The sequence below is a fragment of the Physcomitrium patens genome, chromosome 15, assembly GCF_059467195.1.
Source record: "Physcomitrium patens ecotype Gransden chromosome 15, ASM5946719v1, whole genome shotgun sequence".
Taxonomy (NCBI): domain Eukaryota; kingdom Viridiplantae; phylum Streptophyta; class Bryopsida; order Funariales; family Funariaceae; genus Physcomitrium; species Physcomitrium patens.
In genome coordinates this window covers 16,355,860-16,500,038 of record NC_143424.1, presented here as the reverse complement: position 1 = coordinate 16,500,038, position 144,179 = coordinate 16,355,860, and the positions used below count along the sequence as shown (strand labels likewise).

The 144,179-nt window shown below is 34.5% G+C and overlaps 4 protein-coding genes and 1 long non-coding RNA gene across 20 annotated transcripts; 3 read left to right on the top strand and 2 right to left on the bottom strand.

Annotated features, from left to right (window-relative positions):
• The first annotated feature begins 1,848 nt into the window (after positions 1-1,848).
• LOC112292798 (endoribonuclease YBEY, chloroplastic) lies at positions 1,849-4,213 on the top strand. The gene has a single exon (XM_024541624.2). It carries the CDS (start codon positions 1,995-1,997, stop codon positions 3,735-3,737), a length of 1,743 nt encoding a protein of 580 aa, XP_024397392.1. The 5' UTR covers positions 1,849-1,994; the 3' UTR covers positions 3,738-4,213.
• A 37,210-nt stretch (positions 4,214-41,423) lies between these two features.
• On the bottom strand, positions 41,424-48,434 carry LOC112292371 (uncharacterized). Of its 3 annotated transcripts, none has more exons than XM_024540763.3 (7): positions 46,728-48,434; positions 44,198-45,107; positions 43,871-43,953; positions 43,592-43,689; positions 43,397-43,470; positions 43,045-43,172; positions 41,424-42,903 (listed from the first exon to the last, which is right to left on the bottom strand). In XM_024540763.3, exons 1-7 carry the CDS (start codon positions 47,029-47,031, stop codon positions 41,849-41,851), a joined length of 2,652 nt encoding a protein of 883 aa, XP_024396531.1. In that variant the 5' UTR covers positions 47,032-48,434; the 3' UTR covers positions 41,424-41,848. The 3 variants fall into 3 exon arrangements, with proteins under 3 accessions (XP_024396531.1, XP_024396532.1, XP_090112749.1); XM_024540764.3 differs by having other exon boundaries at positions 44,198-45,104; XM_090256623.1 differs by lacking the exon at positions 46,728-48,434 and having other exon boundaries at positions 44,198-46,589.
• A 23,192-nt stretch (positions 48,435-71,626) lies between these two features.
• Positions 71,627-73,852, top strand: LOC149987780 (uncharacterized). Its single transcript, XR_016506815.1, has 2 exons — positions 71,627-71,957; positions 72,110-73,852. It is a non-coding gene; the product is annotated as an uncharacterized LOC149987780 (long non-coding RNA).
• A 33,769-nt stretch (positions 73,853-107,621) lies between these two features.
• Positions 107,622-115,269, top strand: LOC112292401 (uncharacterized). 3 transcript variants are annotated; one of them, XM_024540835.3, is made up of 7 exons: positions 107,622-109,955; positions 111,586-112,495; positions 112,740-112,822; positions 113,004-113,101; positions 113,223-113,296; positions 113,521-113,648; positions 113,790-115,269. In XM_024540835.3, the coding sequence occupies exons 1-7, from the start codon at positions 109,649-109,651 to the stop codon at positions 114,842-114,844; spliced, it is 2,655 nt and encodes an 884-aa protein (XP_024396603.1). In that variant the 5' UTR covers positions 107,622-109,648; the 3' UTR covers positions 114,845-115,269. The 3 variants fall into 3 exon arrangements, with proteins under 3 accessions (XP_024396603.1, XP_024396604.1, XP_090112748.1); XM_024540836.3 differs by having other exon boundaries at positions 108,370-109,955; positions 111,589-112,495; XM_090256622.1 differs by lacking the exon at positions 107,622-109,955 and having other exon boundaries at positions 111,269-112,495.
• A 7,345-nt stretch (positions 115,270-122,614) lies between these two features.
• LOC112292837 (uncharacterized) lies at positions 122,615-130,897 on the bottom strand. 12 transcript variants are annotated; one of them, XR_016506810.1, is made up of 17 exons: positions 130,560-130,889; positions 129,903-130,058; positions 129,288-129,349; positions 129,022-129,119; positions 128,734-128,772; positions 128,511-128,603; positions 127,985-128,101; positions 127,655-127,750; positions 127,042-127,155; positions 126,256-126,309; positions 125,928-125,975; positions 125,451-125,601; positions 124,916-125,081; positions 124,525-124,594; positions 123,936-124,139; positions 123,317-123,623; positions 122,615-122,957 (listed from the first exon to the last, which is right to left on the bottom strand). XR_016506810.1 is itself a non-coding variant. In XM_024541707.3 (17 exons), exons 4-17 carry the CDS (start codon positions 129,091-129,093, stop codon positions 122,953-122,955), a joined length of 1,287 nt encoding a protein of 428 aa, XP_024397475.1. In that variant the 5' UTR covers positions 129,094-129,119; positions 129,288-129,349; positions 129,903-130,058; positions 130,560-130,889; the 3' UTR covers positions 122,615-122,952. The 12 variants fall into 12 exon arrangements, 7 of the variants coding, with proteins under 7 accessions (XP_024397475.1, XP_024397474.1, XP_024397476.1 ...); XR_016506811.1 differs by having other exon boundaries at positions 129,903-130,077; positions 130,560-130,867; XM_024541707.3 differs by having other exon boundaries at positions 123,317-123,374.
• Between the last annotated feature and the right edge of the window lie 13,282 nt (positions 130,898-144,179).

The following is a 144,179-nucleotide window of genomic DNA, read 5'->3' as shown; positions in this document are numbered from 1 at the left end:
AAATAGTATGTTAGCACTCTTGTCAAATTATTAAGAACATGAATCTCACAAAAAGAGAATCCTTGATACAGTCTTGTATAACTGAAGAGAACTAAAAAATCATTCAAATGGTAATATAATGTTAACAAGAATGGCTATTGCGAAAAACGAGAAGACTAGAAAGTCTTGAAATAAGACTAAGAACTAAAAAGGCGTTGACAAGAGTGAAGAAGGCTTCACTCTTGCCTCCATATATACTCTTAATTAGGAGCTACGTGGGGATGTTCCATAGGACCTCCAAAACATGTTGACTTTGTTAGCCACATGTTTTAACTTGCAAAGCAAGTTACCTATATATGCGCTACAAAATTAGTTTGTTTCACAAGCTAATGCATGGAATTAACTTGTTCCACAAGCTACCAACACATGGTTAACTTGTTGGCCAAGTTTCTAACCTATAGACACGTCTAAAGTCAAAATCGTATCTATGAAGCTTCTAAGAAGCCTCTCTAGGAGACTTTATAAAATTAATCTATATTTAACTAATTCTACCTAATTATATAAATAACTATTGGAATAAATGTATATATTTGTGATACTTTATAGCATATCATACAAAATTTATACATCTAATCTATATTCAAAAAGATATTTTTAATATTTATTAAAAAATATTATATCTACTTATACATATATATTTTTTAATTTCATTATATTCACTTAATAATCATAATTTTTTGTTAAGTCATCCTTCCTTTTTTTTATATATAATTTTTAAAAAGAGAAGTTAAGATATTTAATAAATTGATAAAACATAAGATTTAAAAAATATTATTTGCTATAATATTGATTGATATGTTTCTTAAACCATCATTATTATTCTATACTTATCTAAGGAGATTGCTTAATTATTTGATTATTGTTCAAGGCCTAATATCAACTTTTAAATATAAAAGAATTGAAATGCTCTTAATCAAAATATGCACCTTTTATATTATTATCAAACACTTAAATTTCTTTTTAAGCTTGTAATAACATGTCAATAGAATCTTGCCATCAATTCAAAAATAAGATATATCTTTTGTAAGTATTTGGATTTTGATTTCATATAAATTGTAACAATCTAAATTGTATACATATTATTTTTGTTGATAACAATTTTTGAGATGAATCAGCTAGATATTCCTTCTCTATCTTATCAAAAGAAAATCTACTAAAAAAATATAATAAAGAATATATATATACATATATATATATATATATATTCTTTGTATCATGATATTATTGAAAATAATCACTCTTTAATTTGAATGGATTTTGTTGATTTTACAAAAAATAAATAAAACTCTACTACTTATTTCAAAGATTCTTGGATAGCTAAGATGTAAACTTAATGTTTTATGTATACATGTATATATATATATATATATATATATATTTCAAATTTTCGTATTCTACTTACATTTAAATTCCACATAAATGAAGAAAATTGCAATGAACAAAAGAATGTGATGTTTTTTTGAAAAATAAAACAAAATGAAATTGTTTTTGTTTGTTTGTTTGTTTTTATTTTAAAGAATACACAAATGATACCGATAGTACGAAATTCTGAGTTCACATTGCAACAAAGAAAGACATTGGAATGAAAGTTAGTGAGCGAGTTTGAAAAGGGGCAGAAACAGGAACAGGACATGGAGGAATCGATGAGCGAGTTCGCTGGATTGCCGTGTCGTGCCGTGAGTTGCCGCTACATGCCGCCAGCACGCCGTGACGTACCGTGCCGCATAGTACCGGAGTCTGCACGGCGGAGGGGGCAAAGCCTCAGGGTGACTGGGTGAAGTGAAGTGGGGAGCATAGTGACCGTGGGTTCCGCGTCAAGCTCCGCCACCCTCTGCTGTCTGAGGTCTCCCTCGTTGCTCCCTCTTATACAATCTCTGAGCTTCCTCCTCCATTCTGGCTTTTCTCATCGTGACCTAATTGCACATGCCATCGCTCGCCCTCAATTTGCCTCAGCCATGGCGCTCGCCACTGCTGTGCGCTGCCTCCCACCATTCCAACCGTCGTCGTTGTCCCTCTCTCGCTCCTTCCTTCTTCGCCCCTTGCCCCAATTCGCCGTCTTCAAATCCGCCCAGAATCGCATCCGATGTGTCAATTCTGGGCATGTGTTAGAGGAGTCAGCGTTTGGGTTCCGGCATGGGCCGATGCGGGTTACATTTCGGCTGCTTGAGGATGAGAGTAAGCGATCGTTGTCGACGTGGGGAATTCGTGACGCAGGAGGTAATTTGAAGAACGGGGTTCAGTGCAGGGCTGTTCCCTCGTCGCCTCCGCCGCCGAAGGAGGCTGCTGTGGAAGTGCCTGTGATTGTTGACGATGATTTGGATGAAGCTGATTCCTCTCTGCTGGCAGTGGTGGAGCAGTTGAAATTGGATGCACCTCTGGCCGTGAAGCTTGCCATTGAAGGGTTCGAGGATTTTGACCAATCTGATACGGTGGAGCTCTCTGTGCTGCTGTGCAGCGACTCCCGCATTCGGGAGCTCAACAAGGAGTGGCGAAGGAAGGATAGTCCCACGGATGTTCTGTCTTTCTCTCAAGACCAGCCTGCAGGTAGTCCTCTGACGCTCTTGGGAGATTTAGTTATATCTGTAGAGACTGCTGCAAGGCAAGCAGAGGAGAGAGGTCACACGCTCATCGACGAGCTGCGGATTCTTTTTGTACATGGCTTGTTGCACGTGCTTGATTATGATCATGAATTGGGACCAGAAGCCTCTAAGGAAATGGAGGAGGAAGAGAATCGCATTCTCAGCGCTCTTGGATGGAAGGTGAAAGGCCTCATTTATTCAAGCTCTGTTGCTTGTGACACTAATGGAAAAACTACGAAGGGCTTGGGTTTAGCAGAGCTTGATTCTGATCGTGACAGTGCGGTGATTTCGAAAACAAAATTCAAGGTTTTGTTCTGCGACATGGATGGGACACTTCTCAACACTAAGAGCAAAATTACTCAAAAGACTGCAGATGCACTTCGAGCAGCCATGGATGCAGGGGTGACGGCAATTATTGCTACAGGGAAAACAAGACCGGCAGCAATGGCAGCGCTAAGACCAGTTGGGCTGGCGGGGGCAGGTGGCTTGCTTTCTGAATCCACACCTGGAGTGTTTCTACAAGGTTTACAAGTGTTCGGAAGGAAAGGGGAAATTATACAGAATATTACACTCGATCTTGGAGTCGTTGCGGAGACGTTCAAGTTCTCGGTTGAGCATCAAGTTCCTCTGGTTGGTTTTACTGGGGATCGTTGTGTGACCTTATTTTCTCATCCCTTGATTGACGAGCTTCATGACATTTATTATGAGCCGAAGGCCGAAGTGCTGGAGAGTGTAGATGAGTTGAAGAAAGTGGGTATTCAGAAGGTTATTTTTCTCGACACTGCAGAGAAGGTGGCTAGTTTTTTGAGACCACATTGGTCTTTGGCATTGAAAGGACGAGCCACTGTGGTGCAAGCTCTTCCTGAGATGATGGAAATACTTCCCTCTGGAGTCTCGAAAGGTTTGGGTGTACAGATTCTTTTGGATCATCTTGATGTGCCAGTTGAAGAGGTAATGGCAATCGGTGATGGTGAAAATGACATTGAGATGCTGGAGTTGGCTGGATGGGGTGTCTCGATGGCAAATGGCGCTGCTCGCACCTTGGCCATTGCGAACGCAGTCACTAGCAGCAACGACGAAGACGGCGTTGCAAGAGCAATTGAAGATTACATTCTTTGAGGAACATTGTTTGAAGAGCTTGAAATCAGGAACTGACAAGCTGATCCTGGTGCCTTCCGGTCATGTTTCCTCTTGTTTCAGATTGTTCTGTGTAGTATAGGAAACCAAATTATGAATACGACTCTTGAATGGGTATGAATTAGTATCCCCACTGTCGTGCAGTATTTGGCGGCACCTACCACAATTGCAGCTCAGTGTTGTAAAACATTTTCAAGACTTCGAGCTGAAGATATACATTGGACTTATAGAAACTAGCAATCCATTCCACATCATTCTTAAGAGTCGGGTCATGATAAAGGAGAAGAGGAAGAATTCATAGGAGGGAGAGATTTTTAGAGTGACAGTAGAGGTCATTGAAGGTGCTACATGGGTTGGTTCTGGAGACTTCATTTTTACACTAAATTGGACATGTGTACACTCATTGGTAATTCTCTTTGGTAAGCTGGAAGTATAAAGGAATCATTCATGGTTATCAATATCCCTGAGCATCTTATGCAGCGGAAGAGTGATGTTCAATCCGCTCAGGATATGGTTGATATGTTTCGGGGACAATGGAAGATGGAAGTTGATAATCAATATGTGCGACTGAGCGTCTTGCGGGTAGATGATGCTAACACTGGCATGTTTAGCTTCTCACTGTTGAATTTGTTCGAGTCCACAAGATTTTTCTGTTATAGCTGGATTAGCTTGTTGTAAACATGATAACCCTCGTAGGAAGGTAAATCCTCTGACAATTTTTTTGTCATGATCTCGTTTCAAGCAGGAGTGAAGCCCTTTTTGTCATGATCTCGTTTCACAGTAGTCGTTTCTCGTCAATCGTCTTCTTTTGGAGATTTTTCCGAGAATTGTCTGAGCCGATTTCTGGCATCAAGAGTTGTGTGGTTAGCAAATGTGATTCCCTTGTAGCACGTCCTTGTCAGTCTCCATATTTTATTTGTGAAAGTTCGGTATTTTAATGCAGCCGAATGGTTTACCTCAGCATTGTGGTTTTCTCCTCTTGTTCTTGGTAAGTTCTGATGAGATGTGTGTCGATTCTTTGTCTCTAAGTGAAGGTGTGTGCTTGAGGGTCTTATTGATTTTAGAGTATCAGCTCAGTGAAAGACAGAGAGGGTACGAGCATTGCTCTTCGCGTGGACTTCGATTTTCAGCACGTCTCTAAATAACCAAGAAGTACAACGCTCCTCTCTACCCCCATGAAGCCTACTTTTCTTTTGTGCATCACGGCGGCGAGGTGCAAAATCCCAATCGCAGTTTTAGAACCAAGGTAGTCCTGGCATTTCAACGGTACATAGTACATAGTAGTGTTTTGGTACACCTGGATGTTTCTGCAGAAACGAAGCACTAAAATAATTTGTCCCGGATTCTGTACAGTTTTAAAAATCAGCCAGCAATGCATCTCTCTTCACAAGTTCTGAACACCTTCGAGTAGGGGTCAATTATCAATCGTAGGAATAAGCAATCTGGAAATTCCAGTTCTTTGATACTTGGAATATCAGCGATATGGCAGGACTCCTTGGAGTTCGCACTATGCGATGGTGGATACGAAGAATCTGTCTCCTTTTTTGGGTGCCTGTGTTTCTTTCAACACACCCTTAGCTTAGTTTGGTGCATTGGAAACCGAACGAAGGATCAAACTTTTTCTCTGAATAAGCTGCATGGACCTCGTCAAAGCCTTCACTCTTTTCATGGGAGTGTGTTTCATTTGAGGGTGTTGGAAGATGTCGTTTCAAGTGCACGAAGACTCGGGTCTAAAGTTGGGTTTTAAGGGAATTTATGCATCTTAAATATTTTTGATTCTGCAACTTATCTGTTCAAGGCATCAGAAATGGACGATGCTTTGTGATTGCCAATGGTCAGAGTTGGCTTGGAAAAGGAGATCAGAACCCCTCTGGATTGCTCAATCAGGAGACTGCTGCAATCAGCTCACTGTGGTAGGATCCAAAGCTAGATAAAGGCCTCCCTCAGATGTAGCTTTGGAAGCTGTCATTCCAGTTGGCCGAGTGTGGACATTATTTACAAGGACCAATTGGATGCCTTAGCTTCAGTGCTGGCACGCAAAGAAGTGAACGATAGTAGGATCTTAACGCTTGGTCCTTTGAGCAGAGAGTACAAAGCACCATGCTTAAATATACGGAATGTTGTAGAATTGGAGGAAGGAAAAACACATATGATGATGATGATGTTTGTTTGTTTTTTTTTTGTTTTTCTTTTCTCTTCTTCTTCTTTAAAAGATGTTTTAATTTAACTACCCTGGTAAAAATCACTGCAGAAAATGATAAACGTGTTTTCAAAGGTACATTAGTTCCAAGGAATTTGCTTAAAAAGAAGAGAATCAAAAACAATTCACTAGTGTAATGTATTTCCAATTTGACAAATAGATAAATTGTTACAATGTTGACATAATATATAAAAACATTGAAGGAATAATAATTAAAAAAACTTCACTATGTCTGCCAAAATATGTATGATGATTTGTATACGACTTTGAAAGCATAAAAACTTATTCTTTTATATATGTATACAATTATCTCTCTGCTATTACATATCATCTTTTGCAAAAAAAAAGTATTAATTATCAAAAGTTATTAATTATCAAAACGACAAATAATACTGGATATCTAGACTCTAGCTGGAATTGGTTTTCAAAATTTTGATTAATTATTGGGAATTAATTATTTAGAGACAAATATATATATTCCAAAGAAACATTTATGAAAATTGTATAAGCTGTTATTTTTTTAATAAAGAATGGTTTCAATGACTATATATTACGTACAAAATAAATCCTATATTTTTATTGATAAGCACGTAAATCTCAAAAACTTTGATGAATATTCAAAAATTTATAAAACATATAAGAATAAAATAAAATGTTTCATCAAAATTATATTTTGAAAGATAATATATTTGATTTGATTAACTCATAAAAAACTATTAATAGATAAGTGAGTTATAAAATAAAAAATTAGACAAAATAAATTAAATACTTATGTTATATAATAAGAACTAAAACTTCAAAAATTAAAATAAATAATAAAAATTCAACGGAAAAAATAAAAAATAAAAATATAGAAGAATAAAATATTTAAAAAAAATTAAAAAAATTAGAATGATATATATAAATATATCTATTCTAACGAATCATATATAAGGTTTTTAAAGAACTTATTTTCTGATAATATAGATAGAAAATAAAATTATTTTGAAAGTTGACATATTACAAATTAAAAAATTAAAATAACACATACTAATATTTATAGTAATTTTAATATAAATACTACTACTAATAATAATAGTTAGAAAAAAGTCACAAAAATTAATACACATAACATATATAACTCTAAAATATATTTAATTTAATAATTATTTTTAATATTTTTTTTAGCAAATACTAAAAGAATATACTTAGATTAAATTAAAATTTTAATTTAAAGCATAGAATTGAATATATATAAAATTTATTTGTAACTTTGTATCTTATAAAATATTTCAAAAAACTAAAATATCTTAATTTTTATTAATAATATAAAAACATTGTACTTACTTAATATAAAATAAAATAAAACTATTTTTATTTTATATAACTACCATCTTTACAATAAAAAATTGTATGTGTTGTAGTCTTTATACATAATATAAGACATATTCTATATATAATTCATCTTTTACAGTTGATTATGCATGAAGAAGTAGAAAAAAGAAAGAAAAAAAGAAAAAAATAGATTTATATTGACTATTTATTATAATAATTATTTTTACCAATCATAAGTATAAAAAAATCTAAATTAAATATTTAATATTTAAATAAAAGAAAAAAATTAACTTAAAAGATTCTAATTCTTAACTCTTTTGCCATTGGCATAGTTTGCATACAATAATTTGATATATTCTTCTATTCAACAAATACCTTTGCTAATTATGGTTATCATCCACAACTTGATATTCTTGACTTTTTAAAAGTTGATAATCTTGTGGTAAAAGATTTAATAAATCTGTTGTCAAAGCTACATACAATAAATAAAAGCTCAAGAATAGCAAAAGACCAACGTAGATGTCTATTGCAAGGAACAACCATAATTCAACATAGATGACAAGGTATGGTTACTTTATCAAAATATCAAGACTACTCGCCCTTGTGACAAGTTAGACGATTATAAGCAACAGGATTGATTTGTTCACAAATAGAAAAAGCTTTTTAGAAGCTTCATAGATATAGTTTTGACTTTAGATATGTTTGTAGGTTAGAAACTTGGCTAATAAGCTAACCACGTATTGGTAGCTTTTAGAACAAGTTAACTTCGTATAATAGCTTGTGAAATAAACCAACTATGTGGCACATACATAGATAACTTGCCTTGCAAGTTTAAGATATGTGGTTAACAAAGTCAACATATTTTGGAGGTCCTATAAGACATTACAATATAGCTTCTAGTTATAAGTATATAAAGAGGGAAGAGTGAAGAAGGCTTTACTCTTGTCAATGCTATTCTAGTCCTTAGTCTTGTTTCAAGACTTTCTAGTCTTTTTATTTTTGGCAATAGCCATTCTAATTAATATTACATTATCTTTAAAGTGACTTTTTAGTTCTCTTTAGTGACACAAGAATATATCAAGGATTCTCTTTTTTTGAGATTTATGTCCCTAATAGTTGCATAGAAGCCTTTTCAATCTTTTTTTTAAAATTTGATGGTAGTAGCAATGTTATTGGTTTAACTTTCTTTGCAATGATCTTCTATTTTGTATTCACCTTCATTTCATACTTATCCACATATTCTTTTATCCCATTATAAAATTACTTATAATATAAATTTATTATTATATCATTATTTTAAAATCTAAATTTAATAATATTTTAAAATTATCTATAGTATTATCAAAGTAAGATTCTTCAAACATCCCTAATATATATTCATCTTCATCAATCACTCCACAATCCTTGATAAAAGATGTTCTCTCAAATTATCTTGATTTTTTTCATGATTTGTATAAAATATTAAAAATTTCACCATCTTCTTTCCATCTTGACTTCTTATTCTTGTATAGGCTTAACCGTTGTTGTGTAGTGGTTCGGCTACTATATAAAAATAATGTAATTATGTACTTAATATATAATTTATTAAGTAACATGGTAATAGCCATGTTAGTAGATTTTAGTTGGTTGTAGAATATAATTTGATTATTACCTTGAGAAGAGGTTGTTTAAAAAGATTACTATAGAATTTGTATAACTTTAATTTCTTTTTGATAATGGCTTTTAAGATTGGTTTTTGTTGATAGTAACTTCTAAATATTTAGAATCATCTTTGTTAGACATTGGTGACCTTTGAAAACTTCTTTTGGTTCTTTTATTTGTTGTTTAGAGCATAAATTATGTAAATCTTATAAGAAAAAGGATTGAAGAAGGATTTTGGTAGCAAAGGGAGTAATTAAGGCACCAATATAGATGAATGGAGATGAATAATGAAAATCTCCATTCCTATTGGTCAAAAATCATGACCAATGGGCTTTGAGGAGGCTGCCCCAGGCCATATTAGGGATTAGGGTTAGTTTCTCGAGGCCATTCGAGTTTTGAATGCTAGGATCAAAAGGTTCAGGTTTTTGGATATGGTTTTGGTGAAAGTTTTGTATCATTGGGGATTCTTATGAAGAAGTTATAGGCGCTCAAAGTTAAGGTATTAGTTTTGGACCTACTGTCACTCTTTTGGGCATAACGCATGCGTGCGGACAGCAATTGAGGATCGTCGACTATGATTGAAGAGAGCACTTTTGCGGCTAAACTTTTCACATATTGCTTACTGGATTCCAAGTTGGCATGAAGGAGTTATTGGATTTTGAAGTCAGCGCATGCAATCTAAGAGTAGTAAGTAAACCGATTTACTAGTGGTTGTCTCTTGAGCTATATCTTAAGCAATTTGACAAGATTTTGGCTCAAAATTTCAGGGAATGTTAAATTTCATGTTATTAAACTTTGTGCATAAGTTTTATGACATTTGGAGTTTGGGTTTTTGAGATATAAAGAAAATAGTTTTTCGGATGATTGTAAATTAGGGTTTAGAGTGCTGCTAGGGTTTCTTAGATGCCAAAAGATTGGCAGTGAATTTGCAATTAGTTATTTTTTGTAGTAAAAGTTAAGGATAAATTCTACCTATCTTGTAAATTTGAAATAAATTGAAAAATTAGATCAATAGTTATGATTTTCTAAAGTTCAGGGCAAGAAAATCCTTCGCGGGAAAAATATGTTTTGAAGGGAATTTGTTATATTTGGAGTTTTATACAAAAATACAGGAATTTTGGAAGCTAAGACAAGAGTCATATAAAGGTTTAAGCTATACTCTCTATAGCTAGATACCCAGTGTATTTTCAAATAGCAAATCATGTCATACGACACCATCATCCATTATCTTTGTTTCTATTTATATAAAAATAATATATATTTGTTCTAATATAATAGGATTTGTAGATATATCTTATATATATATATATATATATATATATTTTATAAATAATATCTCTTATTATTACCTTGATATTTGAATAAGTTCCATACAAATATCTTTTTGAATTATTTGTTGTTCTTATCAACCATTCATATTCAATATCAATAGGCCATTTTTTTCTTTCATATAATTTTTTTGATATCAAATTAATTTTAGAACCATAATTAATCAATGTTATATTTGATTCTTCTAAATTTTCCAATTTTATCAAAAAAATTATAGTAGCTCTTATCCAATGATTTGAAGAATAATGACTGGAAGCTTTAATCATATCTTTTTTTTTTTGTAAATCTTACTCACAAGACATTTCTTAAAAATTACATTTCATATTCTTTATCTTTATTACTTTCCATTACTCTTGTTTCTTGTATATTTCATGTCATGGTATCTCCTATAGATTGTCATTTTTTCTTTATTATATTAATAATAACTTCATGAAATTCATGCTTTGCAATTCTTAGGATTTTACTAATTGTGAATTCAATCTTTCTACTTAAAATTTGATCTTCTAAATTTCTTTTTCCAATCTGTAGCAGCTTCAATATCTAATTGTAATTTATAAATAAGAGCTTTTGTTTTTTTTAATTTTTTTTGTAGAAATACTTTATATTCTTTCTTCATATATAGAATTCTTTAGTAGTCATGTTTTTTCTTCTCTTATAGTTTCTTTTTGATGATCTTTCATTATTTTCATCTCTCTTTTGTTTTTCTTCTATTAATGCTTTATATTGACTCCTTGCAATATGAACATGCTCTGATAATCCATCTATTAGATCATTCCACCTAATAATTTGCTGAATGTTATTGCCAACACATTTTAAATCATCTTTAATAAAAAAATCTTTTCACCATAATTCATTGAATTTGACCACAAAAAACTAGATTCTCTTAGAAATTCAAAATTTATGCTTAAATATTTGTTCCAATTTGCTTCCATCATATATATTGATGCTTCATTGCTTGAGTTTGTATTTATTTTAAAACCATCTCCTACAAATACTTTTATTATTTTTTTCTCAAAATTTGTGTTTAATTTGTTTTTATTTTCTTTTAAATATATCATACCATTTTTTTTAAAAATAATCTCTTTACATAGTATGAGTCATAAAATCGACTCATTAATTGTTTTAGGATAGAAAGATGCATTTAGAGTGCTTAGAATCATAATATATGGTGAATAGTATAGAAATCTTTAGACAAATAAAAAATTAGAGAATTAATTGTAGAATTGGAGTCTTAGTAAGTCTTGGAGGCAATTATCTAAGTTGATTTAGTATTTATTTATTTATTATTGAATATTGAGGAATATTTACTAGGACCTTCTATCTAAACATATTACTTATAATAAAAACTATAAATATTAGATAGTAGTTAGAAGAAGCATGAAAAAGAACCTCATGTCTTTTTAATTATTTATATAGAAAGTAAGATTTATAGTAGATTTAAATTAATTTTATTACTATAAAAATCATAAATATAAGAAATTATAGCTTCAAATTGATTTTAATATTAAAGAAATATTATAAGAATTTTTAGAATTTATTTAGAATTTATTTAGAATTTTTTAGGAATTTTTAGTGTAATTTTTAAGACTTTGGTAAAAATAAATTTTATTACTTTGGAAGCCATTGTAAAGAAATGGAATAAGATTTGAAGGCTACCTTATATTCTTAAGTTAATTATGTGTTTTTAATCACCAAAGGGAAGTCAAAAATGCAAAATTATTGGTTTTACTAATAGAAAGTAAAAGGACCATCAGCTAGTATAATCCTTGTAAGAAAGAAGGTATACAAGTCCTATATGGATTGTAGCACCTTGAAGGTAGTTAGGAAGATAAGACTAAGGCCGCGTGGTCTCTCTTAAAAATCCATATATACTACTTGTGAGTCTTAGTGAGGCTCAAACTCTTGATCTCTTAAATAAGTTATTCTTAAGGTAAAATTATTTACTTAATTTTTTATTTATTTACTTATTATTTTTCAAACCTTCATAACTTACTCATAGTAACTTGGATTTATATGTTTCTTACATCATTAGAAAGATAAAAAAAAATAAAAAATAAAAAATAAAAAATATACATATATATATATATATATATATTTTTACTGAGTAAAAACTTAGTGAAAAAATTGTGACTAGTTTTCTAGTGTATAATTATTTGATTGCACTTTTTCCACTTTTTTTGTATTTTGCTTCTTTTATTCTTTTTCTTAGTACTTTCACTTTACACCACCTATTACAAACAACTCTTAATTAACGCCATCTTATAATTGGATTAAGGAGTAAATTTTATACTCACATGTAGCATCTTTATAAAATCTTCATATTTCTTTTTTGAATGATCTATATTATCACACCACATCCACCTATATATGATAATTTCTATTATTCTTAAATTTTGTTTTATTGATACTCTTGATGATTGACTCTTTTCTTTAAGTTTTGCAAATTTTATTTATAAATCTCTCATCTCTTGTATAATTTTATCAATGCCTATTTCTTCTTTTTTTGATGAAGGCATTAAATATTGAATCATAGATGTAAAATAGATAATACACATTTTTTCCTTAAATGCTTGCAATGGTCTTTGAATATGTAGCCTATCATTTTTTCTTTCTCTTTTTTCAAGCAATTCTATAGCCTCTTATACTTCTTTTCAATTTGTTGTTAATTCTTTAATTTCTTTTTTATCTTCAAGTAAGATTTCTAACTTTTCTTGCAACTTTCTATCAGCCAATTGAAGAAAAAATCCCACCGTACTTGAATCCAATAATTGCCTCTCTTTCTTTGTTAAAACAGAATATTATTTTTAAAACTTCCTTAATAATTTTATTGCTAAAAGATCTTTTTTAGGCTTTTCAATCCATTCAAAAAATGACTTCTTTATAAATCAATCACTATCTTATAAGAAAAACTCATCCTCCAATGCTTGTAAAAATTTCTCCCATAAACCTCAAAAATATCCTATAATGGATTTCACTTGATTTCTTATTTCTAGTACAATAGCCAATTTAAATAATTGAACTATTTTTTTCTCTGAAATATGCTTTAGTTCCATTTTCTTTATATAATACCTTAAATATTTTGTAATATTCTTCTCTTCAAATTAATCAATCTTGTCCACAATTACTTATAATACTTTGTTTGCCATATCTTCTTTGTAATCTTTAACATATTTATGTTGCATAAATAAAGCAAAAGCCTCAAACATGCTTGTGGAGTTGAGATCAAAATATATACAATGTTCTTTACTTGTAGGTCCACTTCCAACTCCACTTAAAGTACCAATTAAAGTACCACCAAATGATCTTCCTTCCATTCTCTTACCTTTCTTGTCCATAATTCAAATAAACCAAAAAAGAATTCAAATACCTTCCACCTCGAGCTTTTTACATTGGATTCACCAAATATGTTGAATTACATGAAGTTTGTTTTAGAATGCACCAAACACTTGGCTATAGAAGATAAAAGAAATTTATAACAATAAGTCCTAATGAATCTAATAAAATCATATATATATATATATATATATATATATATATATATATTGCAATTAAAGCTTAACAAACATAATCAAATATTAAACAAGTCCAATTAAATTTTTAAATAAATTTAAAAAAATACAAAAAAATCTTAAAGAATTTTTTAAAAAATAATAAAAAAATCATAAAGAAATAATAAAGAAATAATTAAAGGACCTAAAAAATCTAAAATAAATTAAAATAAAAATCTTTAAAGAATTCAAAAAAAATCTGAAAGAAATCTAGAAAAACTTTAAAGAAATTCCAAAGAAATCCAAAAGAAATCCTAAATCCTAAACCAATCCTAATTAGATCTTAAACCTTAAATCAATCCTAATTAAATCTTCAATTCTAAACCAAATTCTTAAATCCTTCCTATATATGCCTATATTCTTTATTTTACCTTATTTATGGCCTTAAAAAATAAATAAAAATCTACTTTGTAAAAAAGAAACATTTGTACTTTTAGATTACTATCTTTTGACTATAATCTATATTTCTAAGATAATTTTTTATAATAAGATCTTCTAAAATATTATATTTTTTTCACTATTTTATCTATTAGTTGTATTACATCACAACATTATTATAAGATTATTAATTTTAAAAAAATCAAAAGCATCAGGTTGTGGATGATAACTATAATTGGTCAAAAAAGTATTTCTTAAATAAAAGTAATTACTATGTTATTATAAGTAAATTCTACCAATAGTAAAAGAATTATCTTGTTATCTTCTTGGTAGTTATTGGTATACCTCAAATACTACTCTAGAACTTGATGCACTTAATTCGTTTGGCTATGAGTTTGAAGATAGAAAGCCAAAGATAATTTATATCCACCTTCAGCATCTTGAAAAGAGTTTTCTAAAATCTTGATTCAAATTACATTCTCCATCTGATATAATATTCTTTGATAATCTAGATAGCGATAGATATTATAAAAAAAAAAAAAAAAAAAAAAAAAACTTGTTTATTTCTTCATCTATAATAGATTTTGTACATGGTACAAAATATGCTATCTACGTGAATTAATCTACTATCATGAATATAAAGTCAAAAAAACTTGAATCTGAAAGATCCATGATAAAATTCATAGAAATAAAAGACCATAATTTTTCTATAATAGATAATGGCTGAAGAAGTCTATAAGATCAATAATGAAGAGTTTTTTATCTTAAAAAAATATCACATGATTGTACAAAGTCTTTAATTTCTTTCTGTATTTAATACTACTAAAAATCTCTAGATATTAGCTCCAAAGTTTTATTATATCTAAAATATCTCGCTGTTGAAAAGTTGTGATAAGCTTGAAGAATATGTAATCATGCTTTGTCTTCTAGAATGTATATTTTTTTAAAAAAATAGAATAGATTTTTTTGAATTCAAACTAAAAAGTATTCTAAGAAGAATTATTTTTAATATCATAAATAAGTGGATCAAAAGACATACTTAATTGAACTTATTTAAAAAATTTGAATCAACAGTTAATATTAGTTTCATTGCTTAAAAAAGAAAATACTTCGATTTTTAAAAAATCGATTTTTATTAATAAAATTATGCATTATTTTATTTTGGTGCAAGATAAGAACATCTAGAAAAGACATCTTACAAACCTTGTTATTTTTTAGATTAATAAATGAACTTGAAATCAAATTTAGATAAAGATATGCTCTAACAAGCTTGGCTATGATTTAAAACATATATTGACATGAAATATTTGAGATTCTTATCATCTATATATATGTAATTATTGGAATAAAAGTGCTTTCTAGATGATAATGCTATTTATGAAATGAATCCACAACTATAAGACATCCTTTGTTATAGATCTTATAATTGATCTTACTTACTAAAAACTTTTTGGAATCAAAAGTTACCAAGTGGAGCTTATCATCTATTCCTATTTGTAAAAATATTATACCCAAAGCATAGTTTGATGCATTTATTTTCATAAAAAATGCCTTGAAAAAATTAACATGATACAAGATTGGTGCAAAAATAAATGATGTTTTTAAGGATTTGAAATATACTTCAGTTTTTTTGCTTCACTTAACTATAACTTTATATATTAGACGTGTAAAAAGAGCCACAACTTGAAAAAAAAAATTAATGAACATTTGATAATAATTGACAAATCTCAAAGAACATTGCATATTTTTTTTTGTTTTTGGAATCTTTCAATCTATGATAATTTAGACCTTTTTAGGATCTATCATAAGGTCATCATTTGAAATGATGCATTCTAAAAAGTCAACTTGAATAGTATAAAATATATACTTTTTTATCTTGGCATATAATCTTATAACTTTAAGTTTTTATAACACACAATGAATATAAAGTTCATGCTTTTTATGTTCTTAGAATAGATTAAGATGTCATCTAAGTAATATATGATAAAGTCACTAAGAAACTCACAAAACACATCATTTATTACATGTTAAAAAGTAGCTAATACATTTATGAGTTTAAAAGATATGATATCATATTCAAAATATCCATACTTGGTTCAAAACAAAGTTTTTTATTCAACTTATTTTTTAATGTATACTAAATTTTATGCTCCTAATAAATTTATTTTGCTTGATTGAATTATTCAAGTCTTAAAATTAAGAATAGAAGGTGTCTATTCTTAATGGTGATCTTATTGAATTCTTGATAATCTAAACACATCTATAGAGATCTATCTTTTTCCTTCAAAAATAAGATAAGAGACTTTATTAGAGATTTATAGTGTTATATGAAGTTTTTAACCAAATTTTCATCAATATATTCTTCAAGTGCAATCAATTCATTTGGTGATAGGTTATATGAATAATGCACTAAAAAAATATTCACATTTTTTTTTTCAAAAATTCCTTAACAATTATAATATTAGCTTAGAATGTCACTTGAAGTCCTTTTTTTTTATAAAAAATAGTTGTAGTATAAATAGAAAAAATAGACCTTTTTTACAACATGTATAAATACTTTTGCATCTATCAATAATGATTTAGATACATAAGACTTATGGATTTTTATTTGAATAGCAAAATCTTAAGCTAATATTATAATATTATAATAATCTTAAAATAATTAGGTCAAAAAGAGATTTAATCATATTAAATATTATTAAGTTATTATGACCATTAGTTACTACATCTAAATAAATAATTTTATGGATGATATCTCTAAAAGACAACAAAAAAACCATCTATTATTTTTATGTGCCAAGATTTGGTTTTTTTAATTAAGGTTATTTCTTATTTTTTAATAAAGTCTTTCTCTATAAAACAAATTAAGACTCTTGAATCTAATAAGACTAAGTCTTTGTGAAGTCTTTGTGATTTTTTGGTCCTAAACAAAGTTCTATTATTAAAAAAGGTGAAGGATCTAAAGAGAGGATATGACCTTTACTAGGTATCATTTAAAATTTGAATTGCATAGTCTCAATTGTAACTAAAAAAATTGGTTTTTTGACACATTGCCTTTTTTGATAACCATGCTTTTTATTTTGTGGTTGCCTTCCTTTTTGAATAATATTAATTAGTGCACTTAAGTTCTCAACAATATAGGTACAACTCTCTTTGATAATGTTAAGTTTTTTTTGTTCAGTAAGAAATTTGAAATGTACCATGTCAATTTTCATACATTCTAATCTTAATGAACAAGCTTCTGAAAACTTAGAAGTTATTGCTATGATTTTGAAAGATGCCAATTTTTGCATGCAATGGCTTGAGCAATAAATTATTCTAATGACTTTGCTTTAATATTGTCGATAGCAAATCTTTGATATTATCTTTTAATCCATACTAAAATTAATTCATAAGGACCTTTATTATTCCAATCCATGTTATAAGAAAGATTCTAGAATTTATTAATGTATATGGTGGTTGAACATGAGTCTTTTGAAAAAGATACAAGTTTAATTTCTATTATTGTTTTGTCATCACTTTCTCCAAATGAGGTTGTGAAGACTTGAAAGAATGGATTTAAATTATAAAATAGTCATGAATTCTTTTCCATCAAAAATATAAACTAAATTAAAAAAATTTGCAAAAAAAAGTGCATCCATAAATCTAATTTGAATATATCTATTAAGATATTCAAAATAATGTAATCTTAGATAGTACTTTATTTATTGTAGAAATCTATAAAACTTTCATCATATTCCATTGAAATTCTTTGGCATACTTATTCTTCCCTCTTTCATATTTTTAATAGCAAAACTACTTAGATTTAGCTATAAACTTAATCTTCTTGCTTCTTTTAATTATACAATTTTTTAGCAAATTTTGAACTTCATTGTTGATATCTTCCATAGATGTTGAAATTCTACTTCTATAGTTGATATTAGAGATATATGAGATTTCCACCCTAAGAATATTGATAAGATCATGAATTTTTGTAATAGTTAAAAATTCATTCTAACTTTTATCAAGAATAGCATCTATAATTTTTCCTTCTATAGACAATCCAAACAAATCTATAACTCAAATTAGTGGAAAAAAAATCTGTAATCTATAATATCAAATGAAATTTTTTACAAAAAAAAAAAAAAAAAAAAAAAAAAAAAAAAATACCACTTTTTTTAAGGAAAAAATGTTAGATTAAAGGTAGGTAGTCAATAATCTTTAAAATACAATAATAGCAGTGATATAGTTTACTCACTTTTAAGAAAAAATAAGAATAATGAGTTAACTTCTTTCTTAAATTGTCAAGGATATGAATCTCAAAGAACCAAAAATTCAATATATTCTTATGTAACTCAAAAAGAATAGATATTCAATTAAAATTAATATAGTATTGAAACTGGAATAACTTTTGCCAAAGACAAGACTAAAAAGTATTAAAATAAGATTAAAGACTGGAAAGACATTGACAAGAGTGAAGAAGACTAGAAAGACATTAATAAGAGTGAAGAAGACTTCACTCTTACCTCCATATATATTATTTAACTAGAAGCTATATGGCAACTTTCTATAAGACTTCTAATATGTGTCCAATCTACAAGACACATGTCTTAATTGGCATAGCAAGTTTCTTATATGTGTGCTATATTATTAACTTATAACACAAGCTATCAATATGTGCAATATGTAGCTAACTTGTTGGCTAAGTTTTTAACCTATCAATCACCTATAATTCAGGTCTATAATTCATGTCTATAAAGCTTTTTAAAAGTTTTTTAAATATATATTATCAAATTAATCTAATTTTACCTATTCATAATACTTAAGTAAATATTAGAATAAATATGTACGTTTGTAACACCATATTTAGTTCAAAATATATTCTTTCTTTTATCTATTTTTAAGTTATATATTAGATTTTATGCTCTTTGTAGATTTATTTTACTAAATTTTTTTGCTTAATTTAATTGATTAAAAAGAAAAAAGACTTAAAATCAAAAATAGATGGAATATTTTTTAAATGATAATCTTTTAGAGCCTTCAATAATATATACACATTTGCAATGATATATCTTTTTTCTTCATAAATAAAATAAGACCTCTTGTTTAAGATGTCAAACGGCATATGAAGTTTTTAGCCAAATTTTTTTCAATGCATTCCTTAAGAGCAACCAATTTGTTTTAAAATATGCTATAGATTGATCTAAATAAAGATTGAGCTCTTTCTTCAAGATCAATTGAATAACTATGAAAATAATATTTTAAAAGAACATTTATATTTTTTTCTCAAAAATATCTTATTAATCTTGATGCTAGATAAGAATGGCACTTGAGGTCTTTCTACCAAAAAAATAGGTAAAGCATAAATTACAAAAGATGACCTTTATTTTGTAACATATATAAAAAATCTTGCATCTATTAATAAAGGTTTGGTTATATTAGACTTGTGACATTTTACTTTATTAATAAAGGTCTAAATTATGCTATAGAAAAAATTAAGGTTACAAGAAATTAAGTCTATTCAAGGATTATATTTCTCTAGCCACAATAAATCTAAAATAATAAATTTAAAAAGAAATTTAATGACACTAAATAATATTAAAATACTCTATCTAATATTTTCTATATATAAAGGAATAATGTCTAAGATAACACCTCTAAAAAATAATTAACAACTATGTATGACTTTTACATGCACAAGCTTAATTTTCTTGATTAAGAATATTTTTTAATTTTTTTACAAAGTATTTTTCTATAAAATAAGATAAAATTCTTAAATTTATTTAAATAAAGACTTCATAATTTTTTGATACTAAATAAAAATCTATTGTATAATAAGGTAAAGAATTTCATAAAAGAATTAGATTTTATTAAATATCATATAAGATTCTAATTATATAGTGTTGGGATATAATACAGCTAATGAATGAAAGAAAGAAGAAAATATTATATTATAGAATATATTATTTTATAATATTTTAGAAAATTATCTTAAAAATATAAATAATAGTCAAAAAGATAGTAAAACTAAAAAGTGCTAATGTTGCCTTTTTACAAAATAGACTTCTATTTACTTTATAGGATCATAAATAAGGAAAAATGAATTAGATTAGAAAACTAAATGATATAAATATTTATAGGAATAATTTAAGAATATATTTTAGCAAAATTTACTTCAAGAAGCTAAGAATTGATACTCAAAGAAAACCGATTGTCAACCTGGATTGAATTCAGACCCTAAGGTACAAAACCACGTACCTACAATGATTTTGAGATTCTTTGGAAGTTTAAATAGTGGAATTTATGAGCAGACTTGAGGAGAGATTTTTATGCATTATTTTCATGTCATTTGAATCAATATTGAGTTTTTGAGGGATTTTCAAAGTTAGTAATGTTCTTGGTTGGTTTAGATTTTGAGAAATAAAAATATGTTTACAAATTTGAGAGTTTCTTGAATTCTATGGTGTGTATACAAGTGAAATTTAAGCATTGTGTTGGTGTACTAGTTATAAATGTGTAGAAAAATTTTGAAGTCAATTGAATAATTAGATTAAAGTGTATGAAGTTTTTTGTGGGTTGAGGTCTCAAAAATTAGAGTTTGAAGGTTAATAAGTATTTTTAAGATCTTTAGCAATCAGTCAATTGAAATAAAGCAATTTTTTTTGTATGGATATTAGATTCAATTTTCAAAATTTAAATGAAGTTTGAAAGCAATTCAATGGTTCAAAAATGAAATATTGGCATTGGAAGTTTAGCATTCAAGTTGGAGTAGGAGGTCGTCTAATATTCAATTGGATTATCTTGCATTTCTTTCAATTTGTAAGTGCAATCAATTTCAGCTTTCTAATGCTTATTCTTAACTAAGATATTAAGAAGTATAAAAATTTTAGATTGATATCAATAGTTTGATCATTAATTGTTGAAGTTCTATTTTACTATTGGATTTGTTAAGAGTTTATTTAAGATCCAGGATTTGATTAGGATTTGATTTAGGATTTGTCTACAATTTGATTAGGACTTAGGATTTGTTCTTGGATTTGATTAGAAATAAGATTTGATTTAGAACTTAAGTAGAATTTGATTAAGATTTATCTAGGATTTTTCTATGATTTAATTAGGACTTAGGATTTATTCTTGGATTTTATTAGAAATAGGATTTGATTTGAAACTTAAGTAGAATTTGATTAAGATTTGTCTAGGATTTTTCTAAGATTAGTCTAAGATTTAGAGTTTCATAAGGATTTTATTAGGGTTTGACCTATGATTTTATTAAGGTCCAATTAGGATTTTAATTAAGATTTGATTTAGAATTTTATTAAGATTTTATTAAGATTTTAATTAAGATTATATTAGAATTTCTATTTTTAGTATTTCTTTAGGATTCTTTATTTTTTTCTTTAAATTTTTTATTTCTAATATTTCATTAAGATTTCTTATTATTATTTTTTGAAATTAAATCATGACTTCTTCGTGATTTTTTTTGTGATTTTTTTTAAATATATTTTGATAAGTTAAAATTTTATTGGATTGATTAGGAATTACATGAAGTTTATTTAAGGCTCTATTAGACTTGGTAGAATTATTATTGCATTTTTACTTACCTTTCATAGCTAGATACCTAGTGCACTTTTAAGCAAGTACACACGTAATACTACAACGGTTCCTATTATAGCTGAATAATTTATTCTTTTAATACATTATCTTTTTTGGCAAACATACTTTTCATCTTTTAATTACATTATTTTTTTTAGATAATATTGAGTATTGTGATTAGGTTCTCTACAATATAAGCACAATCTTTTTTAATTTAGTGAGACATTTGAAATGTAATGTTTCAATTTGTGTAGATTTTAGCCTTGATGAATAAGATTTTAAAAACTTAGAAATTATTGTCATGACTTGATTTATTTTTTCCAATCAAATCTTTCTTCTTAGCAACTTTCAAAAGATCAATTGTTGCATATAATGGCTTGTAAAATAAATTATTCCTATTAGTTTGCTTTTGGCATTCTCAATAATAAATCTTTGATATTGTCTTTTAATTCATATTGAAATTAATAGATAAGAGCTTAGTCATTTCAATCCATGTTATAAGCAAGATTTTTAGAATTTTATAGTATATATGGTGGTTGAACATAATTCTTATTATAAAGTTAGGAATTTGATCTCTACTATTATTTCTTAATTTCTTTCTCTAAATATTATTGTAAAAACTTTTAAAGATGAGTTTAAATTATAATAGAATTATGAATCTTTTTCTATGAAAGTTACAAACTAAAAGAGAATATTTTTAAATAAGAGTGCACTTATAAATCTAGCTTGAATAAATCCTTTAAGATATTAGAAAAGATGCAACTTTAGATCAAGCTTGATTTATTATTGAAATCCTTGAAATTTTAATCTTGTTCCATCAAAATTTTCTTATATACTAATCCTTGCGTCTGACATACTTTTAGTAATAAAAATTTTTGAAGTTAATTCATAAATTAGAATTACTTGCTTCTTTTGATTACACAACTTCTTTGTATAAATATTATATTTTATTATTGGCTTTTATGATAGATAAAGAAATAATACCTCTATAGTTGATATTAATATTATATGATATTTTTATTCTAAGAATATTAACAAGCTTGTAAAGATTAGTAATAGTTATAAATTAATTTTTACTTTTGTTAAGTGTGACATTGATTATTTTTATTTTGTCATTACAACAAAAAACTTTAAAAAATTTAAATATCAAGTTAGAAGAAGATATTCCATAAATTCTAATATCAAATAGAAATTTCTATAGAGAAGGATATTCTACTCTCTTTAAAGAAAAAATCAAGGTTAGAAAACAAAAAAAAAGATAGTTTAAAGATGGATAGTCTACAACCTTCAAAATACAATAATAGAAGTGGAGTAAATGACTAATTTCTAAACAAAACAAGAATAATATATTAGCACTCTTGTCAAACTATCAAAGACATGAGATACAAAGAACCAAAGAATTAATACACTCTTATGTTATTTCAAGAAAATAGATAAACATTTAAAGATAATATACTATTAAATCAAAATCACTATTCAAAAGTAAAAAAACAAGAGGTACTTGAAATAAGATTAAAAACAAGAATGACATTGATAAGATGAAGAAGGCTTCACTCTTAATTCCATATATACTATCTTATTAGGACATCTAATATGAAAAAGTTCTATAAGACCTCTAACACATGTCCAATTTGTAGGACACATATCTAACTTGGAAGAAAAGTTTTTTATATGTATGACATATGGCCAACTTGTACCACAAGTCATCAATATGTACAGCAGATGGCTAACTTATTGTAATATTATTAAAAGAATTTTAATTCTATAATATATTATTAAAATATAATAAAAATAAATAATTTATTATCTTTAAATGAATTATTATATGTAAATTTTAAGATAATGCACAACTCCACATCTTTCAACAAAACTAAGAGGCTTTTAGAAACTATAGAGTAATACAAGTAATAATAATGTAAAGTTATAAAAATTTAAAAACATAGTTTATATAAAAAATTAAGGATAAAGTAAAATAATAAAAATAGTAAGTCTTCATATAATACCTTTTGAAGGATTTTCATGAAATTTTTTCTTTCATACATAGATTTTAAAAGCTGATCTTGTGACAAGCATGGCTAAAATTGTAGAAAAAACTAAAATAAATATATTACATAAATAATTAGAATTATTAACAATTACACAAAAGAAAAAACTTAATTCTAATGACAACTATATTTGGAAAGATGTATCACATAAAACTCTGGCTAAATATGAAGTAATACTTATTTGACTATATTGGCAATAAGAAATGATTAAAAAAGTATAAAATATTTAAAATAAAGAACATGGGTTGAGATTGAAGATATGCAAGAAATTATACACTAATTTTAAATAAGTTTACTACCATACTTTTTTCAAATATGACTACAACTAAACTAGAAAAAAAATTGAGAAGTCTAGATTGTTGGATTATGTAAACCATTATTCTACAAAATATTAAACCATCTTGGCAAACTATCTTTAAAATCAAAACAAACCAAAAATAATTAAAGTCCATTAAAAAGTATCTTTATAAACTATCTAAATATACACTAATATGAATCAAAAAAATATTAAGCAATAGTGCCATAAATATACCTTAATCAATTCATACAAAAAAGATAACATACAAAGATTCTAAAAAGAAGATTGCAAGAAAATTAAAAATTGAAGAATACTTTAGTAGAAAATAGAGAAGAACAAATTCTACTAACAACGAACTACTTCTTAAGGCTTATTGAAGAAATAGAACTTTGAAGTCACAACACATAGCATCAACAAGGTTGCACATAAAGAGAGTATGGACTAAGATATCTCTCACTTCCAACATCCAATACTTATAGGTTGTGGTTGCTGCCCTACAAGACAATTTTCACTCTTTGATGTTCATCCACATGATCCTAGATCCTAAGATCTTTTGGTATCTAATGCAACTCGAGAGTATCCTATGGTCCTTGGATCCTTGGGCATCTTATTAACTACAAAGGTATCCTATACTAAAAACTAATTATTCTTATCTAATCTTTGAATATTCTCTAGTTCATACTTTATCAGCTTGACTTTGAATCTTGGTCCTTTACCTCGTCCTATATCCAAAGGATGCCCTTTTTGTATACCAAGAGTCAATCCTTTGACCATTAGCAACTTACCTAAAGTAATATCCTCTACAAGGTCACTTATTCTGCTTTCACTTTTATTTTAATACTCCCACTTTGCTATTGGTCAAAAGACTTTCAATCCTAATGCCTTTGTCAAAATGTGGTGTCTATCCTTTACTAATGTCTTTGTCAACAAATTAGCAAGCATGTCTTCTATTGCACAATACTTCATATCAATCACTCCCATTTCAATCTTCTCTCTTATGAAGTCATGTTGAATGTTAATGTGTTTGGTCCTTGAATGATGCTTGGAACTCTTTACAAATGCAAGACATATTTGATTGTCACACTTCATTGGAATTACTTCTATTTGTATATCTCCAATATCCTCTAAAAGTTGTCTTAGCCATATTGCCTCCATTGTACCATGGCTTACTGCCATGTATTCTGCTTCCATTGTTGATCTTACAATTGTTGGTTGTCTTTTGCAATTCCATGAAATTGCTCCCATTTCAACAAAAAATACATATCTTGTTGTTGAACTTCTATCATTTTCATCTCTAGCCCAATCCACATGACAATAATCATACATAATAATGTTATCACCTCCAAGACATAATTTAAAGTTCAAAGTACCTTTTAAATACCTCATGATTCTTTTGATGGTTGCTCAATGGATTGGTCCAACCTTTGACATGTGTTGACTTACAACTCTCACTGTATATACAAGATCCACTCTTATGCCAACCATTGCATATATTAATAAGCCCACTACTGTCTTATATGGAACACCTTGTATTTATCCTTCAACTTTACCAAACTCTTCTTTCGTGAGCTTCATCAACTTCAAATTGGCCTCCAAAGGTGTTCCAATAGGCTTACAATCCTTTATGTTAAATCATTTCAATATCTCTTCAATGTACTTACTTAGGCTCATTGTAATGGTCTTCTTAGCATGATCTCTTAAAAACTCCACTTCTAAAGAATAGTGAAGCTCTCTCAAATCACTCATCTCATACTCTTTTTTTAACTCTTCCTTCAACCAATCCATCATCTTCATATCATTGGTTGAGATGATTAAATCATCAACATAGCCAATGACAATCAATAAGAACTTATTTGATTGCATTACATACAATGAATGATCAGCTTCACTCCTTACAAACCTTTCATTCAGGAAGAATGTATCAAGACATTGGTACCATGCCCTTGGAGATTGCTTGAGTCCATACAAAGATTTCTTCAACTTACAAACAAGGTCTTGTTTGGCATCTTCAACAAATCCTTGAGGTTGATCCATGTAGATGTCTTCTTCTAACTTTTCATTTAAGAAAGCCGTCTTTACATCCATTTGATGCATCTCAAAGTCCATTGCTGCCCCAATTGCCACAATGATTCTAGTGGTGGTGAATTTGGCCATGGATATCACCGACCTATATATTTACTTCAATAGTTACTTATATGATTAAGTAAAAGTAGGTAAATATAGAATAATTTCATAAAGTTTTCTAGAAAAGCTTCTTACAAGCTTTAAAGATGTGGTTTTGAATTTAGATATGTTTATAGATTAGAAACTTGGCCAAAAAGCTAACCATGTATTGGTAGCTTGTGGAACAAGTTATCTCCGTGTAGTAGCGTGTGGAACAAACCAACTACGTGGCGCATACATAGATAACTTGCCTTGCAAGATAAATCATGTGGCTAGCAAAGTCAACACATGATGGAGGTCCTATAGAACATTGCGACATAGCTCTTAGTTAGATAGTATATATGGATGCAAGAATGAAGTCTTCTTCACTCTTGTCAATGCCTTTCTAATCTGAGTCTTGTTTCAAGGCTTTCTAGTCTTCTTGTTTTTGGCAATAGCCATTCTAGTTAATATTACATCACCTTTTGAGAGACTTTCTAGTTCTCTTCACTGATAGAAGAGTGTATTCAGGATTCTCTTTCTTCGAGATTTATGTCCTTGATAATTTGACAACATATTATTTCTATCTTATTTTAGATGTGAGTGGATTATCCCACTTCTATTCTTGTATTTTGAAGGTTGCGGACTATCCACCTTTAAACAAAAAATCTTATTTTCTAACATTGATCTTTTTTTTAAAGAGAGTGGATTACCTATCTTTGTGGGATTTATTTTTAGACGTTGCAGACTATTCTCCTCTAATTTAATTTTTGAATTTGTTTGAGTTGTCTATGGAAGGAAAGATTATGGATGCTACTCTCAACGGAAGTGAGAATAGATTTACAACTATGGTAGATCTTCATGAGCTTGTCAATATTCTAAGAATAGAAATCTCATATATTTCTAATGTAAATCATGGAAGTACGCCTATGCCTATGGAAGTATGCCTACGCCTATAGAAGAAGTTCAAAGTCTGTGGCAAGAAGTTGTACAGTTGAAAGAGGCAAGTAGATCAATATCACAACCAAATCTAGGGAATTTTGCTTCTACAAGTATGACAGGGACAAGGATTAGTAGGCTTGAGAAGTTTGATGGAACAAGATCAAAATTTCGAGGATTTTTACAACAAGTTAAGCTCTATCTAAGATCATGATCAGCCACTATATATGTTGCCGAATTCCAAAATCTTACTTGTGATGTGGACTAGAATGACAAAGTACTTATCAACCAATTTCAATATGGATTGAAAGATAGTATCAAAGATTTGTTATTAATAATACCAAAAATAGAATCTTTAGAAGAATTTATTACTCAAGCCATTGCATGTGATAATCGTTTATTTGAAAGGCATTAAGAACAAAGATTTATCTGGAGAGGAATAAGTCAAGTAATGGCAGTAGCTCCGAAGTTTTCTGAAACGTATTTGTCAAAGCCAAGACCAATGCAAATTGATAGGATATATTTTAAACCTCTCACAAAGAAGAAAAAGACTCAACATCCCCAAGAGGAGTTGTATTTATATTGTAGAGAAGCTAAGCACACTGCTCAATATTCTCCAAAGAAGCAACACAATTATAAAATGAGGAGCACAATTACCAAAGAAGATAATGTGTTGAAAAATGAGTTGCTCTAACTACAATGGGGACCATGCGGCTGGAATCATGTACAACACCTGATAAAGGTCTTATCCTCTCTTCAGATCCCTTACCTTGTTTTATAATAGAAGTGTATTTAGGACCTAATAATCACAAAGCCTTTGCCTTGTTAGATTCAGGAGCCTCGGCATGTTTTATAGATGAAGATTTTACCAAAAATCAAAAAATACCTTTAGTAAAGAAAGTTAAATCCATACATGTAGAAGTCATTGATGGTCATTTTTTGTCTTCTGGAAATATTACCTATAAAATCATTCCTTTAGATATAGCAATTAAAGATTATAATAGCATAGTAGTATTTAATGTATTAAAATCTCCCTCTAATCTGGTTATTTTATGGTTATCATGGCTAAAAAAATATAACCCTCAAATAGATTGGATTTCTCATAACTCTAACTTTCTTGATAGTATAATCCAAGATCACATTAGTAAAGTAGAAATACGTAAGTCTAATATATCTAAACCTTTAGTAGAAGGTGCAAAAGCTTTCATGCAAGCTAGAAAAGAAGGATCATCTTTTGCTATATATGATGCACCCATTTCTAATGGTGAAACAACGTCGAATGGTATTCCTAAGGAATATCAAGAATTTCAAGACGTTTTTGAAAAGAAGAATGTAAATATTCTTCTCGAGCATCGACCTTATGATTATTAAATTGATCTACAAGAAGGATCTCAACCACCATTCGGACCAATCTATAGCTTATGATAGAATGAGTTGGCTACATTAAAGGAGTACATTAATGAAAATTTGGCAAAGAACTTCATACGCCATTCTAAATCTCCAGCCAGGGCTCTTATCTTATTTGTAAAGAAGAAAGATGGATCTCTGCAAATGTGTGTGGATTATGAAGGATTCAATAAGATCACCATCAAAAATAGCTATCCTTTGCCTTTGATTTCGGAACTTCTTGACCAACTCAATCAAGCAAAGATCTATACCAAAATAGATCTACAAAGAGCATACAACTTAGTTCGTATCATAAAAAGAGATGAATGGAAGACTGCTTTTCAAACAAGGTATGGACATTTTGAATATAATGTCATGCATTTTGGACTCAAGAATGCACTGACCGCTTTTCAACATCTTATGAATAATTTTTTTTGTGATTTTTTAGATGACATTCTAATCTACTCTAAGAACATAGAAGAACATGAGCTTCATGTTTGTTGCATGTTACAGAAATCTAGAGATGCACGATTATATGCCAAGTTAGAAAAGTAAGTATTCTACACTACTCAAGTTGACTTTTTAGGGTACATTATTTTCAACGAAGGCCTTATGATGGATCCCAAGAAGGTTCAAACTATCATAGATTAGAAGATTCTAAGAACAGTATAAGATGTGCAAAGCTTTTTGGGCTTTGTTAATTACTATTGAATCTTCATCAAGAATTTTTCTCAATTTATAGTTCCACTTACATGTTTGACTTGTAAAGACAAACTTAAGTAAAATAAAGAAAAAAAAAAAACATCATTTGATTCTTTAAAGAAGGAATTTATTTCTGTACCAATCTTATATTGCGTTGACTTTTTCAAGGCATTTTTTATGGAAACAGACGTGTCAGATGTTGCTATAGGTGTTGTGGTGTCACAAATGGGAACAAATGACAAACTCCACTCAATAGCTTTCCATTCAAGGAAATTTTCAGCAACCGAGATTAATTATGAGATCCGTGACAAAGAACTCTTTGCAATCTTGGATTCATTTCAAGAATGGCATCATCATCTAGAAGGTACTTCAAGTCCAGTTACCATATATTCAGATCATAAGAATCTCAAGTATTTCATATCAGCACCTATCTTGAATCATCGGCAAGTCCGTTGAAGCATGTCTTTATCTAGATTCAATTTCAAGATCACTTATCGACTCAAAAAATAACAAAGTCTATCGGACGCTCTTTCTAGACATTCTTATCTTACACCAAAACAAGGAGATGCATCTTTTGATCAACAAAGATCAATTTTCTTAAAGTCCAAGCATTTTCATCTTTAAGCTATAAAATCAACATTGACTGTTGATTTAATATTTGTGAAGCAAATTCAATGAAGAATGTCCTTTGATCCTCTTGTTCATGATATCAAAGATACTTCCTCTAAGTCTCATGATACTTCTAACTTTGAATTCAAGAATAATCTATTATATTTTGAAAGACGTCTATATGTTACAGAAGATGAAGCTCAATTATGTCTTCTTCAAACTCGTCATGACTTTCTAGCAGCAGGACATTTTGGGTACAATAAAACTTTGGAACTAATATCTAGGGATTTTTGGTGGCCGCAAATGTGGAAGTCAGTCAAAGATTTTGTACAATCTTGTGATATTTTTTCAAGATCAAAAACTCCTCGTCATCAATCTTACGAACTTCTTCAGCCATTACTCATTCTAAAACAACGATGGTCTTTTGTTTCTATGGATTTCATCACAAATCTTCCAATCTCAGGTTCTTATGATTCTATATTCATGGTAGTAGATCATTTTACTAAGATGATACATTTTGTACCATGTACAAAATCTATCACGGGTGAAGAAATAACTAAGCTTTTCATTGACAATATCTATCGCTATCATGGATTGCCAAAGGATATTATATCAGATATGAGGACTTAATTTGTATCAAGATTTTAGAGAATCCTATTCAAGATTTTAAAGGTGGATATAAAGCTTTCTTCAGCTTTTCATCCTCAAACTGATGGACAAACAGAATGGATAAATCAAGTTCTGGAGCAGTATTTGAGATGTACCATCAACTATTATTAAGATGATTGGACAACTCTTTTACCATTGGTACAGTTTGCATATAATAATTTGGTACATTCTTCCACTCAACAAACATCTTTCTTTTCCAATTATGGTTATCATCCATGTCTTGATATTTTTGACTTTTCAAAAGTTGATAATCCAGCAGCAGAAGATTTAGCAAATTGCTTCTCAAAGCTACATATAACAATGAAGATACATTTAAAAGAAGCTCAAGAATGAAAAAAGACTAACATAGATGCCTATCGCAAGGAGCAACCATAATATAGTATAGGTGACAAGGTATGGTTACTTTATCATAATATTAAGACTATTTGTCCTTGTGATAAATTAGATTATCGTAGGCTGGGACCTTTTTCTATTTGTGAGTAAATCAATCTTGTTGCCTATCGATTACATCTATCGGAGTCTATGAATATCCACCCTATATTTTACATGTCTCTTCTAGAACTATATAAGATAGTGAATATCTTGGGAAGAAGATAAATGCGACCTCGTCTTATAGAAGTAGATAATAACTAGGAGTTTGAAGTGGAAGAAGTCTTAGATTTAAGGTGGTGCCAAAATAGGTTGTAATATCTTATTCGTTGGCGTGGATATGATATTAGTGAATGCACATGGGAGCCATCAAAGAATCTTGCAAATGCAGCAAAAAAAGTTGAAGTCTTTCATCAACGACATCCATCAAAACCAAGATGAAGAATAGTAAACTTTTGCTATAAAAGAAACAAGATCAAAAGAAATTGACATTCTACCTTCTATCTTTTATTGTAGCTTTTGTGTATTTGTAATGAGATGGAGCACCAACAACCAACAGATTCAACTCAAGAGCTTTCATTTGCGGACTTACTAGACGAGATATTGCAATTGTTGTACTGTAAATGCTTACAGTATGTAAAAATTAGCTAAAATATATTATATGTTGATAAATCTAGATGTGTGTTAGAGTAGCTAGTAGATTAAATTAAAAGGATTTGGTATAAGAAACTTTACTTTGTTTCCTTACTTCTTTTGATTTTGATATTAAAATATATATATATATATATATATATATATATAGGACCTAAATATTTAGTATGAAGCCTTGGGAGAAGGTGGAAACCTAAGGATGAAAATCTAAACTAATAGGAGGCTAATTGAAAGGGATGAAAGCAAGGCATGGTCGGATGAAGGCAAGGAATGGAGAACTTCATCCCTATTAGTCGAATACCATGCCCAATAGGCTTTAAGGAGGCTGCCCGAGGCCTTATCAGGGATTAGGGTTCCTCTTTCGGAAAATTCGGATATTAGAAGCTAGGTTTGTAAATTTTAGGATTTGGAGAACAATTTGTGTACAAAAATTAGAGGATTTGGAGTTAGGGTGAAAAAGTTATAACCATTTGAAGTTAAGGTGTTTATTTAAGACATACTGTTACTCTTTTGAGAGTAAGAGGAGTTTTACAGCAGCTTTTGAAGATCGGAAGGTGCGAATGGAACGGCGATTTCAAGGCCTACATCTTTCACGAAAGAATTATTGCCTTTGGAGTTCATATAAAGGAGTTGTAAGGAGTTGAAAGCGACGCTTCCAAATCAAAAGTAGTAAGTAAGTGGGTTTGTTTGTAGTAATGGTTGAAGCCATAACTTGAGTTTTCGGAAAAATTTTTGGCTCAAACTTTTTGGAGAATGTAAAATTTTGTGTTAAAAAGCTATACATACAAATTTCGTGGCATTTGAGCTTAAATTTTGTGAGATATGAAGAAAATTGCATGTAGATGTATAAAGACAAGGGTTTGAAGCGACTGTTAGGAATTTCAAGATATCTCAAGATCTGTAATTAATTTGCGGTTGAAAATTATTGTAGAAGTTAATAAGAATACATTAGTACCTCATGTAAAATTTGAGTTTTTTTGGACGGTCGGATTAAGAGATATAAGGTGTTAAAATTCGGAAAAATCTCCATATAAGAATAAACAAGGATTTAGAAGATTTTATCATATTTTGGAAGTTGTGGGTTACTTGAGGATTGTGTATTTGATGTAATTACTCAAAAAGAGAAAAAATATATATAAACTTAGGGCTTCCCTTATTTTCAAGCTTGATTGAATAATTAGTGACAGCCAGAAGCCCAGCGTTTTCTTGAGGCAAACTCTCTCTACCCCGACAAATTGGTGCTTCTTGGAGAACTCGTCCCTAAAAGGGAGGGGTAATGTCACAGACCTATGTATTTACCTCAATAGTTACTTATATGATTAAGTAGAAGTAGATAAATATATAATAATTTCATAAAGTCTTCTAGAGAAGCTTTCTAAAAGCTTCATAGACGCGATTTTGACTTTAGATATATTTATAGATTAAAAAATTGGCCAAAAAACTAACCATGTATTGATAGCTTGTAGAACAAGTTATTTCCATGTATTAGCTTGTAGAACAAACCAATTACATGGTACATACATAGATAACTTGTCTTACAAGATAAATCATATGGCTAGCAAAGTCAACACATGTTGGAAGTCCTATAGGACATCGTCACATAGTTCTTAGTTAGATAGTATATATGGATGCAAGAATGAAGCCTTCTTCACTCTTTCCAATGCCTTTCTAGTCTTAGTCTTGTTTCAAGGCTTTCTAATCTTCTTATTTTTGGCAATAGCCATTCTAGTTAATATTACATCACTTTTTGAGAGTCTTTCTAGTTCTCTTCACTGATAGAAGAGTGTATTGAGGATTCTCTTTCTTCGAGATTCATGTCCTTGACAACAAAAGCAAATATCTCCTTGAAATCAACCCCTGCAACTTGTGAATATCTTTTAGCAACCAACCTGGCCTTGTATCTCATAACATTGTCTATTGCATCCCTTTTAGTTCTAAACACCCTCTTACAACCAATTGAAGATCGATTTGATAGAAGTTGAGTCAATTCCCATATTCTATTATCCATGAGTGATTTGTACTCTTCTTCCATGGCATTCTCCCACTTCATAGTATCTATGGACTTAACTGCATCACACAAACTCAATGGATTAGCAAGGAGTGTAACATTGCCATATTCTTCACTTACTTGAGGAAAGATGTGGTTCTTTGTAGAATAGATATTAATTCGTTTTTGAAAGATATTGATAAAATATATTAATAGTTCATATAATAGGAAATTCAGGAGGACAGATGAGTGATTTAGTTATTAAAAGCAGATAATTATAAAATTACATTTAGAATCTAGAGAATCAAGGAAAAGTATATAGGATTTGTAGAAGTTAATTAAGGTGCCATCGCTGTGATAGTTGTGAGCCGGGGTAAGCTTGGTGCTACCTCTTTTCTTTTCTTTGTTATTTTTTTTGAATAAGAGGATTGAGAGTTTCTAAATATTGTGAAGTGAATTATGGAATGGAAATATGATTGGTATTATTTGAGAAGAAGAAAGATTGAATGCTGAAATTTGATTGTAGTTGAGTAGAGAGAATGAGTCTGTGTTTGTGTAAAACACCGTAATATGAATGGCAGTTCTGTGTGAAGAATTCTAGTGATTGGAATGAGAATAATTGTATGCTGAAAGTTGTAAGGGCACAGTATTATAGTTGGAGATTATGAAGATGAATATATTGGTGGAAATAGCAGTTATTGGTATGACTGAATTGTTGTAAGGAAGAGACCAATAAGGTAAAGGAGGAGATTATAGTTTCCTTGTGTGTTCAGATATTGAAAATAAAGACGTTACATTCAGGAAGTAATTGATTGTGTGACCCTAATGTGAACGCTTAAGCAACTAATCATTCTCTATATTCGAATCCTCTTATACGGGTTTATTTCTATTAGATTAATTTGGAATAAATAAAACGATCAATCACATTTTGGCACCACTGCCGAGGAGTGATAATAGCTTTGAGTGTTAGGAATTAATTACCAAACGTGTGAGAAAATTAGCAATGGAAGAAGATTTCAGTAGTGTTTGAAGTAAGATTATGGTTAATAAGAATGAGAGTATTGCATCGAGGAAAATAAATCAGTTGAGAGAAAGACAAGGAAGAGCACAAGGAAGGAACTTGCTTAGAGAGTAGCAAGAACGTAATCTTTAAAGGAAGCATCGACAAAATTGGATTAAACTATGGTTGCAAGCTTGTCAATGCATCCGAACATATCAAGAATCGGACAGACTGTTAATTTTGCAGTCATATGTACCGTTAGAAAAATTGCCAAGAACACTCGCAGAAAATTTTGTTAACATTCCAGTGAAAATCTTGAAGCCGTTAATTAAAAGAGGAGGCGTATAAGAATTTGGTACTCCATTGGGTATTTTTTCAATAGAAGGTACCGCTGAAATGAGTAATAATGGCTCTTTAGATTGGCACAAATTGGTCGCCAATAAAGATAACTATATTGTATTTCAAAATCCGACGTTTTCATCTGTAATTCAATCAATAAAACTATTTGCAAAAAATAACAGTAAATCGAGGAGCATTGAAAGCTCGGAAATTAGAATAAAGAAAAGCAGAGATTATTTTAAAACGGAATTTAGCAGAACAAAAAATTCAATGGCGTCAAGAGGACCAGCTATTCCGATTGCAGTACAAATGGGTGCAGTAGGCGATCGTACAACTAGTGTCACACCACTACCTACTTTTCGGGAATTTCCAAGTACGGATCCCGATCAATATTTGTCTTAGTTTCTTACAGCATGTGTAACTAATAATGGCAGAACTGAAGATATTTGGTTACGATGGCTGCCAGCGACCTTAAAAGACACGACGTTTGAATGGTATAACCGCCAACCAGTGGATCAATTTTTGAATTGGGAAGCATTGAAGAATACATTTTTATCTCATTTTCAGCCAATTGGTTTTGAGGACCGCCTTCGAGAGAGGTTAATGAACAGCAAAATGATCCTAGGGGAGGCGATGGAATCGCACTATGGCCGAGTGGCTCATATACTCAATAAGTGGCCGAATCACCAAATGTCGGAGGTATTTATCTTATCCATATTAATCAATGGTTTGCACCCACCACAACTAAAAATGTTCGTAAAGGAAGCTCAATCTGTTACGGTGGCTGTGTCCCTTAATAGAGCCAAGGTTTGGGAGGAATGCCATTATGATCAATTTTTAACTATGAGAGCCATGATGATTCCAGTTCAAGGTAGATATCAAAATCCGACTTGGAACGAATCAGTGGGTAATTATCTACAGATGTTAGAAATAGGAGCCAATTTCAATACCAATATTCAGGGGCCAGTTAATGTCATCCCATTGCAAGCTATACCACCGAACGTGTCAACAACGTATATTCCATATTTTTTGTATCAACAAGAAGCGTTAATTATGGCAAAGATACTAATAATGCCAGCCCTAAAAGATTCCAATGAAACCTTGTTATTGAATTTGACGAAGAAAATGGAAGAAATGGCCGTCAATATGGCCAAAGGTAAAGAGAAGAGGCAAAAGCCTACCAATACTATGACCAATGTATGGTGCAGTAATTGTAAGGGCTACGGTCATTCTGTAATAGAATGGCCCTCCATATGGCCAAAGCTAAAAAGAAGAGGCAAAATTATTATTGTTGTTCCCACCAACCCAGTGGGACGTCAATCAAGTGCAAATGGAAAATACGTTTGCATGGAATAGAAATCGATTTAATCAATTAAATCGAGCATTCAATAACTTTCAAAGTTCTAATTTTAATCAGGGGTCTGTATCGAACCCCTAGAACTATGGTAAGAAGCAGCAAAGGTATCAGCAATATGCTCCACCAACGTCATCAAATCAAGTTCCGTAAGTACCAACGGGACAACTAAGATTATTTTCTAATCCTACATGGAAGAAGCCTAGTAGGTATATATCAGTGGAAGCACCCAATATGCTTGATGGGGGTACAAGAAGACTACTTCGTTGTTTTTGTTGCAGACAAATTGGTCATTATGCCAATGAATGTCCCAATCCCAGAGCCAATGACAATTATGCATCAGTTTGTGGAAATTACAAGCAGTCAGGGCATACGTATCAGTAATGTAATGCTCCGTTCAATTTTAATAATCGAAATCCGCAGATCCAAAGCCAAGAAAAAATTGAGGAGATAAATCGAGGTCCTTAAGATTCTCCAATAAATTGGGTGGAATGTGTCCAAGCCGTTCTTACCGGGAGTCAGTAAAAGGGAAAAGGACCAATTCAACATTTGGATAATCTCGATGCAAAAGACCAATTTGATCCAATTAGGGGACCATCCAATCCAAGTCCTGTTATGGGCTTCATATCCAATATGAGACCTAATTCGGTGGCACAATCCAATGAGGTCTCAATTATGGAGGCTTTGGTTTCGTTCCAAGCAGTTTCGATTTCTATGCAGTTTTGAGAAACATCCTATCCATTGAAAGATCCTCTCGGGGGCGGGAATTCCAAGGAAGCCCCGACTGCTATTCCAATTCCGAGTCCAAGGCGAAAGAATATCTTACCTCATGGAGTTAAATTCAAACCAATGAAAAGAAAGAGGGCATTGGAAATTACCCTAAATATGGAATCCTATGATATTTTGAAGGATCTGGATGCTATTCACCCTTCTATTTCTATGAAGCAACTTCTAGCGGTTGCACCAAAGTACCGTTCTACATTGAATTCATCGTTAATATGGCAGAGGCACCGTAATAAAGAAGTTTGTGAAGTCAATTTGAACCCTGGCCTAGGTGCACCAACCATCAATGTTTCGATTGACGGTATTATGATCTTAGGTATTCAGATGGATGGTGGTTCCAGCGTCAATTTAATGAACGCTGATACAATGGATGCTTTAGATTTGGAATAAGTAAAACGAGCAATCACATTCTTCATCATCTTCTTCAACATCTTGATTGTCTTTATTGTTGGTTTTAGCATTTATAGATACCTCATGATCTACCTTCTTTAATTCTTCATCTTGATTTGAAATTCCACCATCTTCACTATCATTATCATCTTCTTCTTCTTTCATTGCAGGATTTAAAGATGTGTCCATAAATACACCATTACTCCAACTTAAATACATCTCCAAGTGCTCACAAGTACTCTTATACTCCAAAGACTCTACATCATAACTTTTAATGATTTTCTTGATTTCTAAACACATTAGCCTATATGCCTTTATATCTTCATAATATCCAACAAATACACATTTTGTTCCTTTTGCGTCAAGTTTAGACCTCATGCAATCTAATTTCTCTGCACAAGCAATGCATTCAAAGATCTTCATGTATAAAACATAAGGTTTCTTTCGACTCCAAGCTTCTTGAGGGGTCATTGGTGTAAGTGTACTTATTGAACATCTATTCTTTATATACACTACATTGACCATAGCTTCTGCCTAATATTCATGCCTAAGATTTTGTGTATCAAGCATATTCCTTGTCATTTGTACAATGGTGAGATTTGTTCTTTCAACAATCTCATTTTGTTGTGGAGTGTAAGGAGTAGAGGTTTGTCTTACAATGCCTTGATTTTTCAAAAATTCATGTGCAACACTTTCATCTAGCACTCACATTGCTTCTCCACAAGTGCCTTGAATTCTTTAAACCTTGAGAAATACTCACTCTTGGCTTTAATGATGAATATCTACACCTTTCTTGAAAAATCATCAATAAATGTAACAAAGTACCTTGCTCTTTCAATTAATTGTGTCTTCATTGGTCCACAAACATAAGAATGAACCATCTCCAAAACTTTTCTTGCATACGTTGCAATTCCACTTGAAAATGAAGCTCTTTATTGTTTGTTTTGGATACAACCTTCACAAACAAGTATCATAGCATTGTAGCTGAATTCACCAAGATCCAAGCCACTTACCATAGATTGGAACTCTTTCATGCTTTAGGCATTTGAATGACCAATTTATTGATGCCAAATGCCAAACTTGTCTTGATTTTGTGGAAAATCAACATATGCTGCCACTTCAACTCTATTGACCTTCTTACAATTGATGAAATAGAAGTTGCCATCTCTAAGGCTTTTAGCAACATGTTGTCAACTCAATGTCTTCACAAAACATCTATCTATGTGAAATTGAACTTCACAATCATATGATACAAGTTTGTTCACCGAAATAAGGTTCTTCTTTATCTTTGGCACATATAAGACTTCTTTCAATCTGATCCTCTTGATTTGGTCCTTCACCACAATCTCTACTACAATGGAGCCAATTCCAATGGCTTGCACTATACCATTATCTTCCAACCATACTTTTATTGTTGAATTTGCTTCATAAGTATGAAATAAATACTTGAATGGTGTCATCTACTTAGTGGCACCCAAATCTATAATTCACTTAGATATGGCAGCCATGGAGGCTCCTTTACTTGCCATGAAAGTATAATCATCTCCACTAAAACTATCACTAGCATTATTTGTATTTTTCTTATCTCTTTTTTTGGCCATGTAGCAATTTCTAGTAAAATGACCTAGTTTTTTATAAATATAGCAACTCCTTATGTTGTTTTTTGAATTATCACGTTGGTATAGAAAGCTACCATTGCCTTGTCTTGAGAATAGAGCAGAATCATTACTTTGAAGCTCCTTTTTTTTCCTCTTGGTTACTTCATATACAAGTCTTGATATTACATAATTCATGGTAAGCTCCTTCATATTGATAGACTCCAATGCCACAATGAGGTAGTTATAAGACTCGGGAAGGCTTATGAATAATGTCAACATAATTTTTCTATTATCAACTGGCATATCAACAACTATTAGTTGGTTTGTAAGTACTTTTATCTTATTGACATGAGGCATGATGTCATCTCCTTCTTCCATCTTTACCATTAAGAACTTCCTCCTTGTTCATAGAATATTAGCAAGGTTTCTACTCTCATAGATATTGCAAAGAGTCTTTCATGCTTCCATTGGTCCATTGCAAACAATTACATGTGAAAAATTGGCATCATCAAGATTTATTGCAATCATACCAAAAGTCTTTTTTTCACGTCCTTTATACTCCTTCTTCACCTTGACATCAGCATCATCACTAGGAGGCTCTTCACTTTCATCAAAAATGTCCCAAAGGTCTAATGAAGCCAGTAAAAGCTCCATTTTCTTCTTCCAGTGATAGAAGTTGTCACCTCTAAACTTCTCAATCATTCTCAAACCTTCACCCTCATTTGAAGCAATCTCTAAAAAAGGAATATTTCAAAAAAAATCAAGAAAAGAGAAGATAGAACTCTAAAAATCAACAAAAAGGTGTTGCTGCCTTAGAATTCCAAAATATCCTCTTTCTAAGTAAACTAGTGATTTCACCCTTTAATCGCTCTAAACTTCACTTATAAGACTTCTCACAAGTCTTACATACTATCAAAACCTCTCTTATAACTTTTTCCACTCTTTTATCACCTCTAATGTCTCATAACACCTCTTTTGTCTATAAGAAGATCTATTAGGAACTTAAGGACATGAAAGTTCAATGTTAGTATATCAATGAAGTGGGTTAGCAAAGAAATACACCACTACTGTTCTAAAAAAATATTTTAAAATGTATAACAATCTCCAAGTCCATAAATGCACTTAACAACAAGTACGAACATAACTACATCAACAACAAGGTATAAAAAGAGATTTAGAAGATACCAAACTCTAACATTAACAACAATCATAAAATCTACTACTCATAACAACAAAAAAACTTCAAAGAATTTCAAAACTCACAACTAAAGGTGAGTGGGCCCATAATCTATTAAAGAAATAGAATTCTGAATTCACAACACATAACATCAGCAAGGTTGCATACTAAGAGAATATGGACAAAGATATCTCCTACTTCTAACATCCAATAGTTATAGGTTGTGGTTGCTACCAAACAAGACAAGTTCCATTCATTAACTTTTACACAAATAATCCTAGGCCCTAGGATCCTTTGATATCTAATGTACCTCAAGGATATTCAATGCTCCTTAAATCCTTTGGCATCTTATTAACCACAAAAATGTTCCATGCAAAATATTAATTACTCTTAATCTTTGAATATCCTCTAGTACTTACTCTATCCTCTTGATTTTCATTCTTGGTCTTTATCCTCGTCTTATATCCATAAAATGCTCTTTCTATACACCAAGAGTCAATCCTTTGACCATTAGAAACTTACTTAAGATAACATCTTCTACAAGGTTACTTATTATACTTTCACTTTTACTTCAACATGGCTAACAAAAGCAAAAACAACAATTACATGACCATATTGTTAACAAATAGATGTTATTGATAGAGCATATAGAGGGAAAAAGAAAGAGAACAACTTTCAAACGAATTATAAATTTCTCCCAAAGACAAAATCAAATTGATTAAGGTTTAATATGCACCTTGATGACTACTAAGATCTATGCAACAGATAACCACTTTCGTGTGAATAACAAAACAAAGAAATAAACAAACAACACAATTGAAATTTGTCTGAAGCAAGCCGCATTGAATATAGACAACCAATGTCAATTACTCAAATCCTCGGAACACAGCGAGAATGACGCCCCAGACATAAAGCAAAAAAAGCCAGCTTGCACTCTTAAAACAATACCGCCAAAGCCCAACGGTCTCACTAACAAAAACCATCATGAAAGCCAAACAGAGCACAATCATCAAAAGTCCAAAACCAGCATGCTCGTCTACACTATCAGAGATCAATAAGCCGTCTGAGGCTTCAACCTTCTGCAACCAATCAACTCATTTGCAAAGCCCTAGGACTGCTCGGAAACACCACTTCTATACAACTCCCACGGCACCACACCGACGACCCCCGAACCACCCATCCCAGCCGACACACACCATGAGACACGGCCCACCCTCCCCACCACAACTCCACAAATGCACACACAAGTCTCACCAAAACCGTTGCCATCATTATTGTACTATGAACATCAATTCCCCTCCACCTAACTGCGCCCATGAAATGAATTGTTCCCGCGCACAACGGGCGGAAAATCATCATCGCCATCGATCAATTTTACATGCCGCCAATGTCAATGTCTGGGGGCCTCGTACCGTATATCTCTGTATCAACACTTACCATCTGTAGAACTGTGCTAAATATCGGACCCACTTCCCTCCCCTTTTCTTTCACTCAGGGTAGAGAGCCAAAAACCTTGTTCACACGCTGAACCGCACTCCAAACGACGCACGTCGATCATCTCCCCCGCAACTATTCGACGGCCCGAGTGCTCAACCTGATTGCCTTTACACCATTACCGATCTGATCTGTCTTCCTACCCTAACTACCGCCCATTCCTACTCTCTACCTCATTCTCATTCGTTCCACGAGTGCGCAAAAATGGGACCCGACCCCATGTGCCCACCCATGCTCAAGTTCGACCGACCCGCCAGTCCCTGCACTGTCGCCGCATTGCTGCTGATCCACGGCGACATCGGGTTGCTCTCCACATAGCTTCCCATCTTCCCTTGCGACCCCGACCCTGGCGACATGTACAAAATTCCGCTCCGGGATAGCTCCCCCTGCAACACCGGATCGTACGCCGAGCTTTTCGAGCTCGCCTCCTCGCTCTCGCCCACCGAATTCTTCGGACTGTCCACCACAGCCCCCCTGTCCACGCTCCCTTGCCCCCCCTGCCCCCCCTGCTGCCCCTGCTGCTGGTACGCCGAGTTGCTCATCGGTGGCGAGTTCAACGCCCTCCCGTCGCCGCTCTGGTATGCGCTCGATCCCCCGCCCTCGAACCCTGACGTGCTCATCATGCTCCCGGAGCTCGGCATTCCCTGCCCCAGTAGTCCCCCGTTCCCGGAGCACGAACTCTCGCCGCCCCTTCTGTTCTGATCCTGTGGCAGTGCCTCCAATCCCATCAGGTTCCGCAGCAGCATCCCGTTCGTCGGCGGCGGGAACTTCGATTGCGTGCTCGGGGCCCGCATCGAATCCACTCCGAATCCCAACCGTGCCCGCTGGCTCTCCTCCCGCGAGCTCGATTCCCAGCTGTTTCGAGCCTGCTGCTGATACAGCATCTGCCACTCCATCAGGTTTTTCGACAGCCCCCCTTGACCCGACAACACCTCCGACGTCAGCTGGCTCCCCGGCCCGCCCGTCGAATGGGTAGACGTCTGCTGCTCTTCGTTCACCTGACTCTGGCTGTGGCTGTGCATTTGACTTGCCGTCGCACCAACTCGGGACTGCATCGCCGCCACCTCCGCTTCCTTCGCCGCCTTCATGGCCTCCGCTCCATGATGCCCACTCGCACCTGCCTGCTGGATCCGACCGGCGTCGTACCGAGAGATGTCGAAGTTTGTCACGGCGTTGATTCCACGGAATTTTATCGCCGCCAGGTCGTATGCCTCTGCTGCTTCCTCCTGCGTGCCTGACTCACACACACCCACGCCACGCCGACCGTTGGATCAGATCCCCACGTCTGCTGCAACTGCACATCTCCCTCCACATCCCAACAACACATACAAACCCCCTCCTCCTCTGCAAACCCCCAAGTCAAACTGCCACTCACTGTAAGTGCCCAGGTACAGGTCCTTGTTCCCGGCCACGCGCCCAATCCGTGCCTGCCACCTCCCGTGCTGATGGTGCCTCGTCACCCCTCGGTACATCGATGCCCCTCGAGAAAACCCGCTGCTTTTCCTGCCCACACCACGTTCCAACAACACTTCCACCACTTCAGAACCGCGCTCATCGTCGCCCCATTCTCCCACTCCGCTCCGCCACCTTCCTCTGCAGCGCCCTCGCCGCACACCCGCACCCGCTTCCCGCGTCCCACAATCTCTCCTCATCTATTTCTGGACCCTACACCCGCACCAACGCACATTCACACTCACACTCACCATCACAACCTCCCCACTCTTTACCTTCTCAACGACGCCACATACTCCTGCCGAGACATGTTCTTCATCTCCTCCAGCTCCGCCTCATACGTACTCAACTGTTGCACACCCATCCACCATTCCACGGTCATCAGCACCGCACCCAACCCATCCCTGCCACTCCGCCCCTCAACTGTCAACCGCCTCAAACCCCATCTCACCACACCACTCATCACGTACCGGGAAGTTGATGGTCGTGTTGGGACCCCAGTATTTCAGTGCCGCCAAGTCGTACGCCCTCGCCGCTTTCTCCTCTTTGTCGTAGCCTCCCAAGTACACTGTTCCACATCTCGCAGTTCACCCGCACCGTTAGACTCGCCACAAACCGCGCACCGCAAAACAATCACTCCGCATCCGCGCATCCTCACATTCTCCAACACCTCACGCGTTCCACTCAACAACCTCCAACGCCTCACACCAAAACCACCCTCTCTGCGCTTCACAATTTGCACGTCGTACCTTGCCGTCCCTTCCGAGTCTGCCCCTCCTTTCTACAACTGTTGTCCCACAGATGAGCCTCGTACCGTCCAGTCCACCGATGCCTACCATCCAATAACACAATGCACTCCAACGTCCTCAGACCACAAATCAGATTCCCCACACCCTCCGCACCCACCACCTTCCTATCCGCCCCACCCACATCCACTGTCAACCAACCAATTCTGCCCCGCCTGCACCCATTCCGCCCCCTCCCATCACATGTTTCCCTCCCAACTCCCACTGCAACACATCTGCGACCGACCCTCACTCGCTCACAACATACAGCTCGCACCCATCCACACCCACCTAGTCACGCCCCTGTACACGGATGTTCTCTGCCCAAACGTGTCGATGGACTTGCGCGGGGATGGCTCCTTGCTCCCAGCTCGCCCGGCGCCGCGCTTTCGCGGCTCAGGCCCCGTCGGACTCTCCGCGATCGGTAGCTGTCCGCCGCCGTGCACCGCAGCGGACCCGTTGCTCTGATGGGACCCGGCGCTCATGGACAGCGTCAGAGGTTGCAGCCCACTCAAGCCGTTCAGCACCCTCTTCTCCGCGGCCGCCTGATGCCGCAGCCACGTCTTCAATCCATAGTCCTCGCTCCCCGGATTCGGTGAACCTCCCGACGGCAGCTGCAGCGCGCAATCCGACAACAGCTCCGCAGTCGCGGATTGGTCCAGTGCCGCTTGCAGGAGGTTCTGCGGGTGCAACCGGCTGCCTGCCAGCAAATTGCTCTCCTGCAGCTCGTGCTGCACTCGGGACTGCTGGTGCTCGTACCCTTGCGGGTTCGTCAGGCTGGATTGATCCTGAACCCTACCGTACGCCACGTGATACGACGAGGGCACGTCGTGCAGAGACCCTCCGCCCGTCTGAGATGAGTATGGCAAGTTCACGTTGATGCGCGACTGCCCGTCGCGCCCGTAACTTGCACCCGGGTTTCCGGCGTTGTAGTACAGCGAGTCCAACTGCTGTTGCTGCGCCTCCCGGTCCGAGTATTGTCCACCCAACGACGCGCCGCCCAGAAAGTCCTCCAGCTTCGGCCCGTCGCGCGTCTCCGTACCGCTGCTCTGCAGCTCGTAGTGGCTGTGGGAACCCGTCAACTGCTGATCACCGGCGCCTCCGTTGCGCGTCAGCCTCGACAGCTGATCGGCCGTCAAAAGGGTATGCTGCTGGATTCCGCCATCCGACTGCATGCCGCGCTGCTGCGGCCAATGCTCTGCTGTCCACCCACAAGGACCAACACAACTCTCAACCATCAGTCTCCCAGGAGCACACGCAGACGTTAGCATTTGTGCCATCTTCGACTTACGGCACCTCACACGTTCAACTTGCACCTGGTAAGCGTAGACGTTTCATGATGTGCATAGGTGAGACCCAAGCACTTTCAAGTAAAATCGTGATACTTGGAGGATGACAACATCCTTGACCTGGACTCCTGAACAAGTGAGACTGTTACGAAGCCTGAGGCATGCCTACAAGGCTGAGAAGTCCAGGAACTTGACTTTACACAAGTTGTGGAAGCCAGTCGAAACATCAACCAGTCTTCTCGACTAGTGCGCAATGATGTGGGGGAGACTACTAGTATCGGCTTGAGAAGGACTTTTCGGCAATACGTTCTCCTAAAGCAGTAGCTGTAACAAATCCATCTCAGAGATAGAAGCAAACGGCTCATGAAGAGCATCTACACAATTTTCATAGCTTCACAGGATCACGAAGGACAAATCCGTCCGGGGTGCAGATACTATCAACCGCGTGGATGGAGGAGCAGATAGCATCGCTATTGTTACTAAGCCTACATGATGCTCGAACTCAAGAGGTAGTTCTGCGAGGTGGAATGAAGCTAAGGAGGTCACAATAGCAAAGAAGGAATCGTCAAGTGATGCGTATGTGTTGTCATTTTCGCCATCGCTCTGTTTTCGAGCATTGAAAAGGTCTTCATAAAGGAACAGTTACTAGATTCTGTAAGTGCAGTGGGTTGAAGGGTAACTATTCATCGTCCGTATAGATTCTAAGAAGATCCCTTTGTTGACTATGTCAACGCCTTAAGGAGCGGTCGGAATAGGTCCGTCCTGTCTCAAATAGACACACTAGTGTGTAGCGAATGAACATTTACGCAGTATCTCAGAGCGTGTGTCAAATGCAAATGACTTGGGCCAATTTACCTGACCTTGTGTCATCCGTACACTCAAGTAAGCTAGATGGTATTTCTGTTTGTCTAGTAGCATTACCTTGTCCGTACAATGAGGGTTTAGAATTCGAAGTATTTGCTCTTGTATCCACAACAACAGGTTAAGCTGCTGAGTGTAAGTGAAATATCCTTAGCGATGGGTCCAACTGTCTACAATCGCGATTGATAGGATGATGTGATGCTCACTTTCTTACATGGGTCTCACCTCAAGTGCACAACCCAGTCACTCAGAAAGATCAACGTGAGAAGCTCAGGCTCATGCCATCACTGCGACCTTCCCGCAGTCACAACGTGTTGAGCGAGCTGTGACTTGGTGAGGTTTAGACACGAAAATGTCAGTATTTACTAGGATGGCAGGCTCCCTCGAACCATGTCAATATGGATCAGGTTAAATTGAAGGATCAGACCCTAATAGTGTAGTAATCGCCAGTATTCTTCAGTATAGTCATTTTCAGATCAACAAGAAACTGGAAAGGCATCGTCACTGCCAATACAGATGACCGACAGGTGTGAATATACAGGCGACGCATTTTCGAAGCTTCAGAAGCAACTGTCTGGATCACATTGTCCGGAGGTAGTGTTATTCTAGTCGTAAAATTGTAACCTGCATGACTTTGAAGTTAAAGGTAGGGAGAATAATGGCATTCTAACCTGCACTGTGCGACCTGCTGAGGGCCTCCATGATACAAAGGGATCCATCTGACCGCATCATCTCCAGGCCTTGGCCGGAAGTTGAGTTGCCACCATCGCTGCTGCTACGAAGAGAATTGTAACAATCGTTTGCTGAGTCTTGATAGCCCCCCAAGCTGTTGTGGTTGTGCGACATACTTGACAGTATGAGGCTATTTGTACTACGAACCTGGTGGTTGACGGGGTCAGCTAACTGCTTCACCGCGTCAAGGGCCAAATGAGGGGATTTTAGAGAAAACGTGAGCCAGTTGTTCATGGACTTCATGCATATCCCTGATCACTCAGTGTTTGCGAGGAAAAAGGCACACCGCCCTACCCAAACTGCACCAAGTGCACATGAGGCTCGCCGCTCTTGCATCAGGCGTTAGTTGTGATATGCCCTAATCGTTATGTTCGAAGCTGAAATGCCTTCAACCCGATACTGGCAGAAGCTTGTCACACACTCATTACTCTGAGCTTGTCCAGTGAGAGTAAGTGGAAGAACAAATCAAGTTAATGTTGGGGCGATACGAACTCGCTTGGGCTTGAAGTTCCACCTGAAATTGCGCGGTCTAAGTTGGCCTAACTAGTTTCCGGAGTCTTCGAGTGCTTCATATGAAGATCTTGTTAACTTGTTCTCTGTAAGCACGAGCGAGTGTTGTAAGAACTCTTCGCACGTGGTCTTTCAAGGAAGGCGAGAAGAGTGAGGTTCCTTTAGATATTCTTTGTAGCTGTCTTCCACTTGCTCCATGCTCGGATCGATGATAATGCACGAAACCTTCACGGTTGCAAGTGGGAAAGTGACCCGATGACCGAGAAGGACCTTCTGTATGCGCACTTAAGCTTCTATATTGATGCTACTCCGTGTCTTATTTGCACTAGGTACTTTCCTCAGGATGTTCAATCAGGTACTCCAAGTTTCTATGACCACTTAATAGCCGCAACTCGTGGCTTCAGATTCCAGTTTCATTACTTGGATCATGAAGGTACCGTCTGAAGTGTGATGATGACTACTGACAACGGGCATCATTGAGTCATCATCATGAGTCCTTGCCTTCTCTTCTTTTACAGCATCTCCACCCCGAAATGAATCTGCTTCGATCTCGGCCGATGTTGGGAGCTCCTAACTAATTACAAAGAATAGCCTTCGACTCTTGAGAGCGTGGACAGTCATTTGCACAACTCAACTCGATGCTCGAGTGCGCTTGCGTTAAAGACCATGCTCTCAAAATGACGCCGCTCAAAGAAATAGTTCTGTGTAGGTGGTACCACAACAAATTGAGATCGTCTGCAACTCAACATGCCCGGAGGACCTAGTTCGACCAAAGCCACTGAACCCATGTGGGTACCTCAAGGCTTTGTTCCGACGACTTCCCAAGGCCTGAGCATCTGCACAGCGAACCCCACACTAGCTGAAATCCCAGCTTTCCGTGTCTGTCAACAGAAGGTCCTGCAGGTTTTGCTCTCAGTCCCTTGTGCGCACTGACAAGAAGGCGCTCAAAGGGTTAGCTACCTGAATTACAGCATCGAGAACGAGGTAAATAACCTCATTGCACCGGAACAAGGATGAGACCCTGTGAACCCGGCGAACTTCTTCCACCACCTGCATGAGTTGTCAACGTCTCTAATTGATAAGCAACTGTCCAACTAATGACAACGCTCACTGCAAGTGTCTACCGAAGTTCTTGAGAAACACACGTCGCACATATCAAAAGGCCTGTGTCATTCAGCAACCTAGCTGTCCTGCTAAACAAGTTGCAAATATGATCCAGATGGTCATACTTGCTTTACTGTCGCTGTCCTGAAGAAACCAGAGGTCGTCGGGATGAGCCCAAAATCCCCAGTAGAGAATCCTGAGGACGACGACCCTCCCAAGCTATTACAGCGTGTGTTACTAGTTAACAGGAACGCAATCAAGCAGAGAGAGACGGCAGCCCTCTCCAGGAATGCGGTGCAGTCCCGACCGACCGGACAGAATGCACCTCGAAGTTGCGGAGGAGACGGAAAGGAACACCCGCGGTGCGGGTTGTGGATCGGGGTAGCAAAATTTGGGAGAATTCAGAAGCGTAGAAGAAGAGGATTGCGAGGCGTTGCATCAGTCTTGTAGTTGCGAAACTAACGCTGCAACGACGATGACGATGATGATGACGACGACGACCCGCTAAGAAAAGGGAACGTAACCAAAGAACCAGTCCAGACTGGCCTGCTTGCGTCTCTCTCTCCCTCCCCCCCCCTCTCTCTCTCTCTCTCTCTCTCACTGTGAGAACGTGTCGGTCTGCTGTGTCTCCCTTGTGTGCTTTGCTCTACCCTCGTCCTCCTGCGCACTCTGCTGGGCCCAGCTTTGCAAATGACGCAGGATTCCTTGCAAACTTTTACTTGCAGGAAAATTTATAAAGACACTCTCTCCGCCTCCCCATTGCGTCGTCAGTCGGATCCAGCCCTCGTCATATCTTTCTCGATCGATTCCTTTACAATTTATTGCGACAAACCCAACAGTGGCCGAGGCTTTTGAAATGCTCAGTTCCTGTGCAAATTGCCTCACATCAGACAAGGCTCTGTGTTACTCTCCTCCACTTTCCCTAGAGCCTGTCTGTCATAAATTGTTACTTCCAATGCTGATAATGATGGTGATGATGAAAGTACATTGTCAAGAAGAGGCATCTCACAAAGAAGTCAATTTTATGTAGCCTTGCTACATATTTTTCACATGAGAGGGGTAATACATGACATGACTGGAAAGTTCTTCAAATCCTAGTGGAATGTTTGGTGTGGTTAGTTCGACATGAACTGCTGTGTTCCACACCTAAAATGCAATGACTTGTCATTTTAATTCCTGAATAGAATAAAATGTTGGAATGTGAAGTGAATACACCAAGTGTCAGTGGTAATGATTATTTCAACCATTTGCATGTTCCACTTCACAGTATTCTCCAAGCTTCTTGCATGCACACACATAGACATTTTTTAATGTTAAACATTTAATTAAATATGTAACACTTGAATTTTTCCATGTGAATGATTTTTTTAAAAAAAACATAAAAACATAAAAAACTAATTGAGCTTGCACATGACATATATATTCATCTACATTATAGTTGCTTTATTAAATATTAAAATAAGAGAACATGTGATTCTCTTTTATTTTTTAAATTCAAGGATATTCTAACATTTTACCTACAAAATGTCCAATAATAACTCTTGGATGTTAGTTATGTAACAATAGAAATTTAAACAACCAACATTATATATATATATATATATATATATATACATACATTCGAAAATTTAGTAATTTTTTAATCATGGTTGTACCATGTTATCATTCTTGAAATTTGACATGCCAAATTACTTTTCTTCCTCTATCAATTACCATGTAGTTTTTATAAAAACATTTGTAAGATTTTCTTCTATCCATAATTAACACTGTGTATATTCTTACCATTATAAATCCATGTGTAATTTAGATTGCAGTATAATTCTTATTTGTGCTGTACTTTGATTAATAAAAAATAAAATGTATGCATTGCACAGCTACAGTCTTGCAAAACTTGCTCTTTTTTCAAAAAAAAAAAAAAAAAATGTAATGTTCATTGCCTTTGCTTTATCATAAAACATATTAGACATTAAACACCATCTGCAAGAAGATATACATCAAATTTCAAATGAAAAATTGAAGGTTTTTAAATTTTATCAGCAACTTTTGGAGGGACTAAAAAAGAGAATAAAAAAATGAGTGAACTAATGAATAATCACGAGATCCATGAAAGTATGAACGAATCATTATAAGTCACAAGAATGTAAATATCCATAAACAAGAAAAAAAATGCCAACTACGGTAAATTTTCAAATGCATGTAGTTCAGATAAAGTTAAATGTGATTTGAAATTATTACAACATTAGTGATTGAGATTGTTATTGTGATGCAAAATTCAACTTGAATCATTTTTTGTTTATAGATCTAAAGGTCACTCAAAAGCTATTTTCATTTGAAAAATAAGTTAATAAAACCTGCATACATTTCACATTAGTTGTAATATTTATTTTTTCACAATATTATAGAAATTAAAAAATTGAGCCTAGGATTTCTACCTAATTGCAATATTCTCTTAAATGTCATATGATTTTTCTTTTCACAAAAACAGCAAGATCTACTCCAGTTTTTCAACATTACAATAGAATAAACTGAAACAAAACATATTATTGGATGAGTGGAATTTTTTTCATTTGAAATTAAATATTTATGCAGCTTTTGAAATATTTTTGCTGTGATGTATTCAAAATTAATCACTGGATTCAACCTTTTTTCAAACTGCACTTTTATAAGCTACAATTCAATTCAAACTTTTGTGATCCTGTATAAATTATCGATCCATTGCATTATATATATATATATATATATATATACATTCCTTGTTCTAAAATAAAAATAAACCATTGAAAATACATACTCCATTTGAAACTAAAATAAAATCTGAAAAACCTACTAAATTAGCATGTTTGAATGTTTTGCACTCAGCATCAAAAAATGCCATTTTGTATAATTATTCATTGAACTAAATTCTATGTATATTCTATCATTCTTAGTGCCAAATTAATTGTGTCATAGAGAATACAATGTGGTGCCTATATCACCATTCAGTGCAATATGCTTCAAAATATACAATATTAACATTGGTAAACATAAAAAGATTGCAGACATAATTCCAACTTTTTGGCTTTTGATTTTGCAATTGCTACTCACCAGTTATTAGTTTTAATAATACTAGTTGACTAAATATTTCTATTTCACAATATTTTCGTATGATGTGATCTCTCGATATAATAAAAACCTTAAAAAATCAAATACAATATGGTATACAGCATTAACATCAATGAGGATCAGCCAATCACTGTTATACCCAAAAAGAATCCCATTCTGCATGTAATGTTCTGAGTTAGAATTTTAAGTGCACAAATGGCAAAGTAACCTACAGACCAATCAATGGGTTACAATATTTGTTAACAAATCACAAGAGCCATGAGTTAATGAACTTGACCAAACTTTAATTAATTTGTGTTGACTCCTTTTAGCAAACAAGAATAGTTTGCTCTTTGAGGGGAGAAGGGAGAGATGGAGAGCTTTCTTTCCCTGATGGGGCCATCATCTGTTTTTGTTCCATCCATTGTCCAAAGTTTCTCTATCCCTTGGACAAGTTTTGGAATAATGGAGGGGGCCCCTCGTTCCCCTTTTGTTGTCGTCTGCCTTCAACAGCATGTCCTTGACCTTAATTGGGGGTTACCAAGTGAAGAGGCCATCAAATCCACAACCCTAAAAAGGATTCATGGACTAGTCAACAAGGAAAATAAAATAAAAAATACACCAAGCCTGGTCCACTTTTTGAATTCTGGAGCCCCCAACTTGCATTTCTGCAATGCACTGATGACAAGCTTCTTGTAAAAACCTTTTTTGCATATCCCAGGAAATTCAATCCTTTTATTAATTAATTATATGAAGAGAAAGGAAACGAATGAAGCTGATTTTAAGGAGGGGAGAGGGGGGTATTCATATACCATTCATCAATAGAAAGAGCTGGGACATGGAGATATTATTTTCCTTGCCTTCGCCGATCATAATGTTCCAAATATATAAATAATCGAGGGACAAAGAATTAGTATGGTCATTCATTCCTTGATATCTTCCTCTCACACCCCCACCCCCATTTAAAAAAATAATCGATGCAGTAGAGGGAACTGGGAATTGAAGAGTGGAATTTAGCAGAAGTTTCATCGGATGGATGGATGAAGTGTGGGTGGGTCACGCTCAATCTGGGCCGAAGGAAGGCGGTGACGTGGCAGAAGAGGTCGGGAAAGAGGGGCCAGGAAAGGGAGGGACGGGGACGGGGACGAGGGGCGACTGGATCTTCCCTCCCACGAGGCCAAGTTTCTCCCGTCGGGTAGCTCTCTATTTAGGGTTTCAGTAGCTCTTTGTCCACCTACATTACTTAAAAGCAATGGTGGCAAATTTGTATAATAATAATATTCTTTATCCCGGGGTCAGTTGAAAAATTCCATTCAGCCCCCAAAAGGCTGGGCATTAATCACGAGACCGGGCCATTGAACTGTTCAAAATCATCCCTCAATAGTAGTTGCAGTTGCACAACAACAACATCCCACAAGTCGACGAACCTCCTTCCCTCCCTGCACGACCTATTCCCGTCCTCATGGGTTCGTTCGTTCCCCGAGTGCTGTTCCCCACATACGTTCCCATAACGCCTCATTAAAACGACAGGGAATCCATTTGGATTCTTCGCTTGCTGTGCGTCGATCTTTATCTGATCGACGGCCGGGGTGGATGCGACCAAGTCTGAGATGGGGCAACATTCATCCACTGAGAGCCCCCCAGTCCAGCACCTCATCATCGATGACATTCGTCAACAAGAGTGGGACTGGGTGTTCCCGGTGTTCCCGGTGGGCCCTTTGGGGTTGCCGCCCATGCCTCAATTTGGACAAATTGCCCGAGGGACCATTTCTTCAATTTTGTTCCATAAAAGCCAAATTTTAGAAGCCTGTGAGATGCCCTGGGATACTGACCGACTTTGTTGCTTCATCTATTCATGTTCATCAATTTTCATGTGCCCATTTAATAATTGCATTTCAAGGAGCAGTTCAAATTTCATGTGTTTCATTCAAATCAAAAAATCTAATTGTTTTATTTGAACAGCCCAATAATACAATAAAGCCTCTACCAGTTAACTTCCTGTAAAGCGGTGGAATGAATCAACTAAGAGCAAGATGTGCTCCTCCTGTTGCAACTAATGGAGAACCTGTACACAGTGATATGCAAAACTTATCAAAAATTAGTTTCAAAGCTGAAATCTTGGCGCAATACTAAATGGTTGGAATTCTCAAACTCTACACCATTTTTTAAAACCCTCTTAAGAAAGAGTTTGAATTCAAGTTGTATCATCACTACCAATGCTTCTCTTGCCCACTCAGCCCTCCCTCCCTCTTTTTCTATTCATAATAGTAAAGGAAACCCACTGTTTCAGGATATGTGTCATTTACAGTATTCTCAAGTTTCAAAATTTTAAAGAACAATCTCAAAACACATAAAATCTGTCAAATAATTTGGCAATAGACTGATAGGTACAATTTAGAGCAAATTTTGCAAACAGCTTTTGCCAGGACCACAGGAGGAGCACCCTGTAGGGATGGCAATGTGCATGCTGTGCCACCTCAGTGTGGTGTTGTTACCCTGCCACTGGAGAAATCACCTCAACACTTTATAACATATATTTTTAGGTGGGTGACTAATCCAGCATTATCTGTATCATTTTCGATTTTATTGCATAATTAAAATATACGGTTCAATTGTGAGGATCAGCATCACAAATTTGTTTCAATGTTTGGCTCCAATTATTCCACACAGTTGATGAACTTACTAGAGCATTTCATTGCTTGTCAACATAATTGATACACTAATTTCATGCAATTGGTATAAAAAATGATGAGAGCATGTATTGATATTATTTTCTAAAATGGGAATTGGATGTTTCTTATCGACATACTTCTAATAAACAAAGATAAGCATCAAATGGATAGATGCATGCATACAAGTGAGATCAGATCAGCAAGATATTCTATGTGTAAATGCATGACTTCTTACAAAGAAAATTCAAAAATAAGACTGGTGCTTTTGTTCTTCAAAAACATGCCAGCATGTATTTCATTTGATTGTAGTTTGGGTTTGAACTTCCTTCATACATGTCTTTAATTGGTAGAAATTGTTCAGATCCATTCAATCCATCTACTAAAAGAGTTTAAGAATAAAATTATTCTAGTGAACTTTACAATCATGATGAATTATTTACAAAGAAAATCTAGTACTTGGATGTCATTTGGTGGGGAAAAAACATCTTAAATCAAAAATAAAATTTAAAACACCATTTTTTGTTAAATATCCAATTGGTATCTAAAAAAATTGCAATTCCTTTCAATTGTAGACTTTGTCATTAGATTGGAAGAAAAGTAAAACAAAAGCTGAAAGGTACATTCAGAACAAAGTACATTGATTGCATGCATCAATCTTCAAAAGATAAATTCCATGCTTCAATGGATATTTTTTTCTATATTCGTCTCTACTTCTTATTTTATATTCTAATTTTTTCATTGCCTTGCAGGAGGGAGGTTTAATTTTCTTTTTACAGAAGGGGTTGATTACCTTAGGAAAGGCCATGAAGCTTTGCTGCACAATGGAATTTGATTAATAGACCACATTTGAGACAATATATTGTTTGAAGGGTGCCAAAGAACTCAACAGCTTTGAAACCTTCTTGGGTGCACAATGTGCAATACATTTTAATCAATAAAGGTAGCTGACCCATTTCCAATAACTTAAGTATTTTAGCATGTTTGCAGTATATGTATGAAAAATAAAAATAAAAATCTTTGTGTAGGGAAATAGAAATAAAGAGGATTATTGGTGTTTCACATTATTTTCCCCAAAAATATGATTATAACTAATTTTTTAGCTCAAGATCTTGTTTGACACAAATATGACATATAGGCTAACCTAATTCCAACCAATGGTTGGTTACAAAATTGAGAATGGTTAATTTTCCAACAATTTTTTTGAGTTGAAATTCTTAATTTCTTACCCAATGGCACCATGGAGTTTAGACAATGTGAATTAAGTAATGCAAAACCATGAGGTGTCAGAATTGATCATTATTATCATATCAAATTGATTAGAAATACCCCACTCTATAAGTTGGAAATGGGGGGGGGGGTAGAGAATCAGAATGGCTTGTCTACTAAATTTACTAAGTTTTGTTTCACATTTGCATTCCCAATTATGAATTGCATATTTTATTGTTTGAACACATGAAAAAAATTTCAAGATAAAATAAAATACTTTGTGTGTACTCTTCTCTATCATTCTCTCTATATGAACATGTATAAAAAGGAATAAACTTTGTTTTTGATATATTATATCTAAATTTAAAGCCGGCATAAAAATGTTTTTGCAAGAAAACACACTAATTTTTTTCATTGTGTGTGTAAATTTATATAAGTAATGGTGGTCAATCAAATTTCCATATTTTCCAAATCCTAATAGCAAAAGTTAGAGTGGTGACCATGGATTGTCCCTATGAGTACCTTTTGGATAGAGGACAACCTCAAAAAGCTGGAAAGTATTTGGTTTTTTGGGGGTTTTTTTTTTAATAGGTAACATATTTTTGGACATGCACATACATGTTTAAATCTTCAATCACGCAAAAAAATAAAAATAAAATGTCTTCACTTCTCCAATGAAGAAAAATGTTTAGACAAGTTCTTACACTGCTCACTCGATGACAGACGTGGCAAGAGTATTCGCCACTGCCCACGTAGCGTATTTATCTACGATTCCATACACCATACACGTACCCTCCAGTTGGCTCAGAACAATGAAGATTCTTGCCACGGAATTGCCACGTCATGGACACATGTGGAGGCTGAGAGGAACGTGGGAACGTGGGAACTCGATCGTCTGGACTCTGGATGGAAGATGCCAAAGCGGCTCATTACTGTAGCCGAATTTGGCCAACACATCCTCAGATCTCGTACATTTCTATTCATGACTGCCAATCTCTGCCAGTATATATTTTATTTCTCGGTGACCGAATAACTGCCCGTAAAGGATTTCATCTTGCCCGCTCACTGCCCTTTCCATGTCCAAGTTAATCGGCTCACTATCTGGATGTACTCATCTTCTGCGTTGACGTAGTTTTATTTCGGTCTCAGATGAGTGAAAAAGGGGAAAGAAGAGTGATTATCAATTAAACATTGTGATTAAGATAGAAGGGTAGAGATGTTCTAATTGAAATTCATTGTAGATTCAAGTTGTTAGTAGTATAGAAAAAGATTTTGTGAAGGATTTTCAATAAATTGGGTGTTTTGGACACAGTCACAAAAAAGTATAGAAAACGTTTCATTTTTGCTAGTATATTGCCATAACACCTAAACCAACAAAAGATAGATTGTGATACACATTTACTTCTTATTGCATTTTTATTTTCTTTTCTTTTTCCCATTGGTTAATCAACATGTTTATGCATGAATTTATGATTGCAAAAGAAAAATTGTAAACTCATATTTTGAAACAAATGTCGTAGATCCTGTTATCAACTTCTATATATCTTATTTATTTATTTATTTATTTTTGTTGATGCTTTGCAATATAGTATTATTTCAAGAAAGATATACACTAAAATAGTAATACTTTGAAGAAATGAAGACAATGCTCTTCATCGTGGAGATTTTCTTATAAACAGTGCCTGTAGGCATCTAGTTTAATGATTTAAAGTTTGACTTCAAAAAAAAATCATTTCATAGTTGTGTGAATTAAAGTATGTATGCCACAATAGATATCTAGTACAGATATATGTGTTTAACAACACTCACCTCCATAAACCACACTTGAATCACAACATCTCTGGTATGTGTTCTAATAATGCTAGTTATTTCTACTTCAATCATTGATATACATAGAAAAAAATAAAAACAAAAAGAAAAACAACACACAAACAAACATGAAAAAAAAATGTGAATCTGATTTGAAAGTATGGCTGAGTCCATTTCTTGTAAATAGGTAAATCAAAAAATTCTGCAAGCTATTTAAAATGGTATAATGAGATTAATGTAATTATTGTGTAAGAAAAGCCCATTACATCTTACATTGCAAGCTGCCCATGTGGATAAGGGGAAAGGAAAAAGAGAAAGAAATGAGAAAGGCAAAAGCTAAGGAATGGGGAAAGTAAAAGATGTGAAGGGGCTGTAGGGGTTTGCTTGCACATGGGTTGCATGGGAGAAGAGCCTCCAATGCACTTGTGGTGAGAACCCAAAAACAAATTAAATGAATGCTTCCACATGTTTATGAGTTGCAGTATGATGAACGGGGTTCTTACACTTTGTAACCATCAACTAACCTTCATCAAATCAAGCAAGTAATCACTAGACTTTGAAGAGTATATTTCCAAAAACATCTCCCCATACAATTGTTAGATATTATTTTTCACTCTTTGAATTTGACTTCTACATCTAAGAGTCAAATATATATTCCAAAAAGAATTACATTTAACTTATTCATGAAATTCATTTGCCTTTTTACATCTCGTTAGGGTATCTATTCCTGATTCAAAAAAATAAATTGCAAATTTGATGTGCTGCTCAAGGAGTGGTGACATGCATGCTATGGATTTTAAATTTATTTTCTATTTAATGCTACATGTTAATTGAGCTGGATCAAGGAAAAGTCCCCACCTTGTTCACAGCTGTAGGCCCATATATGCCATTATTCTATTGTATACAAACAATGAAATAATTTGAGGTTGAAATGTCCCAAATTTTGCTGTTGTAATAATGCAGTCCATGCACATTATTTAAAAATTGGAAAAAAAAAAAAAAAAAAAACTTTAAATGAATAATGGACCATAGATGATTATTACAAAATTTTAATATTACAAAAGGTGAGAGAATTTACCACATAATATGTAATGTTCTCTTTCACCACCAAAGAAACTGCCTTTTTTTTTTTTTTTTTTTTTGCCTCAGCCTAAACCTGTATCAAATATCTATTATTGTATAGATTGCAAATTAATTCAACAAAATTACCATTTCTTTCTCACTTCCTCCTTATACTTAAGTGCATCAATCATTTTAAAAAACACATTTTCATGTGTGCTTGTAAAACAAAGTCATGAATGTTTACGAGTTTAATTGAAATATCTATGTTAAAATAGTTGGCTTTCATGAAGTATTGTGACAAAGCTAAATGTTTCATTTTAAAGTTTCTTCAGTGTAATAGTAAACAACTAAAATCTCATACCTACATTACATTGAAAAAAAACTTCCCATCACTCTTAGAAAATTTCTAAGTCAAATATTAATACATTACAGTAAACTTGTGTTGGATCTGTCTTCCAGAGTTAAAAAACCAACATGATTGATGTTATCTTTAGCTTTTTTCTCTTGTGTTTATTAGAGAGCAACTCAATTGTGTTACAACATATTTTTAATTATCAAAAATACAATGTTCACCATTACAAAACTTCACATGTAAATTTTAATTCTAATAAGTGTTTGTGCTCCTGAAATTTTCTCAAGAATATGCACTTACTCATTAGTAGATTAAAAGAAAATAATTATAATAATAAAGATACAAAGAATGTGTAGAAAGTTTTTAGTTTTTTATTTTTTATTTTATTTTTTCAGAATTAAATTCATGATATACCTATTTAGTTTATCTGCAAATTTATCATAACATAAATGAACATATACAAAAAAAAATGCACATGCATATATGTATATGTTTGTGTTTGAATATATATATATATATATATATATATATATCAAGATCATTTTTGTTCTCAATAACATTTCTTTTGTATTCTTCCTGATTTTTAAATCTATTGTTCTTATTGTAGTATAAAATGGTATTTCAGTTCTACTATTTACATCCACATATTTTTTGTCATATACTAATGATTTTATTTTCAAATAATAATTAGTTGGCAATGTGAGTCATGTCTTTGAGATGAGATGCCTTTGGGTAGATGGAAAATAAACTTGGTTTTGTGTAATGTAACATAAATCAATTCTAAACTTTGATCGATTCAAAACAGAAGGCTCTTCTCATCTTGTTCTAACCCATCCAAAACAGTAAAAAATACTGTACTAGTGTGAATCAATAATTAATCAAAATTTTGTCCCACTTGAATATTTGTCTCTTTCGAAAACAAATGTGGTGGTGTATTATGAAACAATTTTCAGAATTGATTGCCTAAAGAAATTCATCTTAAAAGAAACCAAAATTTGGTTGGAATTTTTTATTCTACATTGCCCAAATGAGTGCCAGTGGATGAAAATGAATTCTAACTCAATTTCAGCACATTCTTCTAATTCCCTTATTAAAGCTATAGTTTAACATTTACTACTACTTTGCAATGTTATCTTGTGGTCATCACTTGGTAACTATGACAATGAATTCATGTGTTGATATTGTGGATATTTATGTGTGTGTAATAATGTATTCAAGTGTGTGTGCACATACATGCATGCACACATGCACACACACATTCACAGAGTAATGCAAATTCTTGCATTTCAACCAATTTTGTAAGGATGAATTTCTGCAAAAACATTGCAAGGTAGATTAAACTACTTATGCAAACATCATGGTTATATAATTCTTTCAAAAAGGTTAGTGAAGTCTGATGCCATGCTTCTTCAGTTCCAGAAACATGCCCTATTTTAGAATCATGTTCAGTGTTATCAATTTTGAGATTTTCATCAAACCAATTAAATGAAGTCATAAATGTTGCAGCAAATTTTGTGTGAGATCCATGTGTTTCAATGGAACTTACACATTTTTTGCAATTTTTCTTTTTATTTTCTTTTTGTTATGTTATTTGTGAGGAAGTTCTACATTAGTCCCCATATGCAGACCCTCGAGTAAACAAGTTATATGATCCTGCAATCCTGCAAGCATTTTTTTCAATAGAATATTACCACATAAAATAACTTCATTGTACTTTCCTTCATTTGTCTTATACATGGACAGATACACTTGCCACCAGAATGTTAACTTTGGTGATGCAATTATTTTCACAAAAGTAGTAGGAGGTAAGTAATGAATTCCATGAATAGTGGTGTGTGCAAACACTTTAGAAGTTCCATAAAGAATACAACATCAGATGTAATACTAACAATATTTGATAATTTGTAACTTCATAAATGTGCATTCTTAAATACATGTATGCATAGTGTGGGGATATATATTTTATATGTACAAATGTAATTAGAAAATGCAGATTTTGTAAGTAAAGTGCCTCTGTTACTGTTTAAAAATGGGTAGCATTCCAAGTCATTAAAATAATAATTAAAACAAAAAGTGGTGGTGGGGCTTGGGGATTACTTTCCTGATGGCCAACTTGGAACCAATTTAACAATCACAATTGTAAAAATATGAAAAATATGAGTAGCAGCAGCAGCAGAAGAAGAAGAAGAAGAAGTACAAAAATAGGTGGGGTCATATGGCCATGGCAAAGAGGGAAGGGGGGAGAGAGTGTCCCACTTGTGAGAAAGGATTTGGTCCAAAGATTTGGTCCTCTTTGCTAGGCCGGTGGAATTGGACCCAGCTTTGGGAATAGCACCACTTGAGTATGGGATGATCAGGAAAAAAGCACATGAAATAAAAATAAAAAATCTGTAAAAGAAGACAATAATAAAAAAGAAGGAATATATAAAAAGGAGAAAAAGAAGAAGGAAGAGAGGGGCATCATTGCAACTGCAGAAGCAGAAACACCATCAACACTATTGGAATTAGAATTGGAAATGGGGACTAAGAAAAAGGGGCAAAACGGACAAGACCTGGCCCCATGCTATGTAAGCACTTCTTCACTCTGTGCATCCACTACTTCATCCATCCATCTTCAAGGCACTCTGTTCAATGTGGTCCTTGCCATGCACAGTCCCATTCTCCAATGTCTCTCCTGCAGCACCCCTCATCTTTGTTCTAATTCCTTTCTTCATCCCCGCAAATTCATTCATTTCCATCGTGCTTTGCCCCTGCTGCCATTTCATCCAGTGGCAACTTGCTGGCTTCCTTCTAGTTCCTCCCTCCTTCACACACACACACAAATTTAGGGTTTGCCACCATCACCCACAGTATCACAGCCTAATTCTATGCACCAGGGTATTAAAGGCACTTTCATTGACTTTGATTAATTTTGTTGCTAGGTTTTTGTTACTAACAAGTAGCATTAGCACAGTGAACATGGGTGTAAACCTAAACCTGCCTGTCAGCATGTTACTTGTTGTTGTTGTTGATGTTGTTGCGTTTTTAAAATAGAGTACTCTGTACATCCACTGATATGCTAAGACTACCATTTGTAGTGCAGGCATGGGACCCATGTTAAGGTGCATCCTATTGCCAACCAACCACATGAAAGGCCCATGGTCTCATTCCATTCTTACCACTCCAAGGATGTCAATTCTAATCAAAATTGTATAGCACTTGGCATCCAATGGTACATGATCTGTCTTGTTTAGAGGTTAGTTAATGCATAAAAGTAAGATGTATCTTTAAAAGTGAATAAATTTAGATCAATGGATAATTGTATGAGTGAATGTTCTATGATGGTTCATTGGCCAGGTCGGATTAATAGTACATTTGTGATGTTAATGGTGTGTTCTTGTGTTTTCTGCATTTGCACATGGTGGTCATTTTGAAAAGTAATACAATTTAAATGCATTGGCTACCATGTACACAACATGTGTTCTTCTTTCACAAAATGTTGTGCAGTGGTCAAAGCTAGAATTAGGTTGTATTGACATGCTGGCTACACATACATGCCATGAAATAGAGGTGGTTAGTATTTCAAATTTTCAATGTACAGTAACCAAGGCCTCTTGGTTATACATCATGCAAAGTAAACTAAATCAAATAAGAGAACAAGAATAAAAAGCTAAGAGATTATAACAAAGAGTTAAGTAGGAAACTAATAGAGATAGTGGCTCTAAAAACTCCTCAAAAGAAATAAAAGGAAAAACATCCTAAGTCTGAAGTTTTAAAACTCACTAAAAATAAATAGAGAAATTAAAAGATAAAATCTAATCAGAAACTTAGTACATACATATTCTTTAATTCTATAAAATTAATATTTATACCAAAAGATCACCAATTGTATGAAACTCGATGCTGGAACATCCAATTTTATGTTGAAAAAATAAAATTAAAAGATAAAATCTAGAAAGCTATTATTTACATAGGTAAGAAAATTTTCTTTTAATAAATGATACATTTGTAAAAAAAAGTCTAAAAAAATACTTTAAATTTAAAATTTGATTTAAGATTAGAAATTAATTTAGATTCTTATAACTTTCAAGTAGTTATTGAAATTTTTAAGCTATCATTTTAAGCAAAAATTTGAGATTTCAAAATAATAGAGTAATTTTTTGAATTAAACATATTTAGTTTTTCAATAATTATATGTTAATACTTAAAAAAAAAAAAAAAAAAAAAAAAAAAACACACTAGTATAAACATATCAAAGATTTTTTTGTTAATCGTATTTCTTATCTCGATCATTAATTAATTTGAATAAATACAATACTCATTTGCAAAATCGAAAACAACCAAGACCAAAATGGATAAAAAAAATAATAATCACGTAAGACATACTCCAAATTCTTGAAACTAATTACATTTCAATAAAATAAAAAAATAAAAAAATATATTAAATTGCTAGTATTAAGCACACTTTGATATGTCACTCCTAAACATAAATACTAACAGTTTTTATATTTATTTTTTTCATCTTTATCTTAGTAAATACCAAATTTGGTGGCTAATTCAAAGTTTTTTGAGAAATCATAACTATATATTTTTTTTAATAAAAAGATATTGAAGCATTTTTATGTTAAAGAAAGGTTTTTTTTTGGAATGTATGTTGTAAATTCAAACCAAAAGTATGATTTTTGTATAATTGTCTATATAAAGCCATAATACACTTAGATCTAAGTGAGGTTTTAAATCTTTGCAACTACATGATTTTAATATCTAAATCTTCAACTTGCATATAATTAATTTAAACAAAACCATAAGTCAAAGTCAAATAATGGTCTAATTTTACTTGATAATTCCAATTGACTACAAGTAGAGTGCATGGTCAAAAAAATAGTCATAAATAAAAATAAAATAAAATAGATAAGGATAAAATTTATAAAAGAATTTCAGCAAGAAAGATCCTATCATTCTATGTTGTTTGGAATTTACTTGGTTGGAATCTCCAAATTTACATTATTAACATTTTTACTCTATATAAAAAATTTAAAAAGAAAAAGGAAAAGAACGTGCAAGGTCTTTAGGTTCTCTAAACAATTCTTGAAGTTAATAATAATAAAAACAAAAAATGGTTTAATGACATAAAAATATTAATTTTGGCATACAGCAATGGTCACATTTTCAGATGCTTGTGCCAACATAGTTTGTAAATTGAGCTCTTCTAAAATGAAAATATTAAGGGACTTTAGATTAAATAAAGGAGGACTCATTTCTATAAATTTATTAACAGGGATAAATAATTAATGGTTATTACTAAAAATATTCCATTTGATCTCAAAGTGTATATCAGTATTAATATCTATAAATAGAGATTAATCCAAATAATTTGAATAAATCCTTGACTAATAAAGTACAAGTTTTGGACCAATAAAATACTGTAAAGTTTAATAATTTGGCATTAAAAGATAGTAGTTAATGCATAGTGAGTAAAAAATAAAAAATCCAAAATTCAAATTTTTTACAACTCTGTTGCCTAAGAACATTCTTATCCTTTAAATTGATCTTATATGCAATGGAAATATATATATATATATATATATATATATATAATTTTGCAAAAAATTACAATAAGTCTCCAATAATAGGGATTGTGGAAAATGTTCTTGAAGAAATGAACAATGATTATTTAATCTCTTAATTTAAATTTTTAGTCTGTAATGGTTATTTATCAGAAAAAAATTGATTACAAAACATTGGTACACAAAAAGAATAGTAAACCCTTAAAAATAGAAATATGGAGTGACAAGAAGAAGTTTAAATATATAGGATGGAGTAAAAAAAATTGGTAGAATTTGAAGGGATGATATATTAAGAAAAAGTAAAAAATAAAAAAAATCAGATTTTAGTATCTCACGTCTTATTAGATGGAATCAAAGGTAGTTATTATAACATATTTCTAGTTTTAGAGCTAAAATGATTTATAATTGAAAAGTTTCAGTAATTTACAACCAACATAGTGACATGATAGCCAATTAAAGTAGGCATAACTCAACATATAATAAAATAATTCATGATTGGTTCCAATAAAAACAAAGAATAAAATTGGACACTATTTGTATTTTATTACACCCAATCCATTGAAATGGATGAACCTTGTATATTACAGCAACAACAATCAATAGTTATTATCCAACAAAGCATTGAAGGTTGTGAAGTGGAATTGAGATCAAATTTCAGCAGAGAGCATGATGTCACAAATATGTATGAGAACTTGACAACATCCCAAGGGTAAGTTGGGTTCCACCATCAGTGATGGCCATTGAACACACAACCTGAGGTTTGGGCACTTCCAGTAGGAATAAGTTACCCAATGACAAATGCCCCTCAGCATGAGGGAGGGGAGGGAGGGGAGGGAGGGGAGGGAGGGCTACCCTGAACAAATCCATTCTAATTCTGACCCATCGGGATTTGGATTCTCTGATGAGGTGGGCTGTGGGATGAAATCAGATTCAATGCCACAATGGCTTTGTCTGGGAGTGCACTGTGAACTCTAACGTAAGCCATGGCTTTCAGCAAAAGCCTTGGACACAACTCATCCCCTGTGATATTATATTGATCCATCTCTCTCTCTCTCTCTCTCTCTCTCTCTCTGAGTGTCACCTCCTTTGAGTAGAGCCAAAGTTGTGTGTGACTTCTGTGGCACAGGAACCTTTGAAGCTTGTATCCATTTGTCAGCACAGTGCGATTCTGGCAGGATAATCTTGCCTTGTAGATCTTTTGGGCTCCTATTACGTCACTAACACAACAATGGACTCTCTTTGAACAACAAACCACGTACATATACCTGCTTCATTCTCATCTCATTTTTTGTCATTTACACTTTTTTTCCTCCAGAAAAATACTTTGTTGCTGGAGGTCAAGCATACAAGATTTTACACATGAAGACATATACATTAGTCGTCAAATTCATTGTTCAGTGATATGTTTTTATTTGAAATTTTAGTGCAAGCACACTTTTTACAGTCCAACATGATTTTACTAACTTTTATCATGTGTTTAATACAGTTTCTTTGTGACCTGCTGTAATTATGCAATAACCACATGGCAAACACCTCTATGGGATGCTAAAACTTGTTTTTGAACACATTCCTTCAAGTACCTGAGGTTCAACCATATTATTCACATTAGTTACTTGTAAATACTGTGATACTCAGTAATTGATAAGTGTTGTGCAAGTTTTTGTGAACATTTGAACCAAATATAGCATGATGTGTGTGTGTGCAGATGTGTGTATATATATATATATATATATATATATATATAAATATTTATATATGTATATACACACTAACACACACACTGCAGTCTTTGCAATTAATATGCAGATTGTGAAGTAGCAGTCTTTGGACATTGATATCACCTCATGCACACAATTCTATACAAGAATAGCATTGTGAGAGCATGAAATGGGTTCTACAGTAGAACAATCTGCCTTTGGTAAATGTAGTTGGATAATCTGCAGCCCACAATTCCTGTGTTAGTGGGGAATCTCATTTAATGGGCACTCATTCACCAAAAATATTCCCCTGCACAAACACAAACACTCACCCCCTAAAACTAAAATCAACAATTGGAGAATAAGAATCTTACTAACTTGGACATACAGACAAGGAAGTAGAGAAGAATATTCCCATAAACTCCATGTTATGTTAAGTTATGGTAGGTGGATTGGACTGCTTCAGGTTTTTCCAAAGAGCATTCATTTCTGTGGGTGATTCTCACAGCATGTTGTCTCTCTCTCATCCTCTAGGGATTGCATCTCTTGAACAAAAAGCCCACATGGAACATGAAGGGGAACATGAAGAGGAACATTGAAGGGAACATGAATAGGGTGAGGATTGTTGTGAGTTCCCCTCCTCATGAATGCTGATTTCACATGCCCCCATTGGGGAAAAAGCAATGCAGCAATGAATGGGTGTGCACATGCAGTACAACACTATTCTTATTATTCTTCTTCTTATTATTCTTGGAAACAGAGGTTCCATTACCTTAACAACGAACAAATAACCCTAAAACTTAATCAACTCTGAATGTGCACTCACTCCAGGCAGTGCAGAGAGGAAGCCCACCAAATTAAGGTAAATTATCTATCCTTACATACATATACATCTAATTCATGTTACCTATTCATACAGGTGCTACAAAATTATGGTTTTTGTGGGAATGTTGTCTGCATGATGGGCTCTGATTCCATCCCATTTCATTGCAGGCAAGATTGGATTGCCTTACCCCCCCCCCCCCCAGTTGATCATGCAAGCAAATGAGGGAGGGAGTCAGTCTGTGAGTGATTCAGTGCACAGACATAGTACCCAGAGTGAATGAGTGAGTGAGTGAGCAAACTGCCCTTGTTTGTTTGTTTGTTTGTATGTTTGTTCTGTTTCTATTTTATATTCTTATTGACATGAGATGCCTCCCATGGTTATTGGTTTTTTTGTCAGAGCCCCTTCCAGTGCCCTTCTCTTCCAAACACAACCATGGAAAGGCAGGGGAAGAAAAAGCAAAATCATATGGGAAAGGGGAGCCAAATGTTGTAGGATTGTTGAAGACAAATCCTCAAGTGAAAGGGGCAGGCAACAATAAAATAATAAAAAATAACAAAAAAGAATAAAAAAAGAATCAGAAAGAAGGCATCACGGGAGCCTTTTGGATTTTTATAAGCAGACAAGCCTACTAGTAGGTGCAGCTGAGGGAGGGAAACAAATAATACAACAACACAATCAAAAACAAATAGATCTGAATTGGGAACTGGAAGTGCTAATGCAGACAACTACAGTGAGAGACTAGGGAGGATGGATAAATAAATGAGTGGATGAATCAACTCACATGCAAATTGGTGTCCATTTTGTTTTGCAATAATAATGATAATAATCATAAATTATCATATGGAAGCCGAGGAATCTATGTGGCAATGGCAGCAGGTCTCCCTTAGCTCCTTTCCAGTAGTAGCTGGTGGTAGGAGTGGCCATAGTAGTGGAGGTGGTAGTGGGCTGCGGTCATCACCAAATTAGGTGGCACCATCAATTTCATCCCTCCAATTGGAGGCTAAGCTAATAAGGGTAATGGTTTTTTCTACCTCCTAACCCCATTTTAGAGGCCACAAGAGGTGATACCTGTCAGACCAAGACCTAGTCTCAAACGCTATTTTGTATTTATCCAGCTACAACCCCCCTTTACAGGATCTGATCTCATGCAGTCATTACTTATGAATTAATTAATTGCACCTTGCTACACAGTCCACATCCAACCCTAACCCCACATTCCGAAGCATTGCCACCCTCATTCTGAAGGACCTGTCCAGACCCAACACAGCTCCACAAAGCAGTAACAAACAGACAAAGATGAAAACAAAAACAATTTTTCTGTGTTTGTGGGGTTTCCCCTTTAGTTGTGTTTGTCTTTGTCTCATTTGTCTCTGGTTCCATCCCTTGACCTAGTCCATGCAATGGGCATGATTATGAAGATAATTTTGACAATAATAATAATAATATTAACAAGAAGTAGATGTAAGACTGTTAGATTCTAACCATTTTGTTGCCTTTCAAAATCAATTCAAAATCTTAAAATAACAAAATGAAGCGGGAAAAGTTTGTTTTAATGGATCTCTCTCTCTCTCTCTATCTCTCTCTCTATCTCTCTCTCTCTCCAGCTGGATTCTTGCATTCTCACCTGTTAACTATCTTTTAATAGATTTTGTTTTTGTTTTTTTGTTTTTTTTTGTTTTTTTGTGATGGTTGGTATTGTTAGCATTGATATTGTTATGCGTAATCAATGACATTTTTAAAATGAACCAATGGGGTCATTGTGTTACAAGTCTACATGGATACAACCTTTCAAAGAGAACACATCTTGACACTTGCCCTTCACCATAGAGCTTCAATGAGTTTTGTGCTGAGATAATGCAACTTAGAATCAGATTGAACAGAAATGAACACAAATATGAAATACAGGTATACATAAACTGAAATAATACTGTTTGAATTTTTAAGCCCTAAGAACTGACTCAATAACTTTATTATGCATAAAAACATCCAATCAAACTTTGTGATAATTGATACTTCCCAATTTCAATGTTTTAATAACACTTGCATCAAATGAACCAAGCAAGTATATTTTTGTTAAAAATTAGAAAATATATATATATATATATATATATATATATATACATGAATACACATACTTCATTCAATAAAATCTTTAGAATGACCTAGGAAATCATCATATTAAAGAACTCAAATATGTGTACAAGGTTCAATTTGATATGGATGGTATGCTATAAAAAAGAATGTTAAATTCCAAAAATAGTTGGAATATATATATATATATATATATATATATACATTCTTTTTATTTTTCATTGTCAGAAAATGTTGGGATTAAGGTTACATATATACTAAGGGTTTTATGTTGATAAAGTTTAATTCATTTTTAGAATCATACTATGTGTTTTAAGGATGTAGTTTAAGTTATAGTTCTTAGTTTTATAGTTTTTTTTTCCCAAAAAACCTTTAATAACATAAATATGTTAAATTTGGGGTATTGTTGATTCCAAATTCTTGAGTTTTTAAATTGACACCTCCCAACAATCCTTTTGGTTTTGTGAGGGGAGGACGGGCCTTTTGACTTCCCTATAGTTGAATATGTGTTACATGTCTACTGTGCCAAACAAAGGTGTACCCCATCTATTTGCATGACCCGAACATAGTCACTCCCTAATTTGAGACTCTCATTAGGAGTTGTCATAACTCTAGGTTGGATGCACTTGCTTCTATCACCTTGCTTCTACTACATGAGGTGTGCCTCAATTGGCAACAAAATTTGCTAGTGGAGGGGAGGAAGGCAAAGATGCCATAATGGTGTAGTAGTTATGTGAAGGAGTGCATGTGTGAGACAACAATGATGTGGGCCTTAATGAGTGATACAAAATGGCATTGTGATGGAAGCAGTCCACTCATGTCAGATACCACAAGCATGTAACATGTATACAACAGTAGAGAAATGAGAGGGCCTAGCCTCCCTTCTCAAAGCCAAAGGGTCATTGGAAGATGTCAATTTAACAACTGAATGGCATTGCCTTAACAATACCCTAATTTGAACGAATATATTATTAATATTGTTTTGAAACATTTTCAGAATATTGCTTATTTGATTGATGATGTTACAAGACTTGTCTAATTTATGTTGTGGCAAGGAAATTAGAGAAGTCTCAGACAAGTCTAGTCATTTTCTACAAAGACAACATGTATACATGTGTGTGTATGTATATATATATATATATATATATATACTAATGCTCTCATACGTAGTTATGATTTCAACTTTATTAATGAATATTTAGAATCTATAGAATCTATAATAGCAATTTTCAACATGTTTGTTCATAAAAAGTAAAATTTAGAAGGAGTTGGAGGCTAGGTCTAAGACTTGTCTAATTTGTGTTGTAGCAAGCAAATTAATTTGAGAGGCAATTACTACCATATTTTTTTAATACCTACTTAATGTCAAACTTGCTTTTACAACAATGTACAAAATTTTATCAATACACACACACACACACATATAGATATAGATATATATATATATATATATATATAGTAGTTATCTTTCAAATGGGATATTTTCCTCAAGAAGTTGCAATGGTCCATGACATTGAAGTGTCCTTCAATGTTATGACCAATTGTTGAGTGGACAAAGGATTCCAGCATTATAATTGATGGAGGGGAAAAAAATTGACTGCTTGATATTCACACTAGAAGCAAACAATCAACAAACATTTTGGTCAAAAGTGTGTACATGACAACTTTTTATGGTATTTTTGGTGCCAAGAAGTTGTTTGTTCAACAAGAAATTAAGTTGGACAAGAGTAGACATCCAATCCTTAATAAGCCAAAAACAGTTAATGTAACTTGAACACATGGTCATGGTATTTGTGAGTTTAGTATAATTTTAATAATCCTTTAAAATAAAATTTCTCAATTTTTTCAATATTCTTTTGATATAAAATGCCCCATGTCCTGAAGAATGGTGAGTAGTATTTAAAATAGAATAATTTATTTATCTATTTATTAAAATATAAATTACATCAAATTTTCCTCTAATTATTTATTAAAATTTTGTACCTGAGATTAAATTGATCGTCAGCAATTTACTCGTTTTTTTATTCCCGAGAATAGATAACTTGCAGAAAGAAAACCCCTTTTTATTCATCAAGTTTAATCTATTTTTCTCAAAAGTTGTTTTCGAACTGTGATTTTTCCACTCTGTGCACACATTGGTTTAGTACTTGGAATTAAGTGAAGAATGTTGTTTATTTTTATCATTTAATCTTTTTGTCCACAATCTATTATTTGGTTTTTTTTTAGTTCAAAAAAATGTAATAGCATGCATTGTTGTAAATTGCCCAGTGTTCTAAGAATTGAAAGTAAATGCTTATGACCATGTGGTTTTGATCTGTGTTTTAATCCCTTTTCCTTTTTCATGTGATCAAGTGGATTTGATTTTAAGTGCATAAGGAACTTCTCTCCTATGTATGTATGTATGTTTGTACACACACACACACACATATGAGCACAATCGAAGTTAATGTAATGCAATTTGAGGCAGTTTTGGGGATACAACGGGAAACAAATGGGGAAACAAAATGGAAGAAAAAGGAGAAAGTGTGAAACATGGTAAAGGAGGTGTGGATACTGAGGAGGTGGAGGAGGAGTAGGAGGAGGAAGAAGAAGAAGAAGAAGAAGAAGCAGCAGAAGCAGGAGGAGGAGAGCAGTAGAAACTGTGTGTGGGTGTTAGTTTTTTATCACACACAGTGGGGGCATTGTTTCTCGTGATGGGAAGGTGAGTAATCCGTGAGCCAGCGAGGCAAGCAGGCAGTCCACGCGTGCATGCCTGTGGCACATGGCGATGGCGATGTGCATGATCGAAACAATAGATTTTATAATGAATCCTAAATTTTCCAGTCTTCTCTGGAAAGAATCCGGATTACTCTGACACGTTTGGAGCCCTTCGGACACCTGCAGTTTTTCTCGCTCGCTTGCTCGCCCTTGACCGCGGTATGGTCCATGTCTACCTACGTGGAGGAAGGATGCAGACTGTGGATCCGTTTTTACCTCGCTCTCTTCAATGTCTCCCTAGTTTGTGTTTTCTCTAGACTGGTGCTTGCTGAATCTGGTCGTCGAGCAGACTTTTGGAGATCCTATGGGTTGGTGGAACACACTCCGAGTTTCTGCGTGTGGTCTGCTTCTTCCATTCATCACTACCCTCTTCAACGTTTTGTAGGACTTTCGTGGTTTGGAGGAATTCGGGGTCGCTGTCGCTTGCAGGTGGTTGCAAAGGAGGCAATGTCGGAGGTGATGGTCGAACCCTCTCTCTCTCTCTCTCACTCACTCTCACACACACGCACAACGTTGACATCTATTTGACACTGATTCGTTCTTATTTCAATTCTATCACAAACCTTGACATTCTTAGTAAGTGAATTTGGGATGGTAATTTGGAGCAGATTTGTGCATGATGGATTTAGTATTTCCAGGGGATGACGTGGCGCTGGCTGTGGAGGATTTTCCTTTGCTGTCCGTTTCTGTTACTGTTGCCGATAAATGTCTCTGTGGTTGTGAATGGACAATCATCCCCCACAGTTTTAATATTGGATTCATAGCCAATGATGGGGTTCGACGAAGGTATATTTTAAAAAAGAAAGACTTTTGCATTACATTCAAAGCCTGCAAGACTATAAGTTTGCGTGACAAAGCGCGATATACGAGCAAGGAAGTTCAAAACAAGCACAGCGCAGATGACAGGGTTGGCAATGCCTTCCATCTTCGGCACCCGATGTGAGCATATCGACTGGCCGCCTCAGGTCACCAAACGTCAAGAATAATCAGACACAAGCTTCGAGCTCCTCTTCAAACTGCTTTTGAAAGACATCATCGTCAGTTGAATCGGTGCCCATGTCTGAAAAAACAGACGTGCATCCATTCCGGTTCGTACGTCGCTCACTCAAACTGAGTGCCTATTTGCAGGAGCGATGTGTTTGCAGGAAGCTCTGCTGCAGGGTCTCGCATCAGATGTGAAGCACGATGACACTATTTAGACTCAGCATCCTCGTATGCTGTTTTAAGGTATGCACTGGGCGGATCGAGCGACATCGTTGTCGGTACCTGAGCTATCAGACTGAACTTAAAGTCGCCAGGCTCCACTACCTTAGATCGGTCTTGAGAATGTGCGGGCAAAGGTGTGGGGTGATGCACTAACTTGAGGGAGCGGTGGGTAAGTTTGGTATGTATGGCACTGCGGTGGATTTGTGCTGGAGATTATCAACATGACTGCGTGGTTCCCAGTGCAGAAAAACCGTTAAACGGCATTCTAATAAGACCTTCCTTTGGGGATGGGGGATGGTTCAACGACATATTAAAGCTGGAGCTTTGGTGGAGCTTCTGTTCCTGACAGATCCTTCCAGAACAATACTGCTCATCAATGCCTCTGCGTCGGCATTCAATGATTCAGTCTGCGGCAGCATGAATGTGGGGAGCTGCCGTTCTCATCGTCCGTTAGTGATTAGGCTGCGGCGTCGTCAACCCCTTTCGGCTCCCACAGTGATGAGCTCACGTTGCCATTTAGACTCTTTTATTTTGTTTTTTGTTTTTATTTTTTATTTTTATTTTATTCTTCTGTTCTCCCACTTTCCCGCTTACCTGTTTTGATTCAGTTCAAAGTTTGCATTAAAAACAAAAACAAAACGGTTTGGAAAATGCAGCAGGCCGGGATCCATCTTCATTTCTTTATACAAACGGTATGAAATATGAATTAGTCTGGAAACAAATTAAGCATCTTGACATGGCTCTGTGTATTGTCATTATTGTAGATGGGTGGTCTGTTGCTCTGTAATCAAGCGCGACATGGAATTATACTGGAATTTTCATACTGCTACTGGATGAGTTACAAAAAGTACCAGAAGTTAATGCAGTAGTTCTTGATTGAACCATTGCGATTGAAATTTCTGTAAAAGTTTGTTTTTAATGCACCATTTGAAATGTTCTTACACACTTAATGTATGCTTTAATTAAGATTTCAAGTTTGCATAACTTGTGGAAAGGAGTGTTTCAAATGTCAGAATATCAACTCGGGACATTTTTAGAAATAACTATAATATCAGTTTGTGTAACATGATTCTTTTATTGTAATTCGGCTGTCCAGCTCATTTGAGAATTCTGGACGAGTAAAAGAAGATAAAATTGTGTTATTGTGTTATTGTGTTACGTTTTTTACTGGAAACATATTTACCTAGCATTGTCCTTTGATTTAAATCATCACAATTTAGCACATGTAAATACTCAGAGATGGATGTATTTTTGTATTCTTACATGCACTGATACTTTCTTTAATTCTAAGATGTAATATGTAACTTTAATTGTATTTTGTCTCTAACTATTTTAACTGTTGTGTCTTGCTTTGTCAATGCTATATTTACTTTTGAATTAAGTGGAACTTAAAAAGTTAAAAGAATGAGTTATACACATCATAGCCATGAATTAATAAAATAAAATAAAAAATGAATATAGCTCATCAAAAAATATATATATATACAAAAATACAAACAAACAAACAAACATGAATCAATTTACTATTTATTTTTAAACTTCTACAAAATAAATTTAATCTTTTACACTCTCTACTAGTAAAGTACTGGTTCATGTGTAGAAGGTGAGGCAATTCGGACAATGTAAGTAGATGATTCTAGCCAGCACCACAGATGAAAGAAAAGGCACTTTAATATACGTCAATTAGACTGCAAAATAATAATAATAATAATAATAACCCCTCTCATCCAACCTCCAACTAAATTTAAACATCTTTCATCAACGATACTAACGACGATATCATCAAAAGAGATTGGATATTTTTGGTCACGTTTGAATTTCGAACGTTTTGAGAACATTAGAGAAATGGAATTAATATAAATAAGATAAAAATTTATTTAAATTATTATTGCAGATAATTAGAATCAGATATTTCTTGGGGTGCCAATTAACAAAGAAATGATACTATCAACTTTTATTCTAACTTAACAAAGCCATGGTTTAATACAAATATTTTTTATTATTCTTTGCATACTTCTTACATCTATTTGGAAAAGACATCTGAAAGCTATCGAAAGTTCTAGAGTAATATTAGAAATCTTTATTTATAATAGAAATTTAAAATATATTTTCATTAAAATAATATTTAAAATGAAATAAATCCAAATTAGAAGTATGACTAGATTCTTTAGAATTTAAAAAATCCATGACAAATATAATATTAAAACAGATTAATATTTTCAATTCAAACACCGAAAACACAGTTAAATATTGACTCGAATATGCTCAGTCAAATATAGAAGAGATGTGGTATTTTTTGTTTTCATTTTTTTTAATTACTGTTCTATATTATAAAAAAATAAAATAATGTCCAAAAGTTGAAACAGGGTTTGACAATCTTTGGCGATAAAATTCTAATACTTGTATTTAAAATTTCTGAAGTCATTCAATAAAGCATTTGATAAAATAATATAGTCGAATCTAGATTTTCCAATATCTAGGAGCAATAGAATAATTGAAAGAACCAAAGAGTTTTTTAAAAAATAGTCTACCTCAAGTTTAAAATATGTTGAATGATTTTAACCATATTTTTTTGTACTTATATTGGCTAAAGTTAAAATATGGTTTAGGCTTTTTCTAATACCATATTTTTTGACTTTACATTAGAAGTACATATCTTGTTTATTTATGGGGAAAAAGTGTTGGTTTTTTAACTTTTTAAATAAAAAAATATATTAGTTCTTACAATTTGTTCTTACAATTTGGTAGATAATTTTTTTTCTTTTGCTGTATGTTGATTCTATAATTTATTTCGGTGAATTAATTTTATTTTTTTCCTGTCCAGAACATGTGTCCGTATATCAAACTAGTATCTATCTCACATTAACAAAGGACTGTTTATTGATTATAGAACCTTGAGATCATCAGTAAAAAGGGCAATTAATATCTAAATTAGAAAATACAATGAAATTAAATAGAGAAGTATATGTATATATTTTTTGAGAATTACGGATGGAGGTTGAAAAGAGCATTAAATATTCTTTAATATTTCTACAAACCTATGATATGACTCATAATTGTACACGTGCTATTGAAGGAATAAAATAATAATACATATGGCTAAACTGGTCAAAGAATTATTTGATTTTTTTCATCCACTGTGTAACTTAGTACAATCTAAACAGCAGAATAAAACCATACTACAACTTCGAGTAAAAAGAATTTTGATTCAAATTAATGGGAAAACATAAAAATAAAAATAAAAGTAACTAACTAACCAACTCATCGTCCTTACACAAATTAACCTATATGCATCATTATCTTGTATTGTGTGCATACTCTACAATACTGAAGGTTTTGAAAATATAGACAAACACGCCAAATTTAGAGTTAGATTATATATATTTTTAAAACAATATAACAATTAGTTCAAATTAAAAGGGAACTTTAAATAACCTTTATTTGGTAAGAATCAATTCCTCACCGTTAAAATAAACAATAGATTTCAGGACTAAAACTATCGAGAGTACTACATTGTAAAACATAGATATAGATTATTCAAATTCAAACAAATGTACTAATTTTAGACATAAAGGCATGAAATGATAATAAGAAAGGTACTATATATCAAGTAACCAAATCTTAAGATTTTCTTCATGATCCTAGAGGTATTCAAATCACTACAGTCTCCATTGTTTCAAACATGCTAAATCTCAACACTGAATTTTCATTTTAATTTTGATTTAGATTTGTTTGCAAAACAAGCTTTCCTCAAACATGGACGGATGAAGAATCGTGGATGACGTTAACGAACGAATTTCGCATCCACGCCAGGTTTGACCAGTTCAGCGGAGGACGGACAACCCTACGAGCAAAGAAACCGGGGGCCACTACCACAAAGTTAGTGCCAAGAAAGGATTGCAAAGAAGGAAGCCTTCGAAATGGAGGCAAAGCTGCCGTGTGCGAAAGGGAGAAGGGAACACCAGCAAAGGGACAGAAGCAGGAAAGTAGGGCAGGGCAGGGGGGGGGGGGGAAAGGAAAAAGGAAGGAGAGGCTGGGATTCCATGGCGTCGCACGAAAGCGTCGCTGAAGGTGCTTTAAATCCACGCCTCCGCCTCTCTTTGTCAGAGGGCTTTGGTACTAATAAGAGGCATACATGTGCAATGAATGCGCGGGCAGCGTTTTCCTCCGCTCGTTGCATCGTCCTTCTTCTTCCTCGTCTTCCCTCCCTCCCTCCTCCCCCCTCCCGCTTTACCAACAAGCGCAGTAATGTCTCTCTCACTAATTAATTAAGACTCCGCGCATCTCGCATTAGTGGCGTTCCACCCCTGCATGACGTCGTCGTCGAAGCTGTGTGTCCGAGAAGCCTCCTGGCTCCAATTTTCCTATTATGTCGTTTCTTCCTATATTAAATTGAGAACAAATCAAAACATCAATTAATGACGATTAGGGTACTACCACTTCTTAACATTGTTAGGAAGAGAGGAAGGGAGGGACCACCTGGAGAGAAGAGAGAGCGAAAGAGCAGAGCAGAGGAGGGGCGATATCTTGGGTTGTGGGGGGGTGGTTCTCGCCGACAATTACGGCGGACTCATGCGCAAGCAGCGCAGCAGCACCAAAACAACAAGAATAAGGGACAGGGAAGGATGAAGGGAAGGAGTATTTCGGGTTCCCGCCTCCCGGGAGCTGATTCTTCATTCATTCATCCATCCATCCATCTATGCATGTGAGAGTGCATTGTAGGTGCGGCCATCCTGGTGGGTGTGTGGATGAAGATGGAGGGGTCATTCATTCCTTCTCCTTCTCGTACACCGAGCGGCCATTGGCATCTTGGTAGCGCCGGGGCATGCCCCCGCTCCCTCCCCCAACTCACTCGCGCCTTCTCGACCCCTTCCCTCCATCACCCCCCCAAATTGCACTTACTCCCCATGGCGGCGCTCCCATCCCCACTGCCCTTGCGTTCCCCTGGTGTTCCCTTCCCCCCTCACTCCCCTCCGTGACTGGACTGGACTGGGCTCCGGTGTTTCTGCTGTGAGAGCCAAATTGCAATGTTCGAATCCAAATTCCAGGGGGAAAATGATTCCCTTCGGTGCAGTACAATGTTAAATGAGCTGCTGCATCATCAGCAGCTCTACAGCCTTTCTTCCTTTCTTGCCTCCCCCCCCCATTTCCTCTGAGTTACATAAATGCACCTGGACAGATTTTCAAACCCTGAGGGAGGATGAATCTCACATTTTTCTAGCTTTCTTTCTTTCAGTGCAGCATTTGGCAAAGTTGTTGCACTGGGAGAATAAGGGAGTGGGGGTGGGGGGTGGTTCTTGCATTGGATTCCTTACAGTGTGGTGTGAGATTTTGGGTACCACTGTCCTGTCTTCATGTACACTTCCCATTTTTAATCACTCTTGACTTTTGACCAAAACTCTCATTCTGTGGTCTCCAATTGGACTATTCTAGCATCTTCTTCCTTTATCCTCTTACACTGCCAATATTAGAATCCATGACACATGTTTAGAGTACTTCATCTTTTCATACATGTGGTTTTTCTAAAGGATCCCCTCTCTAACATAACATTTTTTAAAACAATCCTATGACATTAGTTATAATTGGTTGAATCATAGACTATGACTTTGGTCTCCACACAGGCTTGACAAAAATTAGGTAGGGCTGAATGGTCTCAAGTTATTCATAGTTTTTTTTTAATTAAATATATATTATTATTCCACACAATTTCAAATTAAATATTTCAATCTTAACCATATGCTCAATACAACCCATGTTATGATGATTAATGATGGTGAAGTTCCTTTTTATTCTTTTTCAAGGGATGCATTTGAACCATACTTTCAACATCTTTTGTATACAAATGTAACTTACAATAATGCCAACAAAAAATAAAATAAGGGTTTTGCTCACAATCCATTGTTGTTCCCAGACCTATGCAGAGGTGAGTACAACCTCAAGTTCACTTCAGCCCTAACTTCTCACATGGACAATCATGTGCAGTTGGTTTTACACAAGCATGTCTTGAATAGCCTCGTGTTGTCAACATCAATCATGTGGGTTTTAATTCCATCAAGCAAAATCAAAAGCCTTGGTTCATGCTCCACAGATATGTTTGGGGGCAATGGACATCCTCCAGCAGAAGGAATCATATAGCAAGCATCCTTTGGTCTCTTAAATTAAATGTGGTCAATGCAATTGGACTTGTGTTGGATATGGGAGACTTAAATGGAGCAACGAAATGGATCCTTGTGTCATAGTTGCATGTAATGAGTGCCGGCTACTAATGAGATTCTTTATATCTATAAAAAGGATTCACCCTCTTAAATGAGCCCTAGATTCCTTTCTCCATTAAGAGTTTAGGGCATGGTTAACACATGAGTTTGTTGGGGCTGTGACCGATCTATCTATTGTTATTGGTTGAGAAGAAAGGATTGACTGGGGATAATTTTGTAGGTAGTACTTCTCGGAGGTCCTGCTTTTAAAAATTAAAAATTAAAATAAAAAAAATACATCTCTCAGATAGTTTTTTTTATAATATTATTATTATTTTTTAAAATTTCTATTGTGGCTTTGATTCAAATGATTGATTTTGTATTGGTGTTGCCAATGACAAGTAAAGAGTGTAGTTACTTTGTTGCAAATTCAATTTTGTTTTGTTTAGAAATATACTGGCACTTCAAGAGAGAGAATACTTGTGTATTGTTATCCCTACTGTACCAACTACATATCAGAGTAAGCTAGAAGATTTCTGTCTATGGTATTAAAGCTTTCAGATGATTTAGATACTAACATTGAGAATGAATATGTGGAAACATGCTTCAAAGTCCCTGTGGCAAAAACCCTCAATAGTGTTTACTAGGAATTTATTTCTCATGAATGTAATTTTTTTTTTTTTTTTTTTAATTTTTGGAAATTTATAAGGCCACATAGATATAGATATAAATATATATACTGCACAATGCTTGTATAGATTTTGAAAAGCTATGCTGATCACTACATAATTAACAGTTTATTGGTATTATTTTATACTATTATTATGTATATTAAAGAAGGTCTTTTATGGTGTTGTGATTTATTGAATGAGCCTACCTATCTAAATGAATTGTGCATACATTTATATACAGACATATTCTAAAAAAACCAATGGTGCATGCATTATATTAAATGAAGGAAAAGGACAGGGAAAAAGAGTGTCCCTCTGTGAGTTGTGTGTGTACCTTACTGGACAGCATCTTGTTGTCTTGCATCAGGACAAAAAGAAGTATAGGGTACTATCTATGTGGTGAAAATGGGGGGATGAATGCATGAATGAATGAAGAGAGAAAATATGGATGAGGGGAGAGAGGGGAATGAAGGAATCTACACAAGTATGTACTGTACTGTAAATGAATGAATGATACAATACTGCTGTATGTTTGCATGTTTGTTTGTAGTGGTTGTACATTGGTCTTCAGCACACATATCTCATATCTCAAGCTCCATTCCACCAGCAGGCACAGCAAAGAAAGGGCAGAAGTACTAGTTTCCTCAAAGCATGTACAAACAAAAATTGTGCAGGCCTTTTGCATGCATGGATGTGCAAATGCAATAAGAATGGCAAAGCCAAAGCCACCCTTGTATGATTGTTCTGAGAGCCCTCATCATTTGCAGTTCATTGCCAAAACTCATTGCCAAATCTTGGGGTGGGGGTTATAGGGGGTGAAACTGGGAGAAAAAAAATTGCTGCTTCTGGTATTGTCACTTCCATCTCCTCCTTGTCCCTCTCACTGCCCATGTGGAGATGATCTGCTGTGTTACTGTGTGCCTGTGTGTTGCAACAATGCGGGTGCAGTTCAAAGCACACCAGTTGTCTAATTTGCAAACAAACAACCACAGACAAACTTTGGAGGTTGTTCTAGAGGCAATGTATAGGTTGTGTCATTGTGTGATGGTTATTAACTTCTACATGGTCCCTTAGTTGCTTCAAACTCACAAATTAGTACTGTTGTTTCTCTTTTATTCAGCAAACACAAAGCACACCCATCATGTCATTATATATGTCACAGTTTAAAGAACAGTGCTGGATTTGTACAATATCATAATGATGTTAAATTTCAAGTCTACATTGAAAAGATTCTGAAGTTTTTAATTTTTGACTTAGTCTTAATTTGTAGAAATTTAGGCATCTCAATAACACAAGGGTGCTTTGCAAACTAAGGAAAGAGTGGGAGCAAGGACCCCTTTTTTTTTTTATCATCACCCTTCTGAAACATAACATTCTATCACTATTGCCATGGGATGTCACATTTGGAATAATTTGAAAGGGGATGTTGTCCCTTCAGTATGCTATTCTAGTTGCATATACTCACATATTCCCTCTCACACACTCACCCTGAGGAGTTTTAGAAATTGAATTTGAGCAGCATAGGAGGAGCTGAGTCTCCATAGACGAGCCTAATTATTAATTATAGGAGGAACTATTCTAGGTACCAGTTCCTCCTATAAGTAATAATTTGCATGAGCAACAAGTAGTTTTCTTGAAGGTTCAAAAGGCCAAAGGTTCTAAAAGGTCTTAGGAACTAGAAGCAAGTGCTCCTTTGGAATTGCTCCTTGTATTCACATGGTGCTTTTTAAGTCCAACCTCTTTGTATACACACACATTCAAACCAGCCCTATAATGCCAACTCTCATTCATGAAGTACAACTGCTTTCTTACACTTTGTGTACTGTGTCAAAAAAAAATCAATATCCTCTCTTTCTGTATTAAACATGTGGCAAAGCACAGGATAGCATGAATGATGGATTACTCTGGAACAAAACTATATCTTTTCCCACATGTACCATATTACAATTCACCATTCAGATTGTCTCACAATTTGAGGTTCCTAATCATGTGTTTACTTCAAAACACTTTGATCAGAAGCATCTCAAATACAGCATGATCCTACAAATATAGGAGAGTCCATAACATGATTCCAGTGTAGTTGAAGGCAAGTTTAGGTTGATTGTGAACTTTTTTACAACAAATAAATTGAAATTTACAACACTTACTTATATTTTACTACAGATAAAAGAATAAGAACCTTTTTGATTCTTCTGAAATTTTTGTCACTTTTTCAAATCATGTCTTTCTTTGCTATTAGAAAGTGGTGGGAGTAGTTGACAACTGATGCATCATTGGACTGATAAAAATGAGCTGAAGGAAGGTTGACAATGTCATGTTCTATGTTTGGGTGGGGGCACAAGGAGGGACCCAACATGTGAATGATGAAGAATGACATGAAGATTATGGTGGCTTTGGGACACAACCACCATCAACAAACAAAGATGCAGGCAAAAGCAATCTCAATCAGTTGGTTGGAAACAATAAAAAGAGGATGAGTTTGTCTGCTTTTTTTTAGGGTTATTTTTTTTAAGCTGCTGACTCAGCAACCAATGGGTGCAACTAATAGGGATGCTGCAACAGACAAGAAACTGAGGCTCTGGGTTGAAGGGTGAGCCCCACCAGGCCAAGGCTAGGGCCCTGACTTGTCTGCTTCCACCCTGAGGCTGACTGTCTTCTACTTCTTCTTCTCATTCTTCAAATGGGAACTAATAAAATGCATAAGAATGCCTGGGTAGCAATTCCTGTCTATGAATGACAAACAGACAATTTATATAGTTGTGGCACAGGAACCAAGCATGCCATGTACCTATGGAAAAGGTAAGGAACTTCACTTTCCAAACTTACTCTGAAGGTGGGGGAAATTTTGAAACAATTTAATTTTTAGTTGCAGAGCCAAAAACCTGAATGAAATGTAATAAAATATCTTCTGTCAACCATTGTGGGATCCTGTTCTTTAACTTCTTCATTATTTCCTTGATCTATCCATAAATCATCCAAAGTATGTGGTGGTTGTTGATATCACAGGAGTATGGATTGTGGATGATCAAAGATGGGTCTTCTGTGACCTCAACTCTTTTTAAATATCAAGTGTAAGGTGTTTATTAGCAAAAGATATTAAACCTATTGTATCTATTCCAAAGCATGTTCAATTTTATTTAGTACAAAAGGTGACCATTTTTTATATAGAAGCTTCTACAGCATTCCAGTAGTTGTAACAACAGCAACAGGCATGGGCACATGGATATGATTCCTGCTCTCTTTTCTGAATATTCTTTTCTGAAACAACCATAAACTTACATCATATTTACTTTTTGGTATTTACATTACTCTTGGGCATTCAATTCCAAAATGAGATTCCTCAACTAGCAAATGAAGAGATGACTTGTTGTATGACCCAAGATGCTGCATGCTTTGTTGCATGAAACCCTAATCAAGAGGAAAGATTGGAATGCCACCTGCAAATGGTGGTCTCAGTGAAGCGACAGCAGCAGCACCTGCCCAACTATTGAGATCAATGTTGTGATGACATGGCACTGGCTGACCTAACCCTAAAGCTGGTGGCAACAGAAACCCAATCAGGTGATGGCTCCACTTGATGGCTGCTGAGGTCATATCTCAATTAGGTTAGTGTGAGGCAAAGAGATAAGCAGAGAAAGAAAGAGAGCAAGAAAGGATTGGGTATTATAAAAAGGACAGATTGGAGTAGATGCAGAAGCTAGAAAGCTGGAAGGGAAAAAAGGGGGAAAGCAGAGTAAAGCAAGGACAAGTCATAACATAGAAGGATGTGCCTTGAATGAACATTGAGTGAGGGAGCAGGGCCATGGAACAAGTCCCCTTTTCCAAATGGTCTTTGCTACATTGGTCATGAACTCTGACTACTACAAGTACGACCACTATTGTTACTACATCCACTACTAGTACTACAACAACAACATCAACAAGAGCAGTGGGTAAGGGTGGTACCAACACCATGGGGGGGGAGATATGGGTATTTGTGTCCATGCTGCTGGGTACTCTGTTATTTGTTCCCCAGTGTCACCCTTCATTTTGCATGGGTAAATGTTCTCCTTATCATCCCCTACTCAAGTGCTGCTGGCTTTGCTTTACTCACTTCTCACTGCCCCCAAGGCTGGGTCAAATCCCACCGGCCTGGGGGGGGGAGGTGGATGGGTATTTTGTCTCATGGAGAGACAGAAGGCATAATGTGTTTGCAGATCCTCCTCCTCCTCCTCCTCCTCCTCCTATTGCCCCCCCCCCCCACCTGCTTTCCTGCTTCCTCTACTTCTGCTGCTCATCAGGAAGAAGAGGAGGAGGATGACAAAGACAAAGATGAAGACAAAGAAGATGAGACCCCCCCTTCCTCGCCTTACCCCTCTTGCTGTGTTCCCATTGGCATGCCAATTTGTCCCCCCCCCCCATGCTGCTCTTCTTTGTGTCCTTTCCCATCCAATCGTAGAAACTTGACCACCCCCTGCCCTGCCCTGCCATGTAACTGTTCCACAGTGAGCTCAGTCAAGTCAAATTTTCTTCTTCTTCCTACATGGAAAGGTGTGCCATGTGTCTTTCTACTTTCAAGCCCTATCCATCCATGCATAGTGTGTGTGATTACTATTAATATTATATATATTTGGAAAAAATAAAATGTTCAGAGTAGTCTTGGAATTTCATGTGGGATGTTGATATTATTTGGGGATCTCTATTTATAGCTATACAGTTAAATAACACTATGCCTTTTTCTTTTCTTCTTGTGAGTTTTAACTTTTAAGGCTGGTATGTTTAAATGGAACTTTAAGTTGCATTCGGAATGTATCACAACCTGAAAATGAGAATAACTTTTGGTTTATGAATGGTGTCATTTCAAGGTATGAAAATGAAATGCAGCACACTTTTGAATGGAAGAATGAAACATAAAATTATTGAAGAAAAAATGTATATAATTTTTTTTATAGTAAAAATTGTTAAAATAAATACCATTCATTTGAACAATTTTCAAACAGTTTAAAACAAATTACTGCATACTGGCTTTATACTTACAATCTACATTCATATCATCATTAATTGTAAAATTTTGTCTTACCACTGTTGACATCTCAACCACAAATTATTTATTAATTTTGTATCCACATTTGTCTTATATTTTACAATGACATTATCTTATTGTAGGTTTTGCTAGTTTTGGTGTTGTTATTTCCAATCATGCTATAGTAAAGTTTATATTTTGGGAAATAATGAAAATAATAATAATAATAATATTAATTATATTGTTATTTTGGATATAGTATTCCAATTGTGATTATTTCAAAGTTAAATTTTAGTTATTTTGGAGCTTTAATAGAGAAAATTATTAAATTAGATGTTGTTATTGTTGTTGTTATTATTATTACTATTATTTAAAATTTTGTTATATATATATATATATATATATATATATAAATTGTGTATTTTTTATTTTTATTTTTATTGCAACATCATCATATAATGTTGGAAATTTGTGCATGTTTATCAAACTTAGTGAACCACTATGCTTGTGCTCAGGATGATTAAATTTTGTATGATTAAATAGAAAGTAGATAAAAATAAATTTATTTCATATTATCTTTTAGAAAAACTTTTTAGAAGCTTCATAGATGCTCCTTTGACTTTACATGTGTTTGTAGTTGATTGATAGGTTAGAAACTTATTCAACAAGTTAAGCACATGCCACACATTTTAATAGCTTGTGAAACAAGCTAATTATGTGGTGCACACATAGAAAAACTTGCTTTATAAATTAAAGTATGTATTTTGCAAAGTCAACATCTTTTGGAGGTCTTGTAGAACATTGCCACATAGCTTTTAATTAGATTGTTTATATGGAGGCAAGAAAGAAGTCTTCTTCACTCTTATCAATACCTTTCTAGTCCCTAGTCTTATTTCAAGACTTTCTAATCTTCTTTTCTTTGGCAATAGCCATACTAATTTAAAACTATATCAATTTTGAGTGATTTTCTAATTCCTTTGAGTGACACAAGAATGTATTGAAGATTTCTTTCTTCAAGATTTATATCCTTGATAGTTTGATAAGTATACTAATTTATTATTCTTATTTTTTTAAAGAAGTAAATAGATTATTTTATTTTTATTAATATATTTTAAAGGTTGTAAATTACCTACCTTTAAAAAAATTATTTAGTTTTCTAAGACATATTTTTCCCTTAGAGAAGGTGGATTAACTCTCTTTGTGGAAAGTTTTGTTTGTTATTAGAAGTTGTGAATTACTCTCTTTTAATTTGATTCGTGAATTTATTAAATTATTTAAAATAAAAGAAAAAAATCATAGATGCTATATTTAATAAATCTAAAAATAGATTTATAATGATTACAAATCTTTACAAACTTGCCAATATTCTTAGAGTAAAAATTTCATGTACTACTAACGCCAACTATAGAAATATTAATTCCACGCTTATGGAAGAAGTTTAGAGTCTAAGTCAAGAAGTTTTGCAATTGAAAGAAGCAAGTAGATTAATTTCACAATCAAATCCAAAAAGTTTTGCTTCTATAAGTATGACAAGGACATGGATTAATATGCTTAAGAAGTTTAATGGAATAAGATCAAAATTTTGAGGATTTTTGGAACAACTCAAGCTCTACCTAATGTTGCATTCCTTCCAATGTCCTAATAGATTTATTCAAGCTGAATTCATGGATATGTTTTTATTTGGAAGTACTCTATTTTAATTTGTATCTTTGATAGAAAAAGATTCACAAGTCTTTTATGATTTGAATTAATTCTTAGAAGTGAGAATTCAAAAAATGAAAAGCATGATTGCTAAAAAAGATAATGTGTCAAAAAATAAGTTTTGTCAATTATACCAGGGACCATTCAATTGAAATCATGTACAATACTTAATAAATGGTATATACCATTGAAAATCTCTAATAGGAGCTCCTATCTTATTTGTGAAGAAAAAAGATGGATCTTTGAAAATAAGCATAGACTATCAAAGTCTCAACAAGATTGCTATCAAGAATTGGTATTTCCTATTTCTAATTTCAAGACTTTTTAATCAATTCAATCAAACAAAGATCTATATAAAAATAGACTATAAAGATCCTATAACTTCGTTCCCTATTACAAATATATATTTATTGTAATTATTATTTAGGTGTTATGAATAAGTAGAAGTAAATAAAAGTAGATTAATTTTATAATATCTTTTAGAAAAGCTTTTTAGAAGCTTCATAGATACTGCTTTGATTTTATATGTATTTATAGTTGATTGATAGGTTTAAAACTTGGTCAAGAAATTAACCACGTGCCACACATATTGGTAGCTTGTAGAATAAGCTAACTATGTGGCATCCATATAAAAAACTTAGCTTGTAAGTTAAGATACATGTTGCACAAAGTCAACACATTTTTGAGGTCCTATAGAACATTGCCAATTAACTCCTAAATAAATAGTATATATAGAAGTAAGAGTACATTCTTCTTCACTCTTGTCAATTCTCTTCTTGTTTCTAATATAGTTTCAAGAGTCTATATATATTTTTTTCTTTTAACAATAGCCATTCTATTTTTTTTAAATATACATACTTCTTTATTTTTATTTTGTCATACTTCTCTAAGAAATTCTTACATTTTTATTTGCTTTCATTGAATTCTTATTCTTGACATCTCCATCAAAAAAGAGATGAATAAAAGACTACTTTTTGAACTAGATATAAACATGTTAAATACAATGTCATGTCTTTTGGACTCACAAATGTTCCAATCGCTTTTCAACATCTCGTGAATGAAATTTTTTGTGAATTTTTTGATGATTTTGTTATCTATTATTTAGATGACATTCCAATCTATTCTAAGAATATAAAAAAATATGAATGTCATATTTGTTGTATGTTACAAAAACTTAGAGATATAAGATTATATGCCAAGATATAAAAGTGTATATTCCACAATATTTAAGTTGATTTCTTAGGATGCATTATTTCAAACAAAAGACTAATAATGTATCTAAAGAAATTCCAAAGTATTATAGATTGGAAGATTTCAAAAAGGGTAAAAATTGTGTAATGCTTTTTGAAATTTGCCAATTATTATAGGATCTTCATCAAGAATTTTTTTCAAGTTGTAGCTCTTTTAAAACATCTGACATGTAAAGTCAAACTTGAGCATAGTAAGTAAGTTGAAATAGCTTTTGAAGTCTTGAAGAAGATATTAATTTTACATTAATTTTATATCACATCAATATTTTTAAAGAATTTTTTATAAATTAGATGCATCAAATTTTTTTATAGGTGCTACTTTGTCTCAATAGAAAAAGATGACAAATTCTATTTAATAGCTTTTTATTTTAAGAACTTTTTAGCAGTTAAGCTTAACTATGAGATCTACGACAAAGAACTACTTGCAATTGTGGATTTATTTTAAGGATGGCATCATTATTTAGAAGGCTCTTCTAGCCTAGTCATCATATATATAAATCATAAGAATCTTAAGTATTTCATATCAGCATGTGTTTTGAATCATTGCTAAGCTTGTTGGAACATGTCTTTATGAAGATTTGATTTCAAGATCACTTATCAGCCTAAAAAGTAATAAGGTTTATCACTTATCTTTTTTAGATGTTCTTATTATATATCAAAAGAAAGAAATATATCTTTTAATTAACAAAGAATGATTTTTTTAAACCTAGAATATTTTTTTTCAAGCAATAAAATCAATATTGACTATTGATTCAACTTTTGTTAAGCTAATTCAATCAAGTATGTCCTCCAATCTTCTTATTTATGATATTAAGGATAATTCTTTTAAGTCTCATAATACTTTTAAATTTGAATTCAAAAATAATCTATTCTATATTGAAGGATAATTATATATTTCAAAAAATGAATCACGATTACATATTCTTCAAGCTCATCATGACTTTCAATAATTGGTTATTTTGGATACAATAAGTTTTTAAAGCTAATATCAAGAGATTTGTGGTGGCTTCATGTTAAGAATATAAATATCAAAGAAAGAAATCCTCAATATACTCTTGTGTCACTGAAAGGAATTAAAAAATCATTCAATGATGCTATAAAATTAAACTAGAATGACTATTGCTAAAAACAAGAAGAGTAGAAAATCTTGAAATAAGACTAACGACAAGAAAGGCATTGATAACAGTGAAGAAGGCTTCATTCTTTCCTCCATATATACTCTTAACTAGGGACTGCATGATGATGTCTTATAGGACCTCTAAAATATGTTGACTTTACAAGATACATATTTTAATTTATAAAAAAAGTTTTTTTTATGTGTACTACATAATTAGCTTATTCTATAAGCTATCAATACATGGTTAAATTGTTGGCTAAGTTTTTAACCTCTCAATTAACTACAAACACATATAAAATCAAATTAGCATCTATAAAGCTTCTAGGAAGTTTATTTAGAAGTTATTATGAAATTAATCTATTTTTATCTAATCATATAGGTATTTTCTAAATTTTCTATATATTTCCATGATATTATCCTTCTTTTTAGGGATAAGTTCTACGAAGAGTGGTCTTCGTATATTGAAAAAAATTCAAGATGCAACAAATTGTATTTGGAACATACTCTAATCTTTGTTCTCTTTGAAGATTGTTGATAGGTCCTCTTAGCCATCAATAGGGTCCTATAGTAGGGCAAAAAGACCAACCTATTATTTAATCATTGTTAAGGCCTTCATAACTTCCTTCAAATAAAATATTTGGAACATCGTCAGAAGTTGTTCCTTCTTCTAATAAAATCACCAAATATAGGAAGTCTCTTCCAACGTTGTGATACCAAACATGTTGTATCTTGCCATCTACTTAAAAAAGAACATGCAATTCTTGAAAATCTTCATCTCGATTTTGTTGTCTTGAAGGTTGTGACAATTGCAATGTGTCATTTGACAAGTACACAAATGAAAGCTCTTGAGTTGAATCTGCTGGTTGTTGGATCTCCATCTCTTTACTATTAAAAATATAAAAAAGCTACAAAAAAATATAAAAAGTAGAATGTTATCTTCTTTTGATCTTATTTCTTTTATAGCAAAGGTTTGCTATTTTTAATCTTAATTTGAAAAATATTGTCATGGAAAAGCTTCAACTTTCTTTCTTGTATTTTCAAGATTTTTTAGTGGCTTCCATGGGTTTTCACTAATATCATATCTACACCAATGATTAAGATATTCCAACCTATTTTGGTATCACGTTGAGTCTAAGGCTTCTTCTCCCTCAAACTCTTAATTATTATTCACTTCTATAGAAGAAGGTGGTATTTATCTTCTTTTCAAGATATTCAATGTCTTATTTGGCTCAAGAAGGGACACATTAAATACAATTGTGGATCTTCATAGACTTTGGTAAATATAATCAATAAGCAAAAAAATTGATTTTTTTACTAATAAAAAAAGGTCTGAGCTTATTATAGTCTAACTTGTCACAAAGATGAATAGTCTTAATATTGTGACAAAGTAATCATACTTTATCATCCACATTGAATTGTGGTTGTTCCTTGCGATAAGCATGTATATTAATCTTTTGTCATTCTTGAACTTCCTTTAATTGTGCTTTTATTGTTGCATGTAACTGTGACAAATGATTTGTCAAATCTTTTATTGCAGGATTAACAAATTTTGAAAAGTCAAAAGTATCAACTTGTAAATGATAACCATAATTGGCAAAAAAAGATATTTTTTGAATAGAAGAATGTATCAAATTGTATGCAAACTTTGCCAATGATAAAAAAGTTGTTCAATCATCTTGATGATAATTGATGGTACACGTTAAGTACTCCTCCAAAACATGATTCATTCATTCCGTTTGCCCATTAGTTTGAAGATGAAAAGCTAAAGAGAGCTTTATATCCATCTTTAAAATCTTGAAAAAGGTTCTCTAAAATCTTGATATAAATTGAATCCTTCTATCTAATTTAATATCTATAGGCAATTTGTGATAACGATAGATATTAATAAAAAGCTTAGCCATTTCTTCACCCTTGATAGATTTTGTACATAGTATAGAATGTGTTATTTAGTAAAATAATCTACTACCACAAATATAGAATCATAAAAATTTGAAATTGAAAGATATATAATAAAATCCATAGAAATAAAAGATCATAGTTGTTTTGGAATAGGTAAAGGCTTAAGAAGTCCATAAGATTGATAGTAAGGAGTTTAGGATCTTGAACAAATATCACATAATTATACAAAATCTTTGACTGCCTTTCACATTTGAGGTCACCAACAATCTCTTGAAATTAGCTCCAAAGTCTTGTTGTATCCAAAATATTCTACTATTAAAAATTCATGACAAGTTTGAAGAACACGTAATCGTATCCCATCTTTTAGAATGTATAATTGTATCTCAAAGTAAAGTAGGTTGTTCTTGAATTCGAATTTGGAAATATCATAAGACTTTAAAAAATTATTCTTGATATCATAAATAAGAAAATCAGAGAATATACTTGATTGAATTTTCTTGACAAACATTGAATCAAGAATCAATGTTGATTTTGTTGTTCAAAGGTGAAAATGCTCTAGCTTCAAGAAAATTATTCTTTAATGATTAAAAGATATATATATATATTTTTTTTGTATAAGATATGAACGTTTAGAAAGGACATTCAATATATCTTATTATTTTTTAAGTCAATAAGTGATCTTAAAATCAAATATTAATAAGAACATGCTCGAACAACCTTAGCAGTAATTTAAAATACGTGTGGACATGAAATACTCAAGGTTCTTGTGATTTGTAGATATAGTGACTAGATTGGAGGTGCCTTCTAAATAATGACACTATTCTTAAAGTGAATCCACAATTACAAAGAGTTCTTTATTTTAGATTTCATAATTAATCTTGGCTCTTAAAATGCTTATGGAATAAAAAACTATTGGATAAAGTTTGTGATTTGCTTCCATTTGTGATAATACTATACTTAAGGTAAAGTTTGATGCATTTATTTCTATAAAAAATGCATTGAAAAAGTCAACACAGTATAAGATTGATGCAAAAATAAATTCTTTTTTAAAAGAATCAAACAATACTTTGACTTCTTTATTCCACTCAAGTTTGTCTTTATAAGTCAAATATATAAGTAGAGTTGCAACTTGAAAAAACTTCTTGATGAAGATTCAATAGTAATTTGCAAAGTCCAAAAAGTATTATACATCCTTTATTATTTTTGAAATCTTCCAATCCATGATAATTTGGACCTTCTTCAGATCCATTATTAGTCCTTCATTAGAAATGATGTATTCTAAGAAGTCAACTTGAGTAGTACAGGATATACACTTTTTTAACTTGGCATATAATCCTACATTTTTAAGATTTTGTAATAAACAACAAACATAAATTTCATGCTCTTCTATATTCTTAGAGTAGATTAAGATGTCGTTAAAATAATAGACAATAAAATCATCAAGAAACTCACAAAAGATATCATTTATTAAATGTTGGAAAATAGTTGATATATTTGTGAGTCCAAAAGGTATGATATTATATTCAAAATATCCATACCTCATTTGAAACATAATTTTTCATTCATCTCTTTTTTTAATGCATATCAAATTATATGCTCCTCATAGATCTATTTTTATATAGATCTTTGTTTGATTTAATTGATTAAGAAGTTTTAAAATCAAAGATAAAAGATACTTATTCTTGATGGTGATCTTGTTGAGTCTTTGATAGTCTATACACATTTACAAAGATTTGTTTTTTTTTCTTCACAAATAAAATAGAAGCCCTAGCTAGAAATTTAGAATAATATATAAAATTCTTAGCCAAATTTTCATCAATGTATTCCTTAAGTATAATCAATTAATTTTGTAATAGACTATAGATTGATTCAAATGATGGTTGAGTTCTTTCTTGAAGATCGATGGAACAATCATAAGGATGATACTCTAAAAGAATATTTGTATTCTTCTTTTTAAAAACATCCTTAAAATATTGATACTTATTAGGAATATTATTTGACATCTTTCCACCATCAAAAATAGGCATAGCATATATAACAAAAGATGATCCTTCTTTTGCGGCATGTACGAAAGTTCTCACATCTATCAATAAGAATTTGGATATATTAAACTTATGTGTTTTTACTTGACTAATGGAATTTTAGATTAAATTACTAAAAAAATTAAGATTACAAGAAATCCAATTCATTTGAGGATTATATTTTTTTAATCAAGATAATTCTAAAATAATTGGATTGAATAGAGATCTTATTATATTAAATATTATTATATTATTATGATCTTTAATTGCTATAACTAAAGAAACAATCTCAAGTGTAATATCTCTAAAAGATATCAAACGACCATTTGTGACTTTTACATGTACAAAATTAGTTTTTTTTACCAATAAAATTTCTTATTTTTTGACAAAATCTTTGTCTATAAAAAAATCTAAGGCTCTTGAATATAATAAAGCTAAGTTTTTGTGATTCTTTGGCCTTAAATAAAATTCTATTTTAAAATAAGATGAGGATTGTGAAGAAAAAATAGAACCTTTATTAGGATTTATACAAGATTCCAGTCACACGGTCCCTATTGTAGCTGAAAAAACTTATTTTTTGATACCTCGTCTTCTTTGACAAGCATGCTTCTCATTTTGTAATTGTGTTGATTCTTTGGACAATGCTCTATATTATGTTTAGCTTTTCTATAATATAAGCATAAATTCTCTGAATGTCGTCAAATATTTTTATGCTTTGTGAGAGATTTAAAACTTATCATATCAATTTATGTTTATCTTATTATATTTTTTATTTTTATATTATTAGATTTATATCCTTATCCTTGTCTTTTTTGCCTGCCATAGATATCAAACCCAAGTAAAAACATAGTTTAATGGAATTTTCATTATTGATTTTTACATCTAATTTTTTTTCCATGCTAACTACCAAATCTGAAGAGACTTTCATAGATTCTTTTAGTAGAATAAAAGAATATTACCTAAGTTGGTATCTTAACAAAAATTAACTTTTATCACGCTCTATGTCTAGATCAATCATTTCTTACACATTAAAGTCAGAAATTTAGATTTGAAATGCCTGCATATACTTTGTAGTGCAACAAGAATTGTTTTTTATAAAAAATATCATCAATTCCACTTCCAAATTTTATTTTCCACTTATTTACTTTAAAATAAAATATCCTAGCAAAGAAACTGTTGGCTGTGTTCAAATCTTTGCTGTGGGTGATGTAGAAATTCCTCAAAGTGACAATTGAACACCCCCAAAGTGTTTTCATGAGCTTAGGAGCAAAATGTGCATGCATCCATTGGATGAAAAACGTTGGTAGAATCAACCAGAGCCTCAATGGATGGATGGATGGGTGGATGGATGGAAGATGTGTTCACAGCTTGCTGTGTGTTCCTCCTCCACCACAACAACAACAGGTGAGCTTGACCATTGACCTAGACAGTGACAAATCTTCTGCAGTCTGACTCATGCACCATGCCAAACCAAACCCAAAAGTGGCCATGATGGACAGACGGAGGCACAGCAGCAGCTCAGGAAAATAGAAGAAGAAGAAGAAGAAGAAGAGCTTTGGTACCCAGTGAAGCTTGGGTCACAGGACAATTTCATTGTAAGGGGATTGAACTTGGCAGCAGCAGCAGCACTCAGGCACATACAGGACAGTGGGACACAACCCCTGCCCTGCCCTGTCCAAACTCCACCAAAACCATGTGTCATAACATGGGCTAGGTCTGTTTAGCAGGCCAATAAGAAGAGGTTATAAATATAAAAGGGATATGACAGGCAGCCCATTGTAACTGGTACTACTGTTAGGTAACTGCAATTCCATGTAACAACAAAATTGATTGAATACCAAATTATCATCATCCCCCCCAACATAGATGCAACAAGGTTTATGCCATGGATGGGGGGCAGGGTGCAGTGGGGAAAGATGACAGTGAGGAAGAAGAAGTAGAATTAGAAGAAGCTCCCAGGGTGTGGCTGTGCAGAGTTGCAGGCATGGGGGTTGGTACTTGTGGATTGTGAAGGCATCTCACCTTCTACTTGTTAATGCATTTGGATGGACCCATTTGGATTGCCCTACAGAGAGTGCAAGTCTGTCTGAGAAAATCCTGCTCCTCAGTGTGACAGGGCAGGGACAGGGGAAGAGGGGAAGGGCAGGGGGGCACAATCTTGCAGCCAAGGCTTCTCTTGCAGATGCCCCATTATGAGAAGAAGCATCTTCCATCATGCGCCACACATGTCAGCCAGCACCTACACACTCTCACTCACCAGGCTCCCCCTCCCCTGCCCTCCCTAGCCAACTTAAGAGGACAACCAAGGTGAGGTGCCTCTGCTACTGCCTCTTACTCCTCACTCATGCTATTCTTCTTCTTCTTCACCTTCTTCTTCTTCTTCATCTCCTCCTCCTCCTGCTTCTCAGACTTTGGCTTATTAAGCTCTGTCCTTGTAGCACAGCAGATCTTCTACCTTTTTTCCTTCTAGCCTGTGTGCCTGCCTGCCTGCCCCAGTCAACAGACTTGCATTGCAGTCAGTCTTGGGCTTGGAATCCTCCCTTGGACTGTGACTACCCTGCCCAACCCTGCCCAACCCTATCCTGCCCAGGAACACCAGAGTTTGACTTGTGGAAGGCAGATCAACAACTATCCTCCCCTGGCTGGCATTTGTAGAAGATGAACTGTCTTCTGCAAAGCTCTCTGTTGTCCAGATTTTTGACTTTCTTTGGGGCAACTGTGTCCTCACCACTGGAAGGCAGACCAGTTTCAAAAATTTAAAATTAAAATCATGCTTCACTCAAGGACATGATGTGTGATTTGCTATGGCACCAGTGGAGCTGACACTGGCCCCATTGGAAACAATATCAATCAGACTAGGATTGGGGTTGAGCCTATCGGGGGAAAGGATTGTTGTATTTCTTCACATGAGTGGAGATCTGATTTGTTTGAATTGTTGTAACTTGGTGGCAGGAAAGGAAAGAAAGCACTACCCAGCAGGATGAAATGATGCAGTGGAGGCACAGCCCTTCCTTAGCACCACCATCACTAGACACATCCTGCCCAGCTTCATTATTGGAACAACATTCTCACCCACTGTATTAGAAGAAGGCATGCAATCACATCTAATAAGGAGTAATACAATTTTGGTTTGTACAAGTCTAGCTGAGATGGAGATGGTTAGCAGTTCTATAAGAAATGGAAACAAAAATTAGAAGCATGTTGGTTGCCTCATTGTATCTGTAAAAAATCAGTGCAGGGGCAGTCGCAGGCTCCCAGTCTAAGGGTCAATGGGGGGAGGGGTAGCACTGGGGCCACCATAACCATAAACAACCTAGGTTGATCTGCAAAGATATGCTCAGAGATATACAGCAGCTCCAGCTCTAAGCAGTTTTGGCATCCCCCAAGCTACCAAAGCTTTGCCAAATGATATTATTGCTCTGGTGGTGGTGGTAGTGGTGAGTGATCTTACAGCCACATTTGTACAGAGCACCCAAAGCCAATCTTTAAGAAATGAGTCTTCTTGCTATCTAACCTTGGTGACTCTGAAGTCCACTTGTATTCCTCAATCTTGTGCAATAACCCACCTTGCTTGTGAGCAGAATAATTGGCCATTGTTTTGTATGTAACTTTCTTTAACAAGATTATCATGGTTGGCCTGAAGTAGATGGCAAGGAACTGAAGCCTTTACTTCTCCCTAGTACAAGATGACACAACAGCTGATTATTGCATCTATAAGAAAAAAAAGTGTTCTACAAAGAAGTCTCTACATCAAATAGGGCTTAATGCAACAGGGCACAAATTTTTGATTAATTGAATTTGTATACTTGATGAAGGTCCATACAATTGAGAGTTGGTGACCAATACAAAGCCTCTCTAATAATATGGTCAAACTCTTTTTTCAAACCTCATTAAATGCAAAATACTAGTGAACAGAGGCAGGGGGGGAGGTATATTCTCTAATAACTTTGTGAAAAAAATTATAATCAATTTTTCGTGAATTAAAATCTTTGTTTGGACAAAGGAATCGTGGAGAAATTTTATAACTAATATCTGTTTGTAAAAACTGTTTATTGGACTGTGACTTCGAGTTCTATCTTAATCATTAATTCAAAGGAGAGATTTTTTTTCAAACATTGGAGAAAGATCTTTCCTTTGAATTAGAGATACACATATTTGCAGTGGGTTCTCTTGAATTAGAGTAGAGAAATGGAAAATCAGTACTTGCACCCAAAAATAAAACAAAATAAAACAAAACAAAACAAAACAGACAAAGTAATTTGCATGTATAAGTGAAATTGAATACAGAGAGGCCATACTTGAAGTCCCATGCAAGAACATGCATATCCGTGCTATTGAAACAAACATCAAACAAAGGCAATGTTGGTTTTGAGTGCATTAATGCCAATTGTAATTTCTTGTGTGTGAATGTGCATATATATATATATATATATATTCTGTTTCATGTGCATATTACTAAAAACAAGTAAGGACATTCCAAAGTTGTTGGTACTAGGTAATGTGCTTTGGCAGTATTATGAATTCCTGAGGAAGCCATACAATCAGGTGTTGATAATCAGAGGCACAAAGCTCAAGAGGATTTCCTTTTTCCTTTTTTCATTTTTTTCCCCCTTTTGTTTTACTTTGTTCCCCTGCTGTGTCTTCACAAAGTGAATTGCTGGAGAAGAAATACAGCTGTGGAAATGTCCTGTATGCAGAGTACATGGCACTGACATTGAAGCTGTTCATAATAAGATCAAGTGGAATCTATGATGCATTCTGCTGGAAAAGCATAAAAACCACTTGAACACATCCCAAACCTACACAGCAAATGAAGAATGACACTGAAGTTTGATGAAGTGCCATGCACAACTACCAAAGCCCTTATTCAAGCCAGATGATCCACACACACAATTGGCATTCAATAGGGGGAGAGCGGCAGCAGGAGGTAGAGGTCCTGTACCCCACAAGAAGGAAGTTCTTACTCACTTGGCTCAGAGCCAAATTTCCACAATCATGTTGCCCTATTAACTTTAGCTATCCCCAAGTTGACAAACTTGATGGGGAGGGGAGTCAAAGGGCTTTCTGATGGATTGTCACAGTGAGTGATTGGAGCATGGGAGTTATGAACACAAAAGCTGAGGCACTGCAGGGTCAGTTGGGGCTTTGGCTCTGAGCAAGACCAACCAGGAGCCCTTGCTCTCTTCCCTTACTCTTTTCTGTCCCAGACCAGCAAGCTTCATCCTCTTGTCCCATGCTCTTGTTCACCACAAAGCAAGGTAGGTAAACTCTAATTGCAGCAATGTCTAAGGCATGCTTCCACCCACACACAGCCAATACTGGAAGAGATTTGGGAAAACTGTGCATGTTGGTCATTGTAGAAAACATAATTCAATGACCAAAATATACAAAATTCAAAAGCAGAAGACCATTACACTTGCCTCCTGTATTAGTAGGTGGCCAAAAGTCATTAGACTGGATATGAAAAATATTATTGTTTACAGAGCCTAATTTTGTCTCAAATGTAACATGGAAAAGAAAGAAAACAATGAAGAAGGTGATGAGACTAGCAAGAGAGTCCTTGGCCAGCAGGTTCTACAGTAGCTTTGCTGCAATGCTGTCCTAGTTGACGGAAATCAAACTTTGTAGATTTCATTCCTCTGACAAAGGTGGAAGAAAAATCTGTCATGAGTGAGTAATAAGTCATTAGCTTGTGTGAAGGTTAAGGAAGTAGTTAACTTAACCTAAACAGAGAGGGAATGCAATTATGTGTGAGTTCAAGGTCAAACCCTTGCCCCTCCAACATGACAGGGAAGAGTCACAAATTGGGGCCAGCTGCATTTATGTGGGAGACTGCACAACCCAATGGCCAAGTATTTTGACTGGCGGTTTGATCCTCCTCTGACCACTTTCCATTTAATTGGCTGCAGTTGTGGTACAACCAAAGTGCTTGAAAGAGCCAAACTACAAGTGTGCAGCTTATCTTATCACAAATCCTAAGCTGCTGTGTTTAATGTTCCCCAATGGATTCATCTGTTCACTGCAGCTCTAGCATCACCTCAGAATCCATCTTTGCAAGCAAACATGAGTTGATCACCCCTCACACACTTTTCTACACACATGTAAAATCTTCTCAGGCTTGGCTTTAAGATAGGACAAGACTCTACTGTCACAAGTTCTGAGAATGTTGTTCATTTCAAAAAATACTAAAATATGGATCAAAATATCAAAGGGAAGTCATGCATTACCCTTCCCAAGTGCAAACATTGATCTTCTGGGCTTTCTGTATTGACAACATATTCTTTGCACTTGACACTAGATGTAGTAAAACTAAAGTATTGCAAAAGTAAAATCATATATCTGACCAAATGCATACATATCAATGTATGTATACATCTTAAGAATAGAGTCTGCTCAAGTTGGAGTATTACTCCAAAGCACATGAAGAAAGAAAGGATAAGATGACAGAAAGAAGAGAATAAAATGAAAGCAGTGACTGTGACCCCCAACAAATAAAGTCAGACTAGATTGTACTCTTTTTCTCATTTAACACTGACCAACACAGCCCCTAGACACCAGCATTTTAAGCCAAAGGATAAATATTCCACTTGAAAGCATGTACCTTAAAGTTCATGACACTAATACATGGACATTAGAGAAGATAGTCATTACTCTAGTATATCTTTCTCATCAGATGTTTGTTGGCATTAATATGTATGCAGTGTATATGATGATTCATTTACGCAATATCTAGGTTAGGTGCAGTCAAAAGCAATGGTATTTTGCATTAAAACTCTACAGACATTTAAGAACCTAGAAGAAATCAAAAGCAATCTAACATACATCTGAGGTTACTGGAGTGCAGGGAGGAAGGTTGGATGTGAACATTGTGAAGCCACCACCTGAAGCACTGACATTGCACTTTTATGATTCGCACCATTAAGGTAAAGAAGAAGTTAACTAACATGTGCACAAACCATTTTATTGTTATCATCAAACAACAACCTAAATAATCATCTAAAAAATGAGGAGAAGCAATATAAGAGAGAATATTTGTATATAAAAGATTCAAAAAGCTGTATAGTAATGCCAAAGATTATGAAGATGTAAATCCATATCAACTGGGAGTTATGTGGCTTGCACCCACATGAATTGGGTCATAAGGCTCTTAACCTTGCAGTTTAAAGTAACATAGACACTGCACTGGTCCCAGCTATAAGGAGTGAAGGTCATGCTTGGTGCTGTATGCCTATGTTGCCAAGCACTGCATAAGTTTGGGCCTGCTACACAACAGTGATGTGGCACAAACCACTATTTATTAAATTCTACAGAGGTGGTGAAGTGCTGTGTGGGATAACTTTGCAAGGGGTCTTTTGGCCAAACTGCAAAGAATTGCCATAGAATTGTGATCCTTGCAGCAATTCTAATGCAAATATGGTAAAAATCTAATGAACAAAACAAGTGTCAAGTGCAGTAATTATAATTTTCTATATGCCTTGAAATTGCTGGCTTTTCTTTCTTTGATGGCAAGCTTGTCATAAACCATAGTTGCTTATATTTTCATAGTAATAAGTATATTATGACACTCACACATTAAAACTAGTTTAAAAAGAATTGCCATTTTTTTATAATTAAGTAAAAATAAAAAGAACAGAAAGAGATTTCCCACAAATTGTTAGAGATCTTATGATGATCATGGAATTTTGGTTCATCTCACACATGTTCATGATACAATCATGTAAAAAAGATGATAAGGGTCTTTATCCTCAAAAAAGAAGACAAGATGTTACAAATTCTAAAGCTTGTAATTGGTTGAAGTTGAGAGGTTTTATTACTAATGAAAACTAGAAAAGCCCTGTGATGAACTTGGGGTGCCAACTAGCTAAGTGAAATGTTGCAGGAATCTTCCTTTCTGATCAGAACCACTTCAATGTGAATTGTACCATAAATACAATCCAAACACCTTGAAAATCCTTGCACAGCATGTGCAAATACTGTGTGCTGTTCAAATGTGCCACCCATGTTGAGTTTTTTGTGACTGGAATCCTAGTTAACTCCTGTTCTCCATGTGCAGAGCAGTGATAAGCTTCTTCTTTCATTTCCAGTTACAACAATGTGCCTGACCGGTTCATGCATATTCATTGTCCCTCCATGTTTACAAGTGTGTGTCATCACACAACCATTGCCTTTCACAGAACACCCTTTTTTCCATAACTTCAAACTGAGATCCAAAAAAGAAAGAGCAAGAGGCACCATCCTCTGACCCAAGCCTAGTAGACTATTTGGAAGTTCCCAGAAGCTCCAAGGCAACCGGATCTCCATAGCCTGTACTCAAGCACATCAGGTTGACTACAAGCCCAGAATGCTCTGCTTTTGCACAGAGGCACAGAACAGAGATGAGGAGGTAAGGGGAAGGGGAAGGTGATGACAACAGTAAGAAACATTGCTGCCAACGCCTCCAGAGCTGGTCCAAGCCAAGCCAAGCCAGGGAACAAGGGACATTCCATGCTCTTCTGTTGTTGTTGTGGAGGTGCTGCCTCTGCAGTAGTGAATCAGATCCCCCCCCCCCCATCCTCCTCTTGCAATAGTGATTGCTCACCTAACTCATAACCCATTGAAAATACACATATACCTGGTCACTCACCCTAACTCAAAACCCATTGAAAATACACATATACCTGGTCACTCACCCTAACTCAAAACCCATTGAAAATACACATATACCTGGTCACTCACCCTAACTCATAACCCTTTGAAAATACACATATACCTGGTCACTCACCCTAACTCATAACCCTTTGAAAATACACATATACCTGGTCACTCTTTCAAACTTGATATGCATGTGACAGATGGATGGATGGCTCCATTCTCACTCAACACCATAACCATCTCCAGAAAATATCCCATTCTGATGGGTAAACTCTTGTTGTCTCCAGTGCCAACCTTATTGATGGATATGTGGGAGACTGAGATAATCAACTCCAAGCTACAACTGTAATGTGAATTGTGGAACTTAACAACACTGTGCTGAAGGATCTGGACATTGAGCCTGCAGAATGAATCCTAGGAATGCATTATTTTTTAAAATTGTTTTGTTGATTTTGTTGGGAATCTACAAAGATTGTAAACAGGAGCTTAAAAACTCATCTAGTCTCTCACATCTTTTTGTGCAAGAGCTGAGTTGTAATTACAATATTGCTGCAAGTGACTTCATTCATTTGTAAAAACTGAAATATGGCCAGTTTTATGAATGTATGCTTCTTTGGAAATGAAAGAAGAGGAACATTTTATTTCAAATCCATTGTAAGAATACTATACTTCACAAGTTGTAAAAAGTTGTTATTAGGGGATAATTGAACTAGGCTGGTTACATTCTAAGACAAAAGAAAAGGACTTGTTTAAGAACATCAATAGTCTACTATATATATATATATATATATATATGAATAACCAGGTTCACAAGATGGTTAACTTTGTTTAATTATCAAAACTTAATGGTCTACATTTATATAAATTTCATATTTTACAATAATAATGTAATTTTTAAAACATGCTTATAGATACAGATGTTTGTATGTGCATACATACACATGCTTGTAGCACTTTGATTTAAGTATTAATTGAGCAAAAAATAGGAACTTCATTTAAGAAATGTAAAGAAGACACTATGCTAGTATTCACTGTATGTGCACATTGATGTGTGTAAGTAAAAAAACAATAGCAACAATTTAAGCACAAATCAGATCCAACTCAAGCAATTGGATTTCAGATCTTTTAGAAAATTTTAGTATAATTTCAAACTAACTGAATATATATATATATATATATATAGATAATTTTACTTCAAAGAACATCTTAGTTTTCCATGGTTTTCAATTAAGTCTTTCTACTTTTTGTGTATGTTTGTTAGTTTCTACTCTTTCTTTTTTCTTTTTTCTTTTTTCTTTTTTCCTCTTTTATCATGGAAAAGTGACACATGGGTAAGTAGGTATGTACTGTATATGAAGATAAGGGGGTAACAAGAATGAAGTCATGTTTTGGAGTCTTTGTTCCCATACAATCAAAGGGTGGGAATGGGATGGGTACATGTATTACTTTAATTTAAATTAATTTTTTCTTTGTTGTTTAATACTATTGTTTTGATTTTGACTCAGAGCAAGTTCTGGAACAGAATCTCTTTTGCCAAGGAGTGGCAGGGCAATCATGCATGCTGGCCACTATTGAAGGGAGGCAGGCAGAGGAGGGGAGGGGAGCCAATAGCAGTGGTGCAGCATCATACTACTGCAGAGGAGCCCCCTTGGCACAAGGAAACACCCCCCTCCTTTTTGCTTGATGTCTGAGCTTTCAGACAGACACACATTAGGATTTGGAAGTGTGGGAGCTGGAAACACGGAGAAGTCTCTCTCTCTCTCATGTGTGTATTTCTGTTGGGTGCCCAGCCCCAAGTCCATTGTAGTAGGTAGGCCTCTGCAATAGGGCCATGGATTTTATTCATTTGGTGTTTGTTGCAGAGAGTTTCCATGTGGTGAGGAATATATCTATATTTACAACATTAATGTAAAACCAGGGGATGACTATAGACTGACTGTAAAATGGGGAAGCTGGTCAGTTAGAGATAATTAATACAATATTAATAATAATATAGATAGACATTTGGAGAGAAGTTTGAGTGAGTGAGGGGTGTGGTTTGGGGAGGGTTGTTCCATGGAGAAAAGGAGAAATGGTCGCAGAGGCCCCCCTTCCCTTCCCTTTCTCTGCCACACTCGCGTGAATTAGGGGGCAATCCAGAGAGAGAGGGGGGGAGGGGGCGGCAACCTCACAGGGGGACTCACTCACGGGCGGGAACATCCAAACCCTATATATTATGGATGAATGAATTAGTTTCGTCCGCCCCGAATGAGGAAGCATATCTTCTTCTTCCCCTGGACCAGGTCGCAGCGACCGCAGCCGTCGATGGAAAGCATTTTCGCAGGAGAAACGGCCAACTGGGCTCTCTGTCGCATCTCAGACATCGGGAGGGGGGAGGAACGGGACGCCTCACACGGGAACAGGTCGTGGAGGATACTTGTGCCATACTATTGAGGGGTGGTTTTGAATGATTCAATAGGCCGGGTCCAGCCTTAAATGCCCAGATTTTTGGGGGCTGGAAGGGGAATTCTTCAACTGACCCGTGAAAAGAGCAGTTTAATGGATTGCCTCACATTGCTGGTCGGTTGCTTTATGGGAGCATGTGGACAAGCGCTAACCCTAAATAGGACCCCTTGTGTGTTGATTCCAACCAGACGGTGGTGGCTGGTGAAAGAAAAGGATCCAGTCAGTCAGTCAGTCAGTCACAGAGTCAGTCACTCACTCGCCTTCCGTTTGCCCCCATTTCTCCCTTCTTTTAGGGGAGGAAGGGAGGGAACCATGCTTCACTTTCCTTTCCTTCGCTCGCCGTTCATTTGGAGATTGGCCCGGCGAATTGGGTGGGAAGCGGCTTTCTGACCTAATTCCATCCCATTTGTTGTTGTTCTAGGCTCTTCTCAGTCCCATCTTCGCTTTCAGGATAGAAAGTGGGTTCCCTTGCCTTGTCTTGCCTTGTCTTGCCTTGCCTGGCTTAGCTTAGCCCCCCCCCCCCCCCACTGATGTGTGGGTGGAGGGCCCCGTTGGACCTAGCCCTCGCCCCTTCCCCTCCTCATTCCCGTTCTCCTTCCCCTTCCCATTTGTCCCGCCTTGCTACTTATCCTCTCCCCCTTATCAATAAATATTTGGGGCTTTCATACTGGTTGTCGCTCGTTCTGGCTTACCAATTGGGTGGGAAATGGTTGCACAATTTAAATCTGGTTGATACATCAAGTTGGCAATGCCATTAATGTTTGTTGGCAACCTTCCATGCAAAATTGTTTGAAGTTCTCAAATCGGATTTGGAATTTTAAAATGCTACTGACTAATACTCCACATTACTGGTAATATTTTTTGAATTTTGTTATAATGCTATTGATTTTTATGGTGAACAATATTTCTATAATTGTACTAGACAACATTGAACATGCTTCCACATATTAATGAAAACTCTTTAAAGGGAATAACAATTTTGCTACAAAGGATTTTTTTTTCCCAGTATGTTTTTTTTTGAAGAATAGTTTGCAATAAACATAGATTCCAGAATACTAGTATGTTTGTGCAGAATTCTGTGCTTGAAGCCCTACTTTCCTTCTAGAAGCCCATGTTAAACCAACTCACAATTTATTACTGTAAATGATAAAGTTGGGTACAAAATAGAGTGCTCACTTATTCAAAATGACTAAATATTGAGAATTCCCAATTTCTTTCAAAAACCTCAAATTTTTAAACATAGTTCTACAAGTAATGTATGCATGCTCATCACAATGATGCAAAGTTAAAAATTAAGGTGATATTCGTTAATATGTCTTGCAAGAAAAAAAATAAAAATAGAATGGTATTCCATCAAAAAAAAGATTGAGGGTCACCAAGAAAATAAAAACTGAAAATAAACAAGTATATCACAATTTAAATCCCAAAATATTTGAATATTTCAGCATTGGACGTTTCTGTAAAAGAATTAATTAGTTATGCTTGTATGGCTTCTTATCCTTACTATTGTGACTATCTTTTGAACACTGTTTCAAATTAATACAACGGATAAAACAATTCTTCCACGGAGTTCAAATTTGCACGAAGTAGAATGTATGTTTTCATCTTGTTCTCATGTGATTTTCGTTTTGATATCTTCATGAATACAAGGAAAAATCAGTATTTTAAGAGATGATTCAAGTCTTTGTTATGATTAAAAAATGTATAATCATAATTACTTTAGTATATTTGATGTTAACATTTTTTTATTTATTTCTTTACTCATGTTATAGACAATATTTCCATTTATTTGAGTATAGCATACCAAGTATTAATTATTGATTGATAAACTGAAATAGAGTTTTACTTGCATTCAACCTGATAATTTTTCATTCGCTTTCAATTAAGTAGTAAAATAACATTAGAGGTTTGTTTATGATTTTTTGATAATCTATAAAAAAGTGATGTAGCATTTTCTTTTACATACATCTATAAATAAAAACAAAAATAAACAACTTTGATCACTGACTTTAATGCTTAATGCTTTGTACTTCAGACAACAACCAGAGCTTTCAAAAATTGTTGCAAGATTTTCCTTAGTACAGATTTTATTCCAAAGCCTGTGACCATGAGAATGTTTGGTTACAGTTCATAATCCTTTGTGGCATTGGATCTACATTGAGGAACCCTGAAAAGCAACATCAAAACAAAGCATGATTGTGTTGTGATTTGTGCTTCAGGAGGTGGGTTTTGTCCACATTCCAACTAACTCACACCTACACACACACTATCTTAACCAAGTTCCCTCTTCAATCTGGCTTCTGAATCAAACTCTCCCAAAGCACTCAGCACCAGTGTAGACCACAAGCCTTACATCTTCACACATGCTGCAGGATAGAATCACCACACATTAATGGAGCTGCTGCATACTTGGAGGCCATTACAATGGAGGATTAGTTACTAGTTGCTAAAGCTCACAGTTGTCCACTACTCTAATCAGAGGAAGGGGCTTCCTGCACACAGTAGTTTGTACATGGCTTCTGGACTGCAACAGGAGAAACAGCAGCTCACATTTGTGCCTTCATCCACTGAATCATATATCACCCTGCATCTTTGACTGAAGACCCTCACAAGGGCAGCAAGAATATGGAGAGGCAACAGGCAGCAAGTTTTCTTCATGGCTTACATGTGGCCAGGTGAGTGGGTAGGTAGGTGGATGAATCAGGGACAGAGCCTCATCAACTCCTTGGTGTCAAAGTTATGTATAATGGCAATCAAATAAGTACACATGGACACCCACTCCATCGTATCATGTTGTTGTAAATTCCTTGTCTCAGACCAAGCTCACCCATTTTGATTGTATGATGTGTGCCAATGGGAGTACAGATAGTGAATCTAAGCCTCTAATTTTGATATAAATGTAATTTCAGATCCCACTCATGTCAGTGAGGGTATGGGACGGAATAGCTCAATCCCATGGAATTCACTATATACATCACAAACATGCTAAGGGGTTCTAAAGAAATATCCATAGACAAACAGATTTAACACAGTGCTTTGAAAAGGACAGTGGATATGTACTGCCTGAATTTGAGTGTACATTGCTTTGGAAGATGTTTGAGCATTGGATTGTGATTAACCAATCATATGCTGAAGCCTTCACATCAAAATGTTAAATTTGTCTATTTAAATGAAGATCAGTGCAAACCTATTGTGCACTAATGTGCCGAGAAGTTTTGCTGGTTGAAATTCAAGGAAAAAGAAAAAGAAATCTTATTTTTGGAATATTATTTTTTAATCATGGATTAAACAAATGAACTCATCCTACTAATTAACCCAATCAAAACAAAACAAAACAAAACAACACATTGCATTACATCTATCAAGGGATATCAAAGCTCTTTTGACTTGGACATCCATGTAGATCAACAATTTCTGAAAATTTTATCAATGAATACTTGAAAATCAAATGCCAGTGATTTGCTAGAAAACAAACACAAGTTACAAGTAATTTGACTGGATTTTCCAGTTCAATATGTGAGACCATGCCCCATATGTGTAAAGTGAAGTTTATAGCATCACAAGAATTTGATCGGTCATGAATTTTATCTGAAGGTAACCTAGAAAAATATTGTCACTCAAAAACTTCTCCGTATTCGAAATTTGATTTGTTGGATACCAGGTCCTTTTGCAGTAAGACTCCGGATTTAGCACTGGCGCAAACAGTGTCCACTGTTTGGGATGGTTTGTCAAGGAATAAAACACTAATAGGCAACAGGAAATTGACCTCTTCCCATTGGAAAGGCAGGACAGAGAGCCCGAGGGGCGGGTAACTCAAGGTTTCTGTGCAAGCGGTGATTTTTTTCCGGATGTTAATTTTGCAAGGAATCCTGGCAGCAACAGCAGTGCTGTGCCCAGAGTAGAGAGAGAGAGCGAGAGAGAGACAGACACGGGGGGAGAGAGAAAGTGTGAGCGATGAGACCAGACTAGACCAGACGAAACTGGTCTCCTGCTACGGTTTCCTTGCTGAGCGAGTCGCCGTCGTCGTCATCGTCGTCGTTGCAGCAGCAGCAGCAGCGCCAGTTTCGCAGACTAGTGGAGGTGATGTCGTCCAGCCCAGAAGGAGTGTGATCCCAGCCCTCGCACCACAAGCCCGTTGCTATGCATTTCCATTCTCTTCTTCTATGCTTATCGTCGTTAATCGCACCATCCCCATCCCCAATCCCCAATCCTCAATCCCTATCGTGTGTGTCCTTTTCTACCTGCAACGACGCTAATAGGGGTATATGTCAGGTCGGGCCTGCACAGCCTGCTTGGGGAGAGCTGCTACCTTTCTTTTCTTCCTAGCACTCCATTTAACTAGTGCCACTCGCTGTGATAGCTCGGGAGTTTCTTGCTCATCAGGATTCGACCCTAAGGATTTTGGGTTCATCGCTAGTGGGTTCCTGCAGTATTAAGGACTGGCGGTAGAGTGCGGAAAAATCAACCAGATCTTGTTACCATTTTTTCAGTAGCGCAGCTGGGTTTTGCAGGAGAGGTTGTCATCATATATGAGCGATGTGTCCTAATGAGAACTTCGATCTAGACTTGCACTGGGCTTCGTCATCTGTGGGACCATCTTGTGATAATTAAAGGCTTCGGCGACCCATGCAGCTGGCGGAAGAGGCTCGTCCGTTTCCAAGAGTCTTACCCTCATAGCGGTGCCTCAAACTGCTTGAACTCGTTCCTCATGCTGTAATTCAGGTAGCTGATCCTTCGAGCGCTTCCTTCTCAGCGCGCGGAAAGCACTGATAGCCAACCTGCAGGACCGTCCGTTGACATTAGCAGAAAGCCGGGGTCGCTATCAGCGTGTGATCCTTCGTGTAGATGCTCAATCGCTAGAAAGTCGTCAAGGTATCGTCACTGACGACGCGTATGGGTCCTGCGGGTTTGGATAGGCGAGAACCACCGGGCATGGAGAGTTGTAGATGCACTGGGGTTGCTCTTATGGTACCTTCTACCTGAAACCAACCCCTTTGGTCGCTTCATTTCGAGCGCATGAGTGGAAACACAAAAGTACGACAGGACTCCGTTGAGTAGTGCAAATGACTGTCTACGTTCTTACCGGTCGAAGGTTATTCTTTGTCATCAGTTAGGAGCTCAACACACCGACGGGGGTCCAGGCAGTTGCATTTCGGTGAGGAGATGTTTGTCGAGAAGAGAACGCAAGGGACAATGATGGAGATACAGTGACAACTGTTGTCAGAAGTCATCATCAAACCTCAGTGAGTACCGTTATGATCCAGAAAATGATGCTGGGATCTGAGGCCACGGGCTGCGGCTGTTAGGCGTTCATAGGAGCTTCCAGTACATGGTTTCAAACCGTAAAGATAGATTCTAGTGTAAACAAGACGAGAAGCAGCATCATCATCGCTACTTCTGTGCACGAATACCGATTCGTTCAGAATTTGCGGATATCTCTCGTGTCTGCGACGCTGAAGGCTGTAGGCATTGCTATTGATCTTTGCGTAAACCCAAGAAGAGGGGTGTGAGGGGCAATTATAGGAGGAGTCGCGCTCTCTACTTGCTCATTCTTGGCTCAAACACGTGTGAAGATCCAGAAGGAAGGGTTCGTAGGTTAGCTCATGGAAACCGATACAACGTTAAGGAAATGATGCACGTGAAGGATCTGGTCAGCATGGGAATTGGTTTTGCTGGGTTTTGACGCACATCACACCATGTAGTGAAAGCCAGCTTGGCTTCCACGAACACAAATTTCACCACAGGCTCACCGTTGCCCGTAGTGCTCCTCAAACTTTAACCAACTTGCTGAAACAGCTGCGGGGACAACGACGATATCCTCATTAATCAAGCATTCGCATTTCCAACCCTTAACTCCGTGAACTTGCAGGATACAAACTAGCATAAACCGAATGCAAGATACTCATAGATTGCGACCGGAGGAGTGGGGAGGGGGAGGGGGACTTGACGTGCAATTTTTGCAGTTGTAACCTGACGGTGTCCCTGACAGTTTCAGAGTGAAGGGATATTTATGAAGTCTATGAACCACTGGCTCAGGTTTTCTCCTCAATTCCCTCCTTTGGCCCTTGACACAGTGAAGCAGCAAGCTGACCCCATCAGCTACCAGCCTCGCAGTACCAACAGTCTCATACTATCAAGTATGTCGCAAAACCATAGTAATAACATAGGCGGCTTTCAAAACTCGGCGAATAGTTGTTACAATCCTCTTCGTAGCGGCGGCGATGGCGACAACTCAAATTCTGCTCAAGGGCTGGAGATGATGCGGTCCGATGGATCCCTTTGCATCATGGAGGCCCTCACTAGGTCGCACAGTGCAGGTAAGAATGTCGACTTTTCTGACCCTTCACCTCAACATCATGCTGATTCTGCTTCACCAGCAGAATGCGTCTATCAAAACCATTAGTTTCATCGAATTTCTCTAGTACTCAAAATTGACAGCTGATGATTAGCTCAGCATGTGCTGCCTTAAGACCAAGTCTAGGCCCGTGATCAGATAACTGCTGGCTTTTGAGTCGACATTGAACGTTCACAGTTCAACAGTGCTCTCCACACCCACGTAGAGATGGGACGAGGTGGCCGTGATTGTGACGAGAACCAGTCTCCTATGTAGACATCGCTAGTGGCGCACTGCATGCCAGTAATCGTAGGACTCCTTGATTCAGCCCAGTCTCCTTTGGCTGGAACCTCTGGTCTTCTCTTTTCTAGCAAAGGTGCATGTAATTCTATCCCACTGTCCAAGTAACAGAAATAAAAGCTTCACATATATATATATATATATATATATATACATGAAACTTGAATTCCTAGATTACATGTTCCTTCTCAAAAGAAAGCTTTACCATATGTCGCGTCGGCCAAGCATGTTGGGGTCAACCATAACAATAATCACTCGTTCACCTGACTCTGCAGTTCACCCTAGAATATGCTTAGGCCATGCTTTGTAGCTAGCTTTCTTGACTCTACATTCTGATCATAGATTCCGCGAGGAGACGCTTTACATGCGTTGCTAACTGACAGATAACTTGCTTCGTAGGCAAATCTGATAGTTCGCTCATTACCAACTTACTCCTCAGACGTTTCAAGAGCGAAAAGACCTTTTCCATTTGTGCATTAAAGTGTTGACATAGTAAACGTTAGGATCGTTGAACATTCAATGCACAAAATGAAAAGTAAACATCCAACCCAGTATGTCAAGAGCATCCAACTGTTCCTCCTCGAAGACAATTTCAATGCTGAAAACCTCAGTGACGCTAGCTATGACCACGAGTTTAGAACTCCTCTCCTATTTACATCTTCACAAATCTGAGATGTTTGCTTTCAGTGCCACCTTCAGCAAGTTAGGCTCATGATTCATAAGGTGTTACTAACGACGGCTGATCAATCCATAGTTTCATCAAGTCAATTGTTCGGCTCCAAATTATGCACGGGTCTATCCTTGCGTGCGCTAGTCTGTGCTAGTGTTAAAGATGCTCTACATCGTTCATTTGCATCCAATCCAGGTGGACATGTCGCGAAGACTGCCTCTGAGGATTATGATGCCGTAGAGACCTTCTGGTGCTAATCCTTCCCAGTTCTCTACAGTCATTTAAAAGTAATCCCAAACGATAGGTTTCACTTCGGATAAATTGCTCCCTGCGCACTTAAGCTTCCTCGGCATAATTAAAGTCATAATCCTGGACTTCTCAGCCTTGTAGGCATGCGTCAGGATTCGTACCAGTCCAACTTGTTCAGGAGTCCAGGTCAAGGATGTTGTCGTCCTCCAAGTGTCACGATTTTACTTGAAAGTGCTCGGGTCTCACCTATGCACATCATGAAACGTCTACGCTTACCAGGTGCAAGTTGAACGTGTGAGGTGCCGTAAGTCGAAGATGGCACAAATGCTAACGTCTGCGTGTGCTCCTGGGAGACTGATGGTTGAGAGTTGTGTTGGTCCTTGTGGGTGGACAGCAGAGCATTGGCCGCAGCAGCGCGGCATGCAGTCGGATGGCGGAATCCAGCAGCATACCCTTTTGACGGCCGATCAGCTGTCGAGGCTGACGCGCAACGGAGGCGCCGGTGATCAGCAGTTGACGGGTTCCCACAGCCACTACGAGCTGCAGAGCAGCGGTACGGAGACGCGCGACGGGCCGAAGCTGGAGGACTTTCTGGGCGGCGCGTCGTTGGGTGGACAATACTCGGACCGGGAGGCGCAGCAACAGCAGTTGGACTCGCTGTACTACAACGCCGGAAACCCGGGTGCAAGTTACGGGCGCGACGGGCAGTCGCGCATCAACGTGAACTTGCCATACTCATCTCAGACGGGCGGAGGGTCTCTGCACGACGTGCCCTCGTCGTATCACGTGGCGTACGGTAGGGTTCAGGATCAATCCAGCCTGACGAACCCGCAAGGGTACGAGCACCAGCAGTCCCGAGTGCAGCACGAGCTGCAGGAGAGCAATTTGCTGGCAGGCAGCCGGTTGCACCCGCAGAACCTCCTGCAAGCGGCACTGGACCAATCCGCGACTGCGGAGCTGTTGTCGGATTGCGCGCTGCAGCTGCCGTCGGGAGGTTCACCGAATCCGGGGAGCGAGGACTATGGATTGAAGACGTGGCTGCGGCATCAGGCGGCCGCGGAGAAGAGGGTGCTGAACGGCTTGAGTGGGCTGCAACCTCTGACGCTGTCCATGAGCGCCGGGTCCCATCAGAGCAACGGGTCCGCTGCGGTGCACGGCGGCGGACAGCTACCGATCGCGGAGAGTCCGACGGGGCCTGAGCCGCGAAAGCGCGGCGCCGGGCGAGCTGGGAGCAAGGAGCCATCCCCGCGCAAGTCCATCGACACGTTTGGGCAGAGAACATCCGTGTACAGGGGCGTGACTAGGTGGGTGTGGATGGGTGCGAGCTGTATGTTGTGAGCGAGTGAGGGTCGGTCGCAGATGTGTTGCAGTGGGAGTTGGGAGGGAAACATGTGATGGGAGGGGGCGGAATGGGTGCAGGCGGGGCAGAATTGGTTGGTTGACAGTGGATGTGGGTGGGGCGGATAGGAAGGTGGTGGGTGCGGAGGGTGTGGGGAATCTGATTTGTGGTCTGAGGACGTTGGAGTGCATTGTGTTATTGGATGGTAGGCATCGGTGGACTGGACGGTACGAGGCTCATCTGTGGGACAACAGTTGTAGAAAGGAGGGGCAGACTCGGAAGGGACGGCAAGGTACGACGTGCAAATTGTGAAGCGCAGAGAGGGTGGTTTTGGTGTGAGGCGTTGGAGGTTGTTGAGTGGAACGCGTGAGGTGTTGGAGAATGTGAGGATGCGCGGATGCGGAGTGATTGTTTTGCGGTGCGCGGTTTGTGGCGAGTCTAACGGTGCGGGTGAACTGCGAGATGTGGAACAGTGTACTTGGGAGGCTACGACAAAGAGGAGAAAGCGGCGAGGGCGTACGACTTGGCGGCACTGAAATACTGGGGTCCCAACACGACCATCAACTTCCCGGTACGTGATGAGTGGTGTGGTGAGATGGGGTTTGAGGCGGTTGACAGTTGAGGGGCGGAGTGGCAGGGATGGGTTGGGTGCGGTGCTGATGACCGTGGAATGGTGGATGGGTGTGCAACAGTTGAGTACGTATGAGGCGGAGCTGGAGGAGATGAAGAACATGTCTCGGCAGGAGTATGTGGCGTCGTTGAGAAGGTAAAGAGTGGGGAGGTTGTGATGGTGAGTGTGAGTGTGAATGTGCGTTGGTGCGGGTGTAGGGTCCAGAAATAGATGAGGAGAGATTGTGGGACGCGGGAAGCGGGTGCGGGTGTGCGGCGAGGGCGCTGCAGAGGAAGGTGGCGGAGCGGAGTGGGAGAATGGGGCGACGATGAGCGCGGTTCTGAAGTGGTGGAAGTGTTGTTGGAACGTGGTGTGGGCAGGAAAAGCAGCGGGTTTTCTCGAGGGGCATCGATGTACCGAGGGGTGACGAGGCACCATCAGCACGGGAGGTGGCAGGCACGGATTGGGCGCGTGGCCGGGAACAAGGACCTGTACCTGGGCACTTACAGTGAGTGGCAGTTTGACTTGGGGGTTTGCAGAGGAGGAGGGGGTTTGTATGTGTTGTTGGGATGTGGAGGGAGATGTGCAGTTGCAGCAGACGTGGGGATCTGATCCAACGGTCGGCGTGGCGTGGGTGTGTGTGAGTCAGGCACGCAGGAGGAAGCAGCAGAGGCATACGACCTGGCGGCGATAAAATTCCGTGGAATCAACGCCGTGACAAACTTCGACATCTCTCGGTACGACGCCGGTCGGATCCAGCAGGCAGGTGCGAGTGGGCATCATGGAGCGGAGGCCATGAAGGCGGCGAAGGAAGCGGAGGTGGCGGCGATGCAGTCCCGAGTTGGTGCGACGGCAAGTCAAATGCACAGCCACAGCCAGAGTCAGGTGAACGAAGAGCAGCAGACGTCTACCCATTCGACGGGCGGGCCGGGGAGCCAGCTGACGTCGGAGGTGTTGTCGGGTCAAGGGGGGCTGTCGAAAAACCTGATGGAGTGGCAGATGCTGTATCAGCAGCAGGCTCGAAACAGCTGGGAATCGAGCTCGCGGGAGGAGAGCCAGCGGGCACGGTTGGGATTCGGAGTGGATTCGATGCGGGCCCCGAGCACGCAATCGAAGTTCCCGCCGCCGACGAACGGGATGCTGCTGCGGAACCTGATGGGATTGGAGGCACTGCCACAGGATCAGAACAGAAGGGGCGGCGAGAGTTCGTGCTCCGGGAACGGGGGACTACTGGGGCAGGGAATGCCGAGCTCCGGGAGCATGATGAGCACGTCAGGGTTCGAGGGCGGGGGATCGAGCGCATACCAGAGCGGCGACGGGAGGGCGTTGAACTCGCCACCGATGAGCAACTCGGCGTACCAGCAGCAGGGGCAGCAGGGGGGGCAGGGGGGGCAAGGGAGCGTGGACAGGGGGGCTGTGGTGGACAGTCCGAAGAATTCGGTGGGCGAGAGCGAGGAGGCGAGCTCGAAAAGCTCGGCGTACGATCCGGTGTTGCAGGGGGAGCTATCCCGGAGCGGAATTTTGTACATGTCGCCAGGGTCGGGGTCGCAAGGGAAGATGGGAAGCTATGTGGAGAGCAACCCGATGTCGCCGTGGATCAGCAGCAATGCGGCGACAGTGCAGGGACTGGCGGGTCGGTCGAACTTGAGCATGGGTGGGCACATGGGGTCGGGTCCCATTTTTGCGCACTCGTGGAACGAATGAGAATGAGGTAGAGAGTAGGAATGGGCGGTAGTTAGGGTAGGAAGACAGATCAGATCGGTAATGGTGTAAAGGCAATCAGGTTGAGCACTCGGGCCGTCGAATAGTTGCGGGGGAGATGATCGACGTGCGTCGTTTGGAGTGCGGTTCAGCGTGTGAACAAGGTTTTTGGCTCTCTACCCTGAGTGAAAGAAAAGGGGAGGGAAGTGGGTCCGATATTTAGCACAGTTCTACAGATGGTAAGTGTTGATACAGAGATATACGGTACGAGGCCCCCAGACATTGACATTGGCGGCATGTAAAATTGATCGATGGCGATGATGATTTTCCGCCCGTTGTGCGCGGGAACAATTCATTTCATGGGCGCAGTTAGGTGGAGGGGAATTGATGTTCATAGTACAATAATGATGGCAACGGTTTTGGTGAGACTTGTGTGTGCATTTGTGGAGTTGTGGTGGGGAGGGTGGGCCGTGTCTCATGGTGTGTGTCGGCTGGGATGGGTGGTTCGGGGGTCGTCGGTGTGGTGCCGTGGGAGTTGTATAGAAGTGGTGTTTCCGAGCAGTCCTAGGGCTTTGCAAATGAGTTGATTGGTTGCAGAAGGTTGAAGCCTCAGACGGCTTATTGATCTCTGATAGTGTAGACGAGCATGCTGGTTTTGGACTTTTGATGATTGTGCTCTGTTTGGCTTTCATGATGGTTTTTGTTAGTGAGACCGTTGGGCTTTGGCGGTATTGTTTTAAGAGTGCAAGCTGGCTTTTTTTGCTTTATGTCTGGGGCGTCATTCTCGCTGTGTTCCGAGCACTCGAGTAATTTAGGTATAATATAATTTAAACATGTTAGAAGATAAATCTTTTTAAAAAAACATCTAAATTAATCTAAATACTTAATTTGCATGTAAGAAACTTCTTTGATATTTTTGAAGAAAGATATTGTGTACCAAATATGTTTTTACCTTGTTCTACTTACCTCTATTTAGTAAAATATTATAGTCATATATTGTTAAATGTATTTTTTAAAATATATTTAACTGTAAACAAAAAATTATTTGACTTAGATACTTTGGTAATTAAAAATATATTAGTTAGCTATGTAGTTGAGCAAGAATGTTGGCCAATTAGCTAGACCTTCAATTATTTAATCTTCTAAGGTTGTGTTCATTTGTTATTAATAACTAAGTAATTATTATTTTATTTCATTCAATATTTTGTTATTTCATTTCTTATATTTCTTCCATTTTTTTTTGTTGTATGCAATTATTATTTATTGTTAAAAGAATATAGATAACAATGACTAAAAGGTTGGCAAAAGATCTTTTGTAGGTGATTTTGCAACTATTTTAATATCCTTTGATGATAAATTAGATAAGTCATTTAAATATAATGTCAGTCTAATTAATACTATGGTACAACTCAAGTCATTTGTTGATATAAGTATTTATTTTAACAAAACTCAACAAAAAAGAGAAAATTCTTATTGTGGATATGAAACCATCTTGAGGTTGGCAATGGTTATCAAACATGCATTGAGTGTCTATAGACAAATGCTTAAAATATTGATTTATATATACAATTAATATTGAATGGTATTCTTCCTATTACTTCAAAGGCACCTACAACAAACATTCTTTTGTTGCCTTTGAATAGCCATCATTTAAGAATTTTGTACAAACACTTTGCTAATGCTACAAAGTATTTATTATCAAATGCTAAAAAAAATATTTGAAGTTGATTTTTTTGTTTAACTTCAAAGGTTTTGCACTATCTATCTATCTTTAATTAATTAATTAATTAATTAACTATTTTTTTAAATATTTAAATATTAATATTTATAAAAATAAATATATGGACTATTTTTATATGTCAAAATATTTATTTGGTATTGGAGGTTGCATATTATCTTCTTTTGATTTATTTTATAGTTTTGTTGAAGTCATCTGTTATAGAAATAGAAGAAAAAATTATAAATGCTACATTGAAAAAAAGTGAGAAAAGATTTGCAAATATTGCACATCTTCACAAGCTTGTTATCATTCTTATGGTAGAAATCTCATGTATTATCAATTTTAATCATAGGGATATTATTCCTACATCTATAGATGAAGTTATTAGTAAAATGTAAAGTATACACTAAGAAGTTGTATAGTTAAGATAAGCAATTAGATCAACTTTACAAATGAAAATAAAAAGTCTTAGTATTGTAAGTATGAAAGATATAAAGATAAGTATGCTAGAGAATTTTGATGGAACAAAATGAAGATGTGGAGGATTTCTATAATAAGTAAAGTTTTTATTTAAGTTTATATCTTTTTCAATATCCTAATGGATTTATTAAAGTTGGATTTATCAAAGCACTTCTATCTAGAAGTGCTTGTTCTTAGTTTGTACCTTTAATAGAAAAATATTTATAACTCTTTTACAATTTAAATTTATTCTTGAAAGTATTTACAATCATATTTGGAGAAAGTGATTGAAAAAAGGTACTAGAGGCCAAACTCTTATCTTTATGACAGTGATCACATTTTGCCACCATATTTATTATTGAATTCCAAACCTTGCTTGCAACATGGATTGAAATAACAAAGTTCTTATTAAATTAATTAGATAATTAGTTGTTTATATAATAGCACCTTAAATACCTATAGTTTCATCAAGCCATGTAGTTACTTCAATTACATACATGACTGTAGATTGTTAAGCTTAAGGATTATAAGAGTCATTACTTCAATTGAGATTGCTATAAACTTGGTGCCATCATGTCTATGTGAAGTATTCTACATTGGTTTAAAGGCAACATATAATTTTTTTGATATATTGATAAGCAATTGTGACAATTTCTATCATCCATTGATATATTTTTGACCATTATGACATAAAGAAAAATAAGTATTTTATCACATTTATTGTTGATTTCTTAAGGAAGGTGTAGATTTTCATCTTTAAAGTGAAGAATGAGTGTTTGTTAAGCTTTAAGGAATTTAAGATACTTGTAGAGAGATAATGTTTATGTAAGATCAAAGTATTATATACAAATAATGGTAGTAAATACTTTTCAAAGTATTTTGATAAGTTCTTAAAGATTCATGGTATTGCAAGACAAATTCTTATTCCTTACATTCCACAATAAAATGAAGTTGCTAAAATAACACATCAAATCATTGTAGAGATGGTAAGAAGTATGCTTCATGCTCAAAACCTTAGGTATGAATTTTGGCTGAAAGTAATAATGAATATAGTATATACAAGGAACAAGTGCCTTACAAGTGTATTTATAACAATTACTCCATAAGAAGCTTGAAGTAGAAAGAAACCTTATAGTTTACATATAAGGACTTTTGAATATATTGCTTATGCAAAGATATCAAATTGTATGAAGTCTAAACTTAATGCAAAAGGTACTAAATGTATATTTTTTGGATATTGTGAAGATATTAAGGCATATAGGTATATATGTTTAGATACCAAAAAAAACATTAAAATTTGTGATATTAAATTTTAGAGCATAATAATACTTATAAGTATTTGAAAATGTATTTAAATGAAAGTAATGGTATATTTGTGGACACATCTTTAATTTTAGCAAAAGAAGAAGAAGAAGACAATAAAGATAGTGGAGATGTAAAAGAAGGTGAAGATTCAAAGAAGATAGAAAAGATATTCTCTATAATTCTTAAGACTAGTAATAAAAAAATTAGAGATTTTAAAGATGACGATGATGAGTAGTACCATCTTTTGAGTGAAAAGAGACAAGCTCTAAGAAAGAAAAAATCTTGAAAGAGATCATAAAGTGCATAAAAGAAAATCTTTTTTTGAATCAAAAGGAATATCTCGTGAGAAAAAGAAGACCACTTGATAAATGATTAAAGAACTATATCTTTTTTCAAGTGAAGAACATACCAATTTTGTACTTTTTATCAATCCATTGACTTTATGTTATGCAATAAAATCCATGGATGCTATAAAATGAGAAATATATATATATATATATATATATATATATATTTATGTACAAAAATTAATCATGGATAATAAAATATAGAAATTGATCCAACTTCTATCAAATCAATCATCAATTGGTTATAAGTGGATATATAAAACTAAGAGGGATACAATGAGCAATGTTATGAGGTATAAGATAAGATTGGTTTTTAAAGATTATTTACAAGTTGATGGTGTTGATTTCAATAAGACATATTCTTTTGTAGCCAAATTTACCACTGTTAGAATTATTGTGGTAATTGAAGCAGCAATGGATATGAAAATGCATTATATGAATGTGAGAACAACTCTCTTGAATGGAAAGTTGAAAGAATCCATATTTATGGATCAATTTCATGGCCTTTTTTAATTAGGCAAAAAAAACCTTATTTATAACTTGAAAAAATTATTTTATAGTCTCAAAGAATCACTAAGGACATGGTATGAACATATTAATGTATTATTTATGAATAAAAGATTTCTAAGTAGCGAGGTTGATTATTCTATATATATGATGAAATCAAAAGAATTATTGTTGATTGCCATACTCTATATTAATGATCTAATCATCTCCACCAATATTTTAAAGATAATGGATTGATTAAAAGTAAAGTTAGAAAATGAGTATGAGATAAGTGATTTGAGAGAGCTTTACTATTATTTAGGAGTAGAATTTGTAAGATATTGTACTAACAAGACCATTATAACAAGTCAAAGTAAGTACATTAAAGAAATATTAAAATGATTTAATATAAAAGTGTGCAAGTCTAACGGAACACTTTTAGAGGCTAATTTGAAGTTGATAAATCTCATGAATGAAGAATTTATTGAAGTTTAAGATCAAATACAATTTTTTTTATATAAAGTATGAATAGGCTTACTTATTTATATAGCAGTTGGCATAATAATGAATCTTCCATATGCGGTGAGTATTATAAATTAATACATATCAAAGGCTATATAAATCCATTTATAAACCGTCAAAACAATCATGTGGTATTTAAAAGATACGTTGTACTTCAAATTTTGCTTTGGAGGTGATAATATTATTTTGCAAGGTTATTGTAATGCAAATTGGATTAGAAATAAATATAATAGAAGGTCAATAACAAGCCATGTATTCTTTTTTGGAGTCGGAGCTATTTTATGGAATTGTAAGAGACAACCAATAATTGCAAGGTCTATAATACAGGCACAAATTTTGGCAACAAGTTATGGTATAATAGAGGTAATATAACTAAAATAAGTTTTGAAGAAAATTAGACTTAGACAATTAGAAAACAACTTCAATGACATTTGATAATTAAAGATGATTTTTTTTTTTTTTTACAAAGAATCTAAAGCATCATTCAAAAACTAAATATATTGACATTCAACACTACTCTATAAAAGAGAAGATTAAAATGAGAGTGATTGATATAAAGTATTGTATAATAGAAGACATATTAGTTGATTTATTGATAAAATTAGTAGTGATTGAAAGCATTTGGTCGATAGAAAAATAAAAATATTAAAGTAAATAAGTAAGTAAAAAAAATATTATATAGAAGATATTACATTAAATAAATTGCTAGTAGTCAAAAGATTGGCTCTTAGGATATAAAAAGATTAACTTATAGATAAGCAATAAGATCAAAGGCAAAGTGACAAGATTAATAGGATAAGAAATTAAGTAGAGAATATCCAAAGGCAAGTGAAATGCCAAAAGATACACTAGATATATCCTTTGATGAATATAAAATTCAAATGATGGAAGTTACATATTAATGTAGCAACCACTACTTATAAGCAAAGGATATTAAAGGTAAGAGTTATCTTATTCCATACTTTTTTTTGTATGAAATTGGTTGCTATAATAAGTAATACATAGATAGCTAAAAACTCAAGGAAAAAATTTCACTATTTCCATTAATATAGCTTCATAGAAGAGCTTAAGATCAAAATATAAGCTTAAGACCATGCAAAACATTTCTTAACACCTAATAAGTTCCACCTCTCTTTTCCAAGTAGATAGAGAAAATCCTCTACTTTTGTACAAATTTTAAGACAAATATCAATAAAAATATTTTTTCTATCAAAAATTACATCGTAAAAGTACACATAAATAAATCTAAGTTCGGTTAGTATGTCAATTGAAACCTACTTATTACACACTTCTAAAAGTCTTATTAGTATCCATTATTGGTTCAAAGTTGTTCATACAGATATTTTTTGAGTAATTTGATGATATAGATTAATAGTGTTGATTCCATATATATATATCAAAAAATAGCTATTTAGATACTTTTAATTATCTCAAAAATAAGAAGGCAACATGCATCTACAATAATTACCAAATTATATGATAAATTGATCATCACTTCTAATTACCACAAGTCCAACAAGCACTACCTACAGAATACCAATAAAAAAAATCATATTAGCGATTAATTCAATCTCATTTTTATAATATACATATAAAAAAAATACAATAAAAAATAGAAAAATATTAGAATTCTTTGGCAATAATACTTGTCTATGCTTGCACTTAGTGATGATAGATTGTAAATAGATTTCATGCTAGCATTCTAAGGTAAAAGTTTCAAAATTTCGACTACAAAATCTGCATCTAAATTCCAATTTTGGACAAGTTTTTGGAAAAATAAAACATTTAAACCTTATTTTTTCAATTGTTTATCTATTTTTTTAATCATCTTTAAATTACAAAATAAAAGATAAAGAAGAGAAAGATCAACATCTTCAAATTAAGAATTTAAGAAAGTAAGCATGAAATAAATTCAAGTCTTTAGTGTATAATTACAATTAAATCTTCATACAAGCTTTCCAAAAAATATATTCACAAGACTTGATTATACTCTCAATTATAAATTTCTATTTGGTCCATCTCAAGAGGTGTTTATTAAAAAAATAAAAAACGTTGTCAAAATTTGTTTCAAAAATCAATAAAATAAATAAACAAACAAATAAAAATTAACTATTTAATACTTTTTATATTGATTAGAATCAAGATAATATCTAAAATATTTAGACTTGTGATGAAAGATTGGTTAGATCCATTGCATGACCTCTTATTAAATATTATATCCAAAACTCAGTGTTTCTTAAAAAGAATTTTTCTCTAATAAATTAAGGACCTTAATAAGACCTTCAAACTATAGTCTTGTAAAGTAGGCTTCTAAGTATTAAGACCCCCTTAATCTTTTTAACTTTGTGTTACATATAAATTTTTTTTTTCTTTCAAAAATCCAATTAAAATCTAAAAACAAATATGTTACATTATTATATTGAACATACAAAAAAGTCAAGCCTTATTACCAAAATTTTACAAATACATGTCAAAATTTTAAAATTACTAGTACAATGTACCTTCAAATTTGTATCAACATTCTAATAAAAAAAAAAGAAAAAGAAAAAGAAAAAACAATGCTTTTATTAATACTAACAATATTTTTTTGATGAAATCCAAAATCTCTATTTCATTTATTATGTCCTTTAATAGTAACCTTCTTTATTTCATCCTTCTACATATATGCATATTTGGAGATCTGATTTTTAGAAGTTCTCTCTCATGCTTTAAATGATCTACAAATTTATATCATTTTAAAATAGTAATATTTTTAAAAATTTCATACATGCAATTTTAATGAAAAATAACATTAAACCCTTTCTGACATTTGACAAATAAAGTTGGTATTTTACTCAAGAGTCAGTCGTTTTTTCTTTGGCTCTACTTTCAAGCTCCATTTACACATCAGATTTTCACAATAAATAGCTAATTAATCACAAAAATCAATCTCACTTGAATGGATCTCCCTCTCACAATTTTGAGCTCAAGATTAAGATTCCCAATGGGACCAAATCCCTTCCCTTTGTGATATATCATCATAACAGCAATAGCCAAGATTTGTCTTTCTCTGCTACCAGAGAGACAAAGCTGCCCACAATCCCACTCAACTTGAACCAATAGAGCAGTAGGGATGAAAGATAATAAGAAAATATTTTACACTTCTTGAGATGCTTCTTGACATTGCTGTCTTCGAGTAATCTCGTCCCCATAGCTTCAGAGGAGCGGCTTCATTTAACATGATTCATTCATTGGTTTGAAAACCCGTTCTTGTAAGAACACAACCATCTGCATCAATCTGAAACAAAGTAATTTTTTACTTGTCACATTCAGCACAAGCAGCGATTTCTCTGGATACGTAATGTCGTCATGAACATCCGACTGGCAAAAGGCATGGACCACGAGAATGCTCCAGATATAAAAATTGACATGCTCATTATAGTTCGGTTCAATGATCTGTCGTGTCCTTGAAAAGTTGATGAGCCCCTTGACATACGAATACATACTGGTTTGACCTCCGTCTTTTAAGTATCCACTTGCAGGAACAAAGAAAGTCTCCCGTGAAACTAAACAACCAGATTTCAGACTTGCATCCATGGCCCTATCACAACACAGAAGACACGACGCGACATTTAATCCTCACCATTTAATCCTCACCTCTGGTAGAAATCCTGAGTCTCGAATTCACGCCTGCTCTTCCACGGGATCCAGGCGTCTACGGAAAACATTGATATCAATAAGTACACATCAGAAGGTCCAGCACAATCAAGCAGAACAGGAGGATCGTATCCTAAGATGGGGTTTAACGCAAACGACGTATGCAGCACATATGAAAAGGTGCCAAAACTTCAGCTGTCCTCGACGTTTCCCTCCAGCAAGCTATGCTTATCTTGCAGATTAGTGTGCCCAATCGATCGGTAAACTTGGTGCAGTTAGTGTAAGAGCATGATGAGTACGGAATTATCTGCAAGAGTTGAATGGTCATGAAGTGAACTGTAATACGATCAATGAAGTTAATGGTGTTTGAAATGAACTTAACATGAAAAGAACTTGATTTGCAAGCAATGGTGCTCCAGGCACTTACACCTCATGCCAGGGATACACTAACTAGTAAATATAACTATGGCTCCTCAAATGAAACCGGTCTCCCAGCAAAGAATAGATCTAGGTTCTACTAAGGGTAGCTGAAAACACAGCCGATTTATACGTCATGATTCAATCCCGAAAGCAAGTGTTCTGTCTCGGAATCGATGTCCTTCAAAGGAATCGATGTTACCCGAGAAAGAGGATTGGAAGCGGTGGAACTTGACAACTTGAGGGCAGCGATTTCTACTCGAAAGAATATCCATTGAAACCTACGCAACATCTCCAAGAAGGAGAAAAGGAAGACAGTTTTGAAGTTGTGGCGTAAATGTGCTGATAGTTTGTAAGTCCAAGCAGCTCGCAACACCATGTTGCTGCCTATGGCCCAATAATACACCTGAATCATTACAGAAGACTTGTATCAAAATCATATAAAACTCGTTTTGAACAATTAAACGAAATACATTCAGATGTAGGTCACTTGGTACCTGACAAATACAGAATCTTTCAAGGATGTGTCCGTCAACTGTTATATTCATTCTGCCAATCTTCATCAAAAATGCAAGAGAAAGATATATACTAAGAATTATAGACATGCTTTGGTCATTAAAGACGCATCGAATTGTTCCGAGAACATGATGTAACCATTTACATCATTATACAATGATTACTCGGTGGAAGGACACCCAAAAAAAAACAAAAGATATTCTTCAACCATCATCAGCTAGACGTAAGACGGTAATACTGCTTCGTGGGGATTTTCCGACACCTGAATCACTTACCCAAGGTTGATTGTACATTAGGGTGGGTCGAAGAGACTGTTTGACAGGCTTCCATGGGCCACTCATCCATCTGCAACCACCCGATTTCAGAATTACATCGGATACGAGATTATGGAGCTGTACATAAAGTCTAGAAGTTCATAGAGCTGGTAATCAAAGACACTCACAGGTAAGAATAGGTTTCACAGAATAATATACTAAATCAAGGGTGCAGTATACCCTCAAAAAGACCAAGATTATGTTTCTTGGTAAAACAAGCTCATCAAAGCATTACGCATATGCAAAGAAGCACAGGTAGTTCACCTCATACAGTTCTGAAATTCATTTCAGAAATAAATTAAAATAAACTATCATATACAATAAATTAAATCAGGGAGGGAAAGGCACAAACCCAAGATCCCAGTCCTTGGTAATATCCCACCAAAATGAGTAGCAGGAGTTAAGAATTGCACACAGCACCCATAATGGCCGCAGGGTACTGAACCAATACGGTAATTCCACGTGATACTTTAAAGCTGAAATAAAGATTACCGGGAAGGTTGTTGTGTACTTTAACGCTGCAACCACCGACGAGAAGACCAGCGCTCATTAAAGTTTGCCGTCATCTCAGACGCAATTTGTAAGACTCAACATATCACTCATTTCCACATGACATGCAGAATTGCTGGATCCCAGGAGTGAATGTCAGCCACATAAACGAAACTGATTATGTTGGTGATGAGTTAAAATCGATAAATTTCCCTACTAACATAATTGTACTCTAACGTAACCTATCAGATTACATGTTAAAACCAGTAAACTGATGAACTGATTGTTGACACAGCCATACTGTGCAAGAAAAACAACGTTGACAATTTCAATCCACATCGACTACAGCAGACAAATTAGGCAGAACCTTTTAAACTATGTGATAAGTAAAAACGTACCATTGAAAAGACATGACTTGTCCTTGGTGTCATGGTATTGTCTTAAGCACTGTAGCAATCTGCTCAAGTATGGATATGCCAGAACGATGGGGATGTAAATAGAGTGACCTCCGCACGTGTCGTTTGCATTCAACCATGCAACAGTTGCAACCTGGTGCCCAAACACAGTTTTTTTTTAGAAAATAGTGTCTACTTAAAACCGGTTGCATAATCCTGAATGCCTAGATGAAAACCGGCATGATCAAGCTACCACGTGAAAGGACAAGCTGAAAGTTCCTTTCCGAACAAATCAAACAAAATACGAAATCAACACTGAGATGATCGCATGCATGGCAGACAGTTGGTATTTAGCCGGGGTCAAAAACAGATACAGAGGTGGATCTTCCAAGGCGAAAGGGAAACCACGTGATCACAGACACAACCTACACTCCCACTAGGATGAAGATTGAAACTGCCAAAGAAGTCAGCAATTCTTGCCTGCCGATGATACATCCTACAGGCAGAGCGCTCCACATCGGACAAAACCTGCGAGAAACGCGGTTTTCCATGTAAGATCTTTGCACGAAGAATTTTGTATCGCCTTGACTGACAGCCATACTAAATATGACGTACAAAAGACACGGCTAATCAGAGACGAGAATCAATGTCGAACCTGCAGATCCTATCTAAGATATTTTTAATGATAACGCTGTAAATGCATAGTCTTCAAAGGAACCGACTCGATATTTTGGCCATGGAGGTCAACAAGACTCCAACGAAGAAGTGGCCAAATAATACAGCATAATCAGAACGTTTAGTGACCTACTTTGGCCATAGAAGTCAATACGTCCGCCACAAAGAAGTCTGCAAATGATATCGGCTGCACAAAATTGACAAGAGAACATGCAGACGGTTATAGATGTGCAATCTGTAAATCCAAATTATCCTGAGGGCCTGCGCCTTATCCACTCTTATATATATTGTACATATGTATGCAGAAACGATATATAAGGTCTGCATCAACAAGGCTACACCAAGCAGCTGACCCCAAAAACGTGGCTTGGCAATATCTCTGCAAGTTCATTACCAAAATTAACATAGCAACATGTAATATGTTAGGGACCTCAAAAAAAGCCTAATATACGATGATCAGATTATAAAAAGCCTTCATCGGAATAACACACATTTCAACTTACGGCAGGTTGGGTGCAGAACGGCAATCAGCTCTAAAAAGACGTAGCATTGACGAACTAGAAGTGCCAGTTGACTATATATTCGTTTTTCTTCAACAGACAGCATCAAATGTAACATAAAAATATGACACTCAAATAGCGGACCAAAGCCAGATACCTCTACAAAAGTTCAAAATCCCCTCAACTATTTCTTTCTGAATGAATCGTACAGTACTGCTTACTGATGCAGCTCTAACTTAATATGTAACTTCACTTGGCCCACCTAAATGTTATTGGATTCGGTTAACTCAAGTTTGGATGACAAGGTTTGAACACATGCGTGATATTTTAAATCTTGAGTGTGGATGACAAGGTTTAAACTCAAGATTTAAAATATCCTTTTTAGTCTGGGCTTTTCTTTTTCTGGTCGAAAAACAAACCTGAATGGGAAAAGTAAGGCGAACAAGTGTCCTGAGGAAGTAGAATCTGGTATTCATGTAAAACATATCCAAAGGCAGTCCCAACATCAATGGCACCATAAGATAGAGCAAAACCTGCGTGGATAGACAACGATACATCAAATCTAACCCATAAAATTATTACTCCTGCAGTAGGAAATGTACATCTATGGGGTACACTAATAAGACTAAGAATAGCCCAGAAACGTAGAACATCCATCAAGAGCTCGGATTCTTATACAAAAGGGTTCCCACAACCCTATTACAAAAAATTGAATAATGTTCAATCGTGTCCAATAGCCATCACTTGGTGAAATACCCTCACAATGACAGACCAAAACACTTCCAAAAATACCTGAGAATCTGAGCTGGAAAAACTAGCACAAACGCATGATGAAGTTGATGTTCATAGACAGCAAGACAGTAACGTGTATATAGGTTTGAGTATTGACACGTAACCATTGAAAAAATTGTGGGAACCTGACACTTGCATAGACATACGGCCAGTCCGTCATAACCGACAAAATGGAAGAAAAAAATGATGCGAACATCCACAAGGGTAACTCCAGATTTAAGAGAAGAGTCAAGTGCTTACTGGTTGTGAGGCTGCCATCGAGACCATGCCGTGTGAATAGAGATACAGGTATGCTGTCATGCTTGTGATCACAGCCACAGTCATCCATGATGCTATCTGAGACATATGAAAGGCCAGCTCATTACTTCCACTTTTGGATTGAATGAACTTCATATCATCTAAATACCTCATTACAACACTGTTGAGTATACTTGTAGTTTCCAACCATCTACTGTAACAAACCAGGAAAACATAAAGCAAATATAACAAACTAATGTCCAAGGCCCTCATGAAAATATCAAAGACAGAGGTATACATCTAAACACTCCTGAACGAAGATTAGGACTTTACCTTCCAAATTTCCTGATGGCTGACGTGATTGGGATCTAGTTCAAACACTCTAGCATAAGGGAAACGCATGGTCAAAAATACGTACACATTTACTCCCCATAACCAAACCATCGCAGACTGCAACACAAACAAGGACAGAATTAGAACAATCACGATTACCCTACAAATGAGCTATCAAAACATATGCGCCTGCAGGAGCATTTGAATTACTCAACATAACAGTGCAGTACCGAACATCAAAACTCCACACGTGCACTGACCTACCCACCAATAATAACCTCCGGCAGTAGACCTGACTAAAGCCAATCTGGTATAATTATTTGTTTAACGTGCACTTTGCTAAAGTAAGTTTTTCGATCTGTAATGAATCTCATAACCCAGACTTCTTTTATTTTATTTGCTGAAACTGGGATCTAAGCAAGAGCAGAAGAACACACAAGCAACACACTTCAATAGGTCAGTAGGGCGTATCTCACAATTGTCAAAGACCAAAACGGTGAAAACAAAGTAGTTGTCGGCTGCTCACCATTAAGAAAACTGGATTGTAATATAAATATACTTCGTAAAGGAATTTGTCTAGTGTCGCCACATTCATAAGAACCAAAGACTCGTATGCTACCTGTACTCAAAGACATCGGCACATCCAAAACCAGTTTCTCGTTAAAGCACAAGAAACCCGATCTGTGATAGAAATTATGGATATCATGACATCTGAAGGTAAAAGAGCATCGCAAGGAAAGAATTAATACCTTCAGGCAAATGAGAATCCAAACAGCGAAAGATATTGCCTGCGAACACGGACACGATAGGCAACGAAGTTGATGATGATGCATATCTTCAAAGTAAAAAGACAGTAAAATTGATGTCGTTCAAGTATCAACAACTTAATACTGCCGATATATCTGTGGTACTCCCAAACAAAAAGGCATCCTTTGAAGATTTGTGCCAACACAGTCGTTAAGCTGCTGTACACAAAGCAGAGTTATTAGCTATCACCGAGGTCAGAGCACTTATGCAATTCAGCATAAAAAACTTACCTGGATCCCCCATGTTGAAGGAGCGTTGACCTTCATTACGCTCTCCACTGAAGATGAACCCTTGTCATTCATTTCCTGGTTGCTCCCGCTGTCCCATTCTGCGGAGCTTAGAAAATCCTTAGAAAATAGAGTTGTCTTCATCCTTCAAGGTGCCGTGGACCTTGAACTTACACATTACAAAAGCATATCCGGACTAGGAAATAAAACCCCAGCTTACATCATAATCTGAATTTATAAAACACAATGAATCCGTACTTCAAACTCACCCGAATCCAGATTGACCGACCTGCCTTCAGCCCGTCGTTAAGGCAGTGAACTCTTCACCGAACTGTATACAGAGTAAGAGGTGTTAACGGACTCTCCACGGGGATATTTAAAAAAGGAGTACGACATTGACTGCTATCTATCGGTATGTGAATATCACTTGCCTTCTAAATCCTAGGGCTTACTTCCTCGTTGCACACAAAATAACACCTGTGTAGCACGTGCACATCCAAATCATGCGAAACTACTTGTTGACGCCCAAGATTTCCATCAATAGTCTAAGACAAGTCAACTGCTAACACATGACTCTGAATATTGGGTGAATTCCGGTGAAAAATTAATGAATTCTGGCTAGCATCATGCAAAATGCAAGAACCGATCATGTCAAGTGCAAACATCGTCACATTGCACGAAAACCTTTACAATTCTATTTTATATATTTCCGTGTTACTCTTGGCCCAGAGTTAATGACCGCGGATGGTAACATGCTGCTTCCATCTCAGTTTAGTAAGACAAAAATTAATAGGGAAGAGGAATTTCACGCTGTAACACAGACCTTAGCAACATGACGTAGGTAAAGAAATGCACACAATGCAACCATCCTAACTCTTGCTCACCGGTCAAGGCAATCTGGTCATTTTCTGTCCGCAACAATCCCCGCCGAAATTGACCTCAATTGACAAGATTTAATGCTTGTGGAAAAGAAACCCCTGGTAAAGAACGCAGCAGCGTGGCCAGCCAAGGAAAAAACCTCTCTCATGTCCACACTGATTCTGCGAGCAACTCATTCAGCTGTGATCCACAAATCCCCAAACATATGGCTCAAATCTAAATCTCTTCTCTTGCGTGACAAAACCTCGCACGCCTCACCCATCACACAGGTGAGCCCCCAAATTCGCACCAAAATGGATGCTCACAACTCATCACAAAATTGACAATCCACAGTGCAGGCGACCCAAAACACGCCAGATTCGGCAATCGTTTCCTCCTCACGCGACAACACTCTCAACAATCTATTTTATTCCTTTCACGCGAACGCGTAAAGTCGAAACTACAACCTCGGAAGCAATTCTGTAGAAATTTGACGCTGTGGAACAGAGAGCACGATAACAAGACATGGCAAATAACAAAACCAGAAAAAAAAACATAAAAGAAAAAGAAAAACAAAATAATAATAATACTAATAATAATAATAGTCACTATGATGATAACTGTAGCTTTATTCAAGGGAAAGAAATCTGGAGATCCGAACCAGGGGAGGCGAATTTACTTACAGACGTGGAGGAGAGATCAGAGGCAAGTGCAGGGACGATGACGAACAATGTGTGGCACGCGGGGGAAGGGATGGCGGTAAGGGAAGGGGTGGAAGAGGTATGTGTGCGATCGGGAAGCAGCGCGAAGCTCGATGGAAATGTGCATTCCGGAGGTGCAGGGCACCAAAGTCACAGAGAAGGCGAGAGAGAGAAAGACAGAGAAAGCACACACACACACAAACAAAGAGACAGAAAGGGACGGAAAGAGTAAGAAATCGGGAGAGAGAGTGAGAAAGGGAGGCCGCGATGATGATGCGAAGCAAACGGGGGCTCCGAGATCTGAAACGCCCGCCCGCCCGTCCCGAGTCGCGAGTCCATGGTGCCCTCGCTCCGCGTCTCTTCTCCGTTCCCCTCATCACCAGCGTTGCGAACCCCACCCGTTCCCATGCCCCATGTTCTCCACGTCCTCCTGTGTCATTCATGAGGGTGTGTGCGCGTCTCTAATCTCCGTTTTTTTTTTAAAAAAAAATAATAATAATATTTTTTTAATTCTAATTTACAATAATATTAATATTGATCCCTCTCTCTGATGGGATCATGCACCACCACTTTCCCCTTGACTTCACTTTCCTTTGGCCTCTTGCTCTCGCTCTCTCTCTCTGCGCCCCCCTCGGAAGTCTTGTATTGTGTCTTGAGACAAGGGTATCATAATATTGAATCCCATTTCACTTCGGCATATGCACATCACCACCTTTGAGATATCCTTGCTCAAATTGACTTTAGTTTGCTTACAGAGCTTTGTTTGATTTTATTTTGTATCTATTTTTTTCTCTATTTTTTGTTTTCTTTTATCATCAGCCAAGAATTTGTTTTTCATGTGTTACAACTAATACTTTATTAATGTAGATTTTTTTAGCTACTCTCTTGCAGTTTCTCCTCCTCTTTTTGTAGAATAGGAAGGCTTCTGCAAGGATTCAAAGACTGGATTCAAAATTCATATTATTCATTTTTATTTATTTATTTATTTTTACATCAACAAATTCATGATTTTTTGAGGAATGTATAAATTTTGTGCTCTTGTTTCTTGTCAGTCCTCTTTAAATTCAATGTTTTCATCATCATCAGTACTTACTAGTATAAAAGATGTTGTAACAAAAATTATGTTAGATTTTTCTTATTAACTCATTTACTTTTATTTTGAAAATTTGATTTTGATTTTAGAATTGAAAATATTACATCTTGGTAGTGAAATTTTATTGCCTTCAAATCACTATCATGATATAGTCATTACATTCAATTACTTTCATATGTGTAACATATAGTTATATACATTAATATGCCATATTGAGCATAATTAATAAAATATCATTATTTTACTACCACTTATATATATATATATATATATATCTTCTATTTAAAATTTACAAGTGGAGTGTTGTGCACACAATATGATATGATATGTACTGTCTTGAAACTGATGGAATTCATAGGTTTAGGCTTTCAAGATGTACAACCACAAACTTATTAAATTTCTTATCAATAAAAATTCCAAATATCATGTCATTTTTCATAATGGATATGGATTATGCTGATCCACACACATATTTGAACGTACAAACTTCAAAATATTTGTAATAGATATTAACTTATCACATAAATTAGCATGTTTTATACTTTTTGTTAAATATAACTTTAATATGTCACAAATAACACAAGGTTTCAAGATTACAGGTGCATGCTATTTACAAAAAAAAATACTAAAAAAAAACTTAAAGTAGATGAGACAATATCTTGAAGCTTTTAACACATAATGTTTAATTATGTTACTAAGAACATTAATAGTGTTCATGAAAAAATAAAAAACTTTTGATTCAAAAAAACTCCTTTATAATATATGTCCATCAAATTATTATTAATAGATATAGTCACATTTTTTTTGATCTTTTTTAATCTAAATTTATTAATTTTTTACTTTTATTGACTTAAAGATTTATTCATTATTTTATTACTTTTAATGTGACAAAATCTATATTATTAAAAATAAACAAAATCATATTAAAAAACACACATACATAGTCAATTATTATTATTATTATTATTATTTCTTGCAATTCTACAAAATTTCTTTCATTCCAACAAAAAAAAAGAATTTATTCTTAATCTTCTACCATTTGTATCTCAAGTCTAATTTGCATTATAATAACCATGCAATACAATATTATTACTTCTAATATAAAATTTGAAGTGCAAAGTGCCTTATATATATGTCATGATTTTCTTAATGATAGCCTAATGGATTGGTCTATCCTTTAATATATATATATATATATATATTCACTAACAATACTCACTATTGTCGTATTACATGTATTCTTGCTTGAAAATATATCAAGCACCTAACAATGGAAGGTAAGTAGAAATGCAACAATAAAATTCTACCAAATCTAATAGAGTCTTAAATAAATTTTAAGTAATCTTTAACAATCTCAATCAAACTTTAACCAATCCAAAAGAAATTCAAAAGAAGTCACAAAAGAAACAAAAAGAAGCCATAAATTAATTTTAAAGAAAATAATAATAAAATCTGAAAAAAAATATAAAAAATAAAATCTTAAAGAAATAATAATAACATTAAAAAAATATTGGAAATAGAAAATTTTAAAGAAATAACAAAGAATCCTTTAAAAATCCTAAAAACAAAAATCTTAAATAAAGCTTAAATAAACTCTAATTAAATTTTAATTAAACTTCAGATAAAATCCTAATTAAATCCTAATTAAAATCCTAATGAACGTTAATAAAATATTAGGTCAAATCTTAATAAAATCCTAATGAAATCTTAGATCCTAACCAAATCCTAATCAAATCTTAAATTCTAAATCAATCTTAATAAAATCTTAGTAAAATCCTAAATCAAGTTTTAATTAAATTTTAATAAAACTCTAGACCAATCCTAATAAAATTTTAAATCCTAACCATAACCTAATCAAATTCTAAATAAAATCAAAAAAATTTCAAGTAAATCTTAATCGATTATTATAGTTATTTGAAACTTCAATAAATATTAATTGAATTATTGATCTTAACTAAAATTTCATCCAAACTTCAACCAACAAGCAATTAATAATCACACAAAATTTAAGAAGAATCAAATTCACCAATTGCAAAAAAGCTCTCAAATTCTCTTAGATGTTGGATGCCTTCCTTCTCCAATTTAAATGTTGATCTTTCAACAAAGTTTTTTCCTTTTTGAATCATTCAATTGTTGCAAAAATTAGATTATGTATAAGTATTCTAGTTTAAATTTATCTCAATAAGTTTTGCTTCAATCATATTGATAGACTCATCTAGAGTGCAAAAACCCTCATTGCCCTAAATTTGAATTATCCAAGATTATAATCCACAAAAACTTTGATAACCTTCAATTTAATTGCTTGATTGACATAAAATTTCTTATACACATTTGTGACAAGTACAATGACAACTCAACAAATTTTTACTTATAAATAAACTAAAAAACTCACAAAATCATGAAATTTATAAACTTATTTTTATTTCTCAAAATCTAAACCTACCAATTACATTTTTAACTTTGAAAAGCCTTCAAAAGCTCAATATCCATCCAATTGACATAAAACTAACTTTTAAAAATCTTTTCTTAAATTTGTTCTCAAATTCAATTTTTTGATTGATAAAAGAATCCTAGAGTTATTGTAGATATATGGTTTTGTGCCTTAGGGTCTAATTTTGACCCATTTTTACAATTGGTCTTCTTTGAATATCAACTTTTAGTAATTTGAAGTAATTTTTACTTAAATCTATTATTAATTCTTTTCTAAAGATATTTGTATTATTTATTTATCTCAATTACTTTGATTAGAGGTATTTATGTTCCTACAAAGTAAATAGAAGTTATTTTTTTAGAATACAATATTAAGACTAAAATTTTTACTACCTTCTTATCATTTATTCTTATTTTTTTATTTCATCTTTTTAATAGACTCTTTTATAATAACATCCATATTTTTATTTTTTACTATATACTCATATTACCACAAAATACTACATATAGTAGATCCATCTTTATATTAACTATTGCATACATAAGTGAGTCTATTATAGCCTTATATGTTATATATTGTATTTTACCTTCATTTTAGCAAATAGTTTATAAATAAAGTCATCAACTTCAAACTGGCCCATAAAGGTGTTCTAATAGACTTGTACTTTTTTATATTGAATCATTTCAATACTTCTTTAATACACTTATTTTAGCTCATTGTAATGGTCTTATTACCAAAAAAATTCAAAATTTCTATTACTAAGAAATAATAGAATTCTTCCAAATTACTCATCTCATATTTTTTTATCTAATTTTACTTTTAAACAATCAATTTTTTTTTAAGATATTAAGAAAAATAATCAAAATATTAATATAAAAGATGAAAATCAATAAAATTCTTTTGATTGTATTATATAAATAATATAATTAGTATCACTTCTTATTCATAAAAAACATATCAATACATTAATACCATGTCTTAAATTATTACTTGAGACCATATAAATATTTTTTTAATTTAAAAATCAAGTTTCCATTTCTTTCTTGAACAAATCCTTGAAGTTGATCCATGTAGATGTCTTTTTTTAACTTTTAATTAAAAAAAACTATTTTCACATCTATTTGATATATTTCTTACTCCATCATTTTTTTAATTGTCATAATAATTCTAATGATGATGAATTTGGCCATATAAACATATGTCTTATTGAAATTAATACTATCAATTTTTTATTAGCTTTTGGCAACTAATCTTCTATTATAACTCATAAAATTGTCCATTACATCCTTCTTGATTTTAAATTCCTATTCACAATCAATTAAAGATTAATTTAATAAAAATTGAGTCAATTTCCATATTCTATTGTCTATGAATAATATATATTTTTTAAAATATATCTTTTGATATTCTATCTATTATAAGAATATTCTTTGATACATACTTTATGTTCTTATTTATCTTGTGGATATTTTTTTTATAGATTTTTTTATCCTCTTAATCTTATTTCTTAGCTCTTGACTTTATGATTGATATAAAATATGTATTGAAGAACAAATATTTTGAAGTCACAACACTTAGCATCAGCAAAGTTGCATACAAAGAGAGTATGGAGTAAGATATATCTCACTTCCAATACCCAGTACTTATAGGTAGTGGTTGCTGCCCAAAAAGATAACTTCTACTCTTTGACTTTTATACACATGGTCCTAGGATCTTTTTGGTATTTCACAAATCTTGAGGGTATCCTATCTCTTGCACTAATTATTCTTATCTAGTCTTTAGATATTCTTTAGTTCATACTTTATTCTCTTGACTTTGACTCTTGGTCCTTGACCTCAACCTATATTCATAGGATTCTCTTTTTATATACCAAGAGTCAATCTTTTGACTATTAGCAACTTACTTAAGATAATATCCTCTATAAGGTAACTTATTCTACTTTCATTTTTATTTCAATACTCCCACTTTGCTATTGGTCAAAAGACTTTCAATCCTAATGCCTTTATTAACATATGATGTCTATCCTTTATTAATGCCTTTATTAACAAATCAGCAAGCATGTCTTCTCTTGTACAATACTTCATATCAATCACTCCTATTTCAATCTTCTCTCTTATGAAGTAATGTTGAATGTCAATGTACTTGGTCCTTGAATGATGCTCGGAATTCTTTGCAAATACAAGACATCCTTGATTGTCACACTCCATTGAAGTTGCTTCCATTTGCACATCTCTAATATCCTCCAAAAGTTGTCTTAGCCATATTGCCTCCATTATACCATGACTTGCTGCCATGTACTCTGCCTCTATTGTTGACCTTGCAATTATTGGTTGTCTCTTGCAATTCCATGATATAGCTCCCACTCCAACAAAGAACAAATATTCCATTATTGATCTTCTATCATATACATCTATTATTAATATAGATACAATCCATAAATCAAAATTAAATAAATCTATTAGAATATTGAAAAAGATGCAACCTTATATAGAACTTTATTTTTTGTAAAAATCCTTGAAACTTCAATCTTGTTACATCAAACTTCTTTGACATAATTATCTTTACTTCTTTTATATTTTAAATAGCAAGAATTCTTGGATTTAGCTATAAATTTGATCTACTTGCTTCTTTTAATTGCTCAATTTTTTGGCATAGACTTTAAACTTCATTGTTGATTTCTTCTATAGGCATTGGAATACTACTTCCATAATTGATATTAAAGATACCTAAAATTTTCACCCTAAGAATATTGATAAGCTTGTGAATGTCTATAATAGTTGAAAATTTATTCTCATCTTTGTCCAGTGAAGCATCTATAATTGTTTCTTCTGTAGACAATTCAAATATATTTATAAGTCAAATTAAAAGAAGATAATCTATAACTTCTAATATCAAATGAAGATTTCTAAAAAGAAGAGTAATTTACTTTCTTTAAGGAAAAAAATCATTGTTAGAAAAAAAAATTAAATTAAAGGTGGATAGTCTATAACTTTTAAAATACAACAATATATGTGAAATAGTACATTTATTTTTAAAAACAAGATAAGAATAATGAGTTAACATTCTTGATAAATTATTAAAGACATGAATTTCAAAGAACCAAAAACTCAATATACTCTTATATAACTCAAAAAATATAGATATTCATTCAAAAATAATAAAATTTTAAAATTGAAATAACTTTTGCCACAAACAAAAAGCTTAGAATGTCTTGAAAAAAGACTAAAGACTAAAAAAGTATTCACAAGAATCAAGAAGGCTTCATTCTTGCCTCCATATATATTATCTAATTAGAAGTTATGTAGTGACATTCTATAGGACCTTCAACATGTGTTGAAATTTGAAGACACATGTCTTAACTTGTAAGGCAAGTTTCTTATATAAAAGCTACATTATTAATTTGAACCACAAGTTGTTAATATATATGTCATAGTATTAGTTTTTTGATTAAGTTTTTAATCTATCAATTATCTATAGATACATACAAAGATGAAATCAAATCTATGAAGCTTCTATAAAAAACTTTCTTACAAGATATTATCACACAAACTTACTTTTATTTATTTATAATATTTAGGTAACTATTAGAGTAAATATGTATGTTTGGGATTCTTTCTAATTTAATTTTTTTAAGATTATTATGACTAATAAGGCTTGAATATATTTTTAGGTTATAAAAGTTTCTTATAATCTTGATTTTTTCTATAGTTTAATTTAAGATTTTGCTAGTCGAATTAAAATCCATAAGTCTAATACATCCAAATTCTTATTAATAGATACAAGAGCTTTTGTGCATGCTACAAAAGAAAGATCAAATTCTACTATATATGCGATATCTACTTTTTATAGAAAAAATATTTCAAATAGACTTTTAAGTCAGTATTAAGATTATCAAGATATTTTTTAGAAAAAAAATGTGGATATACTTCTAAATCGTTATTCTTATGATTGTTCCATCTATTGAATATGAAACACTATAAATTCATAATATTTAGTATCAACAAGGTTGCACACAAAGAAAATATGGAGTAAGATATTTCTTACTTCTAACATCTAATACTTATAAGTAGTGGTTGCTCCCTTAGAAGATAACTCCCATTCTTTGACTTTTACATGTATGGTTCTAAAATCCTTTCGAATCATATTAATCATAATGGTATCCTATACCAAACACTAATTACTCTTAATTAATCTTTGAATATTTCTTATTTTATATTTTATTCTCTTAATTTTGAATTTTGATCCTTGACTTCATCCTATATCTATAAAATGCCCTTTTTAACTACCAAGAATCAATCCTTTGATCATTAGTAACTTATCAAAGATAATATTTTCTATAATGTAACTTATTTTATTTTTATTTTTACTTATTTACTTTAATACTCCCACTTTACTATTGATCAAAAGGCTTTTAATCTTAATGCCTTTGTCAACATGTAATGTCTATCCTTTATTAATGCATTTATCAACAAATTAATAAATATGTCTTTTTTTATCCAATACTTTATATTAATATTTTCTATTTTAATCTTCTCTTTTATGAAGTGATATTGAATGTCAATATACTTGATTCTTCAATGATGCTTGGATTCTTTGCAAATACAAGACATCCTTGATTTTCACATTTTATTAAAGTTGCTTCTATATTGCTTCCATTGCACCATAGCTTATTGCCATGTACTTTGTTATTCATCTTGTAATTGTTAGTTGTGTCTTATAATTCCATGAAATAGCTACTACTCTAATAAAGAATACATATCCTATTGTTGATCTTCTATCATTTGCATCTTGAGTCTAATCCGCATCATAATAACCATACAAATTAATGTTATCACTTCTAAAGCACAATTTTAAATACAAAGTGTCTTTTAAGTACTTCATGATCCTTTTAATGGTTGTCCAATAGATTGGTCCATCCTTTGACATGTATTGGCTCACAACACTCACTACTTATATAAGATCTATCCTTACATACATAAATAAATCTACTACTATCTTATATGGAATACCTTATATTTGATCTTTAATTTTAGTAAATTCTATATATGTGAGCTTTATTAACTTCAAATTAGCCTCTAAAGGTGTTTCAATAGATTTACAATCTTTCATATGGAATTATTTCAACATCTTTTTAATATACTTATTTTTACTTATTATAAAGATTTTTTTAGCACAATCTCTCAAAAATTCTATTCCTAAACAATAAAGAAGCTCTATCAAATCATTCATTTCATACTTTTTTTCTAACTTTGCTTTCAATCAATTCATCATCACAATATTGATTAAAATGATCAAATCATCAATATAGAAGATGACAATCAATATAAATTTATTTGATTACATTATCTATAAAGAATGATCAAATTCACTCCTTTTAAATCCTTCATTCATAAAAAATGTATCAATACATTGGTACCATACCCTTAGAGATTGATTGACTCTATACAAGGCTTTTTTTAACTCACAAACAAGGTGTTATTTGTCTTCTTCTATAAATCCTTGAAGTTGCTCTATGTAGATATCTTTTTTTGGTTTTTCATTCAATAAAGCCATCTTTGCATCCATTTGATACATGTCAAAGTCTATTCTTGCTTCAATTATCACAATGATTTTAATGGTGGTGAATTTGGTTAGGGAAGCAAATATCTCATTAAAATCAACACCAACAACTTAAGATTAGCCTTTGGCAACCAATTTAGACTTGTATCTCATAACATTACCTATTACATTTTTTTTGGTTCTAAATACTAATAATTAATTGAAGATCAATTTGATGGAAATTGAATCAATTCCTATATTTCATTGTTTATAAATGATTTTTAATCTTCTTTCATGGTATTTTCCTACTTCATAGTATCCGTGGACTTCATTGCATCACATAAATTCAATAGATCAGTAAGGAGTGTAACATTGGTATATTCTTCATTTATTTGAAGAAAGTTGTGGTTCTTCTAATATGCACTAAGTTTTTTTCTATGTCTCAAAGGATATATATTTTCACTTGATGAAGCTTCACCTTCTTTCACTCCAAGGTTTCTTGTAAGCTTCTTCTTTCTTAAAATTTATTTTTTTACATTTTGAAGGTTAGTACTCTTCATTATCATCATTATTTTTAATGTCTTCATTGTCTTTACTACTGATTCTAGCAATTATAGGAATACTATGGTCTACCTTCTTTCGTTCTTCATCTTGATTTGAATGTCTACTATCATCAATGTTATCATCTTTTTTTTCTTTTTTTACTAAAATTAAAGATATTTCTACAAACACACTATTATTTCCACTTGGACACATCTCCAAGTGCTCATAAGCATTTTTATGCTCCAAAAACTCTACATCTTGACTTTTGATGATCTTCTTAGTTTCTAAACATATAAGTCTATATGCCTTAATATCTTCATAATATCCAACAAACAAATATTTTATGTATATTGTATCAAATTTGAACCTCATACAATCTGATATCTTTACATAAGTAATACATTTAAAAATCTTCATGTGTAAAATACAAGGTTTCTTGCTATTCCAAGCTTCTTGTAAAATCATTGATGTAAGTGCACTAGTTAGATACCATATTTACTACTGTTTTATTGGGTATCACATTTTTCTTGTATACACCATATTTACCATTGCTTCTACATATCACGGATATATATATTTATCCTAATAGTTACTTATATAATTAGGTAGAAATAGGTAAATATAAATTAATTTCATAAAGTCTTCTAAGTAAGTTTCTTAGAAGCTTCATAAATATAATTTTGACTTTAGATATATTTATAGGATAGAAACTTAGCCAATAAGTTAATCTTGTGTTGATAGCTTGTGGAACAAGTTAACTCTATATAATAGCTTGTGGAACAAGTTAACTATGTGGTGCATACATAGATAACTTGTCTTATAAGTTAAGATATGTAGCTAGCAAAGTCAATATGTTTTGGAGGTCCTAAAGGACATTGCCATGTAGCTCCTAGTTAAGAGTACATATGGAGGCAAGAATGAAGCCTTCTTCACTCTTGCCAATAACATTCTAGTCATTAGTCTTGTTTCAAGACTCTCTAGACTTTTTATTTTTAATAATAGTCATTCTAATTAATATTACATTATCTTTGAGTGACTTTCTAGTTTTCTTCAGTGACATAAGAGTATATTGAGGATTATCTTTCTTCGAGATTCATATCCTTGATAGTTTGACAAGAGTACTAACATACTATTTTTATCTTATTTTAGAAAGAAGTAGATTACTCCACTTCTATTTTTGTATTTTAAAGGTTACAAACTATCCACCTTTAAATAAAAAATCTTATTTTTTAACATTGATCTTTTCTTTAAAGAGAGTGGATTATCCCTCTTTGCAGAAATTTTTATTAGAGGTTGAAGATTAACCTCCTCTAATTTAATTTTTTGGATTTATTTAAGTTGTCTATAAAAGGAAAGATTATTGATGCTACTTCTAACAGAAGCAAGAATAGATTTGTAACTATTCTGGATCTTTAGAAGCTTATCGACACTCTTAAGTCAAAAACTTCATGCATCACCAATGTCAACCATAGGAGTCCTACTTCTATACTTATGGACAAAGTCCAGATTCTACGTCAAGAAGTTGTACTGTTGAAGAAAATAAGTCGATTGGCCCTACAATCTAATTTAGGGGATCTTGTGTCTACGAGCTCAGGAGAGGCAAGAATTTGTATGCTCAAGAAGATTGATGGAATAATATCAAAATTTGGAGGATTTTTTTACAACAAGTTAAACTCTACTTAAGATTACATCTTTTCTTATATATGGAAGAATTTACTCAAGTCAGCTTCATAGGCGCATTTCTATCTGGAAGTGCTCTTTCTTGGTTTGCACCTTTGATGGAAAATGATTCACAACTTCTTTATGATTTAAATTCATTCTTAGAAGTGTTTACGAGTACATTCAAAGAAAAGAATTAAGAATGAGTAGCAGAGACCAAACTCATATCTTTATAATAAGAATCACAATCAGCCACCACATATGTTGTTAAATTCCAAAACCTCACTTGCAATATAGACTAGAATGACAAAGCACTTATCAATAAGTTTTCATATGGATTAAAGGATAGCATCAAAGAATTGTTATTAACAATGCTAAAAATAGAATCTTTGGAATAATTTATTGCTCAAGCCATTATATGTGATAATCGATTATTTGAAAGATAATAAGAATAAAAACTTAGTTAGAGAAGAACAAGTCAAGTAAAAGGGGCAATTCTTAAGTTTTTTGAAACATATTCATCAAAGCCTAAACTAATGCAAATTGATACAATATGTTTTAATTTTTTCATAGAGCAAAAAAAGATTTGATATTGCCAAGAGGATTTGTGTTTATATTGTAGAAAAGCTAAGCATACTACTCAACATTATCTAAAGAAGCAACGTAATTACAAAATGAGGAGCATAATTACCAAAGAAGATAATGTGTCAAAAAATAAGTTTTTTCAGCTACAATAGGAACCATGCGGTTAGAATCATATGCAACACTTAATAAAGATCCTATTTTCTCCTCAAATCCCTCACCTTTTTTTATAATAGATGTATGTTTAGGACCTAAAAATCACAAAGACTTTATATTATTAGATTTAGGAGCCTGAGCCTGTTTTATAGACAAAGATTTTGTCAAAAATCAAAAAATATCTTTAATCAAGAAAACTAAATCCGTACATGTAGAATTTATAGATGGTCGTTTGTTGTCATGTGGAAATATTATCGATAAGACTATTCCTTTAGGTATAACAATTAAAGATCATAATAATGTAGTAGTATTTAATGTAATAAGATCTCTTTTCAATTCGAGTATTTTAGGATTATTGTGGCTAGAAAAATATAACCTTCAAATAGATTAGATTTCTTATAATTTTAACTTTTTTAGTAATATAATCCAAGATTGATTTAGTGAAGTAGAAGTATATAAGTCTAGTATATCCAAATCTTTACTAATAAGTGTAAGAGCTTTCATGCATACTGCAAAAAAAGGATCATCTTTTGTTATATATGCTACGCCCATTTTTAATGATGAAAAAATATAAAGTAATATTTTTAGCCAATATCAAGAATTCTAAGATACTTTTGATAAAAAGAATGTAGATATTTTTTTAGAGTATTGACCTTATAATTGTTCAATTGATATGCAAATAGTTCAACCACCATTCAGACCAATCTATAGCTTATCGCAAAATGAATTAGCTGTATCAAAGGAGTATATTGATGAAAACTTAACAAAGAACTTCATATGCTATTTTAAAATCCGAGCCAAGGCTCCTATCTTATTTGTAAAGAAGAAAGATAGATTTCTATCAATGTATAAGGATTATCAAGGATTCAATAAGATCACCATCAAGAATAGGTATCATTTATCTTTAATTTCAAGCCTTCTTGACTAACTCAATTAAACAAAGATCTATACCAAAATAGATCTAAGATGAGCATACAATTTAATTTGTATCAAAGAAGGAGATAAATGGAAGACTACTTTTCGAACTAAGTATGAGCATTTTGAATATAATATCATGTCTTTTGGATTCACAAATGTACTGGCCACTTTTCAACATCTTATGAATGATGTTTTTTTATAAATTTCTAGATGATTTTATTATTTACTATTTAAATGATATTTTAATATACTCTAAAAATATAAAAAAATATGAACCTCATGTTTGTTGTGTGTTACAAAAATTTAGAGATACAAGATTATATGCCAAGTTAGAAAAGTGTGTATTCCACATTACTTAAGTTGACTTTTTAGGATACATCATTTCTAACAAAGGCCTTATAATGGATCCTAAGAAGATCCAAAGTATCATAAATTAGAAGATTCTAAGAACATTACAAGATGTGCAATGCTTTTTGGACTTTGGTAATTACTACCAAATCTTCAAGAAGAACTTTTCACAAGTTACAGCTCTACTTATACATTTGACTTATAAAGAAAAACTTGAATAAAATAAAGAAGCAGAAGTATTATTTGATGCTTTAAAGAAGGAGTTTATTTTTACACCAATCTTGCTTTGGATCAACTTTTTTAAGATATTTTTGTGGAAAAAATTGCACTAGAC

Bases quoted from the DNA above. Each gene is read 5' to 3' on its own strand.
- LOC112292798 (XM_024541624.2), top strand. From the start codon at position 1,995: ATGGCGCTCGCCACTGCTGTGCGCTGCCTCCCACCATTCCAACCGTCG.
- LOC112292837 (XM_024541705.3), bottom strand. From the start codon at position 129,093: ATGAATGACAAGGGTTCATCTTCAGTGGAGAGCGTAATGAAGGTCAAC. The intron at 125,602-125,927 runs GCAAGAATTGCT...TTTGGGCACCAG, and splicing joins GTAGGATGTATCATCGGCAG to GTTGCAACTGTTGCATGGTT. The intron at 124,595-124,915 runs GTTTGTGCCTTT...GGGTGGTTGCAG, and splicing joins ACCAAGGACTGGGATCTTGG to ATGGATGAGTGGCCCATGGA.
- LOC112292371 (XM_024540763.3), bottom strand. From the start codon at position 47,031: ATGAAGTCCATGAACAACTGGCTCACGTTTTCTCTAAAATCCCCTCAT. The intron at 43,954-44,197 runs GTGGGTGTGGAT...ATTGGATGGTAG, and splicing joins GTGTACAGGGGCGTGACTAG to GCATCGGTGGACTGGACGGT. The intron at 43,173-43,396 runs GTAAAGAGTGGG...TGGTGTGGGCAG, and splicing joins TATGTGGCGTCGTTGAGAAG to GAAAAGCAGCGGGTTTTCTC.
- LOC112292401 (XM_024540835.3), top strand. From the start codon at position 109,649: ATGAAGTCTATGAACCACTGGCTCAGGTTTTCTCCTCAATTCCCTCCT. The intron at 112,496-112,739 runs GTGGGTGTGGAT...ATTGGATGGTAG, and splicing joins GTGTACAGGGGCGTGACTAG to GCATCGGTGGACTGGACGGT. The intron at 113,102-113,222 runs GTACGTGATGAG...GGTGTGCAACAG, and splicing joins ACACGACCATCAACTTCCCG to TTGAGTACGTATGAGGCGGA.